The 144,179-nt window shown below is 44.2% G+C and overlaps 2 protein-coding genes and 1 pseudogene across 3 annotated transcripts; 1 reads left to right on the top strand and 2 right to left on the bottom strand.

Moving 5' to 3' along the window:
- Positions 1-6,119, top strand: part of LOC124046946 — an 18,333-nt pseudogene extending 12,214 nt beyond the window's left edge.
- Positions 6,120-15,922: 9,803 nt separating this feature from the next.
- On the bottom strand, positions 15,923-22,437 carry LOC124045301 (protein FAM98B-like). Its single transcript, XM_046364595.1, has 8 exons — positions 22,066-22,437; positions 20,142-20,290; positions 19,908-20,036; positions 18,981-19,147; positions 17,650-17,730; positions 17,419-17,535; positions 17,107-17,274; positions 15,923-16,450 (listed from the first exon to the last, which is right to left on the bottom strand). Exons 1-8 carry the CDS (start codon positions 22,101-22,103, stop codon positions 16,241-16,243), a joined length of 1,059 nt encoding a protein of 352 aa, XP_046220551.1. The 5' UTR covers positions 22,104-22,437; the 3' UTR covers positions 15,923-16,240.
- A 5,969-nt stretch (positions 22,438-28,406) lies between these two features.
- LOC124046592 (sprouty-related, EVH1 domain-containing protein 1-like) lies at positions 28,407-110,602 on the bottom strand. 2 transcript variants are annotated; one of them, XM_046367131.1, is made up of 7 exons: positions 109,898-110,602; positions 108,443-108,520; positions 78,614-78,797; positions 56,273-56,441; positions 51,163-51,209; positions 44,579-44,743; positions 28,407-32,818 (listed from the first exon to the last, which is right to left on the bottom strand). In XM_046367131.1, the coding sequence occupies exons 2-7, from the start codon at positions 108,457-108,459 to the stop codon at positions 32,123-32,125; spliced, it is 1,278 nt and encodes a 425-aa protein (XP_046223087.1). In that variant the 5' UTR covers positions 108,460-108,520; positions 109,898-110,602; the 3' UTR covers positions 28,407-32,122. The 2 variants fall into 2 exon arrangements, with proteins under 2 accessions (XP_046223087.1, XP_046223086.1); XM_046367130.1 differs by lacking the exon at positions 108,443-108,520 and having other exon boundaries at positions 109,898-110,599.
- Between the last annotated feature and the right edge of the window lie 33,577 nt (positions 110,603-144,179).

Raw genomic sequence — 144,179 nt, 5'->3', positions numbered from 1 at the left:
AACACATAGTGGAATGTCCCAAAGGCTATTTCAACCAATATCAAACACTCTCTGTTGGTCAGGTGACTTAACATGTGACAGGAATGTGGCTGGCAACCGCAATAGCTGGTCCGGTAGCATTCCACGGAAAGGCATAACCAGGCTATGTCGTTTCTGTCCTTCCCCCTCATCTCCCTCTCTGACACTGTCAACTTCACTCACTCTCTCTCTGTCCTCTGTAACACCAGGGCATGAAGAAGCAGGCTGAGCTGAAGAAGATGGGTCCTCTGAAGGTGGCAGCCCTCAACGGCCTGACCCTGTCCAGGCTGCCACGGCACCAAGGGGGCAAGGAGAAGCCTGAGACCTCCAACGACGAAAGGGTAGGCACTGGCATTGTTCTAGACTGGTGTTGTCCCTTTAACACTGTTTGCTAAATGGGGTTTATTTTATGCTTAGTTTTAGGAGGAACCTCTTCAACATTTCTTGTGTGTTTTGGTTTGCAGCTAGAGAGACTTGTTTTGTAACCACCTATGCTCAGAGGCCCTGTGGTATTTTACATGAACAGTATTATAGAGAAGGTTTGCTCTAGGGGTGGATACTGTAATGTTTTCTGTAGAATCTAGACATTGATACTGCTTTACATTTGTAGAGTTTTTGGATTTGATTGCCAAACAGAATAGCAGGCAAACAGAGTAATGTTTTATCCAAATGTTATTGTCTTGCATCTATTGCAGAACATAAGACTTAGTTAATGGAGCTCAAAACAGTATGTTATTTAAAACAGAACAAAAAGGTGTTGAATGGTAGTGATGAAATAGAACAGTTCTACCAGGATAATATTGTCCTACTTTTTTATATCGGTTTTAGTTGAAACTCCTGAATGTGTTAGTTGGTGCACCATTTGTTTGTTCAATCAGAATTCAGATACTGCTACGCTGTTTCCAGCTATTGTTAACTCAAAATGACACAACGACTAGGTTCCAGTTTAACAATGTTTACTTGACCGTATTACCACTTAACATAGTCGCCATCACACTCCAGGCCAGGTCCATCTCCAGTGACACTTCTTCACAGGCGTACTAATCAGAGTGATAGCACTGTAATAACAGCAATGTAGGGGACCTTAACAGCTGTCAGGAAAATGTACTTTATTTCTTGCAGAGTTACTCACAACACTGTAGCATTTCAATCATGTTATACCTACCGGAACAATTCCAGGTCTCTGTCATTAACCCTTGTCTGTGTGTCTCTCTCTCAGTGTAAGGTGCTGCAGCAGCGTATGGAGCAGGGCATGGTGTTCCAGGAGTACGATCAGGTGGCCAAGCGGCGTCCGGCAGGCGACTGCAGTATCGCCCAGCTTCCCGAGAGCGGCGAGAGGAACCGCTTCCAGGACGTGCTGCCCTACGACGACACGCGTGTGGAGCTGGTGCCCAGCAAGGAGAACAACACTGGCTACATCAACGCCTCGCACATCAGGGTAATGGACACACTAATACCCTTTTCACAGTACCATGCCGACCCGAACCCGACCATGCTGGCTTGGATATATTTTCTCCCCGCCTCCCCGTCTTTTCCTGCATGGTTCCAGCATTTTATGGTGGATGCGTAACTAGTCCAGAGTAGTATGGCTTTGCTCGGCTCCATAGTGCGAACCAACCCAGTGAACCGACGTTGATAGCTAGAAACACCATGGTAGCCAAAATAATGGCCTGCCCAGCATTTTTATACATGACCCTAACTAAGCATGATGGGATGTTAATTGCTTAATTAACTCAGGAACCACACCTGTATGGAATAGAGGTCGACCTATTATGATTTTTCAAAGCTGATACCGATTATTGGAGGACCATAAAAAAGCCGATACCGATTAATCGGACTATTAAATTTGTTTATTTTATTTGTAATAATGACAATTACAACAATACTGAATGAACACTTATTTTAACTTAATATAATACATCAATAAAATAAGTTTAGCCTCAAATAAATAATGAAACATGTTCAAATAGGTTTAAATAATACAAAAACAAAGTGTTGGAGAAGAAAGTAAAAGTGCAATATGTGCCATGTAAGAAAGCTAACGTTTCAGTTCCTTGCTCAGAACATGAGAACATATGAAAGCTGGTGGTTCCTTTTAACATGAGTCTTCAATATTCCCAGGTAAGAAGTTTTAGGTTGTAGTTATTATAGGAATTATAGGACTATTTCTCTCCATACCATTTGTATTTCATTAACCTTTGTCTATTGGATGTTCTTATAGGCACTTTAGTATTGCCAGTGTAACAGTATAGCTTCCATCCCTCTCCTCGCTCCTACCTGGGCTCGAACCAGGAACACATTGACAACAGCCACCATCGAAGCAGCGTTACCCATCGCTCCGCAAAAGCAGAGCAAGGGGAATAACTACTCTAAGTCTCAGAGCGAGTGACGTTTGAAACGCTTTTAGCGCGCACCACTCTAACTAGCTAGCCATTTCAGATCGGTTACACCAGCCTAATCTCGGAAGTTGATAGGCTTGAAGTCATAAACAGCTGCTGGCAAACGCAGGAAAGTGCTGTTTGAATGAATGCTTACGAGCCTGCTGCTACCTAACATCGCTCAATCAGACTGCTCTATCAAATCATAGACTTAGTTATAACATAATAACACAGAGAAATATGAGCCTTAGGTCATTAATATGGTCGAAACCGGAAACTATCATCTTGAAAACAAGACGTTTATTCTTTCAGTGAAAAAAAGGAACCGTTCCGTATTTTATCTAATGGGTGGCATCCATAAGTCTAAATATTGCTGTTACATTGCACAACCACCAATGTTATGTCATAATTACGTAAAATTCTGGCAAATTAGGCGGCCCAAACTGTTGCATATAGCAAATCAAATTGATTTGTCACATACACATGGTTAGCAGATGTTAATGCGAGTGTAGCGAAATGCTTGTGCTTCTAGTTCCAACAATGCAGTAATAACCAACAAGTAATCTAACCTAACAATTCCAAAACTACTACCTTATACACACAAGTGTAAAGGGATAAAGAATGTGTACATAAAGATATATGAATGAGTGATGATACAGAACTATACACTGACTCTGCGTGCAATGAACGCAAGAGAAGTGACACAATTTCACCTGGTTAATATGGCCTGCTAACCTGGATTTCTTTTAGCTAAATATGCAGGTTTAAAAATATATACTTCTGTGTATTGATTTTAAGAAAGGCATTGATGTTTATGGTTAGGTACACATTGGAGCAATGATACGCACCACATCGATTATATGCAACGCAGGACACGCTAGATAAACTAGTAATATCATCAACCATGTGTAGTTAACTAGTGATTATGATTGATTGATTGTTTTTTATAAGATAAGTTTAATGCTAGCTAGCAACTTACCTTGGTTTACTGCATTCGCGTAACAGGCAGTCTCCTCGTCGAGTGCAATGAGAGGCAGGTGGTTAGAGCGTTGGACTAGTTAACTGTAAGGTTGCAAGATTGGATCCCCCGAGCTGACAAGGTGAAAATCTGTCATTCTGCCCCTGAACAAGGCAGTTAACCCACTGTTCCTAGGCCGTCATTGAAAATAAGAATGTGTTCTTAACTGACTTGCCCAGTTAAATAAAGATGAAATAAAGGTGTGATTTTTTATTTTTATTAACGGTGTCCAAAAATACTGATTTCCGATTGTTATGAAAACTTGAAATCGGCCCTAATTAATCGGTGGACATCTAGTATGGAAGCACCTGCCTTCAATATACTTTGTATCCCTTATTTACTTGTGTTTCCATTATTTCAGAAGTTACCTGTACATACACCATACATTTATGAATGTCTTTGCTCTAGTGCAGTGTTTCCCAGGTTAGGGTTAACTTCCCAGAAATGCCTCCTCTCCGCTTGTTCTTCATTCCAGATGACTGCTGATGGCTTAGGACTTTATGCAGTCATTGTCTCTGATAAGCATTTTAAATAGTGAGTCAGGATGTTTTCAGCACTGTTATTTATATGACTGATCAACATAATTGTCAGGTTCACTCTTCAGCAGAAATATATAGTGAGCAATATGTTTGGAACATCATTGCAATACATATAGAATTGTGAGCAGTGTAATACGTATCCGCACCTAAGTATCGTGCTAATATCGTATTGTGAGTGGCATGCAATGAATGAGATGTTTCTGCATTTCATTTTCAATACATTTGCTAAAATGTTTACAAACATGGTATTACTTTGTCATTTTGGGGAATTGTGTGTAGATGGGTGAGATTACATTTTTTATCCATTTTGAATTCAGGCTGTAACACTTGTGGAATCAGTCAAGGGGTTTGAATACATTCTGAAGGCACTGTAAATGCTTTTAAGGTGGTTGAGGTCACTTATAACCATCTCTCCTCTGGCGTTTCCAAGATCATGGTGGGCGGAGACGAGTGGAGGTACATCGCCTCCCAAGGCCCTCTCTCCAACACCTGTCAGGACTTCTGGCAAATGGTGTGGGAGCAGGGCGTGGCCATCATTGCCATGGTTACAGCTGAAGAGGTGTGTGTGTGTGTTACACTGGACTTTATTATGTCTGTATGTCCATGGTGTGTTACTGTTATTGCATGACCTCAGATCTAGGATACTGCCCTGTAAGCAATAACATTACCCTTTGACCCTGGCAAACCTTTGGCCTCTAACCCCTTTGCAGGAGGGTGGCAGGGAAAAGAGTTTCCGCTACTGGCCACGGCTCGGCTCCCACCACAACACAGTGACGTACGGACACTTTAAGATCACCACACGCTTCAGGATGGACTCAGGCTGCTACGCCACCACAGGCTTGACGATAAAACACGTGCTGACGGGCCAGGAGCACACTGTGTGGCACCTGCAGTACACAGACTGGCCCGACCACGGCTGCCCTGAGGACTTCAAGGGCTTCCTCTGTGAGTGGATCAGTTGGAGTAACGTGTATTCAAACCAGGAAGTCCCTTTAATAAGAAATCTCTATTCCGAGGGAGAGCAGGTCAAGAAGGCAGTTCCAGTCAAAGTTAAAAGTTCAGTGATAAATTGAGATTGTGTTGTAAAAGCCTATTTTTATTTAGTTCGGTTAATAGAATCAATCATTCTATTATTTCAATGTTTTCCCCAGCATACCTGGAGGAGATCCAGTCAGTGAGGAGACACACCAACAGCACCAGCGACCCAAAGAACACCAACCTGCCTGTGCTTGTCCACTGTAGTGCTGGAGTGGGCCGCTCCGGGGTGGTCATCCTCTCTGAGGTCATGATCGCCTGTCTGGAACACAATGAGGTAAACACCTAACTAACGTCTACATGTATATTACATTACTGGGCTATGTAGAAGGCCTAAAAATGAATAAGGTCGCCAGGATTGAACCCTAGTCTATTCCATCAGGAATGTAGGTAGGCATTGATCACAGCTCACCACAGTTTAGATCAATAGGCCCATTAACCAATCCAATAACATACTCCTTTTGTAAACCCCTGTCTGTGGCCTGTTTCCACCTCTTTCCTCCAGATGCTGGACATCCCGACCATTCTCAACATGCTCCGGCAGCAGCGTATGATGATGGTGCAGACCATCTCTCAATACAGCTTCATTTACAAAGTTCTAATCCAGTTCCTCTGCAACTCCAGGCTTATCTAAGTGCAAACCTCAGCCCCACTCAAACATTTGTTTTGGGGCACAAGGTACCAATATTCTCCAAGTTTGCTCAATGCTCATGCCAAACGTCAGTGCGTTGGAGCAACTGTGGACTCTGGCTCCAAAAAGGGCGGTGCTAGCAGATGGCCATTTTTCAAAGTGTTAGTGGAGGCGAGACTGCAACCTGAGGAAAGGATCACAGGACTTTGTGTGTGTCCCTCAAACAGTATTATTGAGATTAACTGTGGAGTTTTTACACTAAACGATTACTGACATGAAACGCAGCACTTTTTCAGTACAGTACCGAGCTGTATATAGTGAAACCATGTTGAAGTTGCAATTTGAATCTAAATCAGATTTTTGCATATCAGTATAATTACAGATCCATTTTTTTGTCGATGTTTCCGATGTGCACACTGGATGATGTTTTTTACAATGAAGGACTTGACTAATGTTTTGATGTAGAATTTAGAAGGAACTTAAAATCACTCTTGATTACATTGGACTGCTGTTGTCTGCTTGACCATGGAAGATGACAAAGATTTCATTTTTAAAATGAAATCTATCTTCGGGTGCAGTGCACTTGAGGAGTGTAGAAGTGTTGCCATGTTCCCCCTGTGGTGGTTTAGGATTTCTCCTTTGCTCTTCTATTTGACCTAGTAATAGGCCTGACACAGACCATTATTTTCATTCACAAGAGGAGTTCATTTTATGATGTTGCCCACATGGTACCAAAAAACCCACTTTGGGGAAACCTGGGTCTTTGTAAACAAAGAGCTGTAGTCATTCAATAGCCACACACATGTTGAGTTTTTAAGCTTGATTATCTAAATATGATAAACCATTAGAATAACTTTGTTTACATATCGGGGGGAAAAAATACTTTTATTTTAACATACACACACCAAATTATGAAATGCAAGCATTGGATTTTTGAATTCCGTAAAGTAACTGTGGAAGAGGTGAAAAGCCACCCGGGGTCTGCCAACTTGGATGGAAAATTACTGAGGATAATAGTGGACGATGTTTCCACATCTTCAATTTAAGCCTACTAGAAAGTGTGCCCTCAGGCCTGGAGGGAAGCAAAAGTTATTTCCCTACCTAAGAATAATAAAGCCCCCTTTACTGGCTCAAATAGCTGACCAATCAGCCTGTTACCAACCATTAGTAAATGGTAGGAAAAAAATGTGTTTGACCAGATACAATGCTATTTTACAGTAAAACAATTGACAAGACTTTCAGCACTCTTATGGGGAACAAGCACAGCACTTATACAAATGACTAATTGGCTGAGAGAAATTATGGGGGCTGTTTTGATAGATTTCAGTGTGGCTTTTGACATAGATCATAGTCTGTTGCTGAAAAAATGTGTTTTGGCTTTACACCCCTTGCTATATTGTGGATAGAGTTACCTGTCCCAACAAAACACAGAGTTATTTAATGGAAGCCTATCCAACAAAATCCAGGTAAAATCAGGCATTTCCCAGGGCAGCTGTCTAGGCCCTTTTACTTTTTTCAATCTTTACTAATGACATGCCACTGGCTTTGAGGACAGCCAGTGTGGCCATGTATGCGGATGACTATAAACGTCAGCTACCACAGCGAATGAAATGACAGCAACACTTAACAAAGACCTGCAGTTAATTTCAGAATGGCTGGCAAGGAATAAGTCCTAAATATTTCAAAAACTAAAGGCATTGTATTTGGGACAAATCATTCACTAAACCTCAACTAACTATTGTAATGAATAATGTGGAAATTGAGCAAGTTGAGGTGACTAAACTGCTTGGAGTAGCCCTGGATTGTAAATGGTCATGGTCAAAACATTGATACAACAGGAACTAAGATGGTGAGAAGTCTGTCTATAATAAAGCACAACTCTGCATTCTTGCTCCTACCTGGCACGCAGGCGTCCCATCTAGAGCTCTGGAAATGCAAATGCACTACGCTAAATGCTAATAGTATTAGTTAAAACTCAAACGTTCATTAAAATACACATGCAGGGTATTGAATTAAAGCTACACTCGTTGTGAATCCAGGCAACAAGTCAGATTTTTAAAATGCTTTTCGGCGAAAGCATGAGAAGCTATTATCTGATAGCATGTAACACCCCAAAAGACCCGCAGGGGACGTAAACAAAATAATTAGCATAGTCGGCGCTACACAAACCGCACAAATAAAATATAAAACATTCATTACCTATGACCATCTTCTTTGTTGGCACTCCTAGATGTCCCATAATCACTATTGGGTCTTTATTTCGATTAAATCGGTCCATATATAGCCTAGATATCGATCTATGAAGACTGTGTGATAAACGAAAAAAAAATAGCGTCTTATAACGTAACGTCATTTTTTTAAATTAAAAAAGTCGACGATAAACTTTCACAAAACACTTCCGAAATACTTTTGTAATGCAACTTTAGGTATTAGTAAACGTTAATAAGCGATCAAATTAATCACGAGACTAAGTGTTTTCTATAGGGGTCCGTCTTGAAATACTGTCTCTTGTTCGTTTGACCAAGAAACAAAGAATTGGCAAATGACAAGACTGTTGACATCGTGTGGAAGATGTAGGTACTGCAAGCTCAGCCCTATTTAATGTCATTCGCCCATAACAATGGGTTGAAGCGGCGGATGGATATATTTTTCCACTTTCAGTGATCAGATTTTCCTGCACTTTTCGATGAAACGCACGTTCTGTTATAGTCACAGCCGTGATTTAACCAGTTTTATAAACGTCTGAGTGTTTTCTATCCACACATACTAATCATATGCATATACTATATTCCTGGCCTGAGTAACAGGGCTCTGAAATGTTGCGCGATTTTTAACAGAATGTTCGAAAAAGTAGGGGGTAGGAGTAACAGGTTAACAGCATGTGTGCAACCATGGGGCAAAACGGATGAGGTTGGTTTAGATTGTTGACATGCAAACTATATTTTGTCTCCAATGTTTATTGAAAACATAAATACATTTGCACAATGACCACCTGTCTCTCAAATACATCATTACAGTTGTTGGTTAGCTAGTGAATTTGAGTTGTATTAGCATTGACATGAATTCAGTCAAAACACCACAAAACAAGACATGGTATCAATAACAACCTGAAACTAGCCACTTACGATTTACCACATGGTAGTTTGTCATTCTTGCTAGCAATCTGGCCATCCAGAATCACAAAAACATGCTGACTTCTGCCCCAATGGATGTGTGCGCATAGTTTTCATGACATCGTTAGCCAACCCATCTATGGAGACATAACATGCAGTTTGAGCTACTCCAGGAAGTGACTTTGCAGACTAGATCAGTGCTGTCTCCCTCATTGAGTAACTCAAGTTGAAGGCCGACTGGGGTACTGCAAGCTGCCATTAGCAACAAAATTATCCTTAATTTATTGTATGCAATTTAAAAAATAATCGGTTTAAGATCATACATCGAGCGTATTAGAAGCAATTGTTGGCATCATGATAGACTTCAAAAAACTGCATTATTTACACAAAGATCACAAAGACATTTTTCCATTCACTATTATGTGGGATACTGTTTTCGGGTAACAAAGCCTGCAGTACCGCAGTCGGCCTTGAACTGCCATGGCTTCAAAGAGAAGGGGGCAGTTCTCCCCTAGTCCACCTACAAATGCTTATCCAAGATGTTACACTGAACATACTGTGCCCTAAGTACATGCCATTCTAGCCATAGTACCTGAATAGTACTAAGGGGATTGTTTTGAAGGTTCAGTTGAAATGAATTGCTTTCAGAGTTTCAGAAAGTGTATGGACTGTCATTGATTTCCTTATGAGGACCATCTAGTAGAGCAGGAATGACTGCCAATTGCTGATCTCTGATATAGGCCCATCTGGAGAAAATCAACTGCAATCATCTTCTCATAAACCATACATCAGATTCACTCCAGACATGGTGCCATGAAATTTGTTATGTAAACCATCTGTGTATGTCCTTAGAAGCTGTGTGAATATAAAGTCTCTGTGGCCTTAGATGGCGGCACTATAGATGTCATTGGCATCTGTGGATACTAGAGCAATAACTTGATCAAGTAGAGTTTGTCTCATGCAAATGAATGCAAAATATATATAGTGTATTCAGAAACCTTGACTTTTTCCACATTTTGTTACTGTACAGCCTTATTCTAAAATGGATTAAATTGTGTGTGTACCCTAATCATTCTACACACAATACCCCATAATGACAAAGCAAAAACAGGTTTTTAGAAATATGTGCAAATTTACACTGGATATTTTATTTGGGAAAATGAGAACAGAATTCCTGCTGCTTGCGCATTCAGCTGATCTATATAGATGGATAAACTCAATACATTAAGTAATGGTTTTAAGATTGATTACCTAGACTAAACTTCACTTGCATCATCCTTGTGGTATTGAGAGATTAACATGGTAATGCTTTCACTGATTGTCATGTAGGAAAGGAGTGCTTGCTTTGTTATCCAACTGATTTGTGTCCTTACTGTCATCCTGTGTTTTATTGTTCATTGCTACTAGCAGCTATAGTTTATTTTGGTGATCTCTGGAACTCAGACCATATATATCCTGCCACCCACTGTACATATAGGAAACTGCATTTACTCATCATCAGGGTCACCTCAGCACCAGATAGGACCTAGTTCGGGAAAAGTTAATCTAGGGACCCCAAGTGGTGCACGTTTTTTTCCCTAGCACCACACAGCTGATTTAAATAATCAAAGTGTGATGAGTTCATTATTTAAATCAGCTGTGTAGTGCTCGGGCAAAAAACTAAAAGTGCACCCCTTGGGAAACAGAGATAATGTCAGTGACGGTACAGCCATCTAACACCAGATCACTTTTATGCCATATACAATACATGATAATGTAGCTTCTGTTATTTCAAGTGCTATGAATAGCCTAAGTAAATAAATCAGGAGTTTTGTAAAAAAAAAAAAAAAACATACAGAAGAGGGGATGGAGATATTCAGAAAGGAAGAGGTATGGAGTAAGCAATAGTAAAATAGGCTTTGAAAAAAAGTATCTTCTTGAATCCTAAGCAGTGGCGTAAAGTACTTTAGCACTTGAATGTATTTTTACTTAAGTATCTGTACTTTAATATTGATATTTTTGACTACTTTTACTTCATTCCTAAAGAATATTTACTTTACTCATTTTCCTTGCTACCCAAAAGTACTTTCATTTCGAATTCTTAGCAGAATAGGAACATGGTCCATTCAGGCACTTATCAAGAGAACATCCCTGGTTATCCCGACTGCCTCTGATCTGGCAGACTCACTAAACACACATGCTTTGTTTGTAAATGATGGAGTGTTGGCGTGTGCCCCTGGTTATCCAGGTCTGTGCCCAAACAATTCGAGCTTCTACTTTTTAAAATCCACCTTTCCAGAAACAAGTCTCTCACCGTTGCCGCTTGTTATACACCCCCCAGCGGTTTCTACGGCTGGCCATGCTTTTCACCTGGCTACCCCTACCCCGGTCAACAGCACTGCACCCCTCACTAGAGGTCGACCGATTATTTTTCAACGCCGATACCGATTATTGGAGGATCAAAAAAGCCGATACCGATTAATCGGCCAATTTTTTTTGTCATTTATTTGTAATAATGACAATTAAAATAAGTGTTCATTCAGTATTGTAACTTAATATAACACATCAATAAAATCAATTTAGCCTCAAGTAAATAATGAAACATGTTTAAATAATGCAAAAACAAAGTGTTGGAGAAGAAAGTAAAAGTGCAATATGTGCTATGTAAGAAAGCTAACGTTTCAGTTCCTTGCTCAGAATGAGAACATATGACATTTACATTACATTTAAGTCATTTAGCAGACGCTCTTATCCAGAGCGACTTACAAATTGGTGCATTCACCTTATGACATCCAGTGGAACAGTCACTTTACAATAGTGCATCTAAATCTTAAAGGGGGGGGGTGAGAGGGATTACTTATCCTATCCTAGGTATTCCTTAAAGAGGTGGGGTTTCAGGTGTCTCCGGAAGGTGGTGATTGACTCCGCTGTCCTGGCGTCGTGAGGGAGTTTGTTCCACCATTGGGGGGCCAGAGCAGCGAACAGTTTTGACTGGGCTGAGCGGGAGCTGTACTTCCTCAGTGGTAGGGAGGCGAGCAGGCCAGAGGTGGATGAACGCAGTGCCCTTGTTTGGGTGTAGGGCCTGATCAGAGCCTGGAGGTACTGAGGTGCCGTTCCCCTCACAGCTCCGTAGGCAAGCACCATGGTCTTGTAGCGGATGCGAGCTTCAACTGGAAGCCAGTGGAGAGCTGGAGGTAAATTTTAACATGAGTCTTCAAAATTCCCAGGTAAGAAGTTTTAGGTTGTAGTTATTATTGGAATTATAGGACTATTTCCCTCTATACCATTTGTATTTCATTAACCTTTTGACTATTGGATGTTCTTATAGGCACTAGTATTGCCAGTGTAACAGTATAGCTTCCATCCCTCTCCTCGCTCCTCCCTGGGCTCGAACCAGCAACACAACAACAACAGCCATCATCGAAGCAGCGTTACCCATGCAGAGCAAGGGAATCAACCACAGGCTCAGCGAGTGAAGTTTGAAACGCTATTAGCGTTCGATAACTAGCTAGCCATTTCACTTCGGTTACACCAGCCTCATCTCGGGAGTTGATAGGCTTGAAGTCATAAACAGCGCAATGCTTGAGGCACAACGAAGAGCTGCTTGCAAAACGCACAAAAGTGCTGTTTGAATGAATGTTTACGCTCCTGCCTACCACCGCTCAGATACTTGCATGCTCAGTCAGCTTAGATGCAACGCAGGACACGCTAGATAATATCTAGTAATATCATCAACCATTTAATTTATTTTACCTTTATTTAACTAGGCAAGTCAGTTAAGAACAAATTCTTATTTTCAATGACTGCCGAGGAACAGTGGGTTAACTGCATGCATCAGGGGCAGAACGACAGATTTGTACCTTGTCAGCTCGGGTGTTTGAACTTGCAACCTTTCGGTTACTAGTCCAACGCTCTAACCACTAGGCTACCCTGCTGCCCCATGTGTAGTTAACTAGTTTTATAAGATAAGTTTAATGCTAGCTAGCAACTTACCTTGGCTTACTGCATTCGCGTAACAGGCAGGCTCCTTGTGGAGTGCAACGAGAGAGAGGCAGGTCTTTATCACGTTGGACTACTTAACTGTAAGGTTGCCCCTGAACGAGGCAGTTAACCCACCGTTCCTAGGCCGTCATTGAAAATAAGAATGCGCTCTGACTTGCCTAGTTAAATAAAGGTATTAAAAAATATTTAAAAAATACCGATTTCCGATTATGAAAACTTGAAATCGGCCATTCCGATTAATCGATCAACCTCTACTCCCCACAGCAACTCGCCCAAGCCTTTCCCATTTCTCCTTCTCCAAAATCCAGTCAGCTGATGTTCTGAAAGAGCTGCAAAATCTAGATCCCTACAAATCAGACGGGCTAGTCAACAAACAGATTACCGACCATTTCGAATCCCACCATACCTTTTCCACTATGCAATCTGGTTTCAGAGCTGGTCATGGGTGCACCTCAGCCACGCTCAATGTCCTAAATTATATCTTAACCACCATCGATAAGAAACAATACTGTGCAGCCGTATTCATTGACCTGGCCAAGGCTTTCGACTGTCAAACACCACATCCTCATTGGCAGACTCGACAGCCTTGGTTTCTCAAATGATTGCCTCGCCTGGTTCACAAACTACTTATCTGATAGAGTTCAGTGTGTCAAATCGGAGGGCTTGTTGTCCAGGCCTCTGGCAGTCTATGGGGGTGCCACAGGGTTCAATTCTTAGACCGACTCTCTTCTCTGTATACATCAATGTCGCTCTTGCTTCTGGTGAGTCTCTGATCCACCTCTACGCAGACGACACCATTCTGTATACTTCTGGCCCCTCCTTTGGACACTGCGTTAACAACCCTCCAGGCAAGCTTCAATGCCATACAACTCTCCTTCCGTGGCCTCCAATTGCTCTTAAATACAAGTAAAACTAAATGCATGCTCTTCAACCGATTGCTGCCCGCACCCTCCCGCCTGACTACTACTCTGGATGGTTCTGACTTAGAATATGTGGACAACTACAAATACCTAGGGGTCTGGTTAGACTGTAAACTCCTTCCAGACTAACATTTAGCATCTTCAATACAGAATTACATCTAGAATCGGTTTCCTATTTTGCAACAAAGCCTCCCTCGTAAAACTGACTATCCTACCGATTCTTGACTTTGGCGATGTCATTTACAAAATAGCCTCCAACACTTGGATGCAGTCTATCACAGTGCCATCTGTTTTGTCACCAAAGCCCCATATACTACCCACCACTGTGACCTGTATGCTCTCGTTGGCTGACCTTCACTACATATTTGTCGCCAAACCCACTGGCTCCAGGTCATTTGTAGGGAAAGCCCCACTTTCTCTCAGCTCACTGGTCACCATAGCAACACTCATCCGTAGCACGCGCTCCAGCAGGTATATTTCACTGGTCATTCCCAAAGCCAACGCTTCCTTTGGCCGCCTTTCCTTCCAGTTCTCTGCTGCCAATGACTGGAATGAATTGCAAAAATCACTGAAGCTGGAGTCTTATCTCCCTCTCTAACTTTAAGCATCAGCTGTCAGAGCAGCTTACCGATCACTGTACCTGTACAAAGCCAATCTGTAAATAGCACACCCAACTACCTCATCCGCATATTACTTACCCTCTTGCACCCAAACATCTCTACTTGCACATCATCTGCATATCTATCACTCCAGTGTTAATGCTAAATTGTAATTATTTTGCCTCTATGGCCTATTTATTGCCTTACCTCCCTACATTTGCACACACTGTACATAGATTTTTCTATTGTGTTATTGACTGCACGTTTATTTATGTGTAACTCTGTTGTTTTTGTCGCACTGCTTTGCTTTATCTTGGCCAGGTCGCAGTTGTAAATGAGAACTTGTTCTCAACTGGCCTACCTGGTTAAATAAAAGGTGAAATAAAAAAAAGAAAATGGTTAGCTCAATAAGGAATTTGAAATGATTTGATACTTAAGTATATTTTAACAATTACATTTAAATCAAATACTTTTACTCAAGTATTTTACTGGGTCATTTTCTATGAAAGTATCTTTAAGTATGATTCAAGTATGACACTTGGGTACTTTTCCCACCACTGATCCGAAGGCCTCGCAAGCCACCACAGGGCCATCTTGGCAGCTGGGCACACAGGAGGCCATTACACAGTGGCACCATCACGCTCAAGGCGAGCAACCCTGCCTTGTAGACCATCTTCTGTTGTCCCCCGAACAGACTTCTCAACAATCTTTGGGTCGGATCGAGTGGAGCCGCCACCTCCACTTTCGGTCTCCTCCTCAATGGTGCATCGCTTGGCACACTGCTCAAGTTCTTTACACTGCGCAGTTTCCTCAGTGAGAGATGGAGCTGTTTTGCCAGCGTCTTTGGCTTCGGTAACTCCGTCATCCAACTTCTTTAGCCTCTACTACAAAACCAGGATGTGAGAATGACATTTTCCCACTGAGTTTTGAATATCCTCGATCAACTCACCCTTGTGAAAAAAAGTGATTTGGTCTTTAAATGGACAGATCACCCTTCAATTTCAATCTGATTCCTGGCTGTGTTGCGCTGATGCACTCATTCAGATGCACTCACACATCTCCCAGATCCTGTCCGTTATCGTGTTCCCCATTCCAGGCTTTTCACTCATTATTCAGGTCTGTGTTCTCTTTACACAGCCTTGGCATTTCCTCTGTCACTTGGATTTTCAGGAGCTCTGTGTTTTCCACCAAGTAAAGATTCTTACTATAGGTGAGGTCTGCTATCAGGACGCTCATCATCCACATAAAGTAGCAGGCATAGAAAGATTACTCAGCAGAGTTCCCACTTCTGTTTTTCAGGGGAAACTGAAGTTGGGTTGAAAATACTGTATCCCTGAAAACCGGATGTTAGCATTTTCTGTTGACTACGCATAGGCTATCCACATGCGGCTCAGGTGAATTAAGTATCTCTGCTGCTACCATCTTTCACTGAATGTTTGCCCCATCCAGTGTCTCGCTGTGAATGGCGAGAGCACTTGCAGTTGTACTTGAAGCACTATACCGCCAACGTTCAAGCCACTGGTTTTGTAAGGTCACGGTCATTATGACATAAATCACACCAAACTTCTGATACAAGAGGCTAATCCATGAGGGTGAATGAACTCAACTCATGTAAAACTAATTAAATATCTATGCATAAGGAATTACACAAGACAAAGACAAGTACACACACACACATGGAACCTAGGCATTTAAATCTGAAGAAAGCATTTTATTATTCAAGTCAATCGGATTAAGTCTTCAAATCAAAAAGTTAATTACCATAATTCAAATTTCCGAATAGTTAATTTGATAAAACTACAAACATACAATCAGAAAATACATAAAACTATATAAAAATGGTCATTGAGTTTGACTTACTGTCGGTATTGCTTCTACAACTCTCCACAGCAACACAGTTCATAAGAACTCTGAAAATGAACTCAAATATACGCATATAACCATGAGTAGGTTTCAGTTCACCTATTGAACACTGTCTGGCATTTCAGTTTTAAAAAAAACTGGTAAGTTAGTATTGATAACGTCCTCTCTTTCCTCCATGACCCCAACCAGCTCCACCACCTCGCCAGCCACTCTTACCCCCTCCCCAACCACCACCTCCTCGACTGCCCCAACCCCCTCCACCGTCTTGTCTCTTCTGCCAGGCTGGCATCTCAGGGAGAGGGGCGTCTATCTCAGAGGGCCGGCCACCTCTATCTGGCACCCTACCCATCAGGATCTATAAAAGAGAAATACAATGGTAGGTCAGTGGATGGAGAACATTTTAGTCATTTATGCTGCACTTCCACCTAAGAAGTACCCCACCCCAGTGTGTCGCCTGTGTTTTATGTTAATGCTAGCTCTAGTATAATTGTGTTTCCATCAGGAGTGTGACACTAAATACTTGGGGCAAGCATACTCAACCTCTGCACCATGGGCTCCCGAGTGGCACAGCGGTCTAAGGCACTGCATCTCAGTGCTAGAGGCGTCACTACAGACCCTGGTTCGATTCCAGGCTGTAACACAATTGTCGCAGCGTCGTCCGGGTTAGGCTGGGGTATGTCGTCATTTTAATTAAGAATTGGTTCTTCACTAACTTGCCTAGTTAAACGTTTTTAATGTAGCTATTGTTATGTAAATGACAGCTGAAAAATACCAGTAGCTTAGCTTTGGCCCCAAGTCAGAGCCATGGTCCAGTGAGACACAGGTGCCAGTCCACATAAATGGAAACAGAAAAGTCTGAGCCTTTTGGGTAAATCTAAGATGGAAACTCAACATTAGTGCAATTCCACTGCTGGGTACTTGGTCTAAATGCTCAAGACTTATGTACACTCATTAGACATTTGTACACAATGTTCCTTGGGTCACATTCCACAGTCTGGAAGGCTACAGTACCTTATTGACAGCACAGGCAGTATTCTCTCTGCTGGAGCCACTGCTGGTCTTCACCACGTTGCATATGTCCTCCCTGGCTGCCAGCAGGTGAGCCATGCCTACAGATGAACTCTGGGCCAGGGTGTGTCTCTTAGGCTGGTAGGCCCTGGCCATGCTATCAACTCTCTCCTAACAGACAGACAAGACAGTTTGTTGAGCATAGGACACGGACAATGACGTTCTGCATAGAAAGAGCAGAAAGGGAGTAGCCTGCCGATTTAAGGGGGTCACTAACGTTGAGACTATCAAGATACACCAGAGCACTCCACCTGCCTTGGCTCTCTCTGACCAGCCGAAAGACTGCACAGTGACGTCAAGACGTTTGATCAGCATCCTCCGTCGGCACTCATACTCTGAGGACAGGACCATGTTGATCTGCTCCAGCCGCTCCTGTGGAGACAAGGCCCATATTCAATGCACACTTGGCATCCCCTCATGGCTTTGCAGGAATTATACCCTTTGCCTCCACAAAAATGGGTGACATTCTGAATGCAGTCTGCTTACCCACTGTTCACTGTCGAGAGAGTTCTTCAGAACAGGCTTTCCAATGTGATCCTTTGGAAGCTCTTGAAGCACTGCGTTTATCTGGATATACATACAGTGCTTTCAGAAAGTATTCATACTCCTTGACTTATTCCACATTTTGTTGTTACAGCCTGAATTTAAAATTGATTAAATAGATGTCTCATCCAGCTACACACAATACCCCATAATGACAAAGTGAAAACATGTTTTTAGAAAAAGTTGCACATTTATTCAAATACAGAAACAATTTCATAAGTATTAATTCCTTTATTCTTTATCCTGAAAAACTATTATAAGCATACCCATAACATGATGCAGACACCACTATGCTTGAAAATATGGAGTGGTACTCAGTAATGTGCTATATTTTACACAAATATAACAGTATTTTGGACTAAAATTTCATTGCTTTGCCACATTTTCTTCAATACTACTTTAGTGGCTTGATGCAAACAGAGTGCATGTTTTGGAGTATTTTTTATTTTGTACAAGCGTCCTTTTCACCCTGTCAACAAGGTTAGTATTGTGGTGTAGCTACAATGTTTTTGATCCATCCTCAGTTCTCTCCTATCACAGACATTCAATTCTAACTATTTTAAAGTTACCATGGTGAAATCCCAGTACGGTTTCCTTCCTCTCTGGCAACTGAGTTAGGAAGGACGCCTGTATCATTGTAGTGACTGGGTGTATTAATACACTATCCAAAGTGTAATGAATAACTTCACCATGCTCAAAGGGATATTCAGTGTCTGCTTTTTATTTACCCATCAGCTTATAGGTGCCCTTCTTTGCAAGGCCCTGGAAAACTACCCTGGTCTTTGTAGTAGAATCTGTGTTTGAAATTCACTGCTCGATTGAGGGACCTGTACCCTACACATAATTGTATGTGTGGGGTACAGAGATTAGGTAGTCATTCAAAAATCATGTTAAACACTTATTGCACAAATATTGAGTCCATGCAACTTTTTAAGCACATTTCCTACTACTTATTGACTTAAGACATTTCAGCTTTTCATTTGTAAAGATGTCAAAGTACATAATTCCACTTTGACAGTGGGGTATTGTGTGCAGGCCAGTGACAGACAAAATCTCAATTTAATCAATTTTAAATTCAGGCTGTAACAACGTTTGGAAAAAGTCAAGGGGTGTGAATACTTTCTGAAGGCACTACAAGATACAATGCATCTGTTGAATACAAAGACAGTGATAAAATTGATGGCTATGCATTTGGGATATTCTATTGAGTTAACGATGGCTGTTTTTGCAGTTTTTGTATACCAAACCTGAGCTCTGAGAGGAAGTGAACACACCTTTTTCCCTATCCCAGAGAACAGCTCTGCTACTCCCTGCTCTCTTAGCTCTGGGAGCATCAGTGTTTCACAGATTGCCTGGAGATCGTTTCGGTCTTTGTGTTCTTTGTCCTTAGAAGGTCGTCTCTTTACTATCTGTGCAGCTTGTAGCTCAGAGCATAAAAACACTGCAAAATAAAGATAGGAGCCACAGGTTAAAAAAAAAAAACATGCAAAATTAAAACTCAAGACCAAAACCACCCGAGTCACAGCCTGTTCACCCTGCTATTATGCAGAAGGTGAGGTCAGTACACGTGGATCAAAGCTGGGACCGAGAGACTGAAAAACAGCTTCTATCTCTGCCCTGAACTTCGTCACTCCACTAGCCTGCTACCACCCGGTTACTCAACCCTGAACTTTAGAGGCTGCTGCCCTACTGTATGTACATAGACATGTAATCACTGGTCACTTTAATCATGTTTACATGCTGTACTCTAGTCAATGCCACTGACATTGTTCATCCTAATATTTATATATTTAATTCCATTGTTAGATATTACTGCAGTGTCGGAGCTTAGAACAAGCATTTCGCTACACCCGCAACAACATCTGCTAAATATGTGTATGCGACCGATAAAATTTGATTTGATTTATATTAGGAAAGGTGTAAGTCTGAACCATGGCAGAGCCGCAACATACCAAAAAGGGTATCATGGGCGGCAGGTAGCCTAGTGGTTAGAGCGTGGGGCCAGTAACCGAAAGGTTGCTAGATCGAATCCCCGAGCTGACAAGGTAAAAATCTGTCGTTCTGCCCCTGAACAAGGCAGTTACTGTTACAATGACAGCCTAAGAATTTGTTCTTAACCTTAATAAAGGTGAAAAAAATATAATAATAACATGATGGTACTCAGCCCAGGATTCTGGACAGATGGCCAATTCAATACTTACATACTAGCTTTAGATAGTCTTTCTTATTCTGCAGCCCTTCCTGTATAATCCCGGAAACAAGGCCTTGATAAGGGCACTGCAACTCCTTCAGCATGCCACTCATCTCAAACTGAAGGCCATCAGTGTCACCTAAACACACGTTTCAGAGTTAACTTAGCAATGGCAATACTATCAGATTTAATAAAACACATTTTGATCAAATGGGACAGTAGAGGTGATTATCTTTTGGCTAACCTGAACCTGAAGAAATGCTCTCTTCCAGATCACATAATGGTTTCAGACGGGATGCTAACCACATGCATAGGTTGACATACTCCTTTGATAAAAGTCCACCTTCACATGCTCTGACAAGCCTCTCCTCAGTCTGCAGAGGTCCTTCATACCTGCGCACCAACAAACAATATGATCTAGCTGTACGCTAGCATTGAATCATAGCTATAATAGCACTTGGATGTTGTATGGATGCTTTTGCAAGGGAATAAGCAAAGGACCCTTATATTTTTTCTCTCACTGTCTAGAATGACTACACTAGTTAAGCATACTGAACAAATATATAAAACTCAACTTGCAACAATTTCATTGATTTTCCAGAGTTACAATTCATGAGGAAATCGGTCAATTTAAATAATTTTTATTAGGTCGTAATCTATGGTTCACGTGACTGGGAGTACAGACATGAGTCTGTCTGTTGTCAAAGAAAAACAGGCCTCAGTATTTTTGTGCAATCAAAATCGGGCACTGGGTTGACATCAGCTCGTACACACAACGCCATACACGTGGTCTGCGGTTATGAGGCCGGTTGGGCCTACTGCCAAATTCTCAAAAACAATGTTGGAGGTAGCTTATGGTAGAGCAATTAACATTCAATTCTGTCCCCAGCACAAGGTGAACTGTATAATGATCATGCTGTTAAATCAGATTCTTGATATGCCACACCTGTCAAGTGGATGAATTATCTTGGCAAATGAGAAATGCTCATTAACAGGGAAGTAAAAACATTTGTGCAGAATATTTAAAAAGAAATAAGCTTTTTGTGCATATGGGACATTTCTGGGATCTTATATTTCAGCTCATGACACCAACACTTTACATGTTGCGTTTATAGTTTTGTTCAGTGTATATTGCAGTGTTGGGGAAGCTACTATGCAAATATAGGTTTACCAAGCTACCAATTACTTCACACTGGACGAAGTTAAGCTACACTAAAGCTCTAGAAAATAGTTTACTTAACTAAAGCTACTATGAAAAAGTAGTTGACGACATCCAAACTTAGTGAAAAATTATATGTAAATCAAAAACACTTTGGGGTCATATGTTAACAGAAAGTGTAATAGAGCACAGTATGAGTCATAAACCCATAAAACCTAGAGTTCAAACAGGAAAATGGTTCCAATAGTTTTTTCATCATTCATTTTTCCCATAGGGGATTTTAGAAACACTTAAAATAAGGGCTGTGTTTTGTGTAGGCTTACACTGGCCTGACGTTCTGATAACCATGTAAATCTCTCTAGGACAACATAACTTTTATCAATGTATTCACCTGTATTATAACCCCCCCAAAAAATGAAATACTAATTAACTGCTAATGTCGATATCATATAGGACCACAAATGCCATGATGATCTGGACAAGACTGCCAAATCGAGGCAAAGGTAAGGATCTCTGGATTAACAATCGAATGTTAGCTAAATGTAGTAATGAATAAATTGGCAACATTTCTTTAAAAATGGACAATTCTGTGAACTATCCTGTGCAGGTTTTAAATTGACACAATCCCTGTTAGCAAAGGAGTCTGCTGGAGATTACGTGCAGGAACTTGCAGGGATTTGTAGTTTTGCATTATGTCTACTTTGATGCTAATGAGCATTTTCGAATCTGAGAGTTAATAAAGCCGAATATATTGATTAAAGTCACCTTGCCTTGTAGTTCCAGTAGTTAGCTAGCTACACCGATACTCTTTATGGCAAATGTATTAAAACACTAAAGTTAGCTAGATACCTATATTTGAATCTAGTTAAACTACCACCAGCCTACTGCTAATGTAGTTAAATTACTAGTTGAAATACATGTAGTTCACTACTCCACAACGCTGTTATATTGTTAACACCCATGCTAGCGGACAGCATCATCGGTGGTGGTATTGTGCATACTTGCTTACCCAACTTGTTCCAGCGCATCTAAAATATCACTCTCCATTGTGGTAGACAACAATATCAGAAGATTCCTTTTACTTTAAAGATGTAACCGATAGAAGCTTGAGTGTGACAATGTGATACAAACATATCATTATCTACGAACTAACCGAGCTACGCCGTTTTGAAAAACATGCCGCGAGATAGGTGTAGCGACAATTAAATCCGTAATGGAACATGCATCTTGGTCAGTTACATTCCGCCTAGTGTTTTCCCGTGTTTTCGTCACATCTTCCGTGGACTAAAAAAGTATAATAATATAATCAAAATATGTATATTTGCTCAATGAAAAATAACATGAGTACAAGTTACCACGAGCTAGGGATAGCCTAATACCTGAAAATATCCCTGGTTAAAGGGAAGCTCAACTCCAAATACGGCCTTTGTCCAACCCCTTCAAATAAATAAAAAACATTCAGGTGAGAAGTTGTGGGTGGGGGGCAATTGTTCGTAAGTATTAATTTTGTGAGAGGGTTAAAGTAGTTGTACCTGATGCCAATACTTTCTCACCAAAGCATCATGAGCAAATATGGCTCAGACAGTTAGCACACAATCATTGAGCTCACTCTCAACCCTGTTACATGAGAATTTTGTCATACATTTTGTAAAGGTTATGAAATATGAATTTGATGTTTGAGCTCAGTCTGAAATGTTTAGAGCAATCATGAGAATATTGATTTTAGTTCAAATTCTGAAGTGAAAATACTTTTGATAAATTAAGAGGCCACTGACAGTGTCCCTTTCAGGCTTTGGTATAGCAAAAGTGAGATTTTATACTTGTAATTATTGAATTAATTTGAGTGGCATATGATTAATACAAAAATGTTGATTTTATTACAAATGTCTTTTATAATCATATTCAGACTACTTCCATAGCGTCCATTACAGGGTTGAAGACAAATGGTGTCCATATCAGAAAATAATGCCAAGAGTGTGTGCAAAGCTGTGTGTGTGTGTATGTGTATATATACACTGCTCAAAAAAATAAAGGGAACACTAAAATAACACATCCTAGATCTGAATTAATGAAATATTCTTATTAAATACTTTTTTTCTTTACATAGTTGAATGTGCTGACAAAAAATCCTAAAAATTATCAATGGAAATCAAATTTATCAACCCATGGGAGGTCTGGATTTGGAGTCACACTCAAAATTAAAGTTGAAAACCACACTACAGGCTGATCCAACTTTGATGTAATGTCCTTAAAACAAGCCAAAATGAGGCTCAGTAGTGTGTGTGGCCTCCACGTGCCTGTATGACCTCCCTACAACGCCTTGGCATGCTCCGGATGAGGTGGTGCATGGTCTGTGGTGCATGGAGCGAGACATGATGTCCCAGATTTGCTCAATTGGATTCAGGTCTGGGGAACAGGCGGGCCAGTCCATAGCATCAATTCCTTCCTCTTGCAGGAACTGCTGACACACTCCAGCCACATGATGTCTAGCATTGTCTTGCATTAGGAGGAACCAAAGGCCAACAGCACCAGCATATGGTCTCACAAGGGGTCTGAGGATCTCATCTCAGTACCTAATTGCAGTCAGGCTACCTCTGGCGAGTACATGGAGGGCTGTGCGGCCCCCCAAAGAAATACCACCTCACACCATGACTGACCCACCGCCAAACTGGTCATGCTGGAGGATGTTGCAGGCAGCAGAACGTTCTCCACGGCGTCTCCAGACTCTGTCACGTGCTCAGTGTGAACCTGCTTTCATCTGTGAAGAGCACAGGGCAACAGTGGTGAATTTGCCATACTTGGTGTTCTCTGGCAAATGCCAAATGTCCTGCACGGTGTTGGGCTGTAAGCACAACCCCCACCTGTGGACGTCAGGCCCTCTACCACCCTCACAGAGTCTGTTTCTGACCGTTTGAGCAGACACATGCACATTTGTGGCCTGCTGGAGGTCATTTTGCAGGGCTCTGGCAGTGCTCCTCCTTGCACAAAGGCGGAGATAGCGGTCCTGCTGCTGGGTTGTTGCCCTCCTACGGCCTCCTCCACATCTCCTGATGTACTGGCCCGTCTCCTGGTAGCACCTCCATGCTCTGGACACTACGCTGACAGACACAGCAAACCTTCTTGTGACAGCTTGCATTGATGTGCCATCCTGGCTGAGCTGCACTACCTGAGTCACTTGTGTGGGTTGTAGACTCCGTCTCATGCTACCACTAGAGTGAAAGCCCCGCCAGCATTCAAAAGTGACCAAAATATCAGCCAGGAAGCATCGGAACTGAGAAGTGGTCTGCGGTCCCCACCTGCAGAACCACTCTTTTATTGGGTGTCTTGCTAATTGCCTATAATTTCCACCTGTTGTCTATTCCATTTGCACAACAGCATGTGACATTTGTCAATCAGTGTTGCTTCCTAAGTGGAGTTTTATTTCACAGAAGTGTGATTGACTTGGAGTTGCATTGTGTTGTTTAAGTGTTCCCTTTATTTTTTTGAGCAGTGTATATACACAGTAGAAGAACAAGTATTTGATACACTGCTGATTTTGCTGGTTTTCCTACTTACAAAGCATGTAGAGGTCTGTAATTTTTAATCATAGGTACACTTCAACTGTGAGAGACAGAATCTAAAACAAAAAAATCCAGAAAATCACATTGTACAATTTTTAAGTAATTCATTTGCATTTTATTGCATGACATAAGTATTTGATACATCAGAAAAGCAGAACTTAATATTTGGTACAGAAACTTTTGTTTGCAATTACAGAGATCATACGTTTCCTGTAGTTCTTGACCAGGCTTGCACATACTGCAGCAGGGATTTTGGCACACTCCTCCATACAGACCTTCTCCAGATCCTTCAGGTTTCGGGGCAGTCGCTGGGCAATACGGACTTTCAGCTCCTTCCAAAGATTTTCTATTGGGTTCAGGTCTGGAGACTGGCTAGGCCACTCCAGGACCTTGAGATGCTTCTTACGGAGCCACTCCTTAGTAGCCCTGGCTGTGTGTTTCGGGTCGTTGTCATGCTGGAAGACACAGCCACGACCCATCTTCAAAGCTCTTACTGGGGGAAGGAGGTTGTTGGCCAAGATCTCACGATACATGGCCCCATCCATCCTCCCCTCAATACGGTGCAGTCGTCCTGTCCCCTTTGCAGAAAAGCACCCCCAAAGAATGATGTTTCCACCGACATTGCTTCACGGTTGGGATGGTGTTCTTGGGGTTGTACTCATACATTTACATTACATTTAAGTCATTTAGCAGACGCTCTTATCCAGAGCGACTTACAAATTGGTGCATTCACCTTATGACATCCATATTCCTTTGTAGTTATTCAAGTCAGTTTGACTATCAGGGCACTGACCGTAACGATTACACCTACCCTGTAGTCTGTGGGAAAAGGACTCCAGTATGTTCATTCACATTGCGGTTTTAATACAGTATTTCAGTGGAAAGGAAACAAGTTGAAATTGGCATGAGAAAATGGGCAACTATTGTAGATAAAGACACTGTGCTTGAACGCTTCCATGTACAGAAGGATATTTACATCCATATAAATTATACGCATCATAATCCCATGTAGCCTCTGCACTGCCGAAATGTATTTAAATCAGGAATCCAGAATCAGTTAAAACTACTTCAGGGCAACTTGAATGCCAAAACAATCTTGTCATATTGACACTACAATAATATAAATATTCAGTAAGATTGAACCCCATCTGTTTATTATTGAAATGCCAGATTGAGAATTTGGAACAAAGGCACTTAACCCTCATTGCTCCTGTAAAATCACTCTGGATAAGAGTGTCTACTAAATGACTAGAATGTTAAGAGCTGATAGGATGTTGTAGCAGTCTACACACTTCGATATGGAGGTTACTATGGATAGCAAACGGGGTAAAAACAAAACAAAAAATTAAGTATTTTACACCAAATCCAATTATTTTATGAATGCCATAAAATGAAAGACCATCTTTCAGCATCAAGCCTTACATGTCAAATTAAATACAATATTATAATCCTTCTTCTTCCTCCAAACACGACGAGTGTAGTTTAGACCAAAAAGCTCTTTTGTCTCAGACCACATGACCTTCTCCCATTCCTCCACTGGATCATCCAGATGGTCACTGGAAAACTTCAGACGGGCCTGGACATGCGCTGGCTTGAGCAGGGGGACCTTGCGTGCACTGCAGGATTTTAATCCATGACGGCGTAGTGTTACTAATGGTTTACTTTGAGACTGTGGTCCCAGCTCTCTTCAGGTCATTGACCAGGTCCTGCCGTGTAGTTCTGAGCTGATCCCTCACCTTCCTCATGATCATTGATGCCCCACGAGGTGAGATCTTGCATGGAGCCCCAGACCGAGGGTGATTGACAGTCATCTTGAACTTATTCCATTTTCTAATAATTGCACGAACAGTTGTTGCCTTCTCACCAAGCTGCTTGCCTATTGTCCTGTAGCCTATCCCAGCCTTGTGCAGGTCTACAATTTTATCCCTGATGTCCTTACACAGCTCTCTGGTCTTGGCCATTGTGGAGAGGTTGGAGTCTGTTTGATTGAGTGTGTGGACAGGTGCCTTTTATATAGGTAACGAGTTCAAACATGTGCAGTTAATACAAGTAATGAGTGGAGAACAGGAGGGCTTCTTAAAGAAAAACTAACAGGTCTGTGAGAGACGGAATTCTTACTGGTTGGTAGGTGATCAAATACATATGTCATGCAATAAAATGCAAATGAATTACTTAAAAATCATACAATGTGATTTTCTGTATTCTTGTTTTAGATTCTGTCTCTCACAGTTGAAGTGTACCTATGATAAAAATGACAGACCTCTACATGCTTTGTAAGTAGGAAAACCTGCAAAATCAGTGTATCAAATACTTGTTCCCCCCACTGTATATATATATATATTGAACGCGTCTCCTTCCTGAGTTGTGTGATGGCTGCGTGGTCCCATGGTGTTTATACTTGACTCAAATTATGTACATTTTCCTATCAGAAGCTTCTAAAGCCGTGACGTCATTTTCTGGAATTTTCCAAGCTGTTTAAAGGAACAGTCAACTTAGTGTATGTAAACTTCTGACCCACTGGAATTGTGATACAGTGAATTTGAATAAGTGAAATAATCTGTCTGTAAACAATTGTTGGAAAATGCACAAAGTAGATGTCCTAACCAACTTGCCAAAACTATAGTTTGTTAACAAGAAATGTGTGGAGTGGTTGAAAAACAAGTTTTAATGACTCCAACCTAAGTTTATGTAAACTTCTGACTTCAATTGTATGTTTCCAGTAAGAAGAGAGTTTTGATAAGTAATAGTTTCCCATCTTTATTTAATGTAACAGAGTTGAGGTCGATGACCCCAATTTAACAATACAAATCAATGAAATATAGATATACAATAATGTGATAACTTGCCATTCTTTTCACCATATTGTTCAGAAGATTTGTATGATGGCACTTCCAGTCGATATCGTCACAAGTATAGTATAAGTTCCCTATTTTTATGGGGGAGTTTGGTTGGTTCAACAGGGTTGAGGGTAGACTGAGGTACGCAACTAAATAATGTTATATTAAATCTAAATCATGCATATTTGGAAAAAACACACTTCTCAGCAAAAGAACACAAATAGATGTTTATATCAATGGCAAAATGTATAGGGTATATATATCCTAAGTACAAATTCAGTGAAGGCCACGGGGACATGACAAAATGCTTAGTGTCAGTTGAAAACAAAATATCTTCTGATAGATGAAATTCATGTTAGGTTTCTTACACTTCATTACAGGGACATATCAATGTATATGTAAAATAAGCTTTTTAAATTAGATGGTGACACAATTCTTAAAATATTGGACTCAAATCCTACCGGTTCATGGAATGACCCAGATGTGTAAGAAAACAGAAAGTGTGCCTTTTGAATTTTGTGTAAATGTCAGTAGTCTGGTCAAGGAAGCATCATGCAAATTATATTGGCACACTCCACTTACCAAGACCATTACCAGGCACGAGGTCACCTGCTTTTTATAGTGAGCCTTGGGGTGGTACCACCCAGCACATCTTGAAGGGAGTGTATTTCATACCAAACCCTCCCATGATATGACAGGAGCACTATCACGATTTGAACTGCTAGGGGCAAAAAGAGCTAGATGTACTTAAAGGACCAAAATATCTCACTTTTGCAACGAACTGTTAAAATGAAAAACATAATTTTTCATTGAAGTTACTTATGTACAATTTGGTTGCACAGTGCATATGTAAAGTCTCCACCATATTAATAACACTATGGACTCCCCTCGGATCATAAGGAAACCTGAGGAGGAAAGAGAACGATTGAAGTCTTCAAAAGAATCCCACAAGATTAAAACTCACCATTTTATTATGATAATGTTATTTGATATGACAAATTACAAGTGTATGCAAATTTACATTCTATATTTATGAAAAGTAACAAGTTACATCTGTATAAAGAAAATACAACTATGACATGAGTTATTGAACTATACATTTTACATCATATACTTAGAATTTTCAAACCATGGTAGAAATATCTAGACATATATAAACCAATATAACCAGAACAAGAGCTGTTAAGTTTTAGATGGAAACTATGATGGACGTGAGGCACTTTTTCAAGGTTGTCAGGATGTAAAGCCAATGGCACTAAGAAACTGACAGAAAAGAGGCATGAGAAAGAAAGGAAACAGGCAGTGTTCACAGAAGAATTAAGACCATTTATACTGCAATTTACAAAACACAAATGTTTTCCACAATTTAGAACTAATCACAGAAATGTTACATCATCAAGCGCTGTAAGAAAAAAACCTACATACATCATCAGTGCACCAAAGCATTGGAGAATTGAAAAGTAACCACTCAACTGCTGTGAAAAGAAACCCTTTTAAGCAATACACTGAACACGTTTATATAGGCATTTCTTTTTAACGCAGACAAAGTCAAGAATGTACATTATTAAGCATTCCAAAAATATGCACTTTCCAAGACTGAAAGAAGAATAAAAGACTAGCAGCAAAGTGGTTAAGAACTGAAGTCTTATGCAAAGTTAACTGACAGGTAAAACATAAATATATTAAAGCAGACAAACACGTTGCATATATAATACAGTACATGATAGCGAGTTACGCTGTGCTGGTTAATGCAGAATGAAACAGATTTCAGTATCTCTCAGCTAAACTTGTATGAATGTACGTCCTACACTTTACTCCTCAGCCAGCAAGTTTTTAAATCAGGTGAATCTAATCTTGGGTTCAGCTTGAGATATGCAGGGCAATCCAAATTACAATATGGGAGAATAAAAACATGGATAAACCAACCAAATGAGCACACGCACACACGGTTATATACGGTCATAGGAACTTGGTGCCGACTTCGCTCTCAAATCAATAAAAAAATTAGTGATTGTATCTAGCAGCTTATATATATATATATATATATATATATATAACTTTTTTTTTTAAATAAGTGGACTGTCACTACTGTACCATGTTAGCACTCTAACCTTCCTCCCTTCATAGAAAACTAGAATGAAACTCCATTAAAAGCTCAATTGTCATTTCCATCATGAACGCCCTCCACTTTCAATGTGAAATAATACTAAAAGGTGACCTATGTACATAATGCTGTCAATTGAAGCTACAGTATATGCTGACAGCAATGACAAATACAGCTCTCTAAATAAAAAATAAAAAATGGGATTCTGATCCGGTATTTAAATATAGTGTTACTTATTTATAGGTGCTTGGAGTTTAGTACCTGGGGTAACGTCTACATAGCGTTAGTAAAGTGTCCTGTCACTGACTCAGTGTGGAGAGGTCTATGTGTTTCTCATGGTCAACAGTTTGCATAGAAAGTAAAGAGTGTTGGTTGGTACCTCGCATGGGACATAAGAGAGGGATATGGAAGAAGTTGACTGCCCCCATCCAGTCTGGCGACGACAGGGTTGCCACGTCCTTCTCAAGAAGGGGTGGTCCGGGGGATGGTGTGCATATCTATTGGTTACAGTACAGGGCTGTAATGACAAGCTTTTCAAATAGGGGTGATTTAAAATCCTTTTGATAACGATTTTGTCTAAATCACATGTCGAAATCATTCCATGGAGTGTCTGAGGGTTTTTGCTCCACCCTTGTACTTGATTGATGAACTAATTAGTAAGGAACTCCCCTAACCTGGGTGTCTAGGTCTTAATTGAAAGGAAAAAAACAAAAACCCACAGACACTCAACCCTCCGTGGAATGACTGACACCCCTGGCCTAAATTATCAAAGAAACCAATTTCTTTGTTCTCAAAAACGATTCCGGAAAACAGACAGACAGATTTCTTAAAACAGTGGAATTAGCAATAACATACTGTCTTTTAAAGACGCAGCATCAAATGAATACAACCAGAGGTATGTCTACAGTTATTGTGGCTATGTTCCTCGGAGTGAAATATGGATTACAACAAGGACCTTCATACTGCATCTCCCCATCAGCTTTCAACAAAGTTAGGTTTGTAACAACGAGTCAACATAGTTATCAGTTTCTATGATCACTGTGCTTGACATCTCCCTGCATATGAAGACCTACGCACATATAGTGTGTAACAAACAATCATACCCATATGCTATAATTACCTATAGGCAAATGCCCTTTGGCATTTAGAATGAGGTACCTGTTCATTCATGACTGGGCAAATGTTAAACTATGTATTCTCTGACTTACCATGGACAAGCTGCAAAATTACTTAACAGTAGTACATTTGACTCGTTACAAATGCTTCAAATCACAAGGGGACAGACATCAAGTACTTTTGAAATTTGAAGATGGTGCTGTAACAAAAGCTTGGAGACCAGTGCTTTCAAGGTTTGCTTTTCGCACACAAAATGTGAGTTTTAGTTGGTAATTTCTAGTTTCAGACTAATAAAAACAAAATATTTTCCCCAAACTAGTCTAATTTAAGTGCCTTGTTCAACAAAGGGGCACTCAAGACCCCTTACTCACCAACATTAAACAGAAAAACTTGCTGGTTGAGGAAAAACTTCAGCTTTAAATAAAAAACAGTTTTACCATGAAGCGAAGATGTGATGGAGTCAAAATAGAAAATCTGGTAAAGTACCTGGAATTTTGGTCTCATGGAAGGTGAGTCAAGAAGTGCTAACATTAATTCTTGACTAGTTTGGGGGATGGAGGACTGCGAAAGACTTTACCATATTTTCGCTCCTGCTCATGGAATTGATCACCATGTTGGAATGCAATTAAGTGGTCCAAAACACCTTACCAAAACAAGGAAATCATTCTAACATCTAGCTATGTCAGACTGTACCAGCAAACGATAAAAAGGTGTTACCTTCTTTTTTTGTTCAACATTTGATGAATAGGAAAAATAAGGAAACACGTACACATCCACCACAGCAACTGTTAAATGACTCAATAAGAATGGTCTTAAGGTTAATGTACCATTAGAATTGTGTGAAGGGGGATAAACATTTCTAGTGCACCTTCTCTAACAATTACACCGTCAGCGAACGCTCGAGTCATAAAGGACCTGCCAATGTTACCCAACTACAAGTTCACAACAACATATCCCTTTTAGCAGACTTCAAGTTTGTTTTCCGTGTGCACAAATGGTTTCTTTTCTTGTTTTGCTGTTGTTGTTGTGTAGTTGCTGCTCTCTGTACAAAAGACAATATTCCTTCATAAAGTTACACATTACTTGTAGGGAGAGTGACATGGTGGCCTGGTTGTTGCGTGTATTATGTACGAGTGTGAGTAAGAGTGTGTTTGTTTAATAATATTTCCATGTCTGCTAGTCTCAATGCCTTCTCCTCGCGTTCAGCTCCTGAACTCTACTTCACGCTCAGAGCCCGTAAAACACAAGGTTAGTCTTCCGCTGCTCTCTGCGTCGAAGGACACAAAAGACCTCCAGAGCCCGGCGTCTACAACAACATGTCACCCCCTCTGAGGTGAATGAAAAACAAGGTTGCCGGCATTTGAATACCCAGCCTTTTTCCGCTTTCCTGTGTCAGCTAGCTGTGTTGTGGGTAGGTCATCCCGGGTGAGGGGTCAGAGTTCAGTCAGGTCACCCAGCGGCCTTGTGCTTGCCCCCGCAGCATCTGCAGGCCTCCCCACAGTGGTGGCATGCTCTCAGAGGCAGGTAGCAGCACATACAGGGGGCGATGAAGGATAGTGCCGTCAGGGCCAGCCAGCGCAGGCAGAACTGCTCGTCAGCCGTGTCACACGAGCACGGGTCCGAGAAGTCTCCCTCCGAGTCGGACATGCAGTGGTACAGCATGCTCTCGGCACAAAGCATGCAGCTGACTTTATAGATGCACTGCTTGATGGGGTCAGGAGCATCCTGGCACTGGCCCCGCTGGTTGTCCTCATGGTTGAACATTTCCCGGCAGTAGATGCAGCGAGAACGCTCCCCGTCTTCCCGCCTCCGCCGCCCTTTTTTGGACTTGAGCAGCGGTGAGGGCTGCACCTTGGAGTCTTTACCCAGCCCTAGCCCCAGTCCTGTGCCCATGCCCATACTCCCAGGGCCTGAGTGGGACTCCATGCCCGGCCCCTCAGGGAAGAGGTACTCACACTTCTTGCTGTCCAGTTTGTGGAACAGGGCAGGGAAGTCAGGGTCCTCTCGCTCTGCCTCCTGCTTCCACATGACTGGGTGGCGGTAGTCCTCGTAGCCGCGAATCAGAACATCCTTGCGAGGGTTGATCCTTACAATCTCCTCCTCATCCATGTGAAAGCTCACATGGCGCGTAGACTTGAAGGACACCTGATGGAGACAGTGTTATTTTATGTAATTCAGTTCAGAGAACACAAGACATTTTAGCAGTGTCAGTATATATTTCATTTATTTGAGTATGCATCGTGAATGATCTTTACTGTCCTTCCACGTCATGTAGGACATTCTTCAGAATTAGTATACCTTATTGAACTAGATCTAACATGGAGGTTTAATCTCCAGTGGTAATACAGGGCTATTCATATACTGTAATATAGTGGGTCACGGGTGCAACTTAGGGAATGGAAAGTGGCATTCCCACCTGACTTGATATGAATAAATTAACTTTATAAAAATGGAGACCCGTTTCCGAATGAACCCGAGGATGTTCTGAAAAGACCCGTGGAGAAACAGACCCAAACAAACGCCTCCCGATCTGGATCCGAAGACCAGTCAGGATCCGAGAGCAGAAAGAAACCTCAGACTGGACGCTACCAACGCCATCAATAAACAAGTGATATTGGCCAAATGATCAACCGTTATGTGTCCTTAAAACCTGCCTATAACAAATAAAATAAAATGTAACTTTCGATGTGTAAAATATGAAAAACTTTAGCCTATTGTTATATTGGTTTTTACTTTCCTAAAACAAATTGTCCACCTCACAGCTCAGCTGTCAGAGATGTGAGTGCTATATGCGCCAGGGCATTGCATGCATATAGGCGTATCACTCTAGGTGTCTACTGTATGATATTAATATTTAAAAATATATATATAAAAAAGGAAGATAAGCTTAGGCCAAGACACAGAAATAGAGATGTAGAGTTCCTATGTTCACCTGGACAAGAGGATCACCAACGTGAGAATGCTGTTAGACTATAATTCAATGTTCAACACCATGGTGCCCTCCAAGCTCATCACTAAGCTCAGGACCCTGGGAATGTACACCTCCCTTTGCAACTGGATCCTGGACTTCCTGACTGGCGGCCCCCAGGTGGTGACTGTAGGCAACAACACATCTGCCACTCTGACCCGCAACAAAGGGGCCCCTCAGGGATGCATGCTTAGTCCCCTCCTGTACTCCCTGTTCACCCACGACTGTGTGGCCACGCACAACTCCAACATATTCAATAAGTTCGCACGGCACAACATGGTTGGCCTGATCACCAACGACAATGAGACAGCCTATAGGGAGAAGGTCAGTGACCTGGCAGTGTGGTGCCAAGACAACAACTTATCACTCAACGTCAGCAAGACAAAGGAGCTGATCGTGTACTACAGGAAACGGACGGCTGAGCATGCCCCCATCCACGTGGCCGTAGTTGATCGGGTCAAGAGCTTCAAGTTCCTAGGTGTCCACATCACTGAGGAATTATCAATGGTCCACACACACCGACACAGTTGTGAAGAGGGCATGACAACACCTCTTCTTCCTAAGGGGGCTGAATTTGTTTTGGTCATGGACCTTCAGAACCTCAAACAGTTCTACAGCTGCATCATTGAGAACATCTTGGTATGGCAACTGCTTGGCATCTGACCACTCAAGGATTTCACCATGAGGCCAATGGTGACTTTAAATCAGAGTTTAATGGCTGTAATAGGAGAAAACTGAGTTTGAAGCAACAACATTGTAGTTACTCCACAATACCAACCTAATTGACAGAGGGAAAAGAATGAAGCCTGTATAGAATACAAATATTTAAAAATCATGCATCCTATTTGCAACAAGGCACTAAAGTGATACTGCAGAAAAAGCGGCAAAGCAATTCACTTTTTGTCCTGAACACAAAGTGTTGTGTTTGGAGTACCACACTCCATTTTTAAGCATGGTGGTGGCTGCATCACAGTGGAGGCTGTTGGGGGGAGGATGGCTCATAATAATGGCTGGAACAGAACAAATGCAATGGCATCAAACACATAGAAACCGTGTGTTTGATGTATTTAATTCCACTCCAGCCATTATCACGAGCCATCCACCTCAATTAAGGTGCCACATTATGTTATGGGTATGCTTGTAATCGTTAAGGACTGGGGAGTTTCAGAATAAAAAAAAAAAGGAATGGAGATAAGCACAGGCAAAATCGTAGAGGAAAACCTGGTTCAGTCTGCTTTCCACCAGACACAGGGAGATTAATTCACCTTTCAGCAGGACAATAACCTTAAACACAAGGCCAAATCTACACTGGAGTTGCTTACCAAGAAGACAGTGAATGCTCCTGTGTGGCCAAATAAGAGTTATGACTTAAATCTACTTGAAAATCAATGGCCAGACCTGAAAATGGTTGTCTAACAATGATCAACAACCAATTTGACAGAGCTTGAAGAATTTATTGAAGAATGTGCAAATGTTGCACAATCCTGGTGTGGAAAGCTCTTAAGAGACTTACCAAGAAACACACACAGCTGTAATCACTGCCAAAGGTACTTCTAAAAAGTATTGGCTCAGGGGTGTGAAAAAATGTCAGAATTAGATATCTGTATTTAATTTTCAATAAATTAACTAAAATGTCTAAAAACCTGTTTTAATTTTGTCATTATGAGAAAGTGTGTAGAGGGGTTATATTTTTAATTTATTTAATCCATTTTGGATTCAGGATGTAACACAATAAAATGTGGAATAAGTCAAGGGCTATGACTACTTGCTGAATGCACTGTATATTAACATATCTACCTCAGTTACCTCGAACACCTGCACATTGTCCCGGTACGGTGTACTTATTCCTTGTGAAATTATTTATATTTTTCTCCCTACCCGCTCTTCCTCTCCCCTCCACCCGCTTCCTCCTCTCCCCTCCACCCGCTTCCTCCTCTCCCCCCTACCCGCTTCCTCCTCTCTTCCCCCTACCCGCTCTCCGCTCTTCCCCCTACCCGCTCTCCGCTCTTCCCCTCTACCCGCTCTTCCCCTCTACCCGCTCTTCCCCCTACCCGCTCTTCCCCCTACCCGCTCTTCCTCTTCCCCCTACCCGCTCTTCCTCTTCCCTCTACCCGCTCTTCCTCTTCCCCTCTACCCGCTCTTCCTCTTCCCCCTACCCGCTCTTCCTCTCCCCTCCACCCGCTTCCTTCTCCCCTCTTCCTCCTCTCCCCCCTACCCGCTCTCCGCTCTTCCCCTCTACCCGCTCTTCCCCTCTACCCGCTCTTCCCCCTACCCGCTCTTCCCCCTACCCCTCTTCCCCTACCCGCTCTTCCTCTTCCCCCTACCCGCTCTTCCTCTTCCCCTCTACCCGCTCTTCCTCTTCCCCTCTACCCGCTCCTCCTCTTCCCCTCTACCCGCTCCTCCTCTTCCCCTCTACCCGCTCCTCCTCTTCCCCTCTACCCGCTCCTCCTCTTCCCCTCTACCCGCTCCTCCTCTTCCCCTCTACCCGCTCCTCCTCTCCGCCCTACCCGCTCGTCCTCTTCCCCTCTACCCACTCCTCCTCTTCCGCCCTACCCACTCCTCCTCTCCGCCCTACCCGTTCCTCCTCTCCGCTCTTCCCCTCTACCCGCTCTTCCTCTTCCGCTCTTCCCCTCTACCCGCTCTTCCTCTTCCCCCCTACCCGCTCTTCCTCTCCCCCCTACCCGCTCTTCCTCTCCCCCTACCCGCTCTTCCTCTTCCGCTCTTCCCCCTACCCGCTCTTCCTCTTCCCCCTACCCGCTCTTCCTCTTCCCCCTACCCGTTCCTCCTCTCCGCTCCCCTCTACCCGCTCTTCCTCTTCCCTCTTCCCCTCTACCCGCTCTTCCTCTTCCCCCTTCCCCCTACCCTCCTTCTCCTCTCCCCCTACCCGCTCTTCCCTCCCCCTACCCGCTCTTCCTCTCCCCCCTACCCGCTCTTCTCTCCCCTACCCGCTCTTCCTCTCCCCCGCTCTTCCTCTACCCGCTCTTCCTCTTCCCCCTACCCGCTCTTCCTCTTCCCCCTACCCGCTCTTCCTCTTCCCCCTACCCCCTCTTCCTCTTCCGCTCTTCCCCCTACCCGCTCTTCCTCTTCCCCTCTACCCGCTCTTCCTCTTCCCCTCTACCCGCTCTTCCTCTTCCCCCTACCCGCTCTTCCTCTCCCCCTACCCGCTCTTCCTCTTCCCCCTACCCGCTCTTCCTCTTCCCCCTACCCGCTCTTCCTCTTCCCTCTTCCCCCTACCCGCTCTTCCTCTTCCCCCTACCCGCTCTTCCCCCCTTCCCCCTACCCGCTCTTCCTCTCCCCCTCTTCGCTCTTCCCTTCTACCCGCTCTTCCTCTCCCCCTACCCGCTCTTCCTCTTCCCCCCTACCCGCTCTTCCTCTTCCCCCTACCCGCTCTTCCTCTTCCCCCCTACCCGCTCTTCCTCTCCCCCTACCCGCTCTTCCCCCTACCCGCTCTTCCTCTTCCCCCCTACCCTCTTCCTCTTCCTCTTCCCCCTACCCGCTCTTCCTCTTCCCCCTACCCGCTCTTCCTCTTCCCCCTACCCGCTCTTCCTCTTCCCCCTACCCGCTCTTCCTCTTCCCCCTACCCGCTCTTCCTCTTCCCCTCTCTTCCTCTCCCCCCTACCCGCTCTTCCTCTCCCCCCCTCTTCCTCTTCCCTTCTACCCGCTCTTCCTCTTCCCCCCTACCCGCTCTTCCTCTTCCCTTCTACCCCCTCTTCCCCTTCCTTCTACCCCCTCTTCCCCTCTACCCGCTCTTCCTCTTCCCCTCTACCCGCTCTTCCTCTCCCCCTACCCGCTCTTCCTCTCCCCCCTACCCGCTCTTCCTCCCCCTACCCGCTCTTCCTCTTCCCCCTACCCGCTCTTCCTCTTCCCCCTACCCGCTCTTCCTCTTCCCCCTACCCGCTCTTCCTCTTCCCCCTACCCGCTCTTCCTCTCCCCCTCTACCCGCTCTTCCTCTCCCCCTCTACCCGCTCTTCCTCTCCCCCCTACCCGCTTCCTCTTCCTCTTCCCCCCCTACCCGCTCTTCCTCTTCCCCTACCCGCTCTTCCCTCCCCCTACCCCCTTCTACCCGCTCTTCCTCTTCCGCTCTTCCCCCCTACCCGCTCTTCCTCTCCCCCTACCCGCTCTTCCTCTTCCCCCTACCCGCTCTTCCTCTCCCCCTACCCGCTCTTCCTCTTCCCTTCTACCCGCTCTTCCTCTTCCCCCTACCCGCTCTTCCTCTTCCCCCTACCCGCTCTTCCTCTTCCCCTACCCGCTCTTCCTCTTCCCCCTACCCGCTCTTCCTCTTCCCCCTACCCGCTCTTCCTCTTCCTCTTCCCCCCCCCCGCTCTTCCTCTTCCCCCTACCCGCTCTTCCTCTTCCCCCTACCCGCTTCTTCCTCTTTCCCCCTACCCGCTCTTCCTCTTCCCCCTACCCGCTCTTCCTCTTCCCCCCCTACCCGCTCTTCCTCTTCCCCCTACCCGCTCTTCCTCTTCCCCCTACTCTTCCTCTACCCCTCTTCCTCTTCCCCCTACCCGCTCTTCCTCTTCCCCCTACCCGCTCTTCCTCTTCCTCTTCCCCCCTACCCGCTCTTCCTCTTCCCCCTACCCGCTCTTCCTCTCCCCCTACCCGCTCTTCCTCTTCCCCCTACCCGCTCTTCCTCTTCCTTCCCCCTACCCGCTCTTCCTCTTTCTTCCCCCTACCCGCTCTTCCTCTTCCCCCTACCCTCTTCCTCTTCCCCCCTACCCCCTTCCTCTTCCCCCTACCCGCTCTTCCTCTTCCCCCTACCCGCTCTTCCTTCCTTACCCCCTCTACCCTTCCTCTTCCTCTTCCCCCTACCCGCTCTTCCTCTTCCCCCCTACCCGCTCCCCTCTCCCCCTACCCCTCTTCCTCTTCCCCCTACCCGCTCTTCCTCTTCCCCCTACCCGCTCTTCCTCTTCCCCCTACCCGCTCTTCCTCTTCCCTTCTACCCGCTCTTCCTCTTCCCCCCTACCCGCTCTTCCTCTCCCCCTACCCGCTCTTCCTCTTCCCCCTACCCGCTCTTCCTCTTCCCCTACCCCTCTTCCTCTTCCCCTCTTCCTCTTCCCTCCCCCTACCCGCTCTTCCTCTTCCCCCTACCCGCTCTTCCTCTTCCCTTCTACCCGCTCTTCCTCTTCCCCCTACCCGCTCTTCCTCTTCCCCCTACCCGCTCTTCCTCTTCCCCCTACCCGCTCTTCCTCTTCCCCCTACCCGCTCTTCCTCTTCCCCTCTACCCGCTCTTCCTCTTCCCCCTACCCGCTCTTCCTCTTCCCCCTACCCGCTCTTCCTCTTCCCCCTACCCGCTCTTCCTCTCCCCCTACCCGCTCTTCCTCTTCCCCCTACCCGCTCTTCCTCTCTTCCCTCTTCCCGCTCTTCCTCTTCCCCCCTACCCGCTCTTCCTCTCCCCCTACCCGCTCTTCCTCTTCCCCCCTACCCGCTCTTCCTCTTCCCCCCTACCCGCTCTTCCTCCCCCTACCCGCTCTTCCTCTTCCCCCTACCCGCTCTTCCTCTCCCCCCTCTACCCCTCTTCCCCCTACCCGCTCTTCCTCTTCCCCCTACCCGCTCTTCCTCTTCCCCTCTACCCGCTCTTCCTCTTCCCCCTACCCGCTCTTCCTCTTCCCCCTACCCGCTCTACCCGCTCTTCCTCTTCCCCCTACCCGCTCTTCCTCTCCCCCTACCCCTCTTCCTCTTCCCCCTACCCGCTCTTCCTCTTCCCCCTACCCGCTCTTCCTCTTCCCCCTACCCGCTCTTCCTCTTCCCCCTACCCGCTCTTCCTTCCTCTCCCCCTACCCGCTCTTCCTCTTCCCCCTACCCGCTCTTCCTCTTCCCCCTACCCGCTCTTCCTCTTCCCCCTACCCGCTCTTCTCTCTTACCCGCTCCTCTACCCGCTCTTCCTCTTCCCCCTACCCGCTCTTCCTCTTCCCCCTACCCGCTCTTCTTCCTCTTCCCCCTACCCGCTCTTCCTCTTCCCCCTACCCGCTCTTCCTCTCCCCCTACCCGCTCTTCCTCTTCCCCCTACCCGCTCTTCCTCTTCCCCTACCCGCTCTTCCTCTTCCCCCTACCCGCTCTTCCTCTTCCCCCTACCCGCTCTTCCTCTTCCCCCTACCCGCTCTTCCTCTCCCCCTACCCCCCTACCCGCTCTTCCTCTTCCCTTCTACCCGCTCTTCCTCTTCCCCCTACCCGCTCTTCCTCTTCCCCCTACCCGCTCTTCCTCTTCCCCCTACCCGCTCTTCCTCTTCCCCCTACCCGCTCTTCCTCTTCCCCCTACCCGCTCTTCCTCTTCCCCTTACCCGCTCTTTCCTCTTCCCCCTACCCGCTCTTCCTCTTCCCCCTACCCGCTCTTCCTCTTCCCCCTACCCGCTCTTCCTCTTCCCCCTACCCGCTCTTCCTCTTCCCCCCTACCCGCTCTTCCTCTTCCCCTCTACCCGCTCTTCCTCTTCCCCTCTACCCGCTCTTCCTCTTCCCCTCTACCCGCTCTTCCTCTTCCCCTCTACCCGCTCTTCCTCTTCCCCCTACCCGCTCTTCCTCTTCCCTTCTACCCCTCTTACCCGCTCTTCCTCTTCCCCTCTACCCGCTCTTCTTCCTCTTCCCCCCTACCCGCTCTTCCTCTCCCCTCTACCCGCTCTTCCTCTCCCCCTACCCGCTCTTCCTCTTCCCCCTACCCGCTCTTCCTCTTCCCCTACCCGCTCTTCCTCTTCCCCCTACCCGCTCTTCCTCTTCCCCCCTACCCGCTCTTCCTCTCCCCCTACCCGCTCTTCTCTTCCCCCTACCCGCTCTTCCTCTTCCCCTACCCGCTCTTCCTCTCCCCCTACCCGCTCTTCCTCCCCCTACCCGCTCTTCCTCTTCCCCCTACCCGCTCTTCCTCTTCCCCCTACCCGCTCTTCCTCTCCCCCCTACCCGCTCTTCCTCTCCCCCTACCCGCTCTTCCTCTTCCCCCTACCCGCTCTTCCTCTCCCCCTACCCGCTCTTCCTCTTCCCCCTACCCGCTCTTCCTCTCCCCCCTACCCGCTCTTCCTCTACCCGCCCCTCCCCCTACCCGCTCTTCCTCTTCCCCCCTACCCGCTTCCTCTTCCCTACTTCCGCTCTTCCCCTACCCGCTCTTCCTCTTCCCCCTACCCGCTCTTCCTCTTCCCCCTACCCGCTCTTCCTCTCCCCCTACCCGCTCTTCCTCTTCCCCCTACCCGCTCTTCCTCTTCCCCCTACCCGCTCTTCCTCTTCCCCCCTACCCGCTCTTCCTCTTCCCCCTACCCGCTCTTCCTCTTCCCCCCTACCCGCTCTTCCTCTTCCCCCTACCCGCTCTTCCTCTCCCCCTACCCGCTCTTCCTCCCCCCTACCCGCTCTTCCTCTTCCCCCTACCCCTCTTCCTCTTACCCCTCTTCCCCCTACCCGCTCTTCCTCTTCCCCCTACCCGCTCTTCCTCTTCCCCCCTACCCCTCTTCCCTACCCGCTCTTCCTCTTCCCCCTACCCGCTCTTCCTCTTCCCCCTACCCGCTCTTCCTCTTCCCCCTACCCGCTCTTCCTCTTCCCCCTACCCGCTCTTCCTCTTCCCTCTTCCCCTCTTCCCCCTACCCGCTCTTTCCTCTTCCCCCCCTACCCGCTCTTCCTCTTCCCCCTACCCGCTCTTCCTCTTCCCCTACCCCCTCTTCCTCTTCCTTCTACCCCCTCTTCCCCTCTACCCGCTCTTCCTCTTCCCTCTACCCGCTCTTCCTCTTCCCCCTACCCGCTCTTCCTCTTCCCCCTACCCGCTCTTCCTCTTCCCCCTACCCGCTCTTCCTCTTCCCCCTACCCGCTCTTCCTCTTCCCCCTACCCGCTCTTCCTCTTCCCCCTACCCGCTCTTCCTCTTCCCCCTACCCGCTCTTCCTCTCCCCTCTACCCCTCTTCCTCCCCCTACCCGCTCTTCCTCTCCCCCCTACCCGCTCTTCCTCTTCCCCCTACCCGCTCTTCCTCTTCCCCCTACCCGCTCTTCCTCTTCCTTCTACCCCTCTTCCTCTTCCCTTCTACCCGCTCTTCCTCTCCCCCTACCCGCTCTTCCTCTCCCCCTACCCGCTCTTCCTCTTCCCCCTACCCGCTCTTCCTCTTTCCCCCTACCCGCTCTTCCTCTCCCCCCTACCCGCTCTTCCTCTTCCCCCTACCCGCTCTTCCTCTTCCCCCCTACCCGCTCTTCCTCTTCCCCCTACCCGCTCTTCCTCTCCCCCTACCCGCTCTTCCTCTCCCCCCTACCCGCTCCTTCCCCTCTCTTCCTCCCCCCTACCCGCTCTTCCTCTTCCCCCTACCCGCTCTTCCTCTTCCCCCTACCCGCTCTTCCTCTTCCCCCTACCCGCTCTTCCTCTTCCCCCTACCCGCTCTTCCTCTTCCCCCTACCCGCTCTTCCTCTTCCCCCTACCCGCTCTTCCTCTTCCCCCTACCCGCTCTTCCTCTCTCCCCCCTACCCGCTCTTCCTCTTCCCCCTACCCGCTCTTCCTCTTCCCCCTACCCGCTCTTCCTCTTCCCCCTACCCGCTCTTCCTCTTCCCCCTACCCGCTCTTCCTCTCCCCCTACCCGCTCTTCCTCTTCCCCCTACCCGCTCTTCCTCTTCCCCCTACCCGCTCTTTCTCTCCGCCCTACCCGCTCTTTCTCTCCGCCCTACCCGCTCTTTCTCTCCGCCCTACCCGCTCTTTCTCTCCGCCCTCTTCTTTCTCTCCGCCCTACCCGCTCTTCCTCTCCGCCCTACCCGCTCTTCCTCTCCCCCTACCCGCTCTTCCTCTCCCCCTACCCGCTCTTCCTCTTCCCCCTACCCGCTCTTCCTCTTCCCCCTACCCGCTCTTCCTCTTCCCCCTACCCGCTCTTCCTCTTCCCCCCTACCCGCTCTTCCTCTCCCCTCTACCCGCTCTTCCTCTCCACCCTACCCGCTCTTCCTCTCCGCCCTACCCGTACAGCAATAGAATACATTTTATAACATGCCTACTTTTAACCCATCTTAAAATAATGAAAATGAAACATTGCATATTTAAAGAACTGGTTTAGATTCATAAATAAGTCTACAATAATAATAATGACAATGATAAAACAAATGATAATAAATACAAAATTTAATTAAAGTTTGAAAATGGCCTCAAACCCGAATAGCGAGTTGCACAAAGTCCATTAGGCCACATCAACGTTCTTCTCATCTTTGTCCACTACAACATTAAAACTTAACACTCCCCATGTTGGCTTCTTTTCACTATACTCTTTCTCTTTTAACTTCAATTAAAACCTGTTGCGACTCTAGGGGCAGAATTTTCCTTTTTGGAAAAAAAAACATTCCCGTTTTAAACGGGATATTTTGTCAGGAAAAGATGCTAGAATATGCATATAATTGACAGCTTTCGATAGAAAACACTAACATTTCCGAAACTGTAAAGATATTGTCTGTGAGTATAACAGAACTGATGTTGCAAGCGAAAGCCTGAGAAAAATCCCCCCGGAAGTGCCCCAGGTTTTGAAAGCGCTGCGTTCCAATGACTCCCTATTCAGCTGTGAATGGACCATCAACGAGCTTACGCTTTCTACGTATTCCCCAAGGTGTCCACAGCATTGTGACATAGTTTTACGCATTTCTGTTGAAGAATAGCCGTAGGCGAGCACATTGCGTAAGTGGTCACATGGGGGCTCCGAGAGAGATTCTCGCTTAAATTACAGAGGTAGCCATTACTCCAATCGGGCCTAGAGAAAAACAAATTGTCCCGACGGATATATTATCGAATAGATATTAGAAAAACACCTTGAGGATGGATTCCAAACAACGTTTGCCATGTTTCTGTCGATATTATGGAGCTAATTTGGAATATTTTTTGGCGTTGTGATGACTGCAATTTCCGGGCAATTTCTCAGCCAAACGTGAAGAACAAACGGAGCTATTTCGCCTACAAAAATAATATTTTGGGAAAAAAATGAACTTTGGCTATCTACCTGGGAGTCTTGTGAGTGAAAACATCCGAAGTTCATCAAAGGTAAACAATTTCATTTGATTGCTTTTCTGATTTCCGTGACAAGGTTGCCTGCTGCTAGCAAGGCATAATGCTATGCTAGGCTATTATAAACTTACACAAATGCTTGTCTAGCTGTCACGCCCTGGTCGAAGTATTTTGTGTTTATTTTCATTTATTTGTTCAGGCCAGGGTGTGACATGGGTTTTTGTATGTGGTGTGTATGTAGTGGGATTGTACCTTAGTGGGGTGTTCTAGGTAAGTCTATGGCTGTCTGAAGTGGTTCTCAATCAGAGGCAGGTGTTTATCGTTGTCTCTGATTGGGAACCATATTTAGGCAGCCATATTCTTTGGTTGTGTTGTGGGTGATTAGTGTCCAGATGTCCTTGTTCTGTGTTAGTTGACACAAGTATAGGCTGTTTTCAGTTTTCGTTTCGTTTATTGTTTTGTAGTGTTTTTTGTATTGATTTGTGTTACGTTTATTTGATTAAACATGGATCGCAATATACACGCTGCAGTTTGGTCCGACTCTCCTTCACCATTAGAAAACCGTTACACTAGCGTTGGCTGTAAAGCATATTTTGAAAATCTGAGATGACAGGGTGATTAACAAAAGGCTAAGCTGTGTCTCAATATATTTCATTTGTGATTTTCATGAATAGGAATATTTTCTAGGGATATTTATGTCCACTGCGTTATGCTAATTAGTTTCAGGCGATGATTACACTCCCGCATGCGGGTTTGGGAGTCACTAGAGGTTAAAAAGGCCATCTTCGCAATCATCAATGGCCTAGGCCAAGGCTCCTTTCACTCGTTCCCTGTCTGTCTCTCTCCTCAGCAGCAGGAGCACTTGAGGCGAGTGGCGGGAACCACTTTTAGCTGGACATAACTTGTGTTTTATTGAGTTGCAATTGGCTGACAGATAAAAAGTCGGACTTCAGAATTCCAGGTCTGTTGTACCCGTGAAGACTTCCAGTCTAGAGGTGTTTGGTACTGACCTGAGGCGGCAGGTAGTGGTGGTTGCTGGAGGGAAACTGGTCAAAGGGCTGAGCGCGGACGTAGCAGCCCCGGTAGGGTTCAGTGGACACCACATTGTGGACACTCAGGGAGGAAAAGGGCTCCTTCATTGGCGTACAGATGGAGGGCAGCGCCTCACACAGGGGCTGCAACACAACGACAAAACTTCTATATCATTCATTTTTCACATTTCACCTTAATTATACAAGACACCATTATTATATTTCACAAGTAGGTAAGTAGGTATAAGAAGTATATCACTGACTCACATTAGCTACAGACACCATTAATATTCTAACTATATTTGTCCCACATTTGTCCACCAGGTAGCGCCCAGAGAACACATTTCTCCCTGTGCCTTTGCCTGTGATATGAGATGACTCAAGCCCCTTCTGTTGAGAACTCAAGAGTTCCTTTCAGCCTCCCATGTGTTCTTACAGGCATTTTATTGATGACACATCCTAGTCAACTGTATTGGACAACTACTGTTGAGAACTCTAACACACACAAATACATGTATACATACAACCACAGCCTATTAGGTGACAACGAATGACTATGAGCTCTGAGCTAGAACCGGTGCGGAGGAGAAGAGGTAGAAGCGGTGCAGAGGATTGGTAGAACCGGAGGAGAGGAGAGGTAGATCCGGAGGAGAGGAGAGGTAGATCCGGAGGAGAGGAGAACCGGTGCGAAGGAGGAGAGGTAGAACCGGTGCGAAGGAGGAGAGGTAGAACCGGTGCGAAGGAGGAGAGGTAGAACCGGTGCGAAGGAGGAGAGGTAGAACCGGTGCGAAGGAGGAGAGGTAGAACCGAAGGAGGAGAGGTAGGTGCGAAGGAGGAGAGGTAGAACCGGTGCGAAGGAGGAGAGGTAGAACCGGTGCGAAGGAGGAGAGGTAGAACCGGTGCGAAGGAGGAGAGGTAGAACCGGTGCGAAGGAGGAGAGGTAGAACCGGTGCGGAGGAGGAGAGGTAGAACCGGTGCGGAGGTGAGGTAGAACCGGTGCGGAGGTAGAACCGGTGCGGTGGAGAGGAGTGGTAGAACCGGTGCGGCGGAGAGGTAGAACAGGCCTAATGGTGAGTTCTTAATGATGGCCAGCACATTTCAGCACTCACACAAGCATGGAGCTCGCATCTGCGCACGTACACACAGCCACACACTTAGACATGCAGTCGCACACAAATTCTCTCACACATATTGGTACACAAACTTATACGCAGTAACACAAATATGCATATTCTCACACAGATAAGCATATACTTTGTATTTGAAACACAAGCAGAAACACACCGTTCCTCATTCAGGCCTCACACTGCCTCGCTCACTCACACTGCCTCGCTGACTGCGTGTGGAGGAGGCTGCTGGCTCTGGTTAGTCAGTGCTGTGTGTAAAGTAGCCCACGCCAGTGTTTTAACACACAGCGGAAATCTGGTTTGCTCCCAGCTGCTGCTACAGTAATTACTGTCCTGTGGTTGCTAAGAGATGCTTCCTTTGACCCCCCCCCTTCTTTCTCTTTTTACCCTCCTCTCCCCCTCAGACTGCTAAAATACTGTGCGTGTGTGTGTGTAGCAGTCTGAGCAGGAATGCCAGAATAAGGAGAGGGGAAAGAAGAGAAAGAACAGAACAGGGAAAAATAAAAAGTGTGTGTATGTGAGCATATGCATACGTGAGTGTGTATGCATGTGTGTGAGAGAGAGAGCACAGCCAACAAATCTGCTGAGGGAATGTCATAAACCAACTCCAGCTGGAGAAATGCAGGCCAAAATGTAAAATGCCAGATGACAGCTGTGTGTGTGTGTGTGTGTGTGTGTGTGTGTGTGTGTGTGTGTGTGTGTGTGTGTGTGTGTGTGTGTGTGTGTGTGTGTGTGTGTGTGTGTGTGTGTGTGTGTGTGTGTGTGTGTGTGTGTGTGTGTGTGTGTGTGTGTGTGTTGTGAGAAAGAGCGAGAGAGGGGGTTAGGGGGATGAAATTGGAACCAGACTTGGGCTTCCTTTTAAAGCACTGTGCTGAGCCCCTCCATTCAAAAGGCATGCGTGGGTGCCAATCTGGTTCCGATCTGACCCCAGAGATGTGGAGATGGTGGGGGGTGACCTGGCTCAGGACCAACATACGAGCTTCACGCGGTTCCACCCTCCCAGGCACACACAGGGAAAGGGGCTGGCCTGCTGTTTGTGCGTTGTATCAGTAACTCAAAGACTCCCAGGTCCAAGCATCTGCATGTTCACATCATTTCATTGTGAAGCATCCCAAGAAAAAGGAATTCAGATGTGTGTTAGAGAGGGAGAGGAGGAGGGTAGAGAGTGGGATTGTGTATGAGTTCTTCAGTGTTACGGATGATGACTCATCCCTAGAATGCAACCTCGTAATGCTGCTCAGCCCTGCTCTACAAGGATTCTACTGGGGCTTCTCTCCCGTACGCTTTCTCCTCAACCAAACAACCGGACTAGAACATGCCAGGTGCCATTTGACCCACATTTGGGGTTTACTTGTTCAATCTCTCCAGGACTATGGCACCCCACCTCCTCTCAAATACTTGGCTGAGTTCAAATCGCACCCAACACTACATTTCTACAAGTCCTATATCTATTTAAGATGGAGAGGCTCATCCATCTCCCTCAGCGGATATCGTGCAGAACAAAACAGATGTGGTTTTGCGTTCTCAAACACCTGTCAAATGTTGCACCTAAACAGGGTTCTGCAAGGAGGGTGGGGGGGGTGTATGCAATTTGTGCAGTATGTCAGCCAGTGAGTGTGTATGTATGTGTCGACTGTGTGATTATGCATGTGTGTGACTGGCTGTGGGGTGTGCGGTGTCGGGGTGAGAGGAAGACTGTGGCGTTTTGGTGGGGGTGCTGAACCCTGCTGGGCAGGATGTGGGCTGATAAGAGGGTTTTAGACGCTACACACACAGCAGGTTAAGAGGTTCCAGAAACCAAGAGACCTGGCTGGCCATTGATGTCTGCATTGGCTCAGAGCTTCATATTATAAGGGGAAAACCAGACATCCCTCCCAAAACACTACTTGGCAGACATGTCACTAGGCCAGTCCAGCTTATGTAGAGAAAGACTAGGCTAAATCCAATACAGGCCCAAACGAGGCTCCAGAGTGCCCTCCAGCCCATGTCAAAGTGACTCGTCTCGTGGCTCTCGGCTGGGCAACAGCACAAGGTCACTTTCAACTAAATCAATTAATGTCAGACCTTTGATGAATAAATGAAACTGAACAAAAAAACTCTGAACAAATGTTTTGTCTGTGTACACAGTTCTCATCATTGGAGTCATATTCTGTGATGCAGCCAAGGCTGGAACGTGTTAAATTATGAAGAGGTACAGGCTAATGTCACACATTGTGTGGTGGCATTTAAGTGGAGCGTTCGTTCTCTCTCTCTAGCTGGGTGGCTTGGTGGTAGAGTGACTAGCCTCACGGTTTCTCATCTGTGTAGCTCAGGTCACAGACCGCAACACTCGGATGCCAAATTACCATGGCGACACCCTCAGTTGCTCACTCACTGAACCCCCACCCCTCACCCCCCCACCTTTCCTCCCACCGCCTGCTCTTCTGCTGCTTAGCAACAATGCTGCTCTCCACATGAACAGATTCCCCCTCCCTCACACCCTCTGACCTTCTCTACTCCACTCAGTGAATGAGGTCAGATACTGAGGGGTCAAAGGTGACTGCAGCCCAGCCACCGGGTCACTGATGGACACAAAACTAACAAATACTGAGAACTAAAGAGCAGCAGGAGCTCCTAAATGATTTGCTTGGCAGGACTTCTGAAACAAGGACTTTCTTTAAGGGGTTCAGTTTGCCATGTATACTTAGCAAATATCAAATCAAATTTTATTTGTCACATACACATGGTTAGCAGATGTTAATGCGAGTGTAGCGAAATGCTTGTGCTTCCAGTTGACAATGCAGTAGTAACCAACGAGTAATCGAACCTAACAATTTCACAACTACTACCTTATACACACAAGTGTAAAGGGATGAAGAATATGTACATACAATTATATGAATGAGTGATGATACAGAACGGCATCGTCAAGATGCAGTAGATGGTATAGAGTTCAGTATATACATATGAGATGAGTAATGTAGGGTATGTAAACATTATATTAAGTGGCATTGTTTAAAGTGGCTAGTGATATATTTTTAAATACATTTTCCCATTATTAAAGTGGCTGGAGTTGAGTCAGTATGTTGGCAGCAGCCACTCAATGTTAGTGGTGGCTGTTTAACAGTCTGATGGCCTTGAGATTGAAAAACAGCTCCTGTCTCTCGGTTCCTGCTTTGATGCACCTGTATTGACCTCGCCTACTGGATGATAGTGGGGTGAACAGGCAGTGGCTCGGGTCGTTGTTGTCCTTGATGATCTTTATGGCCTTCTTGTGACATCGGGTGGTGTAGGTGTCCTGGAGGGCAGGGAGTTTGCCCCAGGTGATGCGTTGTGCAGACCTCACTACCCTCTGGAGAGCCTTACGGTTGTGGGCGGAGCAGTTGCCGTACCAGGCGGTGATACAGCCCGACAGGATGCTCTCGATTGTGCATCTGTAAAAGTTTGTGCTTTTGGTGACAAGCCGAATTTCTTCAGCCTCCTGAGGTTGCGCCTTCTTCACCATGCTGTCTGTGTGGGTTGACCAATTCAGTTTGTCTGTGATGTGTACGCCGAGGAACTTACAACTTACTATCCTCTCCACTACTGTTCCCTACCCTCTCCAATACTGTCCCGTCAATGTGGATAGGGGGGTGCTCCCCCTGCTGTTTCCTGAAGTCCACGATCATCTCCTTTGTTTTGTTGATGTTGAGTGTGAGGTTATTTCCCTGACACCACACTCCGAGGGCCGTCACCACCTCCCTGTAGGCAGTCTCGTCGCCGTTGGTAATCAAGCCTACCACTGTAGTGTCGTCTGCAAACTTGATGATTGAGTTGGAGGCGTGGGTGAACAGGGAGTACAGGAGAGGGCTCAAAACGCACCCTTGTGGGGCCCCAGTGTTGAGAATCAGCGGGGTGGAGATGTTACCTACCCTCCCCACCTGGGGGCGGCCCATCAGGAAGTCTAGTACCCAGTTGCACAGGGCGGGGTCGATACCCAGGGTTGATGAGTTTGGAGGGTACTATGGTGTTAACTGCTGAGCTGTATTTGATGAACAGCATTCTCACACAGGTATTCCTCTTGTCCAGATTGGTTAGGGCAGTGTTCAGTGTGGTTACGATTGCGTCGTCTGTGGACCTATTGGGGCGGTAAGCAAATTGGAGTGGGTCTAGGGTGTCAGGTAGGGTGGAGGTGATATGGTTGTGGACTAGTATCTCAAAGCACTTCATGATGACGGAAATGAGTGCAACGGGACGGTAGTCATTAAGCTCAGTTACCTTAGCTTTCTTGGGAACAGGAACAATGGTGGCCCTCTTGAAGCATGTGGGAACAGCAGACTGGGATATGGATTGATTGAATATGTCCGTAAACACACCAGCCAGCTGGTCTACCCATGCTCTGAGGACGCGGCTGGATGATGCCGTCTGGGCCTGCAGCCTTGCGAGGGTTAACACGTTTAAATGTTTTACTCACGTCGGCTGCAGTGAAGGAGAGTCCACGGGTTTTGTTAGCGGGCCGTGTCAGTGGTACTGTATTGTCCTCAAAGCGAGCAAAGAAGTTGTTTAGTCTGTCTGGGAGACATCCTGGTCCGCGACAGGGCTGGTTTTCTTTTTGTAATCCGTAACTGACTGTAGACCCTGCCACATACGTCTCGTATCTGAGCGACTCTACTTTGTCTCTATACTGACGCTTAGCTTGCTTGATTGCCTTGCGGAGGGAATAGCTACACTGTTTGTAATCGGTCATGTTTCCGGTCACCTTGCCCTGGTTAAAAGCAGTGGTTCGCGCATTTCAGTTTTGCGCGAATTCTGCCATCAATCCACGGTATAAATACCACACATTGTACCATCGTGTCACAAATCTGATGGGGTTTTCTACTTGAAGTTTTAAGGAGCCGTGTTGTTTCTACACCACAAAATCAACTTGGGTGTGTAGTCATATACCTGTACTCCCACTCGTTCAAATTGAGAAAACCTTTCTAACCGCACCTGTAGCTTGTGAAAGCTCAGACTGAAGAGGACAAAGTGATAACCAACTCCTTTATCAGCTTACCAACAAAGCAGAGCTCAATCTATTAACAGACGAGGAACATGAGTAAATACAAGTGGCTTCCGATAATCCACGCAATTATTCTTACACAATTGGGTTCCCCCAGGTATCAGTTTTGACCAGATGACAGATGCACACACCTAAGCCGTGGGCACACTCGACAACTCCCCAGCAAAGGAAGGTAAGGTAAGGCCCTGGCTGTTCAAACAGACTCAAATCCTAAAGACAACTGGCAGAGTAGAAGACAGAAGGGCCTGAAGCAGTACAGATTTCCCTCTTCCCTGCTTCCTGGATTCAAGCACCAGCAAGAGAACTCAAACACGCACTAGACTTGTGAGAAGTGGAGTTAGTACTACAGCAAACCTCAGTGCTAGCAAATAGAGACACAAGTACATGGAGAATATGAGGACCCCAGTCTTTGGACTCACCTGTAATCCATCTTCAAGAGAGTCCGAATCATCAAACGCGGGACAGCCTGGAAAAGAGAAGATATAATAAAATCAGATATTCAAGACTTCCTGCTACACAGATACAGGTGAGCTACAGAGAGAGACAGAAAGAGTTCTCATAACACACAGTATGTCCACACGTCACAGAGTCCCTAAAAATGACTTCCCCACAAGTACGTCACTGGTGATCGAGGAAAGAGAGAAGCCATTAAGGGAGGTATGGTTGGCAAAGACTTCCATTCACCCGAGAACAGCTAAAAGGTAAATGAAAGCGTTGTGTTGGTGGGACACATGGCCTAATGAAATCGACTCTCTACTTGTAAAAGTGCAACTCGAGTCGAGGCTAAAAAGCCTTGAATGTTGCATTCACTGACACCTATTGTCAAGTAAGTACTGATAAGAATACTAAGTCAATCGTACTGTTGAACTCGTACCAGACTCTTAGCAACATCTAAAGTCTAAAAAAAGCTTATCCTGAAATCTTGGGGAAAATAAATTAGTCCAAAGTTAAATGTTGGCAGTAGTGTAGAAAACAGATATTAGCTCATTTCCACTGGGACAGACGAAGAGGAAACTGTTTGTACCGGAGGCATCAAGAGGCTCTTTTAAGACTCCTAGTTCACTTAATTAGGATCACTAAGACCTCATTTAAAACGAGCCAGGCAGGCAGCAGGAGAAACCAGGCCTCCGTTTTTTACGTCCGTCTGTGTCTCTCTCCGTTAGTTTAGAGAAGACCGAAGAATATTGTTGGAGCATTGAACAGCGGGTGGCTATCCATGTTCCTGTCTGTCAGTCTGCTATGGTGAGACCCAGGCCGTCTGTCTGTCTATAGCACGTTGAGACAGCGACGCCTCTGCCAGTGCTGGGTCACGGAGCTGCCTGGGCCATGTGTCCGCTGTTCCCATGGCAACAGAGGACCGCAAGGCTGACACACCACACACTCAAACACACACTAAGAAGAACACACACACACACACTGCAGTCCGGCAGCAGAGCGATGCAACAGGAATACAAAGGAACCTTCCTGTGTGGAGAAGAGGTATTACACAACACTGGCAGAAAACAGAGGAAGCTAGAACAGATCAGAGGATACAGAGAGGAGTAGAACAGGCACTGAGAGCTAAGCAGCAGTCTTATTATAAACCCATGACTGACAACATGACCAAAGACAGGTAGCCTAGCAGTTAAGAGAGTTGGTAGAGTAACCGAAAAGGTCGCTGGTTCGACTCCCCTAGCCAGCAAGGTGGAAAAATCTGCCGTGAGCAAGGCAGTTAACCACCAACAACAACAAATGCTCCCTGGGCATAGATGATGATGTCGAATAAGATAGCCCTCACACCTCTCTGATTATTGGGTTGAGTTCAATTTGGAAGACAGATTTCAGTTCAATGCATTCAGGTCTGCAACTGACTAGATATCACCTTTCCTTCCCTTTCCCATAGGCCTGTGTGCTAATTCTGCTAATATGCTTGTATTGATCATCCATACCTAAAATATCCATAGCTAGAGCTATAAGATTATTTTGTTGTAGTCCATTGTGCTTTATTAATTTAAGCAATTGTCATGTTGTTAGATCCCATCGGTTTCCTCCACAGGTCTACAGGGCAGAGGACCGGAAGAGATACAGTAGAGCCCAGGCCAGGTTCTAGTCTTAAGTAACACAGGTCTACAGGGCAGAGGACCGGAAGAGATACAGTAGAGCCCAAGCCAGGTTCTAGTCTTAAGTAACACAAGTCTACAGGGCAGAGGACCGGAAGAGATACAGTAGAGCCCAAGCCAGGTTCTAGTCTTAAGTAACACAGGTCTACAGGGCAGAGGACCGGAAGAGATACAGTAGAGCCCAAGCCAGGTTCTAGTCTTAAGTAACACAGGTCTACAGGGCAGAGGACCGGAAGAGATACAGTAGAGCCCAAGCCAGGTTCTAGTCTTAAGTAACACAGGTCTACAGGGCAGAGGACCGGAAGAGATACAGTAGAGCCCAGGCCAGGTTCTAGTCTTAAGTAACACAGGTCTACAGGGCAGAGGACCGGAAGAGATACAGTAGAGCCCAAGCCAGGTTCTAGTCTTAAGTAACACAGGTCTACAGGGCAGAGGACCGGAAGAGATACAGTAGAGCCCAAGCCAGGTTCTAGTCTTAAGTAACACAGGTCTACAGGGCAGAGGACCGGAAGAGATACAGTAGAGCCCAAGCCAGGTTCTAGTCTTAAGTAACACAGGTCTACAGGGCAGAGGACCGGAAGAGATACAGTAGAGCCCAAGCCAGGTTCTAGTCTTAAGTAACACAGGTCTACAGGGCAGAGGACCGGAAGAGATACAGTAGAGCCCAAGCCAGGTTCTAGTCTTGAGTAATGAAGGACAGGAGGCTGGATGGCAGATTGCTGAGCTGGCGGCTCTCCTGCTAATTGGATGACTTTGCTACCTCTGGCACTACCTCTGCTGGAAATGCGTAACAGAGCCCCAAACTGTTGTATCAACTTCAGGCCATCTCCAACCAGGTTAACGTAGACTAGCCTCAGCCCATCTCCAACCAGGTTAACCTAGCTTCAGCTCATCTCCAACCAGGTTAACCTAGCTTCAGCCCATCTCCAACCAGGTTAACCTAGCTTCAGCTCATCTCCAACCAGGTTAACCTAGCTTCAGCTCATCTCCAACCAGGTTAACCTAGCTTCAGCTCATCTCCAACCAGGTTAACGTAGACTAGCCTCAGCCCATCTCCAACCAGGTTAATGTAGACTAGCCTCAGCCCATCTCCAACCAGGTTAACCTAGCAGAGCCCAGCTTATCTCCAACCAGGTTAGCCTAGCTTCAGCCCATCTCCAACCAGGTTAGCCTAGCTTCAGCTCATCCCCAACCAGGTTAGCCTAGCTTCAGCGCATCTCCAACCAGGTTAGCCTAGCTTCAGCTCATCTCCAAACAGGTTAACCTAGCTTCAGCTCATCTCCAAAAAGGTTAACCTAGCTTCAGCTCATCTCCAACCAGGTTAACCTAGCAGAGCCCAGCTCATCTCCAAACAGGTTAACCAAGCAGAGCCCAGCTCATATCCAAACAGGTGAACCTAGCTTCAGCTCATATCCAAACAGGTGAACCTAGCTTCAGCTCATCTCCAAACAGGTTAAGCTAGCAGAGCCCAGCTCATCTCCAAACAGGTTAAGCTCATCTCCAAACAGGTTAACCTAGCTTCAGCTCATCTCCAAACAGGTTAACCTAGCTTCAGCTCATCTCCAAACAGGTTAACCTAGCTTCAGCTCATCTCCAAACAGGTTAACCTAGCTTCAGCTCATCTCCAAACAGGTTAACCTAGCTTCAGCTCATCTCCAAACAGGTGAACCTAGCTTCAGCTCATCTCCAAACAGGTTAAGCTAGCAGAGCCCAGCTCATCTCCAAACAGGTTAAGCTCATCTCCAAACAGGTTAACCTAGCTTCAGCTCATCTCCAAACAGGTTAACCTAGCTTCAGCTCATCTCCAAACAGGTTAACCTAGCTTCAGCTCATCTCCAAACAGGTTAACCTAGCTTCAGCTCATCTCCAAACAGGTTAACCTAGCTTCAGCTCATCTCCAAACAGGTTAACCTAGCTTTAGCTCATCTCCAAACAGGTTAACCTAGCGTCAGCTCATCTCCAAACAGGTTAACCTAGCTTCAGCTCATCTCCAAACAGGTTAACCTAGCTTCAGCTCATCTCCAAACAGGTTAACCTAGCTTCAGCTCATCTCCAAACAGGTTAACCTAGCAGAGCCCAGCTTATCTCCAAACAGGTTAACCTAGCTTAAGCTCATCTCCACAGGTTAACCTAGCAGAGCCCAGCTTATCTCCAAACAGGTTAACCTAGCCCAAACTTCACCTAGCCTATTCCACAGAAAAATATTCCTGCAGCAACAAGATTGTAACATTTAGTGGATAATGTTTCTTGACCGGTAGTAAGGCAATTAGCTGACTAAAATTAGGCTACATGAAAAGTGCAATAATGTTGATATTACTGTTTCAGTGTATTTCTGTAAATCACAAAGCTCATCTGCATGACCTGCGGTGCAGGAAAATTCTCAACAAAAGAGTTATCCTACACCTGTACCTTAAAGCCTGAACTCCAAATTCCAGATGGCCCCTATCCTGACCTAAAGGTGTCCCTCAGCTTGTAGACCTATCCTCTGACTCGACTGTCTGGGCACAGGCTTGACAGCCTGTACAGGAAGTGGTGCCCTTATGTCCTAGACAGCTGGCACAGATAAGATAGGAGAGCCAATCATGAAGGACAGGAGGCTGGATGGCAGATTGCTGAGCTGGCGGCTCTCCTGCTAATTGGATGACTTTGCTACCTCTGGCACTACCTCTGCTGGAAATGCGTAACAGAGCCCCAAACTGTTGTATCAACTTCAGGCCATCTCCAACCAGGTTAACGTAGACGAGCCTCAGCCCATCTCCAACCAGGTTAATGTAGACTAGCCTCAGCCCATCTCCAACCAGGTTAACCTAGCAGAGCCCAGCTTATCTCCAACCAGGTTAGCCTAGCTTCAGCCCATCTCCAACCAGGTTAACCTAGCTTCAGCTCATCTCCAACCAGGTTAACCTAGCTTCAGCTCATCTCCAACCAGGTTAACGTAGACTAGCCTCAGCCCATCTCCAACCAGGTTAATGTAGACTAGCCTCAGCCCATCTCCAACCAGGTTAGCCTGAACTCCAAATTCCAGATGGCCCCTATCCTGACCTAAAGGTGTCCCTCAGCTTGTAGACCTATCCTCTGACTCGACTGTCTGGGCACAGGCTTGACAGCCTGTACAGGAAGTGGTGCCCTTATGTCCTAGACAGCTGGCACAGATAAGATAGGAGAGCCAATCATAGGTGAGTGAGCCGGGAGCAGGGGAAGTCATCACAGCTAATCAACACTACACATCTACCACCAGGAGAATAGGCCAACCATTACATGTCACAGACATAGAACAACACACAATGACACACACACACAGTAACCAGCACACACAAATTAATATGAACACAGGCATAATGTCAGAGGCAAGGAGTCTACAAAAGCATATGTTCTGTGAGGTGAGACTGTACTGAGGTGGACTGAAGCTCAGGGGTCCTTCCTAACCCACCTTGGTTGATGTCCTCAATGGCCCTGCGGATCCCTCTATCAAAGGCCCTGGCGTCTGCAGGACTCTGGAAGGTCAGGCCAAACTTCTTGTCGTTGATCCTCCAATGGTGAAATATGGGGTTGACCTTGTTGTAGACCAGGTCCTTCTTTAGAACACACTCCAGAACAACCTGTACAGCGAGAGAGAGACATCTGCTAGTGACTTGAAGTTCACATTTTTCTAAACTGACATTTCAGTCATTTAGCAGACGCTCTTATCCAGAGAGATTTACAGCAGCAATTAAGTGTTAAGGGCCTTGCTCAAGGGAACATACTTGCCCAACGATCTTAACCACTAGGCTACCTGGCCAGATGGTAAAACGTTGGTCCCATTACCTTAATGCAGAATAATATGATACAGAACCACACAGCACAGAATCTAGTCTAGATTTCTCCAGAAGCAGCTAGAAAACCCAAAAATCAGTCTCTCACTCGAAAAGCAAAGCCGTAGAAAGTAGAAATCCAACATGGTATAGGAGTGTAAAATCACTAAATGGAAACATTGCTATTTACCCCCGTCTGAGGGAGCCTTTGAGGAACAGACATCTAACCACCATCTTACTCATCACCCTAAGCTGTTTAAATGTGTCCCGTTTAATTACAACTCGTAGCGTGTTGCGAAATGAAAAGCCCCAACCCTGGATAAATTGAAACACTCCAAATCCAACCAAATAGCCCTTTTCCTCCCCTCTTCATTTGTTAAACAGATTACAATATAGTGTGGTTTTATTTTACAAACGATAAAGCTGGAGGGTAAGAACAGTTTTGGAGCCAGGCACAGAAACTAAGTGTGTGAAAGGGAGGGTGTTGGGTGGCCTCCAGCCCTTCCTCCAGCCCTTCCTCCAGCCCTTCCTCCAGCCCTTCCTCCAGCCCTTCCTCCAGCCCTTCCTCTAGGCAGATTCAATGAAATGAGATATGGCCATTAGTCTAAGGCTTTGGGAGAACGTGCACGACGACGAGGGCGAGTGAGAGGGTGCGCGTGCACGTTGGGTTGAATAAAGGCGGGAAGGGACGACGTTGTGTGGCAACTTGTGCATTCTGTCAGATGTTCATGTTTGAAACCGTTACTAGGGGGTTGTCTACGACATGGTAATCTGTGCTATATTGTCACCTTTATAACAAAAACGGCAGTATTAGTAAATAAAAAAAGATTGGCAATAACATTTAATTGTCCCTATGCAAAAATAACATAAGAGACCGTAACACAAAACAACAGTCAAAGAGACTCAAGCCCCAATGGCATCCTGACGGTCAGTATATAAATCATTGTCACTGTGTACACCTTTTTTCTATGTTTGATAAGAGTGCATACGTGGCAGCTGAATGTGTGGGTTGGTGATATATCTGGTGTGTGACGGATCGCATGAGTAGTGCACCAAAACACCCATTACAAATAGGCCTATTTGCTGGAAATGCAGGTGTGTAGACAGACAGGAGTGTTTCGCTCACCCAGAGAAAGCAAGGAGTAAGGGTTAAACCCTTGTGTTTACACAGAGCCTGTGGAGGAAAGGAGGGAGGGAGGGGAGAGAGAGAGGCGGGAGGAGGTGTCCGCCTCTGGGGCTGATTGTGGGAGGCGAGACTGAGCGGAGCCGGAGTGGGTAAGGTGAGCAGCTTGCCTGGGAGAAGAGGAAGTATCGTCGTTGAGGAAGGATGCCACTCAACACCGCATTCATTCAAGTCAGGGAAATAGAGAGGTGGATCCACAGAAAGGTAGAGATCAGAGAGAGACCAGAGTAGAGACCAGAGTAGAGACCAGAGAAGAGACCAGAGTAGAGTCCAGAGTAGAGTCCAGAGTAGAGTCCAGAGTAGAGTCCAGAGTAGAGTCCAGAGTAGAGACCAGAATAGAGACCAGAATAGAGACCAGAGAAGAGACCAGAATAGAGACCAGAGTAGAGACCAGAGTAGAGACCAGAGTAGAGACCAGAGTAGAGACCAGAGTAGAGACCAGAGAGAGCAAGGGAGAAAGAAAATTCAGATGTAGGATCTTCATTTGAGCCAGTCTCCTACAGCAGGAAAATAATCAAGCAGCAGCAGGAAATGTGAATTGTGAGTGAACAATTTTGTAGCAGTACATTTTTAGTAAGGGAAAATCAAGTCAAATTTAAAAGTGGAAATTACAAACTGTAGAAGCCTTTTTAAACCACAAATACACTAAGTTATCGTGCAACAGGGGGATCAAATTAAGAACCTATGTATGTAGGAGACAGAGGTGTGGCGAGAGAGGGATTGGTAAAGAGATAGAAGGAGAGAGAAGATGAATTGAATTCAGATTGAGTTTTAACAGATTGGGGGAGTTTGTAGTTGCACTCTGGCTTTTGTGACAGAGGGAGGACTGATTCCACTCTGAGATGTTATCAAGAGGACAGGACTGTTTCTCTGTGTGAGAGCAGAGGACAAGCAGACACCAAACAGCAGATGCCACATACATTCATTCAGTTATCCATTTGATAATCTACCAAGCAGCAATACTATATCTATAAACTAAATACAAAAACGACTTCCCATGCATATCGAATAACTGGGGCAAAGTCCTCTTACTTTGCACGACCTCTTTATCTTTATTAAGTTATGTGTTAAGAACAAGTCTGTAACATCCTGAAGGAAATTAGTTGGTTCAATCTTTCTTAATCAATCCAATAGAAAAGTAGCCTATTGGGCAGGCGACACAAACAAATAAGTACATCTAAGAAGGTTAGGTTAAATCTAGCAGTGGAGAAAGAAATGCCATATTAGAGAGAGTCAGAGAGCTTAGAAAGAGCTGTTATAATCTGAGAGCTGGTAATTCAGCAGCCAATTAAAGCTGTGCTCTTTGACAAAACACAGAAAACATATGAGGGGGAGAGAACAGAGAGAGAAGGGGGGGGTCAGAGAGAGCAGAGAGAGAACAGAGAGCGAGAGAGAACAGTGTGAACAGAGAGAGGAGTGTAAGAAAGCAGAGAGAGGAAGAACAGAGAGAACAGAGACTAAGAGAGTGCACAGAGCAGAGAGCGCACAGAGCACACAGAGCAGAGAGCGCACAGAGCAGAGAGCGCACAGAGCACACAGAGCTGAGAGCACACAGAGCAGAGAGCGCACAGAGCACACAGAGCAGAGAGCGCACAGAGCAGAGAGCGCACAGAGCAGAGAGCGCACAGAGCAGAGAGCACACAGAGCAGAGAGCGCACAAAGCAGAGAGCACACAGAGCAGAGAGCGCACAGAGCACACAGAGCAGAGAGCACACAGAGCAGAGAGCGCACAGAGCAGAGAGAACCGAGCAGAGAGCGCACAGAGCAGAGAGAACCGAGCAGAGCGCGCACAGAGCAGAGAGAACCGAGCAGAGCGCGCACAGGGCAGAGCGCACACAGGGCAGAGCGCACACAGGGCAGAGAGAGCACAGGGCAGAGAGCGCACAGGGCAGAGAGCGCACAGGGCAGAGAGAACCGAGCAGAAAGCGCACAGAGCAGAGAGCGCACAGAGCAGAGAGAACCGAGCAGAGCGCGCACAGAGCAGAGAGAACCGAGCAGAGCGCGCATAGGGCAGAGCGCGCACAGGGCAGAGCGCGCACAGGGCAGAGAGCGCACAGGGCAGAGAGCGCACAGGGCAGAGAGCGCACAGGGCAGAGAGCGCACAGAGTGTGAACAGAGAGAGCAGAGAGTGTGAACAGAGAGAGCAGAGAGTGTGGACAGAGAGAGCAGAGAGTGTGGACAGAGAGAGCAGAGAGTGTGAACAGAGAGAGCAGAGAGTGTGAACAGAGAGAGCAGAGTGTGTGAACAGAGAGAGCAGAGAGTGTGAACAGAGAGAGCAGAGTGTGTGAACAGAGAGAGCAGAGAGTGTGAACAGAGAGAGCAGAGTGTGTGAACAGAGAGAGCAGAGAGTGTGAACAGAGAGAGCAGAGTGTGTGAACAGAGAGAGCAGAGTGTGTGAACAGAGAGAGCAGAGTGTGTGAACAGAGAGAGCAGAGTGTGAACAGAGAGAGCAGAGTGTGAACAGAGAGAGCAGAGTGTGAACAGAGAGAGCAGAGTGTGAACAGAGAGCGCAGAGTGTGAACAGAGAGCGCAGAGAGTGTGAACAGAGAGCGCAGAGAGTGTGAACAGAGAGCGCAGAGAGTGTGAACAGAGAGCGCAGAGAGTGTGAACAGAGAGAGCAGAGAGTGTGAACAGAGAGCGCAGAGAGTGTGAACAGAGAGCGCAGAGAGTGTGAACAGAGAGCGCAGAGAGTGTGAACAGAGAGAGCAGAGAGTGTGAACAGAGAGAGCAGAGTGTGTGAACAGAGAGAGCAGAGAGTGTGAACAGAGAGAGCAGAGTGTGTGAACAGAGAGAGCAGAGAGTGTGAACAGAGAGAGCAGAGTGTGTGAACAGAGAGAGCAGAGTGTGTGAACAGAGAGAGCAGAGTGTGAACAGAGAGAGCAGAGAGTGTGAACAGAGAGAGCAGAGTGTGTGAACAGAGAGAGCAGAGTGTGTGAACAGAGAGAGCAGAGAGTGTGAACAGAGAGAGCAGAGTGTGTGAACAGAGAGAGCAGAGAGTGTGAACAGAGAGAGCAGAGTGTGTGAACAGAGAGAGCAGAGTGTGTGAACAGAGAGAGCAGAGTGTGAACAGAGAGAGCAGAGTGTGAACAGAGAGAGCAGAGTGTGAACAGAGAGAGCAGAGTGTGAACAGAGAGAGCAGAGTGTGAACAGAGAGCGCAGAGAGTGTGAACAGAGAGCGCAGAGAGTGTGAACAGAGAGCGCAGAGAGTGTGAACAGAGAGCGCAGAGAGTGTGAACAGAGAGCGCAGAGAGTGTGAACAGAGAGAGCAGAGAGTGTGAACAGAGGGAGCAGCGAGTGTGAACAGAGAGCGCAGAGAGTGTGAACAGAGAGAGTAGAGAGTGTGAATAGAGAGAGTAGAGAGTGTGAACTGAGAAAACAGAGAGTGTGAACAGAGGGAGCAGCGAGTGTGAACAGAGAGCGCAGAGAGTGTGAACAGAGAGAGTAGAGAGTGTGAACAGAGGGAGCAGCGAGTGTGAACAGAGAGCGCAGAGAGTGTGAACAGAGAGAGTAGAGAGTGTGAACAGAGAGAGTAGAGAGTGTGAACTGAGAAAACAGAGAGTGTGAACTGAGAAAACAGAGAGTGAGTGAGCGAACACACAGAGACAGCGAGAGAGGGGAGAGCGAGAACAGGGCGAGAACAGGGCGAGAACAGGGCGAGAACAGGGCAAGAACAGAGCAAGAACAGAGCAAGAACAGAGCAAGAACAGAGCGAGAACAGAGCGAGAACAGCGCGAGAACAGAGCGAGAACAGAGCGAGAGAGTGAACAGAGAGAGAACAGAGCAAGAACAGAGCAAGAACAGAGCAAGAACAGAGCAAGAACAGAGCGAGAGAGAGAACAGAGAGAGAGAGGGCGCAAGCTAGGGAGAGACAGAAAGAACACAAAGAGAACAGAGCGAGAACAGAGCGAGAACAGAGCGAGAACAGAGCGAGAACAGAGCGAGAACAGAGCGAGAACAGAGCGAGAACAGAGCGAGAACAGAGCGAGAACAGAGCGAGAACAGAGCGAGAACAGCGAGAACAGAGCAAGAACAGAGCGAGAACAGAGCGAGAACAGCGCGAGAACAGCGAGAACAGAGCAAGAACAGAGCAAGAACAGAGCAAGAACAGAGCAAGAACAGAGCAAGAACAGAGCGAGAACAGAGCGAGAACAGAGCAAGAACAGAGCAAGAACAGAGCAAGAACAGAGCGAGAACAGCGTGAGAACAGCGTGAGAACAGAGCAAGAACAGAGCAAGAACAGAGCGAGAACAGCGTGAGAACAGCGTGAGAACAGAGCAAGAACAGAGCAAGAACAGAGCAAGAACAGAGCGAGAACAGCGTGAGAACAGCGTGAGAACAGAGCGAGAACAGAGCGAGAGAGTGAACAGAGTGTAAACAGAGAGAGAGAAAGTGTGAACAGAGAGAGAGGGAGAGTGAACAGAGAAAACAGAGAGAGAGGGAGAGTGAACAGAGAAAACAGAGAGAGAGGGAGAGTGAACAGAGAGAGAGTGAACAGAGAAAACAGAGAGAGTGAGCGAACACACCGAGACAGCGAGAGGGGAGATCGAGAACGGGAAGAGAACAGAGAGAGAACGGAAAGAGAGAACTGAGTGAGAATATAGAGAGCGAGAAAGAACAGAGAGCGCAAGCCAGGGAGAGAGAAAGAACAGAGAGCGCAAGCCAGGGAGAGAGAAAGAAAGAACAGCGCGGCAGAGAACAGAGCGAGAACAGAGAGTAGAAAGTAAGAGAACAGAGCGAGAACAGAGAGTAGAAAGTAAGAGAACAGAGCGAGAGAGAGAGAACAGAAAGAGTGGAGAGTAAGAAAACAGAGAGCAGAGTGTGAACAGAGAGAGTGTACAGAGAGAGAAAGTGAACAGAGAGTGTGAACAGAGAGAGAGAGTGTGTGTGTGAACAGAGTGAACAGAGAGAGAGTCTGAACAGAAAAAACAGAGAGAACAGCGAGAGAGCGGAGAGAGAGCAAGAACGGAAAGAGAACGAGAGAGAGAACAAAGAGAATGTCGTGAGTGAGAGAGAACAGAGAGAGAGAGCGCAAGCTAGGGAGAGGGAAAGAACACAGAGAGAACAGAGGGAGAGAGAGAACAGAGAGGTGGAGAGGAGGTGGAGAGAGAACACAGAACAGAGGGAGAAGGACAGAGAGTGAGAGTAGAGAGCGAACAGAGAGAATGAGAGCAAACGAGGGAGAGAACAGAGCGAGGGAGAAAGAGAGAGAGGGAACAGAGGCAGTGAGAGAAAGAGGGAAAGAGAAAGAAGAGAGAAAACAGAGAGAGAGCGAACAGAGAGAAAGAACAAACTAGGGAGAGAGAAGAGACAGAGAGAGGGGAGAGAGAAAGAACAGAGAAAGAGAGAACAGTGAACGAGCAAAATAGAGCGAGGAAACAGAGGCGGAGAGAGAGAACAGAGACCACAGAGCGAGAACAGAGATGGAGAGAACGAGAACAGAGGGAGAAAGAGGGGAAGAGCAGAGAGGTCAGAGAGTGAACAGAGAGAAAGTGAGAGAGAGAACAGTGGAAAGAATTTCTTTCCTTCTTAATGCGTTTGAGACAATCTGTTGTGTTCATGACAAGGTAGGGGTGGTATACAGAACATTACCCTATTCGTTAAAAGACCACGTCCATATTATGGCAAGAACAGCTCAAATAAGCAAAGAGACTATTACGTTAAGACATTAAGGTCAGTCAATCCGAAACATTTCAAGAACTTTGAAAGTTTCTTCAAGTGCAGTTGCAAAAACCATCAAGCACTATGATGAAACTGGCTCTCATGAGGACCACCACAGGAAAGAAAGACCCAGAGTTACCTCTGCTGCAGAGAATACGTTCATTAGAGTTAACGGCACATCAGATTTCAGCCCAAATAAATGTGAGTAACAGACACATCAACTGTTCAGAGGAGACTTTGAATCAGGCCTTCACGGTCGAATTGCTGGAAAGACATCAATACTAAAGGATACCAATAAGAAGACGAGATTTGCTTGGGCCAAGAAACACGAGCAATGGACATTAGACCGGTGGAAATCTGCCTGATGAGTCCAAATTTGAGATTTTCGGTTCCAAGCGCCGTGTCTTTGTGAGATCAGGTGAACAGATGATCTCTGCATGTGTAGTTCCCACCGTGAAGCATGGAGGAGGTGGTGTGATGGTGCTTTACTGGTGACACTGTCTGATGTATTTAGAATTCAAGACACACTTAACCAGCATGGCTACTACAGCATTTTGCAGCGATATGCCATCCCATCGGTTTTGTGCTTAGTGGGACTGTCACTTGTTTTTCAACAGGACAATGACCCAACACACCTCCAGGCTGTGTAAGGGCTATTGGACCAAGAAGGAGAGTGATGCAGTGCTGCATCAGATGACCTGGCCTCCACAATCACCAGAACTCATCCCAATTGAGATGGTTTGGGATGAGTTGGACCGCAGAGTGAAGGAAAAGCAGCCAACAAGTGCTCAGCATATATGAGAACTCCTTCAAGCCTGTATGAAAAGTATTCCAAGTGAAGCTGGTTGAGAGAATGACAAGCATGTGCAAAGCTCTCATCAAGGCCAAGGGTGGGTACATTGAAGAATATAAAATATATTTAGATTTGTTTAAACTTTTTTTGGTTACTACAGGAATCGATGTGTTATTTTATAGTTTTGATATCTTCACTGTTATTCTACAATGTAGAAAATAGTACGAAATTAAGAAAAACCTTTGAATGATTAGGTGTGTCCAAACATTTGACTGGTACTGTACATGATCAAATACTAGTCTTAGAATCAACTTAAAGACTACAAGAACCCACTGGTTTCTCCAATTACATTACATTTACTACCAGACAAAATACAAACCCTCCATGGCAAAAAGGCCTGTGGTGTTGATGGTATCCTGAATGAAATGATAAAATATACAGACCACAAATTCCAATTGGCTAGAGTTAAACTCTTTAACATCATCCTTAGCTCTGGCATCTTCCCTAATATTTGGAACCAAGAACTGATCACCCCAATCCACAAAAGTGGGAGACAAATTTGACCTCAATAACTAACGTGGGACATGCGTCAACAGCAACCTTGGGAAAATCCTCTGCATTATCAATAAAAGCAGATGTACTGAAAACAATGTACAGGGCAAATGTCAAAATGGCTTTTTACCAAATTACCATACGACAGACCATGTACTCACCCTGCACACCCTAATTGACAAACAAACCAAAACAAAGGTGAAGTAGTCTCATGCTCTGTTGATTTCCAAAAAGCTTTTGACTCAAGTTGGCATGAGGGTCTGCTATACAAATTGATGGAAAGTGGTGTTGGGGGAAAAACACACGACATTATAAAATCCATGTACACAAACAAGTGTGTGGTTAGAAATTGGCAATAAATACACTTTTCTTTCCAAAGGGTCGTGGGGTGAAACAGGGATGCAGCTTAAGCCCCACCCTCTTCAACATATATATCAACGAATTGACGAGGACACTAGAACAGTCTGCAGCACCCAGCCTCACCTTACTAAAATGTGAAGTCAAATGTCTACTGTTGGCTGATGATCTGGTGCTTCTGTCCCCACCCAAGGAGGACCGACAGCAGCACCTAGATTTTCTGCACAGATTCCGTCAGACCTGGGCCCTGACAGTAAATCTCAGTAACAGAAATAATGGTGTTCCAAAAAAGGTCCAGTTTCCAGGACCACAAATACAAAATCTATCTAGACACCGTTGCCATATACCACAGAAAAAACTATATATACCTTGGCCTAAACATCAACGCCACAGGTAACATCCACAAAGCTGTGAACAATCTGAGTCAAGGCTAGAAGGGCCTTCTTTGCCATCAAAAGCAACATACAAAACCAACATACCAATTAGGATCTGGATAAAAACACTTGAATCAGTTATAGAACTCATTGCCCGTTATGGTTGAGGTCTAGGGTCCAAGAATTCATGGAACAAACACCAAATTGAGACTGCATGAAGAATTCTTCAAAATATATGTTCTGTCTACAACGTAAAACACCAAATAATGCATGCAGAGCAGAACTAGGCCGATACCCGCTAATTATCCAAATCCAGAAATGAGACGTTGAATTCTATAACCACCTAAAAGGAAGTGATTCCCAAAACCTTCCATAACGAAGCCATCACCTACAAAGAGATGAACCTGGGGCTCTGTTCAAAAACACAAACAGACCCCACAGAGCCTCAGGACAGCAACACAATTAGACCCAAACAAATCACAAGAAAACAAAAAGTTAATTACTTGACATACTGGAAAGAATTAACAAAAACTGAGCACACTAGAATGCTATTTGGCCCTAAACAGAGATTACACAGTGGCAGAAGACCTGAACACTGACTGACCCAAAATTAAGGAAATCTAACTATGTTCAGACTCAGTGAGCATAGCCTTGCTATTGAGACAGGCCCCTGTGGGCAGACCTGGCTCTCAAGAAAAGACAGGCTATGTGCACACTGCCCACAAAACAAGGTGGAAACTGAGCTGCACTTCCTAACCTCCTGCCAAATGTATTACAGACACATATTTCCATCAGATTACACAAACCAACAAAGAATTCAAAACAACAAATCCACATTTTGATAATCTCACAAACAGCTGAAGTTGGAAGTTTCCATACACCTTAGCCAGATACATTTAAACGCAGTTATTCCACAATTCCTGACATTTTATCGTAGTAAAAATTCCATCTTAGGTCAGTTAGGATGCCCACTTTATTTTAAGAATGTGAAATGTCAGAAGAATAGTAGAGAGAATGATTTATTTCTGATTTTATTTCATCACATTCCCAGTGGGTCAGAAGTTTACATGCACTCAATTAGTATTTGGTAGCATTGCCTTTAAATTGTTTAACTTGGATCAAACATTTCAGGTAGCCTTGCACAATAAGTTGGGTGAATTTTGGCCCATTCCTCCTGACAGAGCTGGTGTAACTGAGGTTTGTAGGCCTCCTTGCTCGCAAACGCTTTTTCAGTTCTGCCCACATATTTTCTATAGGCTTGAGGTCAAGACTTTCTGATGGCCACTCCAATACCTTGACTTTGTTGTCCTTAAGCCATTTTGCCCACAACTTTGGAAGTATGCTTGGGGTCATTGTCCATTTGGAAGAACCATTTGCGACCAAGCTTCAACTTCCTGAATGATGTCATGAGATGTTGCTCATGTCCCCCAGGGCTCTGTTCTAGGCCCTCTCCTATTCTCGCTATACACCAAGTCACTTGGCTCTGTCATAACCTCACATGGTCTCTCCTATCATTGCTATGCAGACGACACACAATTAATCTTCTCCTTTCCCCCTTCTGATGACCAGGTGGCGAATCGCATCTCTGCATGTCTGGCAGACATATCAGTGTGGATGACGAATCACCACCTCAAGCTGAACCTCGGCAAGACGGAGCTGCTCTTCCTCCCGGGGAAGGACTGCCCGTTCCATGATCTCGTCATCACGGTTGACAACTCCATTGTGTCCTCCTCCCAGAGCGCTAAGAACCTTGGCATGATCCTGGACAACACCCTGTCGTTCTCAACTAACATCAAGGCGGTGGCCCGTTCCTGTAGGTTCATGCTCTACAACATCCGCAGAGTACGACCCTGCCTCACACTGGAAGCGGCGCAGGTCCTAATCCAGGCACTTGTCATCTCCCGTCTGGATTACTGCAACTCGCTGTTGGCTGGGCTCCCTGCCTGTGCCATTAAACCCCTACAACTCATCCAGAACACCGCAGCCCGTCTGGTGTTCAACCTTCCCAAGTTCTCTCACGTCACCCCGCTCCTCCGCTCTCTCCACTGGCTTCCAGTTGAAGCTCGCATCCGCTACAAGACCATGGTGCTTGCCTACGGAGCTGTGAGGGGAACGGCACCTCAGTACCTCCAGGCTCTGATCAGGCCCTACACCCAAACAAGGGCACTGCGTTCATCCACCTCTGGCCTGCTCGCCTCCCTACCACTGAGGAAGCACAGCTCCCGCTCAGCCCAGTCAAAACTGTTCGCTGCTCTGGCCCCCCAATGGTGGAACAAACTCCCTCACGATGCCAGGACAGCGGAGTCAATCACCACCTTCCGGAGACACCTGAAACCCCACCTATTTAAGGAATACCTAGGATAGGATAAGTAATCCCTCTCACCCCCCCTTTAAGATTTAGATGCACTATTGTAAAGTGACTGTTCCACTGGATGTCACAAGGTGAATGCACCAATTTGTAAGTCGCTCTGGATAAGAGCGTCTGCTAAATGACTTAAATGTAAATGTAAATGCTTCAATATATCCATATGGCATCATGAGGCAGGAGAACTATCTATTTTGTGAAGTGCACCAGTCCCTCCTGCAGCAAAGCACCCCCACAACATGATGCTGCCACCATCGTGCCTCACGGTTGGGATGGGTGTTCTTCAGCTTGCAAGCCTCCCCCTTTTCCCTCCAAACATAACGATGGTCATTATGACCAAACATTCTATTTTTGTTTCATCAGACCAGAGGACATTTCTCCAAAAAGTATGATCTTAGTCCCCATGTGCAGGCGATTTTGGAACAGTGGCTTCTTCCTTGCTGAGCGGCCTTTCAGGTTATGTCAATATAAGACTTGTATCACTGTGGATATAGATCCTTTTGTACCGGTTTCCTCCAGCATCTTCACAAGGTCCTTTGCTGTTGTTCTGGGATTGATTTGCACAATTCCAACCAAAGTACGTTCATCTTTTGGAGACAGAACACGTCTCCTTCCTGAAGGTTATGACGGCTGCGTGGTCCCATGGTGTTTATACTTGTGTACTATTGCTTGTACAGATGAACGTGGTACCTTTAAGTGCTTGGAAATTGCACCGAAGGATGAACCAGACTTGTGGAGGGCTACAATTGTTTTCCTGAGGTCTTTGCTGATTTCTCTTGATTTGCCCATGATGTCAAGAAAAGAGGCACCGCGTTTGAAGGTAGGCCTTGAAATACATCCACAGGTACACCTCCGATTGACTCAAATGATGTCAATTAGCCTAACAGAAGCTTCTAAAGCTATGACATAATTTGCTGGAATTGTCCAAGCTGTTTGAAGGCACAGTCAACTTAGTGTATGTAAACTTCTGACCCACTGGAATGATGATACAGTGAATTATAAGTGAAATAATAATCTGTAAAGAATTGTTGGAAAAAAATACTTGCGTCATGCACAAAGTAGATGTCCTAACCAACTTGCCAAAACTATAGTTTGTTAACAAGGCATTTATGGAGTGGTTGAAAAACTAGTTTTAATGACTCCAACTTTAGTGTATGTAAACTTCCGACTTCAACTGTATCTATGGGGTGAAATACCACAGTGTGCCATCACAGCAGCAACATTTGTGACCAGTTGCCACAAGAAAAGGGCAACCAGTGAAGAACAAACATTATAAAAACAAACCATATTTATGTTTATTTACTATCCTTTTTGTACTTTAACTATTTGCACATCGTTACAACACTGTATATAACCATAATATGACATTTGACATCGTCACAGTGCCATGCGTTTTTTCACCAATGCCCCATATACTACCCACCACCTGTATGCTCTCATTGGCTGGACCTCACTTCATATTTGTCGCCAAACCCACTTGCTCCAGGTCATCTATAAGTCTTTGCTATGTAAAGCCCCGCCTTATCTCAGCTCAATGGTCACCATACCAGCACCCACCCGTAGCACGCGCTCGAGCAGGTATATTTCACTGGTCATCCCCAAAGCCAACTGCTCATTTGGCCGCCTTTCTTTCCAGTTCTCTGCTTCCAATGACTGAAGTTGGAGACTCATCTCCCTCACTAAATTTAAGCATCAGCTGTCAGAGCAGCTTACCGATCATTGTACCTGTACACAGCCCATCTGTAAATAGCCCACCCAACTACCTCATCCCCGGGACCACCCATACGTAGAATGTATGCACACATGACGGCATATATTATTATTATATTGTTATTTATTACTTGCTCCTTTGCACCCCAGTATTTCTACTTGCACATTCATCTTCCGCACATCTATTTCTCCAGTGTTTAATTGCTAAAATGTTATTATTTTGCCACTATGGACAATTTATTGCCTTACCTCCCTAATCTTACATTTGCACACAATGTATTTATAATTTTCTATTGTGTTATTGACTGTACGTTTGTTTATCCCATGTGTAACTCTGTTGTTTGTGTCACACTGCATTGCTTTATCTTGGCCAGGTCACAGTTGTAAATAAGAACATGTTCTCAACTGGCATGCCTGGTTAAATGAAGGTGAAATAAATCAAATAAAAATATTCAAAATCAAATCAAATTGTATTAGTCACATGCGCTGAATACAACAGTAAATTCTTACTTACGAGCCCCTAACCAACAGTACAGTTTTAAAAAATACAGATAAGAATAAGAGATAAAAGTATCAAGCAATTAAAAAGCAGCAGTAAAAAATTATATATACAGGGGGGTGCCGGTATAGAGTCAATGTGCGGGGGCACCGGTTAGTTGAGGTAGTATGTACATGTCGGTAGAGTTAAAGTGACTATGCATAGATGACGACAGAGTGGCATTGGTGTGGAGATGGGAGGGTGGAGATGGGAGGGTGGAGAAGGGGGGGGGCAATACAAATAGTCAGGGTAGCATTTGACTAGATGTTCAGGAGTCTTATGGCTTGGGGGTAGACGCTGTTTAGAAGCCTCTTGGACCTAGACTTGGCGCTACGGTACCGCTTGCCGTGGGGTAGCAGAGAGAACAGTCTATGACCAGGGTGGCTGGAGTCTTTGACAATATTTAGGGCCTTCGTCTGACACCGCCTGGTGTAGAGGTCCTGGATGGCAGGAAGCTTGGCCCCAGTGATGTACTGGGCCGTTCGCACTACCCTCTGCAGTGCCTTGCGGTCGGAGGCCGAGCAGTTGCCATACCAGGCAGCGGATGCAACCAGCCAGGATGCTCTCGATGGTGCAGCTGTAGAAACTTTTGAGGATCTGAGGACTTTTTCGGTCTCCTGGGGGGGTATAGGTTTTGTTGTGCCCGCTTCACGACTGTCATGGTGCGCTAGGACCATGTTAGTTTGTTGGTGATGTGGACACCAAGTAACTTGAAGCTCTCAACCTGCTCCACAGCAGCTCCGTCAATGAGATTTTCCTGTAGTCCACAATCATCTCCTTTGTCTTGATCACGTTGAGGGAGAGGTTGTTGTCCTGGCACCACACAACCAGGTCTCTGACCTCCTACCTCTAGGCTGTCTCGTTGCTGTCGGTAATCAGGCCTACCACTGGTGTATCATTGACAAATTTAATGATGGTGTTGGAGTCGTGCCTGGCCGTGGAGTCATGAGTGAACAGGGAGTACAGTAGGGGGCTGAACAGGGAGTACAGTAGGGGGCTGAACAGGGAGTACAGTAGGGGGCTGAGCACGCACCCCTGAGGGGCCCCTGTATTGATGATCAGTGTGGCGGATGTGTTGTTGCCTACTCTTACCACCTGGGGGTGGCCTGTCAGGAAGTCCAGGATCCAGTTGCAGAGGGAGGTGTTTAGTCCCAGTGTCTTTAGCTTATTGATGAGCTTTAAGGGCGCTATGGTATTGAACTGTAGTCAATGAATAGCATTCTCACATAGGTGTTCCTTTTGTCCAGGTGGGAAAGAGCAGTGTGGAGTGCACACTGCGGCCTTGTGAATGTTGACCTGTTTAAAGGTCTTACTCACATTGGCTGCGGAGAGCGTGATCATACAGTCTTCCGGAACAGCTGGTGCTCTCATGCATGTTTCAGTGTTACTTGCCTCCAAGCGAGCATAGAAGTAGTCTAGGTCGTCCGGGAGGATATTCCTTTGGGACGTTGAGTGTAATGTTTACGGTTCATTTTATATTGTTTATTTCACTTTTGTTTATTATCCATTTTACTTGCTTTGGCAATGTAAACATACGTTTCCAATGCCAATAAAGCCCTTTGAATTTAATTGAGAACAGAGCGCAAATAGAGAGAGCCGAAAACACAGAGAGAACAGAAGAGGGAGAGAGAGCGAAAACAGTTCAAGAGGACTGAGCGAGAGAACAGAGTCGAGAAGTCTCATTGGTGGCAATATCAGGAGCCAGCTGACTCATCAGTAGACTCTGTGCCGCATCATTGCGCTTATAGGCAGATCCCCCCCCAAACATTGCAGTCACCACCTCATCTCTCTCAATCTCTCCCTCACTTTCTCTTTTTCAGTCTATTTTGTCACCCTCCATTTCTTACAGTTTGACTGGCGATCTTCATCTCCTTCCCTTGTTCCCATTGTCTTTCTAGTAAAATGGTGGTTTGGACCTCCCGCTTTAACAAGCCCCTGGGGTGGGTGACATCACCAGAATCATGCTCTATATAGCACGGTGGCCCAGGCTCAGAATAGACAGTTATAATCGAAGTGTCTTAGCAGGCAGGAGCCACTTATCTACGATACTTAAGAGTCACCTATTAATTATTGTCAAAGGAAATGGTCATCAATCTAATTTTTTAACATGAATAAAGAGACGCACGGGCTTCACAGTTTCAGGACGAGAGCATAGGAATATATGACTAGAAGCTCAGCGCACCAATATCCAATAAGTTCTGTCCTTCATTCCCTTTTTCCTCTATCTTTTTAGTTTGACATCCTACATCCCTCATCCCACATTCCCCTCTCCTGAGCAGTCTGCCCATCTCTTCTCTCTGATGATGTCAGCATGCACCACACAATCACGCAGCCCGCTCCTATTTACAGATACCTTCTCTGCGCAGAGGAGGAAAGCCAAACAGCCACTTCCTGTGTGACAGTGTATGTGTGTGTGACTGTGTGTGTAAGGCGGAGGTTGATGGTGATCTCATCCCACGACCCCCTCTGTGTGGAATGTGTCACAGGCTGAGTTGGTGCATAGTACATTGCGAACATGCTTGCTCTCCATTGTGACAGATGAGTGAGTGTGTGGTGTGTATGAGGCCCTCAGAGTGAGTGTGAGGTGTTTTAGGTTTGTGTGACTCCCTGAGTGGGAGGTTTGTAAAGTTTTATACGATACTTAGGCTACATGTCATTAGGCTGGGCGACATATTTCCCACATTATTAACAGTATTTGATGTTTTTGAATAATACAAGTTCTACATTTGTTTTACGAGCAGTGCATGACTCTAGGGTGGCAACACATGAAATACTAGTCAAAAGTTGAGACACCAACTAATTTAAGGGTTTTTCATTATTTGTATTTTATTTTATCTTGGCCAGGTCACAGTTGTAAATAAGAACATGTTCTCAACTGGCATGCCTGGTTAAATGAAGGTGAAATAAATCAAATAAAAATATTCAAAATCAAATCAAATTGTATTAGTCACATGCGCTGAATACAACAGTAAATTCTTACTTACGAGCCCCTAACCAACAGTAGTTTAAAAAAATACAGATAAGAATAAGAGATAAAAGTATCAAGCAATTAAAAAGCAGCAGTAAAAAAATATATATACAGGGGGGTGCCGGTATAGAGTCAATGTGCGGGGGCACCGGTTAGTTGAGGTAGTATGTACATGTCGGTAGAGTTAAAGTGACTATGCATAGATGACGACAGAGAGTGGCATTGGTGTGGAGGTGGGAGGGTGGAGATGGGAGGGTGGAGAAGGGGGGGGGGCACCCTTTGCCTTGATGACAGCTTTGCACACTCTTGGCATTATCTCAACCAGCTTCACCTGGAATGCTTGTCCAACAGCCTTGAAAGAGTTCCCACATATGCTGAGCACTTGTTTTCTGCTTTTCCTTCACTCCGTGATCCAACTCATCCCAAACCATCTCAATTGGGTTGAGGTCGGGTGATTGGGGAGGTCAGGTCATCTGATGCAGCACTCCATCACTCTCCATCTTGGCCAAATAGCCCTTACACAGCCTGGAGGTGTGTTGGGTCATTGTCCTGTTGAGAAACAAATGATAGTCCCACTAAGCGCATAACATATTGGATGGCGTATCACTGCAGAATGCTGTGGTAGCCATGCTGGTTGAATGTACCTTGAATTCTAAATAAATCACAGACAATGTCATCAGCAAATCACCCCCACACCACCTCCTCCATGCCTCAAGGTGGGAACCACACATGCGGAGATCATCCGTTCACCTACTCTGCGTCCCACAACGACAGGGCGATCGGAACCAAAAATCTCAAATTTGGACTCAGACCAAAAGGACAGATTTCCACCGGTCTAATGTCCATTGCTCATGTTTCTTGGCTCAAGCAAGTATCTTCTTCTTATTGGTGACCTTTAGTAGTGGTTTCCTTGCAGTAATTCGACCACGAAGGCCTGATTCACGCAGTCTCCTCAGAACAGTTGATGTTGAGACGTGTCTGTTACTTGAACTCTGTTAAGCATTTATTTGGGCTGCAACATCTGAGGCTGGTAACTCTAATGAACTTATCCACTGCAGCTGGTTTTCTTTCCTGTTTCGCACAAAACCATTCAAAACGAAGTCCGAAGTTTTTTTTTCCTTTTCCCGAAATAGTCACATTACGTCACAAAGCCTGCTGCTGTGGTAATTCTTCAAAGAGAGGATGCCGTATTGAGAAATGATGTAGCCTAAGCTACTGATAACAGACCTTTTACAAGACTAAATTATGAGAGGATCATTTGATTATTATTAAAAGAGATTGAGACCAGATAGGCTACTTTAAGAAACTTTCTGGATGGCATTCGGAAAGTATTCAGACACTTTCCCTTATTAAGCAAAAAAACAAACAGAATACCCTTATTTACATAAGTATTCAAACCCTTTGATATGAGACTCAAAAACTAACCTCAGATGCATCCTGCTTCCATTGATCATCCTTGAGATGTTTCTACAACGTGGAGTCCACCTGTGGTAAATTCAATTGAATGGATACAATTTGGAAAGGCACACACCTGTCTATATAAGGTCCCATAGTTGACAGTGCATGTCAGAGTAAAAACCATGCAATGAGGTTGAAGGAATTTTCTGTAGAGTGTCGAGACAGGACTGTGACGAGACACAGATCCGGGGAAAGGTAGCAAAAAATGTCTGCAGCATTGAGGGTCCCCAAGAACACAGTAGCCTCCTGCCCGGCCAATCTGAGCAATCGAGGGAGAAGGGTCTTGGTGAGGGAGGTGACCAAGAACCCGATGGTCACTCTGACAGAGCTCCAGAGTTCCACTGTGGAGATGGGAAAACCTTACAGAAGGACAACTATCTCTGTAGCACTTCACCAATCAGGCCTTTATGGTATAGTACCCAGACAGAAGTCACTTCTCAGTAAAAGGCACGGCAGCCTGCTTGGAGTTTGCCAAAAGGCACCTGAAGACTCTCAGACCATAAGAAACCAGATTCTCTGGTCTGGTGAAACCAAGATTGAACTTTTTGGCCTGAATGCCAAGCATCACATCTGGAGGAAACATGGCACCATCCCTACGGTGAAGCATGGTGGTGGCTGCATCATGCTGTGGGGGTGTTTTTCAGCGGCAGGGACTGGGAAACAAATCAGGATCGAGGGAAAGATGAACAGAGCAAAGTACAGCGAGATGTTGGATGAAAACCTGCTCAGGACCTCAGACTGGGGCGAAGGATCACTTTCCAACAGGACAACGACCCTAAACACACAGCCAAGACAATGCAGGAGTGGCTTTGGGACAAGTCTCTGAATGTCCTTGAGTGGCCCAGCCAGAGCACAGACTTGAATCCGATATAACATCTCTGGAGAGACCTGAAAATAGCTGTGCAGTGACGCTACCCATCCAAACTGATTGAGCTTAAGAGGATCTGCAGAGACGAATGGGAGAAACTCCCCAGATACAGGTGTGCCAAGCTTGTAGCGTCACACCCAAGAAAATTCAAGGCTGTAATCACTGCCAAAGGTGATTCAACAAAGTACTGAGTAAAGGGTCTGAATACTGAAACGTGACCGACCGGCTCTAATCAGTTTTCTGCAGCAAAATTTTAAAGTGTGTTTTTCACATTACACAAAAGTAGAGCCTCAAAGCTACAAAATGGTATATTACACACTACAGTTGAGGAACAATTTGAAAGTAATTCTGCTTTTACAGTTGATAAACTTGTAAACTCACTTTTGAGAAATTAGCCTTCTGAATGTTTTGGTACTACTGCTGGAGTCCTTTGTCTACACCTATTCAGCATCGTTGACACCCTCTTAAGCTTCAGCCCCACCCATCTCTTTAAGGATTGATCCGAGTGTTTTGTATGAACAGCAGTAGTCAAGCACCCAAGCTAACTTGCTATCTACTTCCAGACAAATGAGTGAACAACTCACTGAACATTACTCGCCCTAGCAGAGCGGGTTAGGCTGTTATGTTATCCAGAGCATTGGTGACTGCAACTGTGCGGTCAGATTGTCCGGCTGTAAATTCAGAGTGCTTCGCACTCAGTGCACACTGGACGCTCTGGCCGATGAATAGGGTTGATCCGACCTCACGACAGCAGTCAAGCACACAAGTTAACATGCCAACATTGGCTAGCTACAAATGAGAGAAAAACCCCACTCTGACCATTTTACTCGCCTTAGCAGAGCTGGTTAGGGTGTTTTCATGGTATTCAGAGCGTTGGTGCCTGGAACTGTGCTGCTGGCAACAATTTAATTCCGCTTTTATGCCGACGACACCGGCCATATTCAACGGGTGTTGAGCGTTCATAAATTCATCATCACTTATTCTGCGCTCTGGCACACTCAGATGAGAGTGCTCTGAAATCTGAGTAGATGGCCAGACTGGATTTACAAAATGCACCCAAAATGGTTACTTGCATAGTGGAGTCTTTTGTTAAAGACATGTAATGGTAACTAACACACTTTTGTACATTGCACTATGCCATACAATTTACCTTATTTTAGCACCCAAAAAACATAATACTTCCAGGTCAACTGTAATATGAAAAACATTGTAAAGCACAATTTCTCCCCTTTCCAGCAAAATCAATGACAAGACTTTCATGCTGCCCATCTCTGCATGATTGAAGAAGGCAATGAGCTCTGTCGGGTATTTAAAAAAAATGGTGGATGGGGAAGCGAAACCTATTGTGTGCTAGTGAAAGGGGGAGATATGTCGTGTGGTGAAACAGCTTTCTTCACCCGATCTGTCCAACTTATCACATCTAAAATGTAAATAAAACACTATAAAGAGTTTATATAATGTGTCATTACATACCTACTTGAAGATTTGTGTCGAATTTAAATCCGGTTTTTAGGGCAGCGCTAAAAGTTTTTAGAAGTAAACAGCAGCTGTCGCAGCTTTTGAGTCATGCAGAGATGATGCAAAAAATGAATGCATTCAGTTGTACAATTGACTAGGTAACCCCTTTACCCTGTGCCTTTCTTGTTTTTAATCTGTGACAGAAGGGCTACCCCTGGTGGAAAGAGACTGTACGGCACAAAATGAGATGTAAATGCATGCCGTATGTTATGTAGTGACACGTCACAACGTACCGCGCGTCAGAGGGGTCAGATTTGTCAACACTGCATCGAAACTTAGTTCACACCCCGGATTTTGATGCCAACACAGTCGCTACAGTCCCATTAGGTTTCATTGTAGCCTCGTTTGAATGCTGCGGATGCGCAAATTTGTATGGAATGCGGTTAGTCACCGTCAGCTAGCTAGGTAAACAATGAACCATAATCCTAACTCATGACGTTACCACCCTGCATGAATCTGCAGGTAGCTAACCAACCAGGTTCAATGTTAGCTAGCTAACAGACTATAGCTAGCCGAGCAAATTGCTCTTAGATACGTGTATGATCTTATTATTTGTAACGTTAGCTAGCCAGCCAGCCAGCTAGCTAATAGTATAATTTTACTTGAAATGAAACCACTTTGTCAAAATTAGAAACGTGCAATATCTGAAAAATGTAGCTGGCTAGACTATCTTACCCGTATACATCATTCATGGATGGACGCATCTCCTGTCGGGATGCCATGGCTGCCCTTAGTTTGAAGATGTAATCCGGAAAGAGGTGTTTTCTCAATCTCCTTAGCTATCACTCAAATTCCACGGATTTAAATAAATAAATAAATAAATAAATAGTCCTCCAGAAAGTGGAGACCAACACTTATGCAGCTTTACTACACAATATATATATTTTTAAATCCGCGTTAGACAGGATTACCTAGACATACTGAACAAATCAAATAGACAGAAGCATGCTATATGGCAGACCATTCCAAACTCATCTCTTGGCATGTCCAGCCCACTCATTATCTCACCGAATCACGGTTTGAGTGATAGTTTAGCCACAGAAAAGACAACCAACTAGAATCGTAATTTAACCATTGTATTCGTATTTACAGAAGGCATACATGTTTGTTAATGAGGCACATTAAAGTTCACATGTTCGAGAAAGCATTTCTGCCAAAAAAACACATTTTGATTAAAAATAAGTTTACGTTCAAACGGCTCTCCTGTGAAGCAGTAATGGGTAAGAAATGTGATATCTCAGTTTTTATTTTTAATACATTTGCTAAAATGTCTAAAAACCCGTTTGCTTTGTCATTATGGGGTATCATGTGTAGATTGGTACGGTTGTAATGTAACTAAATGGGTCTGAATACTTATAGCCTATAGTGCTTTTAACCCCTGTGCATCATCAATTGGAAAGAGATGTAGAACGTTTAATAGACAGACTAAATTAGCAAAACAATTTCTTATAATTATTAGTAAAACGCTCCCGTTATTAGGTCAAGTTTATCTACATTAAAATATTGTCAACAAAAATGTAAAAAAATCCTAAAATGAATTGCAGGCCTATTTTAACAGTTCTGACAGTTATTTTTTTAGCTTAATGAGGAGAATTGCACTCAGTGTGTGTGTGTGTGGTAAGCGAGGTGAACCCTTACCGATTTGTCTTTGAGCCGCTCCCCCTTGATGAGGAAGTCTGCTGTGGTGCTGCTGTCACTGTCCGGTGTCCGGCTGACTTTGTAGACAGTGACGCAGCTGAGGCCCCCAGCTCCCAGAGGCAGCCACCCACCACTGGGGTCATCCCGAGTCATGACCACTGCTCTCACACGCGCATAACTGTCACTGAACAGAGAGAGAGAGAGAAAGGGAAAGACATGATTAGGGTGGGACTGTAACAAGACCATGGCATAAACTACCTCTGCATATAGAGAGAACACATACTATGACAACACAACCATGTTGCCTCGAGTACAGGGCTGCCATTGCACAGACAAAAAATGGTTAGGCATAATGACCGCAACACAGCCACTGCTTGAACACATGCATGACTTGTCACGAAAGGATATGTTATGGCTGTCCTGTAAGGATCCAAATGTGTCAGATCAGCTTCTCAAAAAGTAACTTCAGCCTGATCCGTCTCAAGCGCAGTGCGGGAAGGAGGGAACTGGTGGGGGTTGACAGCTCACACCCTGTTGTAAATCAAGGTCAAGAACCTTCAGCCAGATCCGTCTCAAGCTCAGTGTGGGAAGGAGGGAACTGGTGGGGGTTGACAGCTCACACCCTGTTGTAAATCAAGGTCAAGAACCTTCAGCCAGATCCGTCTCAAGTGCAGTGTGGGAAGGAGGGAACTGGTGGGGGTTGACAGCTCACACCCTGTTGTAAATCAAGGTCAAGAACCTTCAGAACCTTCAGCCGGGAAGGAGGGAAGACATCCTGTTGTAAATCAAGGTCAAGAAAGCAGATCAGTCAGTGGGAAGGAGGGAACTGGTGGGGGTTGACAGCTCACACCCTGTTGTAAATCAAGGTCAAGAACCTTCAGCCAGATCCGTCTCAGCTCAGTGTGGGAAGGAGGGAACCTTCATCCAGTAAATCAAGGTCAAGAACCTTCATCCAGATCCGTCTCAATCGCAGTGTGGGAAGGAGGGAACTGGTGGGGGTTGGACAGCTCACACCCTGTTGTACATCAAGGTCAAGAACCTTCAGCCAGCTCAGTCTCAAGCGCAGTGTGGGAAGGAGGGAACTGGTGGGGGTTGACAGCTCACACCCTGTTGTAAATCAAGGTCAAGAACCTTCAGCCAGATCCGTCTCAAGCACAGTGTGGGAAGGAGGGGACTGGTGGGGGTTGACAGCTCACCCTATTGTAAATCAAGGTCAAGAACCTTCAGCCAGATCCGTCTCAACCGCAGTGTGGGAAGGAGGGAACTGGTGGGGGTTGACAGCTCACCCTGTTGTAAATCAAGGTCAAGAACCTTCAGCCAGATCCGTCTCAAGCGCAGTGTGGGAAGGAGGGAACTGGTGGGGGTTGACAGCTCACACCCTGTTGTAAATCAAGGTCAAGAACCTTCAGCCAGATCCGTCTCAAGCGCAGTGTGGGAAGGAGGGAACTGGTGGGGGTTGACAGCTCTGTTGTAAATCAAGGTCAAGAACTTTCAGCCATTTCCCTCTGCAAATTCACACAAGAATGTGCCTTTGTTTCACAGATGTTTCACAGACATATCCCGCCGAAACCCTAATATGTTCTAAAGCGAATACCGGAACAATATTTCTAACAAAAATGTGGGGAATGGGCAGAGGTTACCTCGGTGTGGTTGTTACTTTGTGATGTCATAAATGATTTAAAATGAAATACTGTAACTTGAAAGGTATACACATAATGTATGAAGTGTCCATCTGATGCGTTGTGCATGAAAGTCATTTTGTTAAGAGGGATGTGATTTTAGAAACTAGAAGAGGAAATTATTTCTATAACTTTGTACCGCCCCTGAGGTCAGAGAGCGTGTCAGCCTCTTTAACTGCCTCTTTTGAACGAACTGTATAAAACAATGGGTTAAGAATTAACATATCAGACCAGAGAGATGTTGAGTTGCAGCTCACGTCCAAAGTGGTTCGAACTCTGAAATTTCAACAAAAAGGTAGAGATCTTTAGAGTTTAATTCGGGAGATGGTAACTCTTTAAAGAACCGCTCTCATGGTGCATCAATTCCAAATGAGTTAATTGTTACATGATTCATTTAAAATTGGATAACAATTAAACAGTTAGTTGATGAGATAAATAACAGTCATCAGATTAATGAAAGTAAAGTCACAACACACACCATAACCAACCGTAATGTGACACTCACAAATGTCAGTAAGAGTGAGAGAGAAAGAGAGAGAGGATAACAGAAAGAGAATTGGGGGTGTAAGAGAAACAGTCATTAGAAATGACAGGTAATAAAATACAAATGGCAGGAAGGCCTGAGAACCCAACACATCCCAAAAAAACGAGAACAATTGTTTACAACCTCCATATCCCATTGGACCTCATGAGATGTCACTGACTGATGTAGGGCCCTATAAATTCCGTATTATTTTTGGCCCGATTCTGCTTTTCCCCCAAATTCTGTTTCCTCCGTTTTGTTTTTCCAGGTTTCTAGTTCAGGTTAACTCTCAAAATCACATGGTTTGGTCATCATGACCAAGCATGCATCCAAGCTCGCATGTGGATTATGTCTAACCCCACTAGACAAGTTCATGAAACGCAGGTTAAAATACCAAAACCAACTGTGAACCAAATACACTGAACAAAAATATAAAACGCAACATGTAAAGTGTTGGTCCCATGTTTCATGAGCTGAAATACAAGAGCCCAGAAATGTTGCACAAGCAACACAAAAAGCTTACATCCAAGTCAGTGAGCATTTATCCTTTGCCAAGATATTCCATCCACGTGACAGGTGTGGCATATCAAGAAGCTGATTAAACCGCATGATCATTACACAGGTTCACCTTGTGCTGGGAACAAAAGACCATTCTAAAATGTGCCATTTTGTCACACAATGCCACAGATTTCTCAAGTTGAGGGAGCATTCAATTGGCATGCTGACTGCAGGAATGTCCAGCAGAGCGGTTGCCAGAATTTTTAATGTTAATTTCTCTACCATAAGCAGCCTCCAAAACCATTTCTTTTTCTTTTACCATTTTCTAAATTGTAGAATAATAGTGAAGACATCAAAACTATGAAGTGCAGAAGTGCAGAAGTGCAATTGCAAAAAAAGCATGCGCTGTGATAAAACTGGCTCTCATGAGTACCGCCACAGAAAAGAAAGACTCTTCAAAGTAGCAACCCTTTGCCTTAATGACAGCTTTCAACACGCTTGGCATTCTCTCAACCAGCTTCACCTGAAATGCTTTTCCAACAGTCTTGAAGGAGTTCCCACATATGCTGAGCACTTGGTGCCCGACTTTCCTTCACTCTGCGGTCCAACTCATCCCAAACCATCTCAATTTGGTTGAGGGATTGTGGAGGCATGGTAATCTGACGCAGCAGTCAATCACTCTCTTTCTTGGTCAAATAGCCCTTAAAACAGCCTGGAGGTGTTTTGGGTCATTGTCCTGTTTAAATACAAATGATAGTCCCAAATCAGATTGAATGGAGTTTCGCTGCAGAATGCTGTGGTAGCCATGCTGGTTAAGTGTGCCTTGAAATGTATGCACACATGACTGTAAGTCGCTTTGGATAAAAGCGTCTGCTAAATGGCATATATTATTATTATATTATTAAATCTAAAGAAATCAGTGTCACCAGCAAAGCACCCCCACACCATCACCATCTAATGTCCATTGCTCATGTTTCTTGGCCCAAACAAGTCTCTTCTTCTTATTGGTGTCCTTTAGTAGTGGTTTCTTTGCAGCAATTCGACCATTAAGGCCTGATTCACGCAGTCTCCTCTGAACAGTTGATGTTGAGATGTGTCTGTTACTTGAACGTGGAGCATTTATTTGGGCTGCAATTTCAGATGTGCCGTTGACTCTAATGAACTTATCCTCTGCAGCAGAGGTAACTCTGGGTATTTCTTTCCTGTGGCGGTCCTCATGAGAGCCAGTTTCATCATAGCACTTGGTTTTTGCGACTGCACTTGAAGTTATTGAAAATGTTCCGGATTGACTGACCATGTCCTAAAGAAATGATGGACTGTTGTTTAACTTTGCTTATTTGAGCTGTTCTTGCCATAATTTGAACTTGATATTTTACCAAATAGGGCAATGTTCTGTATACCACCGCTACTTTGTCACTACACAACTGTTTGGCTCAAACGCATTAAGAAGGAAAGAAATTCCACTAATGAACTTCTAACAAGGCACACATGTTAACTGAAATGCATTCCATTGAATACCTCATGAAGCTGGTTGAGAGAATGCCAAGAGTGTGCAAAGCTGTCATCAAGGCAAAGGGTGGCTATTTGAAGAATCTCAAATATAAAATATATTTAGCTTTGTTTAACACTTTTTTGGTTACTTCATAATTCCATATGTGTTATTTCATAGTTTTGATGTCTTCATTATTATTCTACAATGTAGAAAGCAGTAAAAAGAAAAGAAAAACACCTACTCATTCAAGGGTTTAAAACTCTTGACAAGTAACGTACGTCCAACCAGCCTCACAACCGCAAATCATTTGTAACCAAGCCAAGCCCAGGACCTCCACATCAGGCTTCTTCAACTGTGGAATCGTCGCAGACCAGTCACCAGGACAGCAGCTGAAACTATGGGTTTGCACAACCTAAGAATTTCTGGCAGTCTTAGAGTGTAAACTCTCCTTCCAGACTCACATTAAGCATCTCCAATCCAAAATTACATCTAGAATCAGCTTCCCATTTCGCAACAAAGCCTCATTCACGCATGCTGCCAAACATACTGTTATCCTACCGATCCTTGACTTCGGCAATGTAATTTACAAAATAGCCTCCAACACTCTACTCAGCAAATTGGATGTAGTCTATCACAGTGCCATCCGTTTTGTTACTAAAGCCCCATATACTACCCACCACTGCGACCTGTATGCTCTCGTTGGCTGGCCCGCACTTCATATTCTCCACCAAACCCAATGGCTCCAGGTCATCTATAAGTCTATGTTTGGCAAAGCCCCGCCTTATCTCAGCTCACGGGTCACCATAGCAACACCCACCCGTAGCACTCGCTCCAGCAGGTATATTTCACTGGTCATTCCCAAAGCCAACACCTCCTTTGGCTGCCTTTCCTTCCAGTTCTCTGCTGCCAATGACTGGAACGAATTTCAAAAATCACTGAAGCTGGAGTTTTGTATCTCCCTCTCTAACTTTAAGCATCAGCTGTCAGAGCAACTTACCGATCATTGTACATAGCCAATCTGTAAATAGCACACCCAACTACCTCACCCCAATAGTATTACCTACCCTCTTGCACCCCAGTATCTCTACTTGCACATTATCATCTGCACATCCACCACTCCAGTGTTAATGCTAAAATGTAATGTTTTCTAATTAGCACTCGTTAAAACTCAAACGTTCATTAAAACACACATGCAGGGTACTGAATTAAAGCTGCACTCGTTGTGAATCCAGCCAACAAGTCAGATTTTTTAAATGCTTTTCGACGAAAGGATGAGAAGCTATTATCTGATAGCATGCAACACCCCGAAATACCTGAAGGGGACGTAAACAAAATAATTAGCATAGCCGGCGCTACACAAAACTCAGAAATAAAATATAGAACATTCATTACCTTCGACGAGCTTCTTTGTTGGCACTCCTAGATGTCCCATAAACATCACTATTGGGTCTTTTTTCGATTAAAATCGGTCCATATATACCCTAAATATCGATCTATGAAAAGTGTGTGATCCAGGAAAAAACTGTTAAAATGCAACGTCATTTTTTTTCATAAAAAAAAAGTTGACGATAAACTTTCACAAAACACTTCGAAATACTTTTGTAATCCAACTTTAGGTATTAGTAAACGTTAATAATCTATCAAATTGATCACGGGGCGATGTGTATTCAATAGCTCCACGTCTTCAAATCATGGTCGGAAATTTCTCCTCCAAAACCTCCTGTCGGAGACCTGAAGGAATGGGTGCTCTCTTACTCGTTTGACCAAGAAACAAAGCCTAGGCAATTGACAAGACTGGCGACATTGTGTGGAAGCTGTAGGACTTGCAATCTCAGCCCCATGTAATTTGCTTTTCCATAGACAATACATGCAAGTGGCGCATTGATATTTTTCCCAGTTTTCGGTGATCAGTTTTTCTTGCGCTTTTCGATGAAACACACACTCTGTTATAGCCACAGCCGTGATTTAACCAGTTTTAGAAACGTCAGAGTGTTTTCTATCCACACATACTAATCATATGCATGTACTATATTCCTGGCATGAGTAGCAGGACGCTGAAATGTTGCGCGATTTTTAACAGAATGTTCAAAAAAGTAAGGGGTAGGCTTAAGTGGTTTCCTGGTAAAATAAAGGTAAAATATCTATTTTTTTTAAATGAGAACTTGTTCTCAACTGGCCTACCTGGTTAAATAAAGGTGAAATAAAAAAATATATCATGTTTGGATTCCATGATTCCATCCTTGTTCTCCACAACCAGGTTTTATTGGGCCGTATGTGATGATTTAGACTGAACGTATCCTACTGGTTAGGAGTTGAACAATGATAATAGCCAAGGACACTCGACCACAACAAATAGGTATAGAAGCCTGGACAGACGCATAATAACCTATTGTTTTTAAAGGCCTATGGGTTTAAGAGAGTTTGTAAAGATGCCAACATCTATACCCAATCCCAGGTTACCATGGATATAACTAAGTAGTGACACAAAAGCCCAAACATATGACAGAGCCAGAAAGTCTGTGTGTGCGGTCAGTAAGTGCATATGATGTGTCCTGCTTCTTGGAGACCAAACAAATCAAATGTTATCTGTCACATGCACCGAATACAACAGACCTTACCGAGAAATGCTAACTTACAACCCTCAACACTTATTTGTCTTAACCGCATTTTTGGTTAATTAAAAAAATGTAACAAAGAGCGTAGCAGTAAAATAACAATAGTGAGGCTATATACCGGGGGTACCGGCACAGAGTCAATGTGTGGGAGCACCGGTTAGTCGAAGTAATGTGTACTTGTAGGTAGAGTTAGAGACCATGCATAGATTTTAACTTTTTTTTATTATTAATAGCAGCAGCGTAAAAGGTGGAGGGACACAATGCAAATAGTCTGGGTAGCCATTTGATTAGCTGTTCAGGAATCTTATGGTTTGGGGGTAGACGCTGAATAGAAGTCTTTGAACATAACTTGGTGCTCCGGTACTGCTTGTCGTGCGGTAGCAGAGAGAAGTCAATAACTAGGGTGGCTGGAATCTGACAATTTTTAATGTCTTCCTCTGACACAGCCTGGTATAGAGGTCCTGGATGGCAGGACGCTTGACCCCAGTAATGTACTGGGCCGTACGCACTACCCTCTAGGCTTTGCCATGCCCTCTTCACGAGTGTGTTTGGACCATGATAGTTTGTTGGTGATGTGGACACCAAGGAACTTGAAGCTCTCAACCTGCTCCACTACAGCCCCATTAATGAGAATGGGGGCGTTCTCTTTTCCTGTAGTCCACAATCATCTCCTTCGTCTTGATCACGTTGAGAGAGAGGTTGTTATCCTGGCACCACATAGCCAGGTCTCGGACCTCCTCCCTATAGGCTGCCTCATCGTTGTTGATGATCAGGCCTACCACTGTTGCGTCATTGGTAAACGTAAGGATGGTGTTGGAGTATTCCCTGGCCACACAGTCATGATTGAACAGGGAGTACAGAAGGGGACTAAGTACACACCCCTGAGGGTCCCCCCTGTTGAGGATCAGCATGGAAGAGGTGTTGCTACGTACACTTGCCACCTGGTGGCGGCCCATCAGGAAGTCCAGGATCCAGTTGCAGAGGGAGGTGTTTAGTCCCTGGGTCCTTAGCTTAGTGTTGAGTTTTGAGGGCACTATTGTGTTGAACGCTGAGCTGAACGCTAGCATTCTGACATAAGTGTTCCTTTAGTCCAGGTGGGAAAGGGAAGTGTGGAGTGCAATATAGATTGCATAATCTGTGGATCTGTTTGGGTGGTATGCAAATTTGAGTGGGTCTAGGGTTTCAGGGATATTTGTGTGATGTGAGCCATGACCAGCTTTTTAAAGCACTTCATGGCTACAGACGTGAGTGCTACAGGTCGGTAGTCATTTAGGCAGGTAACCTTAAGTGTTTCTGGGCACAGGGACTATGGTGGAATACTTGAAACATGTTGGTATTACAGACTCAGTCAGGGAGAGGTTGAAAATGTCAGTGAAGACACTTGCCAGTTGGTCAGCGCATGCTGATAAACCATCTGGCCCTGCGGCCTTGTGAATGTTGGACTGTTTAAAGGTCTTACTCACATCGGCGTGATCACACAGTTGCCCGGAACAGCTGATGCTCTCATGCATGCTTCAGTGTTGCTTACCTCGAAGCGAGCATAGAATAAATTTAGCTCGCCTGATAGGCTCGTTTCACTGCTTCCCTTTGTAATCTATAGTAGTTTGCAAGCCGTGCCACATCTTACGAGCATCAGATCCGGTGTAGTACGATTCAATCTTATTCCTGTATTGAAGATTTGCCGGTTTGATGTTTCGACAGAGGGCATAGCGGGATTTCTTATAAGCTTACGGGTTAGAGTCCCGCTCCTTGAAAGAGGCAGCTCTACGCTCTATCCAGGCTGTATCACAACCAGCGGTGATTGGAAGTCCCATAGGGTGGCGCATAATTGGTCCAGCGACGTCTGGGTTTAGCCGGTGTAGGCCGTCATTGTAAATAAGAATTTTAACTGACTTGCCTAGTTAAATAAAATGTCAAATTTAGCTCAGTGAGGATGTTGCCTGTAATCCATGGCTTCTGGTTGTGGTAAGTACAGTCACTGTAGGGACGAAGTCATCGATGCACGTATTGATGAAGCTAGTGACTGATGTGGTATACTCCTCAATGCTATCGGAAGAATTCCAGAACATATTCCAGTCTGTGCTAACAAAACAGTCCTGTAGCTTAGCATATGTGTCATCTGACCACTTATTTATTGACAGTCACCAGTGCTTCCTGCTTTAGTTTTTGTGAACACGTGGCTACATGGCCAGGCTACAGACTCCTCAGTGCTGTGCCCTCACCTTTCCCCTACAGCAGGTGAGGCAGGTAGCTGAGGATGTCACGGTTAAGTTACTACATTGAATGTATCCAGCCCTCTTCCTTCTCCCTGCAGTCTGATGGCTGCCTGATTAGATAAGAACATTCCCCTGGGCCACCGGAAACGACAAAGGGCAGCACTTTACAGATCCTACCAGTAACATATTTAAGGCTGAGAGAGAGCAAGAGAGGAGAGAGAGCGAGCGAACGCATTTTGCTGTGGCATGTTGCACCCTCACAGGGGTTAGTTTATTAACCTATTGATGACACGGCCAGTGCCACTGGATTTGGTTGACAATGGGTATTTACTCCCTTCTGTTTATTGTAATCAATTGTAGTAGTCAGTGAAACATGGATGAGAGATACAATACCAAATTACACTTGATTTTATATTGAACTTTTATTTAAGCTGTGAGTCATGCTGAGATCATGGTCTCTTTCGCAGGTGAGCCCTGCATGAACACATCAATGAACAACATTTACACTATACATATCTACAGTGCATTCGGAAAGTGTTCAGACCCCTTCCCCTTTTCCACCTTTTTTTTGTAACGTTATAGCCTTATTCTAAAATATAGTGAATTCATTTTGTTCCTCAATCTACACTAAATACTCCATAATAACAAAGTGAAAACAGGGAGAAGGGCCTTGGTCAGGGAGGTGACCAAGAACCCGATAGTTACTCTAAAAGAGCTCCAGAGTTCCTCTGTTGGTGAACCTTCCAGAAGGACAACCCTCTCTTCAACACTCCACCAAATCAGGCCTTGATGATAGTGGCCAGCCGGAGCACCTCCTCAGTAAAAGGCACATGACAGTCCGCTTGGAGTTTCTGCTATGTCATTATTGGCTATTCTCTGTAGGTTGATGGAGAAAAAAACAATTGAATCCATTTTAGAATAAGGCTGTAACTTATCAAAATGTGGAAAAGTCAAGGTGTCTGAATACTTTACGAATGCACTGCATACACACATCAATTCCACAAAACATGAAAAGCAGAACACAATCATATCAAACAAACACATTCAGTAAAAAGGCCCTCTAGGGCAATTCATGCAGATGTTAGAGGCACTCCACCAGCTGTAGACCTTTACAATCATAGCTGTATACGGGTTGAAAAGATGCTGAGAAATGCTGTAAATTACAAGGACTATGTATTTTGAAAGATGAGATGTTGAGGATTAAAATAAATTCTGGTTGCAATCTATGATATCACACAAGCAAGCCGAACACCCAGGAATCTAAATGTACACCTCAAATTTCCATAACATAAAATGCATGTATGCGAATGTACAGTCTCAACATTTATGATCACTACATTTGATGTACAGTTACAAGATTTGGCATTATACCCTGGGTTGTCCTGAACAGAATAAACGTTTTTGGATTACGTAAACAGTAATACAGGTGGTGATGCAGGGCTGTGTTCCAAAGAAAAACAATTACAAGTGTGCTTGCTCTACTTCCTGAACAGCACAAACAGGGGGGAGAGCACTTATGAACTGCACACTTTGGACTCAACCCTTATCATTTTTGTTCTCTGATGTTGCACCTACCCATAATATTCCTTATCATGTTACTGAATGTATTTTCAGATTTAGTCATCTACAAAGGTGGCGTAAAGTACATCAAATGTCAAATGCACATACAATCAACAGCGTAATGCTTGGATTCAGTCTCGTGTCAGGTGAACCGTTGTGTCCTCGCCTTTAGTCTAATCATTTTCCCATAACCTCAAACACTTTTCCCTTTTAATTGCTACTATGGTTATGAAAGACGAGACCTGTTCCTATAGGAGAAGCCTATTTTGATTCTTAATTCCTTAACTAAATCATCAATATGCCTTTAAAAAGATAGCTTTTCATCATTCCTGATAAGAGGGGAAACGATAAATGTAATCTTAAAGTGTAAACTGTCACGGTCAAGGCATATTGATGTAATTGTTGATGGGGAGAGGTCTGTCTGATGAAACAGATGTTCAGCATTTTTAACAGTACAGTCGACCAAACAAGTCCTGCAGGCTCTCATTTTTATGACTCTTGACTATTGCCCGGTGATAGTAAAGTGCTGCAAATAGGGACCCAGAAAAGCTGCGGCTGGACGAGAACAGAGCAGCACTTTATCCCTTGAATGACACTTAATGATTTTGTCTTGCCCATTGACGCTCTGAATGGCACGCACACACAATCCATTTCTCAATTGTCTCAAGGGTTCTACATGAATTGAATTGGATTCAACAGGTGACATCAATAAGGGAAAATCAAAAACTTTCACCTGGATTTTGCTGGTCAGTCTGTCAAGGAAAGGACTGAAGTAAGACTAGCTTTTCCGTTGGTGTCGGCTAATGGGGATCCTAAATAAAATTTAAATCAAAGCATACACCACAGTTTGCATACAGGTGCAAGTATTTACAAATATTCTTTACAGAACCAATATTGTTCATGTAAATAGTGAAAAGAACCAGACCAAGAATCGATCCCTGTGGGACACCCTTTGTTATGTCCAGAAAACCTGATTTAACACCATCAATAAATACAAACTGTGCTCTGGTCCTTTAAATAATTTGATGACTCAACGTTTACAAAAGAGATATTTCAAGCAACGTCCAATAGGATAATGGTTTCCGTCACAAGGCAGTTCCTGTCACAGCGTTTTCCATTTTCTCCATTCATACCAGTGTAAAGTCTCTTCCCTGCAATAACAACTCAAACAGGTGCCCTTTGCTCTGCATCCACACCCTTGCAAAACCTTGATGCCAAGGTTATTAGTTATCGATTCATCCATTTGAGCCATCGAGCATTAAACTTAGGTAGGCCTACATACAAATACTAGCTACCCCTGGTAATAGTTGACCAACGTTCCTTCCACGATCAATGACCAAGGTTAATTACTACAAAATAAATTAACCAACAAAACAGGAAAGTTGGTTTAAGCAGCCTTGAAACCACAGTCTATTCCGGCCCCGTGGGAGTGGAGGAAGGAGGGATGAGGCCTACTGCATTACACCCCTTGTGCACACAATGTGGTAACAAGCTCCTGGTCTTGCTAATCAAAAGTAGCCTTCCTTCCTAGGAAGGTGGATTCATACAAAAAATATGACTTGAAACACAAACAGGAGAGATGTGAACTAATACATTCTTTACATCAGTAAAATATGTGTAGTAAGATCTGACTTTCTTCAACATCCGTTTTTCACTATCCTTACATTATCCTTGGATGTGGTGTCGCCAAAGCCACATTTCTGTTTCGTGTGTATAGCTTCAGCAAACACTAACTACCATAGTAGTGTAAAGACAAAGAAAAAAAGGATCGCTATCGAACTATACAGGAGCTCATCTAAACCGTATTGCCAATAATGTTGCACACTTGATTAATGCAACGATTCAAATGTGCCTTTAATTTTCAATTTGCTAACAACAAAAATGCTGTGTACTGTTATTAAAGGGATACTTCAGGATGTTGGCTATGAAGTTGTTTATCTAATTCCCCAGTCAGATGAACTCGTGGACAGAATTTGTATGTTTCTGCATGCAGTTTGAAGAAAGATGTTTAATAGAGTTAGCGCAACTGCTAACTAGCGTCAGCGCAATGACTGAAAGTCTATGGTAACTACGGAAATATGGTAATATACAGTGTAGATGTGTCTCATTACCTATGGAGGTGGCTTATGAAGGATATTTGAATCTAGATCAGTCTCTTTACACTTCAAAAATGTGTGTCCTGGAACTAGTATGTTTCGTCAAACTAGTGAAGTGTAAAAAGGCCATAATAATGGTCTGTGATGACCTGACATCAGGTCGAGTTGCATTTGGCAGCTCTTTACAGGGTCCTACACTAACTATTTCCATGATTTAGTGGCACCAATGTTGTTATAAAATAATTCATAATGACCGGACCTGTGTCCCATAATATGCATGCATTCCATACAGAACCAGGGTAATAATGACTAGGGGATAATTTTTCAGGTCTGGGAAAAATCTGAGAAATGTTGATTTTTTTGGTAGCTAAACATTAATTCTCATCAGCCAGACAGTTGTGTTTGGCTAGCAGTGTTTCTATAGCGCACTCGTGACAGAGTTTCCAAAATAAATGGACACTAAATTGATGCAAATAATCATGATTTTGCCAGGTAGGCATAGGCTACTTTGTAGTTACCTTTAAATTGCCTTTCCATCTACCTGAAAATTCACTGCACAAAAATATAAAGTGTTGTTCCATGAGCTGAAATAAAAGATCCCAGAAATGTTCCATATGCACAAAAATCTTCTCAAATTTTGAGCACAAACTTGTTTATATCCCTTTTAGAGAGCATTTGAACCTTTGTCAAGATAATCCATCCACCGGACAGGTGTGGCATATCAAGAAGCATAATCATTACACAGGAGGTGGGAACAATAAAAGGCCACTCTAAAAAGTGCAGTTTTGTAAAAAAAAAAAAAAAAAAAAAAAACAATGCTACACAACTCAAATTGAGGGAACGTTTTTTTAAATTTTAAAACATTTTTAAAACATTTTAAAAATATATAACTGACCTGCCAAGTCAAATAAGGTTAAGAACAAATTCTTATTTACAATGACGGCCTACACCAGCTAAACCCGGACGGCGCTGGGCCAATTGTGCGACGCCCTATGCTGACTGCAGAAATGTCCACCAGAGCTGTTGCCAGAGAATTCAATGTCCATTTCTCTACCAAAAGCAAACTACAAAGTTGTTTTAGAGAATTTGGCAGGGAAAAACTAATTCTGATTGTCTGGGCTTGGCTCCCTATGCACTCCCTCAAATGGCCGTGCCCCTGTCCAGTCATGTGAAATCCATAAGATAAGGGCCTAATGAATATACTTCAATTGACTGATTTCCTTGTATGAACTGTAAAAACAAAATATTTTTTAATCGTTGCATGTTGCGTTTGTATTTTTGTTCAGAAGTCGGACTATCATTAGCATCGCTAAAGGCTACACAAAGTGGAAGACATACAGTGCCTTGCGAAATTCTTCGGCCCCCTTGAACTTTGCGACCCTTTGCCACATTTCAGGCTTCAAACATAAAGATATAAAACTGTATTTTTTGTGAAGAATCAACAATAAGTGGGACACAATCATGAAGTGGAATGACATTTATTGGATATTTCAAACTTTTTTAACAAATCAAAAACTGAAAAATTGGGCGTGCAAAATTATTCAGCCCCTTTACTTTCAGTGCAGCAAACTCCCTCCAGAAGTTCAGTGAGGATCTCTGAATGATCCAATGTTGACCTAAATGACTAATGATGATAAATGCATTCCACCTGTGTGTATAATCGATGCAATGGGCATTCGCAAAAAAGGACTGTCGTTGCTCCAACATGTACCTAACCATAAACACCAATGCCTTAAAATCGATACACAGATGTATATATTTTTAAACCTGCATATTTAGCTAAAAGAAATCCAGGTTAGCAGGCAATATTAACCAGGTGAAATTGCATGCAGAGTTTGGGCCGCCTGGCTCAAACTAATTTGCCAGAATTTTACGTAATTATGACATAACATTGAAGGTTGTGCAATGTAACAGGAATATTTAGACTGATGGATGCCACCCGTTAGATGAAATACAGAACGGTTCCGTATTTCACTGAAAGAATAAAAGTCTTGTTTTCGAGATGAGTTTCCGGATTCTACCATATTAATGACCTAAGGCTTGCATTTCTGTGTGTTATTATGTTATAATTAAGTCTATGATTTGATAGAGCAGTCTGACTGAGCGATGGTAGGCACCAGCAGGCTCATAAGCATTCATTCAAACAGCACTTTCGTGCGTTTTGGTAGCAGCTCTGATGTTTATGACTTAAAGCCTATCAACTCCTGTGATTAGGCTGGTGTAACGGTGTGATGTGAAATGGCTAGCTAGTTAGCAGGGTGCGCGCTAATAGCATTTCAAATGTCACTCGCTCTGAGACTTGGAGTAGTTGTTCCCCTTGCTCTGCATGGGTAACGCTGCTTCGAGTGTGGCTGTTGACGTTGTGTTCCTGGTTCGAGCCCAGGTAGGAGCAAGGAGAGGTATGGAAGCTATACTGTTACACTGGAAATACTAAAGTGCCTATAAGAACATCCAATAGTCAAAGGTATATGAAATACAAATGGTATAGAGAGAAATAGTCCTATAAGTCCTATAATAACTAACTACAACCTAAAACTTTTTACCTGGGAATATTGAAGACTCATGTTAAAAGGAACCACCAGCTTTCATATGTTCTCATGTTCTGAGCAAGGAACTGAAACATTAGCTTTCTTACATAGCACATATTGCACTTTTACTTTGTTTTTGCATTATTTAAACCAAATTGAACATGTTGCTTTACTTATTTGAGGCTAAATGGATTTAAGTTAAAATAAGTGTTGGTTCAGTATATATATATATATATTTTTTTGTTAATTATAATTATTTCTTTTTATATATATATATATATTTTTTTAATCGGTCGATTAAATCGTTATCGGCTTTTTTTGTCCTCCAATAATCGGTATCAGCGTTGAAAAATCTGAATCGGTCGTCCTCTAGTGCTGACCTGTTGCACTCTCTATAACCACTGTTTATTATTTGACCCTGCTGGTCATCTATGAACCTTTTAACATTTTGAAGAACCATCTGGCGTTAATGGCCATGTAGTCCTATGATCTCCACCTGGCACAGCCAAGAGGACTGGCCACCCCGAAGAGCCTGGTTCCCCTCTAGATTTCTTCCAAGATTCCAGCCTTTCTAGGGAACTTTTAGCCACCGTGCTTCTACATCTGCATTGCTTGCTCTCTGGTGTTTTAGGTTCAGTTCATTAATAAGAACTTTGTGACAACTTCTGATGTAAAAAGGGGTGATTATTTTTACAGGTTATTGGGAAAGCCTTTCCAATTACCAGAAGTTTTGCTAATCATTGCTAATAGTGCACCGCATAAATAGACAGGGGGAAATTCTCATTGCCTCTTCAGACATTTAATACATTTAGTTGATTCCCTACTAAAAACAATTATATTTTTTATATTGTTGAATAGAGTTTTAAATGTCTAGATTCCGTCTGTGTTTTCCACATGGTGTATTTATAGGGCCCTAACATGCGCACACACAACCCCCTGTCCTGTACAGAGTGGGGCGGTCCATGGAGACAAAGGCTGGGCTCCGTGCCCCTCGCTGGGTGCACAGTCCATTGGACACACAATGAGAGCGGAAGCGGATCAGCTGGCAGGGCCCGCAAGCAGAGAGGGAAAGAGAGAAAAAGAGAGAGTAGCCCTGCCTCAGTCCCGCCCCCCCCCAATTCCAAATTATTCCAAGTTATTCTGCTGGATGACCGACTTCATTTCCAACAGAAAAGTAGAAGAAGACAGAGGGAATGAGTGAGTGAGGGGAAGAACGGGGGGCAGGGTAGGGGGAGGGAGGGAGTCGACAGCTCTCATACAGATTTAAACCCCTCAAGTCCATCAACAAACTATGGCATAATTCTCCTCTTCTCTTATAGAGCGTAGCCTATATGCGCATTTCAGGATTATAGCATCTTCCTCAATATAGGCTCGACAAACAGGTTTGTTGAGAAAGGTCATTGTATTGAGAAGGGTGAGCGAACTTTCTCAATCTAGTAGGATGTATGACGACAGAGATATCAAACTCGACATACGGTTGTTTTACTCCATTGTTTGTAAACATTGTATTTGTCAACAAAAACATCAGTGTCCCAATATCAGTGTAGCTTTATAGTACCCTTTAGCTAAAAAATGAATTAAGGACTGTCTAACTGAGCAAGTAGACAACATACTACTGGAGAAGCAAAGGCAAAATACCTCTAAATACCTAAAATTATAGAACGGTCTAAATGACCTAATAAGCTTTGGTGAAATAAACAGAAAGACATTTTCAAGCAATTGCAGTTTTTCTTATACCACAACTGCTTGCCTATGATTTTATACCTAAACCAGTGTTTGCCGTCCATAAGCGGCACTTCATTAACCAGGCTTCTTTTCATTTAAAAGTTTAAATTCACCAGTGAGAAAAGTCTGTATAGCCTTCTCCAACTAAAGAATAACGGTATGCATCTTCTAGTTATCTATTGATTGGACAGGCACCGGTCAGTCACAAAGCGAGGAAAACACTTCTGGTTTTGTCAGTCTGCAGTCTGTCCAGCCTCTCGGCAATCTGTGTTACTTGTGTGTGCTGTGGTTGCTTGCAGTCAACCGAGGAGGAGCATGAGAGCATGATGAGTCTAATGCGAGTGAATTTTCACTTCCCATGTAGTGGTAAGGAGGAGTTGAAACCGATTTAAAAGCGTAATATAAACTTTCTGGGTTGACCCGACTAAATTCACATCGAAAAAGTCACCCATTGAAAGCAAATCTTAGAAGTGGTAGATCTGTTCTATGTGCACTATTTCTATGCTTCCCAGTCTTAAGTTTAGTTTTTGCTTTCGGTTTTGTACACTAGCTTCAAACAGCTGAAAATACAATATTTTGGGTTATTGAAAGGATATTTCACAGTGGTTTAGATGGTACAATAATTCTCTACACATTGATTGTTTTCTCATACTGAAATTAGGCAAACTATTAGAATTTTTTCAGGACCCTTGACAGATCTTCATTGTAAAGGGTTGAAACACTGTTTCCCATGCTTGTTCAATGAACCATAAACCATTAATGAACATGCACCTGTGGAACAGTCGTTAAGACACTAACAGCATACAGACGGTAGGCAATTAAGGTCACAGTTATGAAAACTTAGGACACTAAAGAGGCCTTTCTACTGACTCTGAAAAACACCAAAAGAAAGATGCCCAGGGTCCTGCTCATCTGCGTGAACTCTGCCTTCGGCATGCTGCAAGGAGGCATGAGGACTGCAGATGTGGCCAGGGCAATAAATTGCAATGTCTTTACTGTGACAGGACGGACAGCTGATCGTCCTCGGTGACAGGACGGACAGCTGATCGTCCTCGCAGTGGCAGACCAAGTGTAACAACACCTGCACAGGATCAGTACTTCCGAACATCACACCTGTGGGACAGGTACAGGATGGCAACAACAACTGCCTGAGTTACACCAGGAACGCACAATCACTCCATCAGTGCTCAGAATGTCTGGGCTTGTAGGCGTGTTGTAAGGCAGGTCCTCACCAGACACCACCGGCAACAGTGTCACCTATGGGAACAAACCCACCGTCACTGGACCAGACAGGACTGGCAAAAAGTGCTCTTCACTGACAAGTCACGGTTTTGTCTCACCAGGGGTGATGGTCGGATTCGCGTTTATCGTCGAAGGAATTAGCGTTATATCGAGGCCTGAACTCTGGAGCGGGATGGTCTGGGGCGGTGTGTCACAGCATCATCAGACTGAGCATGTTGTCATACAGGGAAGACGTCCTCCGTCCATCATGTGGTACCCTTCCTGCAGGCTCATCCTGACATGACCCTCCAGCATGACAATGCCACCAGCCATACTGCTCGTTCTATGCGTGATTTCCTGCAAAACAGGAATGTCAGTGTTCTGCCATGGCCAGAGAAAAACCCCTGACGGCTAGGGACATTCCCCCCCAGAAATGTTCGGGAACTTGCAGGTGCTTCTCACAGAAAGAACTGGCAAATCTGGTGCAGTCAATGAGGAGATGCACTGCAGTACTTAATGCAGCTGGTGGTCACACCAGATACTGACTTTGATTTAACCCCCTCCTTTGTTCAGGGACACATTCAATTTATGTTAGTCACATGTCTGTGGAACTTGTTCAGTTTGTCTCAGTTGTTGAATCTTGTTATGTTCATACAAATATTTACACATGCTAAGTTTGCTGAAAATCATCACAGTTGACAGTGAGAGGACTTTTATTTTTTTGCTGAGCTTATAACTATTGTTTTGTGGCACCTATACAGCCAGCCATGTATTTGGAGAACATGGGCAATTTACTGCGCTTCGATTGATGACAGAACAGCTTGTGTCGACTAGCATATAAAAAGGTGTTGAAATGACTAAATAAAGTAAATCTACAATATTTCTTTGCTATTCATAAATCATACAACATAGTCATGTCTATGGTATCGTATTGGGACAAGTAAACCAAAAGATCTGGTTTATATTTTCCAATAATTTGAAGCCCTTGACTGCTAAAGTGACATGTCAGTGTAGCCTAGTGGTGGGTTGGGTTGTTAAAAACCATTTTTTTTTACTTATCTGTTAGTTCAACGGAACCTGAATCGAGTGAGAGAGCTAGCTGTTAATTTGGTTCCCTAATTTGCATACTGGTAGGGTACTACGGCTTTTGGCAATTATCTGCAGATCAATTATGAAAACACTCATTGAAGATGTTGAATCTCCACTGCAGGAACCATAGGTAGTGGAGAGAGCCTCATTCTGGTAGATAATATGATAAAAGAGGACAGATTGAAGGTTATAAAAGCTAATGTCACGAAACACTACATGATCAACAGTGTCTTGACAAACCATTTCTGTATGGATCTCGCTTTTTGGCTTAGCCCGGACCAAATTTTACATTTGGCACTATGCATTGGGGCAGGTACTGGTCTCCTGGCATCCGCCGAATTTGACAAATTGACTTGTTGGAAAGGTGGTATCCTATGACGGTGCCACATTAAAAGTCACTGAGCTCTTCAGTAAGGCCATTCTAATGCCAATGTTTGTCTATGTAAATTGCATGGCTGTGTGCTCGATTTTATACACCGGTCAGCAATGGGTGTGTCTGAAATAGCCAAATCCTATACTTTGGAGGAGTGTCCACATACTTTTGTATATATAGTGTACTTATATCACTGTTAAAGATATTGAGATAGGCCTACTGACTTGATTAGTGTCAACAATGGAGTAGTCAACTGCTTCTTTCTGTGTAGCAAAGCCCATGTTTAACACCTGCTTCGTTCTTCAAAACATTCTTGTAGGTCTATTCACGGGCGCCTGACTTTGTGCACCCCCACTTTTATACAATTTGGCGGGGGGGCTGGGGGTACTCCCCATAAATGTTTTGTTTTAACCATTTTCCTTGATTTCTATATTGTTTCTCAACAGGGAATCCATGTTTACTTTACAGAGCATTTTTCATTAGGTTAAGAAAATAAACCAAAAACTGAATGAGTCACAATATGTTAGATTGAAAAGGGTAGACTAGAATACTAATCTACCGCCTTCCCTCAAAGTCCCACCCACAGTGATTGATTGACAGGTCTGAAACCCTACCATGTGACTCACAAACATCCTTGATTGCCAGGCCAAACTGTTAAAGGGATAGGGACTGTTAAAGGGATAGACCAAAATAACATACTGGTTTCCTTACCCTAAGTGTACACAGCAGCAGAGCCGAAAAAATACATAATTTGAAGACCAAACATAATTGTGGTAATTCATACCGTAGTCCATAACTTAGCTGTGTATTTCAGATGGAATTATGGGCGTTAGAATGTACCAGAGGTCACCAAAAGAGCTCATTCTGGAATTGTTTTTTTTTCCTCAGGGGACATGCCTCCCGGACCCCCACCACCCAGAACTACCTGGCTGGCTGGCTGGCTACTTTTTCTATTTGGCTGGCAACTCCATGAACTTGCGGAAAACACTGCTAAACCAGCTCAACTTCCACAAACTAGGCTATACATTACACACACCACCACAGTACAAGCCACCCAAACACACAGCAGGAACAGCAACATAAAGGGCTGTAGGCTAGGACTGTACTTGAGAGCACGTGCTGGCCAGGCCTGCGCCCAGAGGGCCTGGCTGCTTCAGTGTGTGGTGGCGAAGGGGGATCCTGGGACAACCATTTCCTGGCCTAACAAAGTGGCCGTTTGTCTGTGGCCCTGGACCGTGGCTCACAGAGCTCCAGCATGCCATCATGCTCTGCTTCTGCTTCAGCCCCTGGGCTTCCCAGCCCCTGGGGGGACAGGAGGAGGAGGAGGCCTGAAAGTAGGACAGGAGTGGGACGATGTGGCCTGAGCCCTGGGTGATCGCCAAGTCACCCTCGCCTCCTTCCCATCCGCCCTCCCTCCCTCCCCTCCCACCCATCACCCTCCACGGCTGCCTCTCTACACAATGGCTGCTTCTCTGCTGAAATTTCACGTTATTGGATCCCAGGCCTGGAGTTTTGTGCTCTCACAATGTCCAGGCAATGGAGCATGCTGCAGGAGAGACACACTCTGCAAGCTAAAGGCTGGAAAACCATTCCTCTTTTCATTAGCATTAGAAAAGGGGAGAGACATCACCACCACTCCCCCTTGTACCTAAAGGGGAGGCAGGCCGTCAAGCCCCAGCAGCCCACTTTGGGATTAAGATTCAGAGTCACTCGGAAAATAAACACAAGCTACTTATCCCAACCTGATTCTTTAGATTATCCTTCCGCAGAGTGGGAAAGGAACCGCAAGCAGAGGAGAGAAAACATTTAGAGAACTTATTTTTTTCACAAGCATGGACTCATTTTTTTATGTCTGAATCATCTGGATACCTTCTTCCATGCAAACTGAGCAACTGCATCAAGGACGAACATACTCTAACACACACATATCTTCACATTTCCAAAAGGACATTGGCTACTGTTTAAATGTTTTACAAATACACAACAGGCATGTAGACCCAAAACAAAACACCAACACAACCCTTTGGATGCTGGACAAAATGACAGAACCCAACAATGGAATTTAACTATTTTAGTCATTTAGCAGACGCCCTTATCGAGAGCGACTTAAGTCCATAGTTTCATTCTGGTCCCCCGTGGGAATCGAACCCACAACCCTGGCGTTGCAAGTGCCATGCTCTAAAGGGTTCTATGTACAGCAAGTATTAGGGTAGTTAACGATGAACCTAGCTATCCTGAAATTCAACATGCCTTCCGTACAAGAGCAAATCTACCCAACAAGATGGCTATAAATAGGCTACATAACCTAGCCTATATAGAAGTGTAACAAAACAATTACTTGCATTACAGGATAAAACAAAGCCTGGTTAGTTGAGGTAGTTATCTTAAATTGTAATATAATCCAACTGAACAAAAATATAAATGCAACATGTAAAGTGTTGGTCCCATGTTTCATGAGCTGAAATAAAAGATCCCATACACACAAAATGCCTCAAATGTTGTGCACAAATTTCCTCACATCCCTTTTACTGAGCATTTCACCTTTGCCAAGATAATCCATCCACCTGACAGGTGTGGCATATCAAGAAGGTGATTAAACAGCATGATCATTACCCAGGTTCACCTTGTGCTGGGGACAATAAAAAATGCCACTCTAAAATGTGCAATTTTGTCACACAACACAATGCCACAGAAGTCTCAAGATGAGGGAGCATGCAATTGGCATGCTGACTGCTTGAATGTCCACCAGAGCTGTTGCCAGAGAATATAATGTTAATTTCTCTACTAGAAGATGCTTCCAATGCTGTTTTGGAGAATTTGGCAATATGTCCAAATTGGCCTCACAACCGCACTCCACGTTTAACCACGCCAGCCCAGGCTCTCCACATCCGGCTTCTTCACCTGCGGGATCGTCCGAGACCAGCCACCTGACAGTTGATGAAGCTGTAGGTTTGCACCACAAAAGATTTTGTCAGAAACAGTCTCAGGTAAGCGCTTCTGCGTGCTTCTCGTCCTCACCAGGGTCTTGACCTGACTGCAGTTTGGCGTCGTAACGGACTTCTGTGTTATTGTCTGACTCCTGTAATTTGAGTTTGCAAATGGGAAAATAAACCCTTTTAAAATGGTCTGCACATACGTGTGAATTGGTGTATCATTTTGTATTATTGAAGTACTGTAGGTCTAACGGTTAAGATGAGAAGATGCTCGCATAGCATTCTGTGAGATTTAAAATACTAGAGGTGGGCAGAGAACATATTGTCGCTGAAGCCACGGCAAGTGTAGCTAATGTGAACACCTGTGCTGGTAACAAGTCTAGTAAATCTGAACGGGCACTAATGCACCATGTCAAGCTACTCCAGCAATGTTTCTCTAACAATGATTTTATGCCTCACACCAATGCTAACCAACCTCATTACACGTTTGGGCCTGTAACACCAACGACAATGTTCTGGGTACCCCAGCACCAGTGTACTGAAATAAATCAAAAGAATCCCATATGTGTATCAAAAGCCCCAAAACATCAAAGCACAACATATTGAGATGATCATAATTAAAACAGCAAGCATTTGGCAAATTAAAACCTTGCACTCACCATTACAGAAAAAGAGGAATGGCTAATTTGGACTGCTACGGCGTCTACGGGCGGCTTTGATGTGAAAGTAGTCTTTGGAGACCCTGCTTCTAATTGCAATAGTAACTGCAGAATCTCAGATTTAAGACTGGGGAGTGCTAGGAACGGGTACTAGGACAAGGCTGAGAAGAAGCAAGACCTCATTACAAGGAATGCACCATGCTGTAAAGAAGCCATCATCCATCCACCATGGTTGTTAACAATCACAGAAATGGCACATTAGTATGCTGTAAACTATCCCTGTAATCCACACTGTTGTTAAAGCATCACAACCACAGCATAATATTTAAAAATATTCACATTGTGGCGAGTTGTAAAGAAACCATCAAACTAGACTACTGTACTGCCCTTTACAATCTAGCACGCTGTAAAGAACAACTGCGTTGAAAAATGTTCTAGCTAGAAGACCTTGTGAGAAACACTTCACACGTGTAGGCTACACATTGGAGAAGTGGCTTCTCATAGAAAGTCAGGTTCAATTTCTAAAAATGGCTAATAAGATGAGTAGATGAGCATCAATTTCCCTATAATAGGCTACATACCCGGTCAAACGTTTGGTTCATAAAATATTACTTCTATAAAATTAAGTTGTTTGCTTCAATCCCCTCATCTAGCCTATAGCTACTTGTATTTTACAGACACAAACTAGAAATGCATGTACACATGTGAATACACTCACAGGCCCCAACTCCTTCCTGTTTTCAAAGAACTTGGAAACTCAATCAAAAGGCAAGGTTTTGGATTTACATCTGTGCCCTTTTATGTCAGTGGTCTTGCAGGAAAGAACCATCTTACCTCAGCTGCAGCAGCTCCCAGCAAAGCCTTCATGCAGCAGCAGCAGCACAACTGAAAACAATACCTCAAATTCAGACGTTTTACTGCTCAAAGAATTTCGTAGAAGCATTGCGATATGGCCAAGGCACACCAGAGAGCTCCTTGAAAAAAAGACCTCACTATATATCTGACAAAAAGAAACGGGGAGGATGTTTTAGCCTGGTCTAATACGACACAACCTAGCATTTTCAAAGGTCAATGGGCATTGCCTACGCATGATCATTTTGTCTTGATTGGTGAGACAGTCAACTAAAATGGGTACAGTGCTGTTTTAGAGAATGAAATATTACTATCCAAATACACTGATGATATTTACTAGTTCAGGTCCGCTCCTAAAATACTTAAGAGGAAATGAGAATTACAATAGGGAAGTTGCTCTGGTTTAAAATACACAGAATCGTAACTCTGGCCATGGGAAGAGAAGAGCCAGAACAGACTACATTCATACTGTACAGGGCCTGCTCAGTTACACAGTAACACACTGTCAGTAACAAATCATCCCATTCATCCAGAAAGGTTTATAGAGAAGTATTGTCATGCAAACAATACAACACCATGTAACAGAAAAGCAGACTATAAATAGCCTGTACACGGGGTAATTTCACAGATTAAACAACTGCTCATCCTCCATTAGGCTTGGTACATGTAAAATCCCATAGAGAATAACAAAATGCTGATGTGTGCATTAAACATTTTATACAGTCTGACCTAAACTATTTGCAGGACAGTCATCCCAGCTCATAAAGTTATACTAGTAACTCAAAAAAAGCTACTCAGTTTGCTGCAAGCACAAGACAAATATTAGACAGGTCCAAGAGGGGATTCTCTGCCGTTACCAAACAAGGATTTATTTTGGAAGAAGCTAACCACTTAGCTAACTAGCTACTAAATTAGCAAACCAAATCCACAACTGCAGAGCATTTAGAACATTTTAGACATCCTTAGCATGCTAGTACTGGAAGCCTATGGGCAACGCTAGTAGGCATGAAACTCCCTTCATACTGGACACAAAGACATTAAAAAATGTTCATCTTACTCTGGGGAAGTAGATAAAGGGCATCATAGCCAAAATCCCAAAGTGTCCCTATAATAGTTATCTAGCTGGCAAACACTTAGTTGTGAATTCCATAGGATAACTAGATCACCTGCCTCGTGCTGCACAACAGTGAGTGACTCACAAGGCTACGGTCTCTTATAGTTGTGTGCTTGTAAACAAACACCATATCACTGGGGACTACTGGTAAACTTTATAATGAAACATTTTGTGACAGGTGAAATGAAATAATGCGTTCGTCTTTATCTTTTAACATATTGCACCGGTTGACTGCAGGTATTTACTTAAAAAGTAGATTCAAATATTAAAATGTATTTAAACAACTTCAAAATAAATAGTTAACGATAGAGAAACTATCCCGTGGCCATTTTCGAATACCCCGGTATATATGGCATACTGCCCAAGCCTATCCGCCACAGCTAATTATCATATGTTAAGAATAGGTAGAGAACGAAAGGAGAAACGATGACGTTGCGGCAGGAAAAATACTTTTTCTGACATTTGGCAAAAGATATATCTTTAGATAAGTGGGAGCAAGAATCAGTGATCTTTTGACAGCCTACTAGGCCAGCCTGCTGATATAGTTAGAAAAGAACAACGCGCTCTGACCCAATCCAAAGTCAGGATGTTAGCCTATGTAAGACAAACTTCCTTCGTACATTTTATTTGCACAGATGACAAGTTCCAATTCAATCAATACAGAGCAGTGGCCAGAAACTAATCAAAAGGCTAATTCCCCAAAATAATACAGAAGCAAAACTTCAGACAACTCTGAGGACCTCTAAATCCTTTGACTACCCACTTCACACTAGGCTTGTGCGGAACACCGTATATGCCGTATACCGGGGTATTTAGGAAATGCCACTAGATGGTTTTCCAATAACATCAAAACTATTTGTAGTTTCCGTGAATTGGAAAATTGGTTCCCACTTTGGAAGTTAATACCTGCAGTCAACTTGTGCAATACATTGAGAGATTAAGCATATTGCTTTCTTCCCTTCAGTCACATTATGAAGCTTACCCTAGTTCCCCAAAACAGTTGAGCCAGACACGTGTTCGTTGTAAAGAGCACAACGGGAGAAAGCATTCTATGTACATTCAATACAAAAGTTGTATATAGAGTACAAGTCAGAAGTTTGACACCTAATCATTCAAGGGTCTTTATTTTGACTATTTTCTACATTGTAGAATAAAATACATCAAAACAACGAAATAACAAATATGGAATCATGTAGAACCAAAAAAAAGTGTTACAAAACAAAATATATTTTATTTTCTTCAAAAGTAGCCACCCTTTTCCTTGATGACAGCTTTGCACATGCTTGTCATTCTCTCAACCAGTTTCATGAGGAATGCTTTTCCAACAATCTTGAAGGAGTTCCCACATATGCTGAGCAGTTGTTGGCTACTTTTCAATCACCCTGGGGTCCAACTCATCCCAAACCATTTCAATTGGGTTGAGGTTGGGTCATTGTGCATGCCAGGTCATCTGATGCAGCTCTCCATCTCTCCTTGGTCAAATAACCCTTACACAGCCTGGAGATGTGTTGGGTCATTGTCCTGATGAAAAACAAATGATAATCTCACTAAGTGCCAACCAGATGGGATGGAGTATCGCCACTGAACGCTGTGGTAGCCAGGCATTGAATTCTATATAAAAGCAACAGTTTTACAGTCAAAGCACTCCCAAACCATCACACCTCCTCCTCCATGCTTCACGGTGCGAACCACACGTGCAGATATCATCCGTTCACCTACTCTGCGTCTCACAAAGACACGGCGGTTGGAACCAAAAATCTTAAATTTGGACTCATCAGACCAAAGGACAAATTTCTACCGGTCTAATGTCCATTGCATGTGTTTCTTGGCCCAAGCAAGTCTCTTCTTCTCATTGGTGTCCTTTAGTAGTGGTTTCTTTAGAGCTATTTTCTATATACCACCCCTACCTTATTACAACAAAACTGATTGGCTCAAAAGCATTAAGGAAAGAAATTCCACAAACTTTTAACAAGGCACTCCTGTTAATTGAAATGCATCCCAGGTGACTACCTCATGAAGCTGGTTGAGCGAATGCCAAAGTGTTCAAAGCTGTCAAGGCGAAGGGTGGCTACATTGAAGAATCTCAAATATATTTTGATTGAACACTTTTTCGGTTACTACATGATTCCATATATGTTATTTCATAGTTTTGATGTCTTCACTATTATTCTACAATGTAGAAAATAGTAAAAAATAAAGAAAAACCCTTGAATGAGTAGGTGTCCAACCTTTTGACTGGTACTGTATACCGGAATGTCTGTTGTGCGGTGCGGCGCACGAGGCAATGAAGTAAGTTACACTTGTACACAATTCACTACTAAATGTTTGCCATCAGATATCTTATAACGTCTTTCTGCCGTGTTCGAGAAGTCAAAGTTCTATACAACTGCCTGTGCTTCCTACTAGCGTTTTCCCCCCTTCCTACGTTCTTCTGTCTTCTGCTCAGTGCTCTTCCTTCAGAAAAGCATGCATCACAACTTGTTCATTCGCACAACTTCTCTCATTCACTTGTAAAATGTCCACACACTGTAAATGACATTCAGTAGCTACTAGCTATGCTTGTATAACTTTATGAGCTGGATTTGCTCATCTTTTCAATTAGTTTGTTAGTTTTCGCTCGTTAGCATTTAGCTAAAGGCATTTTAGCAATGTAACAGACACTTATCTGGAGCGACTTACTTTCACTTTTAGCACCCCCTTGTGTGCTATTCCAGTAATACCGGAAATCCCAGGATGGTGTGAAAATCTGGAAAATCTGGATACCGCCCAAGCCTACACACAAATTGGTATTTGAAACTCAGGCCTAGGAGTGTGTAAACCAAGGATACATTCAGGCTTCAAAACTACAGGTGGCGCATTTCCAGGAGGATTTACCCTAGTGTTTTACAGAAGGCTCAGACTATTTTCCAGAACCAGCAACCTTCTGGTTATAAGCCCAACACTAACCGCTAGGCTACCCGCCGCCCTAAAACAATGGCTGCCCACTGATGTGGGGGTAAGTCTTGATGGAAAAGCACCACTTGTGTTATGTAGGCTATTCATTTCCCCCCATTAGACTGCATCACCCGAAACACTAGCCTAAAGAGATTAACAAAACGTAGCCTACTAAACATGATTTCAGAGTTCCACAGCACATAACTTGAGCAATTACCACCACCACAAACGACTAGCCAAACAGCTGAAGTAGCTATGCTCTGTCGGAAAGGCACAATACTCACATTCAATCAGTTATTGTTTGAGGGCATTCTTTTGGGAGAAGCCTGTCAGAGGAATGGTGCGAGGGGCAGAACAGGCCCCCAGGTGATAAGATCGTGACAGCCCACATTGACAGAAATGCTGAGCTGTCAAATCAATCACACAGATAGGAAGAAGAGGAGTCCAAGAGAAATCACCTGACTGGCAAACTAGGCTAAACAGAAAACAGAACATCAATCCAAAACCATTAGGCTAATCCTACTTATTTATTAATGACCTTACCAATGCCAGACATAAAATATGTAATTATTTCCCTGTGCTTCTTACTAGCACATGTTTTCCCTCCCCTCTGCTCCGTACACTTGCTGCTCTTCCTTCAGGAAAGCATGCATCACAACTTTATTCATTCATTTGCAGTTTCTCTCACTCACTTTCACTTGTAAAATGTCCACACTCACTGAAAATGACATTCGGTAGCTACTACCTATGCTTGTATAACTTGATCAGCTGAATTTGCCATTCTTTGCAATTAGTTTGTATTTGCATTTAGCTAACAGCATGTCTGATTTGGCTATTTCGTTATCATTTTGGGCTTTATTAGCCCACCCTTGTTTACTATGCACGTCATAGCTCAAATCCCTGGATGGCAGAAGAACCTTATTAAAGACTACTTCTTTGCTCCCTCGTACTAAGCTCCCTCGTAAGGATATGTCTCCTATAGTCCAAGACAGACACACCCTGGTTCTTCTACTTTCACTGTGTGATTATTTTTGGAGGACTACGCTACCTTCTTCGACCACACACACACACACACACACACAGTAGGCCATGTTAGGCCTAGCCCTTCCTCTTTTCAGTGTATCATGCAGACTGGATATTTAACATGGTGGTATGCATTTCTCGTTCACAGCAAAAAATCTTTTAATAACCTGTACGAGTGCATCTTTGCGTGTGAGTGAGTAGCATACACATTCAACCACATTTTATTCATCACACAGCTTTGTGATCATTTGATGAAGCAACAAGCTGTAATGAATGATATATTACTATGCCCGTTATGCAAACAGAGAAGTGTCCAGAAACTCCCAACAAGACGACAATGTAACCTACTGAGCATCCCATTGTATTCACACACGACACACAACAATAAGTGTGTGGTTTAATGATTGTCCTTGGCTACTCATTGACATGGTTAACTTTAATGCTGTTGTGAGGAGAAACTGGAAGATACACATTGCAATGGCTCTGTCATATGCTTTACAAGTACAAAACCTGATAGACCTTAATATTTGATACAATAGTGTAGATCAAATGTGTCAAAATGGCATCCAGTGACATTAAAAACATCTTGCTTCTTTGTGTGTTCTTTGTCATCAGATGCGTACATTATGTACAACAGCTGCTAGACTGAACGTAAATTCCAGCCAGCATGAATATAACAATGGATCAGGTGGGGCTTACTGTTCTTTTCCCACCATCTTCCTTGATCTTCAATTGCATCATATGTTGGCCATCTTATGTGTTGTGCTGCTGCAGTCACTAGGAAGAACAAACGCAAAGCACCATACATCATGGTCCTTGCTTATGTAATATATTGAATATGAAACAATATGCCTACATTGCCTAGTTCAAGGATAGAGTTATTGTCCCCCCACTTTACATTTACATTTAAGTCATTTAGCAGACCAATCAACCTGTTGTGTGCGAGCATGGGTGTCTTTCAGACACATAACCGACGGAAATGTCAGCATAGGAACAGATTTCAACCATCTAGAATAAATAAATAAAATATGGATGCCAGTTGAGAGCATCAGAAGAATGCGATAAGAGCAAATCATCCTTGCATGATTTATTTGTTTTCAAATGAATGGATGTCTGTCATGTCTACATCCAGACTAAGCTCGTCCCAAATCTTTGTGTGATCGCCAGTGAGTTGCGAGACACTGTACTGTACAGCGTACTGTTGTGAATGGGCACCCAGGTATTCTTTATGAATGGAAGGGGTCACGTGATCGCAGCACCTCCCGAGCAGATATTTCTCACTGACTGTCAACAAGCAACGCAAGAGATCAGCCCATTAAAACAATACGGATTTACAGCGACACAAAGGACCATATGTCAATTCACATAAATGCTGCTTTCCGGGCGTAGCCCAGTCACATTTGGAAAGCAATACGTCCATTTAAAAAAAAAATTATGAATGGAGATTGTGATATGCAAATGAGTGCTATTGAGAAAAAAAATATGGCGTCTTCTACTTTTGCAGCAACCAGTTTACAGCCACATTTCCATTGAAAAAAAAATAATATTCGAGAATATACATTTTTAAAACCTCTACATTAACTAACAGAATAACCTGCTATCAAATGTCAAGAAAACACTATTGTATAATATTGATTCTTATGACAATATAATTTTAGAGTAGGTACAGTAAGCATATAAATCTTAAATCATACGCTTAAACACAAAATCTAGCCAGTGATTGTAATAAATTACGATTTAGTCGCATACAATCTGAAATATCAATAGATATTATCCAATTGCAGTCCAATCATAAGGTATTTTTCAAAGACAGTCTTGATGAAACTACTATCATATATATTGCATCCATTTTCTATACAGTCGTCAAAAGTACATTTAGCATCTGCCGTTGCAGACGGTTTTATTTCTATTGCATCAAGTCCCAAAACATGTTGTTGTGATCGTGGAAAACAAACCAAACAAAATAAATGGATGTATATGTATTACTTCAATAGTAACCTCGTTGAAATATGAGTTCTCAAAATTGTATTTGTAGAACCAAGGATCATGTGGAACAGAGAAATTTAGTATCGTGCAAATCGTTGCAGTGACGATTCGATACATGAAGGCAGAATTATCATCGCGTTCTAGAATGTGGGATAAAAATGTACTCACTCGTTTGGATTTGTTGAATCTTCGCTCATTTTTTCTCACGGGGATCCAAATCCTGGCAATAGCATCGAGGACGCAGTGGCGGCGGGGAAATAAACCGCAAATATCACCATTTTCTTTCGCATAAAATCACTAGATATTGTATAAAAGTTAATTGTCTTACAATGGTGCATGCATAACTGAGCTCTTTTAGGAAAACCAAGTAGCCTAGCTAATTTTGTAACTCAATTGCGAGGAGGAGTGACAACCGATTATTAATTTTATTTTCCCTGGAAGTAAAATCCAACCTCAACAAAATGCACATCTTCGTCATCCTCTTCGGTAAAACGAAATCCAATGCGTTCAGATGCTAAAAAGTGTACAAAATAAAACCGACATTTGGCACGTTATTAGTGGCTAGTTATCGAGCATTCCCCTCTCCAACTTCAGGTCCAGGACAACACTTAAAAAGCGCTGGTTGGTCCGTCAATGTGTCGGTGTACTTTGAATTATAGCCTCCACAGCTAGAAAAATGTACAACATAATTTATATTAAGAAATTGACATACAAAAGCAAATACAGTGAGTTACATTTTCCCGAAGAAGTTGTTGGACATCTGTTTTAATCGAACTCCATTTTCAACTCGAGCAATGAACATCGGAAAACTGGGCGGAAGCGTCGACCACCAGTTCTACAATGAAATCCTTCCGCATGGCTGCAAAAATACATATGATATGTCAAAGGATTCTCAACTATAAATTATATTGCTTACATCAACTCTAACCATATGTGAGAAACATTTGATAAAATATGCCTGTGTCATTAGGCATATATTCGGATTATTTATATCCAAAATTGACCTAAAGTAGTCCCTGCACTTCCCAACAGAAGTTTCCCTTCAGTCACGCAGTGATACAGAAAAAGGGAAGCGTATGTGTGATAGCACGAAAAATAAAAAATAATCTGTGAGAAGGATTACGTGTGTGATACCACCATCAATAAACTATCATGTGTAGATTATGTTGGTGTTGGTTGCATTTCGCGCCTTTGGCGTCACAAAAAACAACTGCTTTCATACTGGAAGACTAGTGCTATAAAATGGAGGAGATTGTATAGACATATGAGCCGAATACATGGGGCAGCACGTGGAATTACATCAGATTCCACTTCATGATTTAAAATAACAGAGAACGAAGGCTACAGCTGTATTCTTCAATCGTTTTCTCATTCATTGGCTGTAGGCTTGATCTCAAGAGTAGGTCTGAGGCCAGATATGTGAATGATGATGAATGTAATTTGTTTGGATTCCAGAAAATTATTGTTTCATGTTGACATCACCATGATGGGAAGTGTTAAAAATAATCTTGAAAATTATATTGTATCTGCAGTGACTTTTTGATTCGGCCGGGTAAATGAGTAATCTTCAATATATTTGCTTCGGGACAGAATATCCGTTTTGACCGTCTTCTTGGATGCAAAAGGCGATAATAATAGACAACAATATAAACATTATTCAGATCGAAATTACATTTGAAGACAGAGAATAAAGTTAGCCAATTAGTTTAGTCTTTCACAGCCATAGCATTATTAAATAATAATATTATTTATTTTAAAAATTACATTAACCAGAAGGTGTAAGTAAACCTTTGAAAAACACAACCCACTCATGTTCACAGATCTTTAACTTTATTATGATTATTGTATTTTTCTAACTACATGTTTCTCCAAAAGATAGTGAATGTAGTATATCGTGCTATTACATTGGCATTCTGCAAACAACCATTGGACATTTTTATTTTGCGACATCCAGACAGCCAGAAAACAAAAGCAATATAAATTGACAATTTAACCCCAAATTCATATTATATGCATTAATCTTATTCACTCCTGTGAGATGTCATATGCCATGAGAAACCAATGGGGTGGTTATATGAGACTTTAACGCTATTGGATTTCTGGGCTGTCTGGAATAGCGAGAAATCGGGCTAAATGATTCTGCCCGGTTGTCATAGTGACAGTATGTTGTGTGAGAAGTTTCTTTGTATTTCACTGGCTCCCATACAGCTTGTTTTATACAGCTGATATTTAAGGCTGTGGCACAAACTGTAGTCGTCACTAGTTACCACAGCCACAAAGTCAAACTTTTGGCTAAATCCCGCCTATTTCTACAATTTCTATTCTTAAAGTTAGATTTTAAACCTAACCCTAAATTTAACCACACTGCTAACCTTATACCTGACATTAACCTTAAGACAACAACAAAAAATTGCTGCTGATATTCTTAGAACAACGTTATTTTAAATGTATTTACAAAAAAATCAATATGGTTCAGACTCAATTACCATGATATTTGCAGTCTTATAAGCATGTTGATGTCACCAAACAGACCTTTGTGGCAATGGGTCTATAAAATTAATTAATTTGAAAAGTAGGTTACAGTAGTACACTTTTCACCCCTCCTTTAACATAATTGAGTGTCCTCATGTTTATGCTTAGGTCCACAAGCTCAAATAAAGTGTCCCTTGTTTCATTTGAGCAGTAAAACAATGACAATCTTTGAATTTTTCCACGAGCATTGCCTCTATTCTTTGGAGGACTATTCAGAGTTCAGGAAGTCAGTATGTTTTCTCATCTCACAAATATGGATGGCCTAATGCATTTCCTGTGTTGTTCACACACAACACAGTGTACAGAGCACAAGGGCAACAGGATGTTTAGCTCAAAGGGAAAAGACTCATTGCGCTACTTCCCTCACATAGAGCAATCAGGGTCACCCGTTAAAGGAGATAAATAACATAATAAATCAATACGATTTTCAATGGTGACCTCAATACCTGAAGATTAGATCTAGAGCAGGGTTACCTACTCAAGTTAAGGGAGCAACGACTCATAATATTTTATAAACACATATCATAGATGCAGTAGATTAAGTAACTCACTCACATACAGCAAGAATGCACACCAACATTGAAAACGTTCCAAGGAAAGTGAGTTATGAAAGTCAGGATGGTGTAAAGCAAGACACACATTGAAACACATAGCTTAGCGACACAGCATATCTACTGAAGGAAGATGAAGTTGCTCAAGGTGAAACATCCAAACTAAGCTGCGTTCTATTCAAAACAGCACAGGTTTCTAGCTCTCATGCATGACCACAATCAGGTGACGGCCTCAAACTCAGGTGATCACTAGCGTAAGCAGCAGAGTGATCTAGAGTAGACAGTCAACCTCCGGTCACAAGTGAAGGTCCCTCTTTGTATGAACATTATGGAGAGAACAGGATGTGTGTGTACATCATCAGACATTCAGTCTGAGAGACCTCTTAGAGCCCATAGACAGTAAGGTAAACAACAACTCCTAAAGACACTAATCTAAGGATCCTCTGCCTTTTTATCTACATTGTGTCCCTCCCTCTCTTGTTTATTTGATTTAAGCCACACGGATTGGTTCCCTTTATGTTCTTGTTGATGTTGTTGATTCCTGTTTCCCAATAGCATACCTGTGGGGGAGCAACTCCGTTCCCCTCATCCCATTCTTAAATCTGGAGATCTCCCCTTCAGTTCGCCATCTAACCAGACAATGTACTAGCCTAGTCTAAGGGCTTGGCCTGTGCCCAACTCAACAGAGAGGATGGGCTTTAAACAAGAGGTGCTGTTTAAAGGGTTGCGAGCTGAACACAACAATGCATACCTATGATTAGTGCGGGCCCGGCCTCGGAAGCCTGTGGCAGCCAGGCATGTTAATTGCTCTGTGGCTGGCAGAAAAGGTGTAGCTGTCAAGGAGAGGAAGTACAAAGCCTTCAGGCATGTTTGACTACTGCCTATGTACAGTTGAAGTCGGAAGATAACATACACTTAGGTTGGAGTCATTAAAACTCGTTTTTCAACCACTCCACAAATTTATGTTAAAAAATCTATAGTTTTGGCAAGTCGGTTCGGACATCTACTTTGTGCATGACACAAGTAATTTTTTCAACAATTGTTTACAGACAGATTATTTCACTTCTAATTCACTGTATCACAATTCCAGTGGGTCTGAAGTTTACATACACAAAGTTGACTGTTACTTTAAACAGCTTGGAAAATTCCAGAAAATATGTCATGGTTTTAGAAGCTTCTGATAGGCTAATATTTCAAAGCCTACCTTCAAACTCAGTGCCTCCTTGCTTGACCATGGGAAAATCAAAATAATATAATAATAATAATAATAATAATATATGCCATTTAGCAGATGCTTTTATCCAAAGCGACTTACAGTCATGTGTGCATACATTCTACGTATGGGTGGTCCCAGGGATCGAACCCACTACCCTGGCGTTACAAGCACCATGCTCTACCAACTGAGCTACAGAAGGACCACCAGCTACAGAAGGACCACAAAAATAAATCAGCCAAGACCTCAGAAAAACAATTTAGACCTCCACAAGTCTGGTTCATCCTTGGGAGCAATTTCCAAACACCTGAAGGTACCACGTTCATCTGTACAAACAGTAGTACGCAAGTATAAACACCATGGGACCACGCAACCATCAGATCGCTCAGGAAGGAGATGCGTTTGGTCTCCTAGAGATTAACGTACTTTGGTGCGAATTGTGCAAATCAATCCCAGAACAACGGCGAAGGACCTTGTGAAGATGCTGGAGGAAACAGGTACAAAATTATCTATATCCACAGTAAAATGAGTCCTATATTGACATAACCTGAATGTCCGCTCAGCAAGGAAGAAGCCACTGCTCCAAAACCGCCATAAAAAAGCAAGACTACAGTTTGCAACTGCTCATGGGGACAAAGATCGTACTTTTTGGAGAAATGTCCTCTGGTCTGATGAAACAAATCAAATCAAATGTATTTATATAGCCCTTCGTACATCAGCTGATATCTCAAAGTGCTGTACAGAAACCCAGCCTAAAACCCCAAACAGCAAACAATGCAGGTGTAAAAGCACGGTGGCTAGGAAAAACTCCCTAGAAAGGCCAAAACCTACGAAGAAACCTAGAAAGGAACCAGGCTAAGTCCTCTTCTGGCTGTGCCAGGTAGAGATTATAACAGAACATGACCAAGATGTTCAAATGTTCATAAATGACCAGCATGGCGAATAATAATAAGGCAGAACAGTTGAAACTGGAGCAGCAGCACAGTCAGGTGGACTGGGGACAGCAAGGAGCCATCATGTCAGGTAGTCCTGGGGCACGGTCCTAGGGCCAGGTCCTCCGAGAGAGAGAAAGAAAGAGATTATATGTGGGGTGGCCACGGGTGGAGATTATAACAGAATGTGGCCAAGATGTTCAAATGTTCATAAATGACCAGCATGGTTGAATAATAGTAAGGCAGAACAGTTGAAACTGGAGCGGCAGCATGGCCAGGTGGACTGGGGACAGCAAGGAGTCATCATGTCAGGTAGTCCTGGGACATGGTCCTAGGGCCCAGGCCAGTTGAAACTGGAGCAGCAGCATGGCCAGATGGACTGGGGACAGCAAGGAGTCATCATGTCAGGTAGTCCTGGGGCATGGTCCTAGGGCTCAGGTCCTCCGAGAGAGAGAAAGAAAGAGAGAAGGAGAGAATTAGAGAACGCACACTTAGAAAATAGGACAGGAGAAGTACTCCAGATATAATATAATAATATAATAATATAATAATATAATATAATAATATATATATAATATAATATAATAATAATATAATAAATATAATATATAATAAATATATAAATATATAATATAAACAATTAGATTCACACAGGACATAAATAAGGATAATAATAAAATACTCCAGATATAACAAACTGACCTGACCCCCCCGACACATAAACTACTGCAGCATAAATACTGGAGGCTGAGACAGGAGGGGTCAGGAGACACTGTGGCCCCATCCGAGGACACCCCGGACAGGGCCAAACAGGAAGGATATAACCCCACCCACTTTGCCAAAGCACAGCCCCCACACCACTAGAGGGATATCTTCAACCACCAACTTACCATCCTGAGACAAGGCCGAGTATAGCCCACAAAGATCTCCGCCACGGCACAACCCAAGGGTGGGGCGCCAACCCAGACAGGCTGACCACAACAGTGAATCAACCCACCCAGGTGACGCACCCCCCCAGGGACGGCATGAGAGAGCCCCAGCAAGCCAGTGACTCAGCCCCGTAACAGGGTTAGAGGCAGAGAATCCCAGTGGAAAGAGGGGAACCGGCCAGGCAGAGACAGCAAGGGCGGTTCGTTGCTCCAGAGCCTTTCCGTTCACCTTCCCACTCCTGGGCCAGACTACACTCAATCATATGACCCACTGAAGAGATGAGTCTTCAGTAAAGACTTAAAGGTTGAGACCGAGTTTGCGTCTCTGACATGGGTAGGCAGACCGTTCCATAAAAATGGAGCTCTATAGGAGAAAACCCTGCCTCCAGCTGTTTGCTTAGAAATTCTAGGGACAATTATGAGGCCTGCGTCTTGTGACCGTAGCGTACGTGTAGGTATGTACGGCAGGACCAAATCAGAGAGGTAGGTAGGAGCAAGCCCATGTAATGCTTTGTAGGTTAGCAGTAAAACCTTGAAATCAGCCCTTGTTTTGACAAGAAGCCAGTGTAGAGAGGCTAGCACTGGAGTAATATGATCAAATTTTTTGGTTCTAGTCAGGATTCTAGCAGCCATATTTAGCACTAACTGAAGTTTATTTAGTGCTTTATCCGGGTAGCCAAAAACAGAACTGTTTGGCCATCATGACCATCGTCATGTTTGGAGGAAAAAGGGGGAGGCTTGCAAGCCGGAGAACACCATCCCAACCGTGAAGCAAGAGGGTGGCAGCATCATGTTGTGGAGGTGCTTGAGGAGGGACTGCAGGAGGGACTGGTGCACTTCACAAAATAGATGGCGTCACGAGGAAGGAGGATCATGTGGATATATTGAAGCAACATCTCAAGACATCAGTCAGGAAGTTAAAGCTTGGTCACAAATGGTTCTTCCAAATGGACAATGACCCCAAGCATACTTCCAAAGTTGTGGCAAAATGACTTAAGGACAACAAAGACAAGGTATTGGAATGGCCATCACAAAGCCCTCACCTCAATCCTATAGAAAATGTTTGGGCAGAACTGAAAAAGTGTGTGCGAGCAAGGAGGCCTACAAACCTGACTCAGTTACACCAGCTCTGTCAGGAGGAATGGGCCAAAATTCACCCAACTTATTGTGGGAAGCTTGTGGAAGGCTACCCGAAATGTTTGACCCAAGTTAAACAATTTAAAGGCAAACTTACCAAATACTAATTGAGTGTATGTAAACTTCTGACCCACTGGGAATGTGATGAAAGAAGAAAAAGCAGACATTAATAATACATTCTTCTCTCTACAATTATTCTGACATTTCACATAGTTAAAATAAAGTGGGGATCCTAACTGACCTAAGACATGGAGTTTTTACTAGGATTAAATGTCAGGAATTGTGAAAAACAGAGTTTAAATGTTTTTGGCTAAGGTGTATGTAAACTTCCAACTTCAACTGTATGTAGGACTGCCTGTGGGACTTTTTTAACCGAACGTGACTTATACTGGCTGAGTGTAGAGAAAGACAACACTGCATGGTAACATTGAGGTACCTTTTAGGTACATTATTAGCGACATGTGACTATGAGTCCATGTGTTGGACCTGTTGTTGAGCCTCTAATGGTAATGGGAGTGTGCTTATCCAAGGAATGTGCCAGTTAGAGGATCTGGTTAAATGGATGTGTCAAGTGTGTCAACAGTGTCATGCTTAGGAATTATAGTACATGACAAGGATGTATAATATCTGACAAAAAGTATATGGACACCTGCTCGTCTAACATCTCATTCCAAAATCATGGGCATTAATATGGAGTTGGTCCCCCCCCCTTGCTGCTACAGCATAACTCTTCTGGGAAGGCTTTCCAGACTTGCTTCCATTCAGCCACAAGAGCATTGGTGAGGTCGGGCACTGATGTTAGGCGATTAGGCCTGGCTTGCAGTCTGCGTTCCAATTCATCCCAAAGGTGTTCGATGGGGTTGAGGTCAGGGCTCTGTGCAGACCAGTCTTCCACACCGATCTCGACAAACCATTTCTGTATGAACACCACTTTGTGCACGGGGGCATTGTCATGCTGAAACAGGAAAGGGCCTTCCACAAACAGTTACTACAAATTTGGTAGCACGGAATCATCTACAATATCATTGTAAGCTATAGCGTTAAGATTTCCCTTCACTGGAACTAAGGGGCCTAACCCAAACCATGAAAAACAGCACCAGACCATTATTCCTCCCAGATTCATCCGTCGAACTGCCAGATCGTGAAGCGTGATTCATCACTCCAGAAAATGCATTTCCACTGCTCCAGAGTCAGTGAGCTTTACACCCCACCAGCCTACACTTGGGAGTGCACATGGTGATCTTAGGCTTGTTTGTGGCTGCTCATTTCATGAAGCTCCCGACGAACAGTTCTTGTGCTGATGGTGCTTCCAGAGGCAGTTTGGAACTCTGTATTGAGAGTTGCAACCAAGGGCAGACGATTTGTACGCGCTTCAGCACTCGACGGTCCCGTTCTGTGACCTTGTGTGGCCTACCACTTCACGGCTGAGCCGTTGTTGCTCCTAGACGTTTCCACTTCACAATAACAGCACTTACAGTCGACCGGGGAAGCTCTAGCAGTGCAGAAATGTGATGAACTGACTTGTTGGAAAGGTGGCATTCTATGACAGTGCCACGTTGAAAGTCACTGAGCTCTTCAGTAAGGCCATTCTATTGCCAATGTTTGTCTATGGAGATTGCATGGCTGTGTGCTTAATTCTATACACCAGCAATGGGTGTGGCTGAAATAGCCAAATCCACTAATTTGAAGGGGTGTCCACATACTTTTGTAGATACAGTGCAAATTCAAATGGAGGGTCATTGCTGTGAAGCCCTTGCTAGAGAGAAATGCTCATAATGGATGGCCCCAGCTAGGATAATAGGTAGAATGTGAACTATGTGTGTCTATGTGACCATCCATGATGATGATGATGTTGGGTAAGGAGATAAGTAATTTACCCCTGTATGAGGATATAATAACACTTTAAATGTCATTCAGAAGACACATGAGAGATGTGCTTGACCAGATTGGAAAAACTCCAATTTAGTTCAGCAACATACTGCACTGTGGGCTTATAGGAAACATATTAAGCACAGTCTAACTTGGGGTTTTCACGCAAAAATATCACTATCTGGTTAATAATGGGGGTCTCATGGCAAAAAATGAGCTGGTGTGCTACTGGTTTCAATTGAAGTCCCCCGGTGCCTAACCTGGCCCGGAGACATTTCCGCTCTCCCCACAATCCCAGAGGAGGACTCACTGACCGATAGCGCTGAGTCACTCATGACTCCTCATCTTACTCTATGCAAGAATATTTAAATATTTTTTTCTCCCAGCTGTGTGATCCCCCCTTCCTCCCTCGTCCCCACTCTTCATCTGGGAATCACCACTTCCCCCTCCATAAAGAGTTGCATTGTGCCCAGATGATTTGATTGTTTTCAGATGCTGGAGCTCTTCCTACACAAAAGAAGAAGATAAAAGAGGAAGAACAGGGACCTGTCCAGAAAAGCCTCTCCGGGGCCTCCTAGCCACCGGGGGTGGGTGGGGAGACACATGGGGATCGGCGGAGGCAAACGAAGGGGTGAGCAAAGGAAGGGACAAGCTTGGTGCTGGATGGGGCCCACTCTACCAGCATACGTGAACAGGGATGGAGGGATGGAAGGAGAGGAGTGGTGGAAGAAGAGGGAAAGGGGTGGGGGAGATGCAGGAATAGGGGGAAGCAAGAAGAACCGTGAAGGGTGTATAGTCTGCCATGCCAGGGAATAATGGGTATGATTCAGGGCTTTTCAAGCATGGTCCCGTGCTTGTCAAATAGCATGTAACCAGCAGACTTTTGTGTGAGGATTGAGTAGTGTGGAGGGGAAGCAACGGACTCACGCTGAATGGCGCTTTTGTTTCCGAGGCTGTTGCGGCTTTTTACATTTGACCAAGCCTGCAGGAGAGGAGAGGAAGTAGATATCAGGCCTTTGCCTTGTGATTCCTGTAGAGCTCAGAGACGGAGGCAGAAAACCTGGTGATGAGAGAGAACAAGTGAGAAAAGGACTCCTACTGTGTAGTGCCACACACACAAACACACACACACACAAACACACACACTCCACCCCCGTCTGCCCTGTCCATGTGTGACTCACAGCACATCAGCAGCAGCACCGTGAGAACTTCAAAAGGAGTCTGGCTGTACATTCACTGTGTATTCAACCCCTGCTCTTTAAATAGCTCTGCCTCCAAACAGAAAAATCTATGCATAGAAATGACTGAATCATACATGAATTAAAGAGACAGAGTGCTCAAATGAGTGCTGCACAGACAATGGCATTTTGTCTCACCCTTCCCTACGTATCATATGTGTATGAGAGTGGAAGCTGGTGGGAGGGGCTATAGGAGGATGGGCTCATTGTAATGGCTGGAATGGAATGGCTGGAACAGAGTTAAGCATGTGGTTTCCATGTGTTTGATGTGTTTGATACCATTCCATCGATTGAGTGTCACCAAGATGGCATAGCAGTCAGATGTCTTTTGTCCTCGTCTTGTCGTGTCCCGTATATATATATATATATTTACAACTTTCTTCTCATACCTTTTTATATATATTTTTTATTTTCCATAAACTCAACTTCAAAACACTCTCCTGCAACCAGCCTCACCAATTTATATTTTAAAAAATAAAGTATTATTTACCTCAAATCTGTAATCCTCCATAGAAGCTAGCCAGAAGCTAACCAGAAGCTAGCCAGAAGCTAATCAGAAGCTAGCCAGAAGCTAGTTAGCTTCTTTACTGGCTAATCGTTAGTATTCAGCTAACCACGGTTTGTGGTCATCAGCTATCCTTTAGCTCGAAAATCTATCACCAGTTTTTTACGGCCCGACTCGGACCGGAACATACCGGACCTATTTTTCTCTCCATGTCCCCGGACTTCAACCGCAAGCTCTGGACATTTATACCTGGATCTCGCAGCTAGCTAGCTGCTATCCGTGTGAATATCGGCTTACGTCGATCCCGGAGCAAACATCAATTATTCCGGAGCTAGCCAGCTGAAGAGTTCCATCAGCCACTCCTGGGCTACAATCACCTATCCGGACCCATTTTACTGCCAATGCGGAGCCCCACCGGCCTTCACAACTGGACTACCGACGTTATCTGCCCGAGGGAGTTATCCAGCTGGCTCCTCCGTCGCGACGTTACCTGAACACCCATCTGCGGTCCGCTAATTGTTAGCTGTCTTATCAGCTGCTATCTGAATAGATTTATCGGACATTTTTTTTTTCTTTCTTGGGATATCTATTTTTTTTGTGAATTGTATTGATCCCCTCTACCACACGGAACCCCACTAATCCTACCGACGGAAACGTGCGACGTGGCTAAAAACAGACCTCCATCCTATGCTAGCTTGCTACCGATGGCCCGGCGAGCTGTTTGAATCGCCGTGACCCCAACCAACCTCACTACTCACTGGACCCTTTTGATCACTCGACTAAGCATGCCTCTCCTTAATGTCCATATTTATTGTCCATTGCTGTTCTGGTTAGTGTTTATTGGCTTATTTCACTGTAGAGCCTCTAGGCCTGCTCACTATACCTTATCCAACCTATTAGTTCCACCACCCACACATGCGATGACATCTCCTGGTTTCAATTATGTTTCTAGAGACAATATCTCTCTCATCATCACTCAATACTTAGATTTACCTCCACTGTATTCACATCCTACCATACCTTTGTCTGTACATTATACCTTGAAGCTATTTTATCGCCCCCAGAAACCTCCTTTTACTCTCTGTTCCAGGCGTTCTAGACGACCAATTCTCATTGCTTTTAGCCGTACCTTTATCCTACTCCTCCTCTTTTCTTCTGGTGATGTAGAGGTGAATCCAGGCCCTGCAGTGCCTAGCTCCACTCCTATTCCCCAGGCACTCTCTTTTGATGACTTCTGTCACCGTAATAGCTTTGGTTTCATGCATGTTAACATTAGAAGCCTCCTCCCTAAGTTTGTTTTATTCACTGCTTTAGCACACTCTGCCAACCCGGATGTTCTAGCTGTGTCTGAATCCTGGCTTAGGAAGACCACCAAAAATTAGGATATTTTCATCCCTAACTACAACATTTTCAGACAAGATAGAACTGCCAAAGGGGGCGGTGTTGCAATCTACTGCAAAGATAGCCTGCAGAGTTCTGTCCTACTATCCAGGTCTGTACCCAAACAATTTGAATTTCTACTTTTAAAAATCCACCTCTCTAAAAACAAGTCTCTCACCATTGTCGCCTGCTATAGACCACCCTCTGCCCCCAGCTATGCTCTGGACACCATATGTGAACTGATTGCCCCCCATCTATCTTCAGAGCTTGTGCTGCTAGGCGACCTAAACTGGAACATGCTTAACACCCCAGCCATCCTACAATCTAGACAATGTGGACCCTTTCTTTGTAAAAGTATCTGCCGAAATTGTTGCCACTCTTATTACTAGCCTGTTCAACCTCTCTTTCGAGGGGTCTGAGATTCCCAAAGATTGGAAAGCAGCTGCGGTCATCCCCCTCTTCAAAGGGGGGACACTCTTGACCCAAACTGCTACAGAGCTATATCTATCCTACCCTGCCTTTCTAAGATTACCGACCATTTCGAATCTCACCATACACTCTCTGCTATGCAATCTGGTTTCAGAGCGTGTCATGGGTGCACCTCAGCCACGCTCACGGTCCTAAACGATATCTTAACCGCCATCGATAAGAAACATTACCACATCCTCATCAGCAGACTCGACAGCATTGGTTTCTCAAATGATTGCCTCGCCTGGTTCACCAACTACTTCTCTGATAGAGTTCAGTGTGTCAAATCGGGGGGTCTGTTGTCCGGACCTCTGTCAGTCTCTATGGGGGTGCCACAGGGTTCAATTCTTGGACCGACTCTCTTCTCTGTATACATCAATGATATCGCTCTTGCTGCTGGTGAGTCTCTGATCCACCTCTACGCAGACGACGCCATTCTGTATACTTCTGGCCCTTCTTTGGACACTGTGTTAACAACCCTCCAGGCAAGCTTCAATGCCATACAACTCTCCTTCCGTGGCCTCCAATTGCTCTTAAATACAAGTAAAACTAAATGCATGCTCTTCAACCGATCGCTGCATGCACCTGCCCGCCTGTCCAACATCACTACTCTGGACGATTCTGACTTAGAATATGTAGACAACTACAAATACCTAGGTGTCTGGTTAGACTGTAAACTCTCTTTCCAGACACATCAAACATCTCCAATCCAAAGTTAAATCTAGAATTGGCTTCCTGTTTCGCAACAAAGCATTCTTCATTCATGCTGCCAAACATACCCTTGTAAAACTGACCATCCTACCAATCCTCAACTTTGGCGATGTCATTTACAAAAGAACCTCCAATACCCTACTCAACAAATTGGATGCAGTCTATCGCAGTGCAATCCGTTTTGTCACCAAAGCCCCATATACTACCCACCATTGCGACCTGTACGCTCTCGTTGGTTGTCCCTCGCTTCATACTCGTCGCCAAATCCCACTGGCTCCATGTCATCTACAAGACCCTGCTAGGTAAAGTCCCCCCTTATCTCAGCTCGCTGGTCACCATAGCATCACCCACCTGTAGCATGCGCTCCAGCAGGTATATCTCTCTGGTCACCCCAAAACCAATTCTTTCTCCTTCCAGTTCTCTGCTGCCAATGACTGGAACGAACTACAAAAATCTCTGAAACTGGAAACACTTATCTCCCTCACTAGCTTTAAGAGCAGCTCACAGATTACTGCACCTGTACATAGCCCACCTCTTTCCCTACTGTATTTATTTATTTTATTTATTTTGCTCCTTTGCACCCCATTATTTGTATTTCTACTTTGCACATTCTTCCACTGCAAATCTACCATTCCAGTGTTTACTTGCTATATTGTATTTCCTTTGCCACCATGGCCTTTTTTTGCCTTTACCTCCCTTATCTCACCTCATTTGCTCACATCGTATATAGACTTGTTTCTCCTGTATTATTGACTGTATGTTTGTTTTACTCCATGTAACTCTGTGTCGTTGTATGTGTCGAACTGCTTTGCTTTATCTTGGCCAGGTCGCAATTGTCAATGAGAACTTGTTCTCACCTTGCCTACCTGGTTAAATAAAGGTGAAAAAAAATACAAAATTGATTACCTTCCAGCCAATACAATGAGCCCGTCCTCCTATAGCTCCCCCCACCAGCCGCCGCTGGTGTATGATGCATTCATGGGAATAGTGTGTGTGTTTGTTTGTGTGGTGCTCTCTGCGTGTGTGTATGCGTGCATGTGTGTGTGTGTCATGTGTGTACATGTGTGTGTTTTGGCCCCACCTCACTGAGCGGAATGCAGGTGGTGGAATCCAGGCAGTGGAATGCTGCAGGCCCGCCTCAAACCAAGGGAGGCTGGGCTGCAGGCCCTCTCTCTTTCTATCAACTGCACAGAGATCCAGATACCCCCCCCCCACACACACACATACACAGTCTTTAGGCTAGGGTCAGCCTGTAGCCAAGGGCTCCACATGCACCTGTGTGTGTGTGTTTGTACACTAAGTGTGACTGTATTATACACTCTTATGGGGGGGAAAATGCTATCTAGAACCTCAAAGAGTTCTTTGGCTGTCCCCAAAGGAAAACACCTTTGAATTACCCTTTTCTGTAAGATTCGGGGTCCTGACAAATTTCATTACCTGGACAAGGTTCAGCTTTGCTGGGGAAAAATCATGTGATTCCAGGGACCAAAACTCTGCGAATACACATTCACTAAAATGGATCACTCCTACAGACACGTGGCTTGCAGTATAAAACAGGCAGACAGGCATCGAGGCATTCAGTTACTGTTCGATTGAATGTTAGAATGGTCAAAACCAGTGACCTAATCAACTTTGAGCGTAGTATGATTGTCTGTGCCAAGCACGTCAGATCCAGTATCCCTGAAACGTCCGCTCTCATGGCCTTTTCATGCACGATAATGCATAGGGTTTCTCAAGAATGGTGCGACAAACAAAAATCATTCAGTCAGCGGCAGTCCTGTGGGCAAAAACAGCTTGTTGATGAAAGAGGTGGAAGAAGAATTCCTAGATTTGTGCAAGCTAAAGGGAGGGTCACAAACAGGCAAATAACGACTCAGTACAACAGTGGTGTGAACGGTATCCTGTGGGTGAAAACAGCTTGTTGATGAGAGAGGTTGAAGGAGAACAGAATCTTAGAATGCACAACTCGTCGATATTTGTCACGGATGGGCTATAGCAGCAGACGACCACACTGGGTTCTACTCCTATCAGTTAAAAACAAGAAGAAGTGGCTCCAGTGGGCACGCGAACACCAACACTGGACAATTAAGGAGTGGAAAAACAATGCCTGGTTCCACGAATCCAGGTTCCTGTTGGGTTATGCTGATTGCAGAGTCTGGATTTGGTGTAAGCAGCATGAGTCCATGGACCCATTCTGCCTGGTGTCAACGGTACAGGCTGGTGCCGCTGATGTAGCTGCGTCCAATCTGCAGCAACCCAACACTAGATGGGTGTATCTACTAACCTGGCCGGTGATTGTATGTTTGGTTGCATATGAATTAAAGGTGGAAGCAAATGATGAATGATCTGTTATTCTTCTTCATACTTTTAATGGTTAAGGCTAGGTTTGGTGGTAGGATAATCTGACCCTAGATCTGTAGTATTGGCGCAACTTCTACTTAAATGTACCCTTTTTAGCCCTTTTTAGTGATTTTGGATGTGGCACACATAGCACAAGAAACACACTGCTTTCAATGAAGAGTCCCTCCATCCACATGATTCAAATGCATTTCAGGAAGGAGACCTTCTGCACTCTGTTCTCCCCTCCTAAAAGATTAGTTTTCTTTTTTGAAGAGAGCAGCTATAAAAAGAAAGCCTTCGCATAGTGCTGTCTTTCAGGGGCAATTTGCTGCATGGCAGTCTTGAGACTCGCAGAGCCAATTGATTTTTGCATTGCTTTTCTGATCCTTTGCACAGCACCAGGATTTTAGGATTTGTTTCTCAAACGGTACAAATAAGCAGGGGCTGTCTGTTTGTTTGGGATGGAAAAAGGGGGAGGAAGGGGTGAGGGGGGAAGGCAACCCAAGGGGTGCTCCCATCCTTTTGGGGCCTGTTGCATTGACTCGGACCGTGGTTAGAAAGCAAACTCAAAGTGTCTCCTTTCACATTTAAAGTGGCTTTATGTGGGCTGACAGTGACACTGAGCTGACTGACAGAGGCTTGGTGTCACACAGACCCAGCTCAGACACAGCACAGACCCCAGCTCCCCAGTGCTGGAGCCTGGTGGAGCTTATTCTCTCAACTCAGGTTTTAGATGGGAAATGGCAGATTTCACTGTTTAGTCAAATAGAGTGAGCGTGCGTGTGCCGGGGGGAGTACACAGTGCACACGCAGATGTTGGGTGTGCCTGTATGTGCTTGTTTGTATGTGCTTGTGATAAATTGCTTTTGTATGTGAACATGGAAGAGAAAAACCATGTGTGGATACAGTGACTGGGTAGATGTGGAGATGAATAACCAGCAACACTGTTGCTAAGTTAAATATGAACTACTTTCTTGTATAAGGTTGTTTTGTGGTCTCTAATGCCACCTAGTGTAAAGAGAACCTAAGTGCTATAAAATGATTGACCATAGATTGTAAAACAAATGAGACTGATGTAGGCTACTTATTACCTTTTGTCTATTTGCTTTTTAAAATATCCTCTGAATCTGAAGTTATTGTGCAAAGGGGTGACATACTTAGGACATTGTCCCTAAAGAGGGTTCTCTGGATCTTGAAGGTGTGAGTAGGCAGGGATATCATCAACCACCATACTAAAGGCTTATTGCCCAACTGAATTCTTTATATAGAACGTGTAAACTTGATCAAATGCCTGCTGCAGTCGTAGCCTCGATGAGTCACAGTGCAGTGGCTTGCACTGCATATAATTTCCAATAGAGGTCGCTAATGCACCTAGTCAGAACCATACATGTTACAGCGATAAAGAGGACCCATCCTTGGCTCTTGTAACCTTAGTTTACTCTAATCCCTGATCATTGAAACACACTTCCTGATCGGAATGTGCCATCAGCGTTTTTATTAGAAGCCAACAACCAGATTATTATACTATCATCCTTGTATCGTGGTTCCTGTTAATCTTTTACTACCAATATTTAGGGTCCTGAGTATTTCCTGACTATGTATAGGGATCTGCCATAACATCCTTTGTGTATGTAGCCTATGTACCGTATGTAATGGTTATCATAGCGTTGTGGGATCATGTGTCCACTCTTAGCTTCAGACACAGTGCTCTTCACATTCACACTAATCCATTGGTCTGAATCACTCTTCAAAGAGTGCAGTCAAATGCAAAGAATGGCCTGTGAGTCACCTTGGAGGAGGGAATCCACTGAGCTGGGTGAGCGCAATTATAAACACTGGGGCTAATTCATTAGCACATGATTTCTCACTCTTAATGAGAGCTTGTGCCTGGGGGTACCTCTGTCTGGGCACTGTGGGCCTGCCCCAGACCTTTTGTCGCTTGTGTATTTGTGTCAAAGGAGGCTGGTGGTCATTGTTATGCTGGAATGTAATAAATGGAACGGAGTCAAACGTGGTTTCTGTATGTATGATGTGTTTTATACCCAGTGGTGGAAGTACTCAATTGTCATACTTAAAAGTAAAGTAAAAGTAAAGATGACTCAAGTAAAAATGCAAGTCACCCAGTAAAATACTACTAGTAAAAGTCTTAAAGTATTTGGTTTTAAATATGCTTTAGTAGCAAATGTAAATGTAATTGCTAAAATATACTTATGTATTAAATTATAAATAATGTTATATTGCTTATATTAAGCAAACCAGATGGCACAATTTTCAGATAGGCAGGGGCATGCGCCAACACTCAGACATAATTCAGCGGCTCAGACACGAGACATATGTGGCAGGAACTACAGACAATCACGGACTACAAAAGGAAAACCAGCCACGTCGCCAAGACCTACGTCTTGCGTCCGGACAGGCTAAACACATTCTTTGCATGCTTTGAGGATAACACAGTGCCACGGACAGGGCCCGCTACCAAGGACTGTGGGCTCTCCTTCTCCGTGGCCTACGTGAATAGAAATGTAAACGTGTTAACCCTCACAAGGCTGCCGGCCCAGACGGCAACCCTAGCCGTGTCCTCAGAGCATGCGCAGACCAGCTGGCTGGTATGTTTACGGGCATATTCAATCTCTCCCTATCCCAGTCTGCTGTCCCCACATGCTTCAAGATGGCCACCATTGTTCCTGTACCCAAGAAGGCAAAGGTAACTGAACTAAATTACTATTGCCCCGTAGCAATCACTTCTGTCATCATGAAGTACCTTGAGAAACTAGTCAAAGATCATATCACCTCTACCTTACCTGCCACCCTAGACCCACTTCAATATGCTTACCTCCCCAATAGATCCACAGACAGTGGAATGACCATCACTCTGCATACTGCCCTATCCCACCTGGACAAGAGGAATACCTATGGAAGAATGCTGTTTATTGACAATAGCTCAGCATTCAACACCATAGCACCCTCCAAGCTCATCCTTAAGCTTGAGGCCCTGGGTCTGAACCCCGCCATGTGCAACTGGGTCCTGGACTTTCTGACGGGCCACCCCCAGGTGGTGAAGGTAGGAAACATCACCTCCACTCTGCTGATCCTCAACACTGGGGCCCCACAAGGGTGCGGACTCAGCCCCCTTCTGTAATCGCTTTTCACCCATGAGTGCGTGGCCAAGCATGCCTCCAACTCAATCATCAAGTTTGCAGACAATGCAACAGTAGTGGGCTTGATTACCAACGATAACGAGACACACTACAGGGAGGAGGTGAGGGCTCTGGAAGTGTGGTCCCTGGAAAAGAACCTCTCACTTAACATCAACAAAACAAAGGAGATGATTGTGGATTTCAGGAAACAGCAGAGGATGCACCCCCCCGATCTACGTTGATGGGACTGCAGTGGTGTAGGTGGAAAGCTTCAAGATCCTAGACGTACACATCACTGACAAACTGAAATGGACCACCCACACAGACAGTGGGCTGAAGAAGGCACAACAGAGCCTCTTCAACCTCAGGAAGCTAAAGGAATGTGGCTTGTCACCTAAAACCCTCACAAAATTGTACAGATGCACAATTGAAAGCATCCTGTCGGGCTGTATCACCGCCTGGTATGGCAATTGCACCACCCGCAACCGCAACGCTCTCCAGAGGGTGGTGCAGTCTGCCCAACGCATTACCGGGGGAAAACTACCCACCCTCCAGGACACCTACAGCACCTGATGCCACAGGAAGACCAGAAATATCATCAAGGACATCAACCACCCTGAGCCACTGCCTGTTCACCCCGCTATCATCCAGAAGGCAAGGTCAGTACAGGTGCATCAAAGCTGGGACCGAGAGACTGAAAAACAGCTTCTATCTCAAGGCTGTCAGACTGTACAGGCATCACTCGCACATTAGAGTCTGCTGCCTATAGGCATAGACTAGAACTCACTGGCCACTTTAAGGAATGGAACACGAGTCACTAATAATGTTTACATATCTTGTGTTACTTATCTCATATGTATATACTGTATTCTGTACTATTCTACGGTATATTAGTCACTTAATAATGTTTACATATCTTACATTACTCATCTAAATATGTATATACTGTATTCTATACTATTCTACTGTATTTTAGTCCGTTCTGCTCTGACATCGCTTGTCCATATACACTACCGTTCAACAGTTTGGAGTCACTTAGAAATGTCCTTGTTTTTGAAAGAAAAGCACATTTTTTGTCCATTGAAATAACATCAAATTGTGTAGACATTGTTAATGTTGTAAATTACTATTGTAGCTGGAAACGGCTGATTTTGAATATCTACATAGGCGTACAGAGGCCCATTGTCAGCAACCATCACTCCTGTCTTCCAATGGCATGTTGTGTTAGCTAATCCAAGTTTATAATTTTAAAAGGCTAATTGATCATTAGAAAGCCCTTTTGCAATTATGTTAGCACAGTTGAAAACTGTTGTGTTTATTAAAGAAGCATTAACACTGGCCTTCTTAAGACTAGTTGAGTATCTGAAGCATCAGCATTTGTGGGTTTGATTACAGGCTCAAAATAGCCAGAAACAAAGCACCTTCTTCTGAAACTTGTCAGTCTATTCTTGTTCTGAGAAATGAAGGCTATTACATGCGAGAAATTGCCAAGAAACTGAAGATCTCATACCATGCTGTGTACCACTCCCTTCAAATGCTGATATTACTGCACTTTCATAAAGTCTCGTGTAAAACTGAGTTTGGAACCTCAGTACGTCACAACAAGTAAATGAAGGTTGGGTTTGGATTAGAATTATGTCAACACATCATGCCCTTTTTTGCCAAGCTCCATGTGCAAATCGACCTTCAGCCAGTGGTGTAAAGTACTTAAGTAAAAAATACTTTAAAGTACTACTTAAGTCGTTTTTTTGTGTAGATGTACTTTAAATGGACTATTTATAATTTTGACAACTTTTACTTTTATTTCACTACATTCCTAAAGAAACCAAGACCACCAAGACTCTTCCTAGAGCTGGCCACCCGGCCAAACTGAGCAATCGGGGGGATTGGTCAGGGAGGTGACCAAGAACCCGATTGTCACGTTCTGACCTTTACTTCCTTTGTTTTGTCTTTATTTAGTATGGTCAGGGCGTGAGTTGGGGTGGGCAGTCTGTTTGTTTTTCTATGTTTGGTTTCTGTTAGCCTAGTATGGTTCTCAGAGGCAGGTGTCATTAGTTACCGTAATTTCCGGACTATAAGCCGCTACTTTATTCCCACACTTTGAACCTCGCGGTTTATACAATGACGCGGCTAATTTATGGATTTTTCCCGCTTTCACAAGATTCATGCCGCCAAAAAACTGAGCACTGTCACATAATGTGACGTAAATCGAACGCGCTCAAACTTTTACGGTAGTAATTTTGTCATCCTCATCATGGCAAAGACACGGATAAATGCATATGATGCAGCTTTCAAGTTGAAGGCGATTGATCTGGCTGTTGGAAAAGGAAATAGAGCTGCTGCATGGGAGCTTGGCCTTAATGAGTCGATGATAAGACGTTGGAAACAGCAGCGTGAGGAACTGACTCAGTGCAAAAAGACAACAAAAGCTTTCAGAGGGAAGAAAAGCAGATAGCCGAAAGTATTTGCAGCCACTCGACATCAGTGTAAATCGTGCATTTAAGGTGGCGCTCCTTGTTCAGTGGGAGGCTTGGATGAAAAGTGGGGAGAAATCCTTCACTAAAACGGGCCGCTGGCGAATAGCATCTTATGGTCAAGTCTGCCAGTTGGTCCTGACAGCGTGGAGCATTGTAAAACAATCCACTATCATCAACGGGTTTTGAAAGGCTGGACTGCTGCGTGTTGAAGAGGGCAGCATGAGCTCAGCGGGGTATTTGCCTCCGGATGAAAGTGATGAGAGCAACAATGAAAACGATCCAACATCGGATGAAGCAATTCTGAGGCTATTCAACTCTGACACCGAAGGAGATGACTTCAGTGGTTTCAGTGCACAGGAGGAGGAAGATAGTGACCAATTACTTTCTTGGTAGGCTACTGTTTTAATTTTTGTTACAAGCCGTGTTTCGTTAAAGCCCATTTATTTTTGTTACAAGCCGTGTTTCATTTAAAGGCTGTGTAAAGTTAATTTGTTTCAATGTACCGGTAGGCACCTGCGGCTTATAGACATGTGCGGCTTATTTATGTTCAAAATACATATTTTTTTAATAATTCAGTGGGTGCGGTTTATATTCAGGTGCGCTTAATAGTCCAGCAATTACGGTATCTCTGAGAATCATATTTAGGTAGCCTGGGTTTCACTGTTGGTTTGTGGGTGTTTGCTTTCTGAGTCAGTGTTTGTCACCACACGGAACTGTTTTGTTGATGCACGTTATTTTTGTTTTGTTCGAGTGTTCAGTTGTTTTCGTAATAAATAATTATGGACACTTACCACGCTGCGTTTTGGTCCGATCCCTGTTACTCCTCTTCGGACGAAGAGGAAATCTGTCGTTACACAGATGATCACTCTGACAGAGCTCTAGAGTTCCTCTGTGGAGATGGGAGAACCTTCTAGACAACCATCTCTGCAGCACTCCACCAATCAGGTCTTTATGGTAGAGTGGCCAGACAGAAGCCACTCCTCAGCAAAAGGCACATGACATTCCACTTGAAGTATGCCAAAAGACACCTAAAGGACTCTCATGCAATGAGCAAAAATATTCTCTGGTCTGATGAAACCAAGATTGAAATCTTTGGCCTGAATACCAAGTGTCACACCTGTAGGAAACCTGGCACCATCCCTACAGTGAAGTGTAGAGGTGGCAGCATCATGCTGTGGGGATGTTTTTCTGCGGCAGGGACTGGGAGACTAGTCAGGATTGAGGGTAAGATGAACGGAGCAAAGTACTGACATATCCTTGATGAAGACCTGCTCCAGAGACCTCAGGATATCACGGCTCAGGAAAAGACCTAGATGCAGACAGTTCGAAGTAACAAAGGTTTATTACAAAAACAGAGGGCAGGCAAATGACAGGTCAAGGACAGACAGAGGTCAGTAATCCAGAGCAGAGTCCAAAAGGTACAGAACGGCAGGCAGGCTCAGGGTCAGGGCAGGTCAAAACTAGAAAACAGGGACTAGAGAAAAAACAGGAGTACGGGGAAAACACTGGTAGGCTTGACGAGACAAGACGAACTGGAAACAGACAAAAGAGAACACCTGGAGTGGGGTGGAGACAAGCACAAAGACAGGTGAAACAGATCAGGGTGTGACACAGAACCTCAGACTGGGGTGTAAGTTCACCTTCCAACAGGACAACGACCCTAAGCATGCAGCCAAGACAATGCAGGAGTAGCTTCGGGACAAGACTCAATGTTCTTGAGTGTCCTAGCCAGAGCCCGGACTTGAACCCGTTCCAACATTTTTGGAGAGATCTGAAAATAGCTGTGCAGTGACGCTCCCCATCTAACCAGACAGGGATTGAGAGGATCTGCAGAGAAAAATGGGATAAAGTCCCCAAATATAGGTGTGCCAAGGTTGTAGCGTCATACCCAAGAAGACTCGAGGCTGTAATCACTGTCAAAGGTGTTTCAACAAAGTACTGAGTAAAGGGTCAGAATACTTATGTAAATGTGATATTTCATTTTTTAATTTTGATTTAAAACCTGTTTTGGCTTGTCATTATGGGGTATTGTGTGTAAATTGATGAGGAAAAAACAAACAATTTTATCCATTTTAGAATAAAACGTAACAAAATGTGGAAAAAGTCAAGGGGTCTGAATACTTTCTGAATGCACTGTATCTGTCGGACTCACAAAACACAAATGCTTTGTTTGTAAATGATGTTAGAGTGCTGGAGTCCCTGGCTATCCAATTTTACTTTTGATACTTAAGTATATTTAAAACCAAATACTATTAGTCTTTTACTAAGTAGTATTTTACTAGGTGACTTTCACTTTTACTTGAGTCCTTTTCTATGAAAGTATCTTTACTTTTTCCACCACTGCCCTCAGCCCACTTCGCTTGCCTTCATTGAGTGTGGCTCTGTTGTTACATCGTCCCCAACAAATGCATTGAAAAGATCACGGCCGTTTGAGACTGAAACGGATTGATCGTGCAATGCATGCTTCCAGCTAATTTGAAGATGGGTATATTTTGAACCTAGTCTTCCAGCAGGATGCACAGCCAACAACTATGGTTTGCATTCCCCGTGGAAAGACCCTAAATATACAGAATAGGTGGTTGGAGTTCGTTGGTCCCCAGTGGAGGTGAGTGTACCGGTAGATATACCACAGACTGCTGGTTATGTACAGTGCCTTCTGAAAGTATTCACACCCCTAGACTTTTTCCACATTTTGCTGTTGTTATAGCCTAAATTTTAAATAGATGAAATTGAGATTTTGTGTCACTGGCCGACACACAATACCCCACAATGTCAAAGTGGAATTATGTTTTAACAAGTCACATAATACGTTGCATGGACTCACTCTGTGTGCAATAATGATTTTTGAATGACTACCTCATCTCTTTTCTCATGATTGTGATGTCGCCAGATTGACTTTAGTTGCAGTATAACTTTAGCCAGCTAACTGCGCTAAAATATAAACAGAACATGCAACAATTAAAAAAATGTAACTGACTTACAGGTCATATAAGGAAATCAGTCAATTGAAATAAATTAATTCGTGCCTAATCTATGGATTTCACATAACTGGGCAGGGGCGCAGCTGTCCGGGTGGCCGGTCTCAGATAGTCCTGGAGGTGAAGAAACCCGATGTGGAGGTCCTGGGTTGGCGTGGTTACACGTGGTCTGGCAATGGCTCTGGTGGACATTCCTGCAGTCAGCATGCCAATTGCACGCTCCCTCAAAACCTGAGACATCTATGGCATTGTGTTGTGTAACAAAACTCCACATTTTAGACAGACCTTTTAGTGTCCTTGTAGTGATCATTCTGTTAGGTGGATGGATTATTTGGGCATGAGAAATTCTCTAACAGGAATGTAAACAAATTTGTGCAAAAAAATTGAGAAATAAGGTTTTTGTGCTTATGGAAAATTTCTGAGATCTTTTATTTCAGCTCATGAAACATGGTACCAACACTTTACATGTTATTTTTATATTTTTGTTCAGCATAAGATTGAGAGGCCCACCATATTTTTGCTAGCTAACATTAGCATTGCTAGCTATTTTTGACAAACTTTGGTTTTAAATGTAACCTTTATTTAACTAGGCAAGTCAGTTAAGAACAAATTATTTTTTACAATGACGGCCTACACCGGCCTAACCCGGAAAATGCTGGGCCGGTTGCATGCCCCCTATGGGACTCCCAATTACAGCCAGTTGTGATACAGCCTGGATTTGAACAAGGGTGTCTGTAGTGACAACTCTAACACCCACTTGCAGTGCCTTAGACCGCTGCGCCACTCAGGAGCCCCAACTGTAATGGCAACATTGCCATCTCTCTAAACTGAATTTGACAACATCATAAAATGGCAAAGCTGTTTCCTACTCCTTATTTGTCTACTTTAGCGATCATTGTATTTACAGTAATAGTCAAACGTTTGGACACACCTACTCATTCCAGGATTTTTCTTATTTTTTACTATTTTCTACATTGTAGAGTAATAGGGAAGACACCAAGACTATGAAATAACACATATGGAATCATGTTGTAACTAAAAAAAGTGTTAAACAAATCAAACCCTTTGCCTTGATGACAGCATTGCACATAGTCTGATTAGCTGTTCAGCAGTCTTATGGCTTGGGGGTAGAAGCTGTTAAGAAGCCTTTTGGACATAGACTTGGTGCTCCGGTACCATTTGCCGTGCTGTAGCAGAGAGAACAGTCTATGACTAGGGTGGCTGGTGTCTTGAGTAATTTTTAGGGCCTTCCTCTGACACCGCCTAGTATAGAGGTCCTGGATGTCAGGAAACTTGGCCCCGGTGATGTACTGGCTCGTACGCACTACCCCTTGTAGAACCTTGTGGTCGGAGGCCCAGCAGTTGCCATACCAGGCGGTGATGCATCCAGCCAGGATGCTCTTGACGGTTTAGCTGCAGTAATGTTTGAGGATCTGAGGACCCATGCCGAATATTTTCCGTCTCCTGTGGGGGAATAGGCGTTGTCGTGCCATTGCAGTACACGTCCTGGTAATCCGTCTGGCCCTGCAGCCTTGTGAATGTTGACCTGTTTCTTACTCACATCGGCTGCGGAGAGCGTGATCACACAGTCTTCCGGAACAGCTGGTGCTCTCATGCATGTTTCAGTGTTATTTGCCTCAAAGCGAGCATAGAAGTAGTTTAGCTCGCCTTGTAAGCTTGTGTCACTGGGCAGCTCTTGGCTGTGCTTTCGTTTGTTGTCTGTAATGGTTTGCAAGTCCTGCCACATCCGAAGAGTGTCAGAGCTGGTGTAGTACGATTCACTCCTAGTCCTGTATTGACGCATTGCCTGCTTGATGATTTGTCGGAGGGCATAGCAGGATTTCTTATAAGCTTCTGTGTTAGAGTCCTCCTCCTTGAAAGCGGCAGTTCTAGCCTTTAACTCAGTGTGGATGTTACCTGTAATCCATGGCTTCTGGTTGGGGTATGTACGTACGGTCACTGGGGGACAACGTCATCAATGCACTATTGATGAAGCCAGTGACTGATGTGGTATACTCCTCAATGCCATTGGAGGAATCCCGGAACATATTCCAGTCTGTGCTAGCAAAACAGTCCTGTAGCTTAGCATCTGCTTCATCTGACCACTTTGTTATTGATCTAGTCACTGGTGCTCCCTGCTTTCATTTCTTCTTGTAAGCAAGAATCAGGAGGATAGAATTATGGTCAGATTTGCCAAATGGAGTGCGAGGGAGAGCTTGGTATGCATCTCTGTGTGTGGAGTAGGAGGGAGAGCTTGGTATGCATCTCTGTGTGTGGAGTAAAGGTGGTACAGAGGTTTTTTTCCTCTGCTTGTACAATTAACATGCTGATAGAAATTTGGTAAAACGGATTTAAGTTTCGCTGCATTAAAGTCCCAGGCTATTAGGAGCGCTGCCTCTGGGTGAACGTTTTCTTGTTTACTTTGGAGGGAATACAGCTCATTCAATGCTGTCTTAGTGCCAGCCTCTGACTGCGGTGGTACCTCAACAGATACAGAAAATACAGATGAAAACTTTCATGGTAGATAGGTGAGAACAAAATGCAGACACAGCAGGCACAGCAGACCCCTGCCTGGCCTGACCTCGAGACTGCCTGATCTTAGGCTTGTGATCATGTGATCTTAGGCTGCTCGAAGATCTTAGGCTGCTCCCAACAAACATTTATTGTGCTGACATTGCTTCCGGAGGAAGTTTGGAACTCGGTGTTGCATCCAAGGACAGACGATTTTTGCCGCTACGCACTTCAGCACTGGGTGGTCCCGTTTGTGTGGCCTACCACTTCGCGGCTGAGCCATTGTTGCTCCAAGATATTTCCACTTCACAATAACAGCACTTACAGTTGACCGGGGAACTCTAACAGGGCAGAAATTTATACTTTTGTATACATAGTATTTAAACATACATTCATGCTACACACACATCACAACTGCTGCTAGCAGACTCTTATTATACTACTCAATTTATAGGTGTCCCTTATCCACCCCCTTCCCCAATACACATGTAAAAATTGGACTATAAATTGTGCCTTCCTGTATTATACTTGTGCTAAAAAAAATCTATGCTACTGACATTTACCTTATGTTTTTTAATATTATCTTTTATTATTTCTTATTGTTGTTTGCATTGTTTAAAAAGAATCTGCAAGTAAGCAGTTTTTTGGATGATTTATGCCATGCGTATCCCGTACATACGACTAATAAAACTTGAAACCACTGTCTATCTATGGAAAAACTGCAGTTATTTTGCAAGTAACATTGCTAAAAACAATGAAATAAAATGAACCTCCTAAAATGTTACCTGTAATGCTAATCTCCTGTAGCCTAATTGTCATCTCCTTACATTCTAACTGTGGCTGAAAGGGTTGGATTTGCACTAAACTATTTTATATGTCAGCACTTAAAAGGCTAAATCTGGTATATGGTTTGCCTCGCATACATTGTCTACTGTTATCATTTTAAATTGAGAACATATAGCTCAACACGTAAACACTGTGTGAGTTTAGCTATTCTCTGCTTCAGATGACAGATGCCCATAATGCCAGTCATGCCATCATACTGTAGGCCTATGGCTGCATAGGCGATGCATGCCATATGATAAGCTGCTAAATTGATTCACCATGCTGTAATCCTGAGAGAGAGTGTTAATCAAATAAAACAGATCTTATAACTAGACAAAAGGGAAATATTAATTTGAGAATAGAACACAGAAACATTAGAGACGCACAAAAGCGGTCACGCCAACGCCAACGCCAACGCCAACGCCAACACACAGGGCGCATACAATTGACCAGCCCAAACACAGGACCAAAATAGTCCAGAGAATAACCACACGAAAACCACCATACAACAGAGTAACAAAAACAATCCCGCACAAAACAAGGGCGGGACAACCTACTATATATAAGAACGCTAATTAAACTAAAATACACACAGGTGAAACTAATAAGACAAAACCAACAGACAAACGAAAAAGGGATCGGTAGTGGCGAGTAGGACGGTGACAACGACCGCAGAGCACCACCCGAACAGGCAGGGGAGCCAACTTCGGCGGAAGTCGTGACAGTATGTTAAGATAAGACATCTTAGTCTAAACAGCAATAGATAATTGAGTAGCTACAAGTAGACCATTAGTACTAAAGCATAATTTCAGGTAAAAAAATAAAAATCCACGTAGTGGTGGCCAACCTTGCTCCATTGATCCCTGATCTACTGGGTGAGCAGACTTCTATTCCAGTCCAGCAATAGCACAGTTGATTATCAACTCAGTAGATTTGATCATTTGAATCAGTTGTGTTATTGCTGGGCTGAAACAGAACCCTGCACACCCTCCAATTGTAATAGGTTTATACATTGTGTGTGATTGTTTAACTGTATTATTTTGTGTACAACATTTGTTAACATGGGTAGGCTTACACCTACAGTATAACCCATGGCATATGGGATATACCCTTAGTCTCGCGGGACATTCATTGGGACCTCTCTCTTCATCTGCAAACAGGCTTTCACATATTTCCAAAGCTGAGGATAGAAAATATCACAAAGAAACAGGCTTCATTATACTTAATATTAGGTTGCTGTTATCACTCTGCCTTCAAAGTTTTCTCATCTAGGGACTGGAACTGGAGACTATTTTCACAATGTCTTTCCACAAAATTACCTGCCCTATCCAGTACACTACACTCTCCCTTTACTGACAGCTACAATTTCACCCTCTCCCGTGGCTGTTATATACAAATGCATTTGGAGACTGTTTTTAATTTACAGTGATTACATCAATATAGCTAGTTAAAATAAAGTTAGCTAGCGGATGACATTTCATTTAGCTAATAGTGTGTAAAGTTAGCTAGCTACCGGCACCTCAAAGTGGTCCTTCTGTAGCCAGCTAGCTAGCTAGCTAATAATACATTGTTCTTTTCACATTTAAAAGCGCAGCCATTTGGATGAATGGAGGCAAGGAAAAATTATGTGTTTGTCACCAGTGGTTTAGAATGTGTTTGACTTTTGACTTTACCAGCGTAATCCAATTTCAAGTTCAATAAATATAAATCGCAGACTGTCGGCCACACTTGATAACTTGAAAACTAGCACTTGAAACTAGCATAGGCCACAACTACCCAGACCAAAAACCGTGATCCACATAACACACAGCACCCCTTCCACAGGCTTGTGGGGGTAGGGTTCTTGAAATGTAACATCCAATCAAAATATTGCAGCTAAAAGCCAGCGGACCATTCCAACCGTTTCTACAATACAAAATCCGCTTGACAACGATGTGATTTTGGAGATATGGCAACGCGAAACTGCCCCAAGGCAAACAATTTGACTATATTAGCCCACACAGCTACAAGGCTGCACTTTCATACTAAGTTCAGGACCTCATATTGAAGCTCATAGAGACGCCAACTGATGTATAGAACAATCTTAAATTATCTACTTGGGTTTATATCAGTGATTGACTTGGACAGGAGCTCACCGGAGCAGAGTACAATCAATCAATCAATCAAATGTATTTACATAGCCCTTTTTTACATCAGCAGATGTCACAAAGTACTATTCAGAAACCCAGCCTAAAACCCCAAACAGCAAGCAATGCAGATGTAGAAGCACAGTGTCTAGGCAGGAAAGGCAGGAACCTAGTAAGAAACCTAGAGAGGAACCAGGCTCTGAGGGGTGGCCAGTCTTCTTCTGGCTGTGCCTGGCGGAGATTATAAGAGAACATGGACATTTAAGGGCGGCAGGGTAGCCTAGTGGTTAGAGCGTTGGACTAGTAACTGAAAGGTTTCAAGTTTGAATCCCCGAGCTGACAAGGTACAAATCTGTCGTTCTGAACGCCATCATTGAAAATAGGTCAGGTAGTACTGAGGCAGGATGCTAGGGCTCAGGTCCTCCAGGAGGAGAGAGGGAGAATTAGAGGGAGCATACTTAAATTTACAGAGGATACAGGATAATTACATCATATATAACAGACTGAACCTAGCCCCCTGGAACATAGACCATTGCACCATAGATACTGGAGACTGAGACAGGGGTCAGTCGGGGGACACTGTGGCCCCGTCCGACAATACCCCCGGATAGGGCCAACCAGGTAGGATATAACCTCACCCACTTTGCCAAAGCACAGCCCCCACATCACTAGAGCACCTCCTCCCAGTTGCCCACTCCAATGAGGCTAGGAAACATTGTCGCCGCCGATAAATCCACTGTAATTGAGAATTTAAATAAGCATTTCTCTATGGCTGGCTATGCTTTCCACCTGGCTACCCCCACCCTGGTCAACTACATAGCAACTCGCCCAAGCCTCCACCATTTCTCCTTCATCCAGATAGCTACATTTCAGAAAGAGCTGCAAAAACTAGACCCCTACAAATCAGCCGGGCTAGACAATCTGGACCCTCTCTTTCTTATATTATCTGCCCAAATTGTTGAAACCCCTATTACTAGCCTGTTCAACCTCTCTTTCGTATCGTCTGAGATTCCCAAAGATTGGACAGCTGCCGCGATCACCCCCCTCTTCAAAGGGGGAGACACTCTAGACCCAAACTGTTACAGCCCTATATCTATCCTACCCTGCCTTTCTAAGGTCTTCGAAAGCCAATATAACAAACAAATTACCGACCATTTCGAATCCCACCGTGCTTTCTCTGCTATGCAATCTGGTTTCAGAGAGGGTCATGGGTGCACCTCAGCGACGCTCAAGGTGCTAAACGCTATCATAACCGCCATCGATAAGAGACATTACTGTGCAGCCGTATTCATCGACCTGGCCAGGGCCTTTGACTCTGTCAATCACCACATTCTTATCGGCAGACTAAACAGCCTTGGTTTCTCAAATGACTGCCTCGCCTGGTTCACCAACTACTTCTCGGATAGAGTTCAGTGTGTCAAATCAGAGGGCCTGTTGCCCGGACCTATGGTAGTCTCTACGGGGGTGCCACAGGGTTCAATTCTCGGGCCGACTCTTTTCTCTGTATACATCAATGATGTCGCTCTTGCTGCTGGTGATTCTCTGATCTGGTCCTTCTGGTCCTTCTTTGGACACTGTGTTAACTAACTTCCAGACGAGCTTCAATGCCATACAACTCTCCTTCCGTGGCCTCCAACTGCTCTTAAATGGAAGTAAAACTAAATGCATGCTTTTCGCTGCCCCCACCTGCCCTCCCGTCCAGCATCACTACTCTGGACAGTTCTGACTTAGAATATGTAGACAACTACAAATACCTTGGTGTCTGGTTAGACTGTAAACTCTCCTTCCAGACTCACATTAAGCATCTCCAATCCAAAATAAAATCTAGAATTGGCTTCCTATTTTGCAACAAAGCATCCTTCACTCATGCTGCCAAACATACCCTTGTAAAACTGACCATCCCACCGATCCTCGACTTTGGCGATGTCATTTACAAAATAGCCTCCAACACTCTACTCAACAAATTGGATGCAGTCTATAACAGTGCCATCCGTTTTGTCACCAATGCCCCAAATACTACCCACCACTGTGACCTGTACACTCTCGTTGGCTGGCCCTCGCTTCATACTTGTCACCAAACCCACTGGCTCCAGGTCATCAAGTCTCTGCTAGGTTAAGCCCCGCCTTATCTCCGCTCACGGGTCACCACAGCAGTACCCACCCGTAGCACGCGCCCCAGCAGGTATATCTCACTAGTCACCCCCAAAGCCAATTCCTTCTTTGGCCGCCTTTCCTTCCAGTTCTCTGCTGCCCATAACTGGAACGAACTGCAAAAATCACTGAGGCTGGAGATTCAAATCTACTTCTCTAGCTTTAAGCACCAGCTGTCAGAGCAGCTCACAGATCACTGCACCTGATACCTCATCCAGCTACCTCATCCCCATACTGTATTTATGTATATATCTTGCTCCTTTGCACCCCAGTATCTCTACTTGCACATCAATCACTCCAGTGTCTAATTGGTATATTGTAATTACTTCACCACCATGGCCTATTTATTGCCTTATCTTACATCATTTTCACACACTGTATATACATTTTCTTCAACTGTATTATTGACTGTATGTTTTGTTTATTGTGTAACTCTGTTGTTGTTTGTGTCGAACTGCTTTGCTTTATTCTTCACCAGGTCACAGTTGTAAATGAGAACTTGTTCTCAACTAGCCTGGTTAAATAAAGGTGATTCTTTTTTCATTTTAAATAGAGGGATATCAACAGACCACCAACTTACCAGCCTGAGACAAGGCTGAGTATAGCCCATAAAGATCTCCTCCACCGACTGAGCACGACGGGGTGCAAAATTGGACAGGAAGATCACGTGACTCAACCCACTCAAGTGACGCACCCTTCCTAGGGATGGCGTGGAAGAGCACTAGTAACCCAGTGACTCAGCACCCGTAATAGGGTCAGAGTCAGAGAATCCCAGTGGAGAGAGGGGAGCCGGCCAGGCAGAGACAGCAAGGTCAGTTCGTCACTCCAGTGCCTTGCCTTTCACCTTTGCACCCCTGGGCGAAACAACACTCAATCATAGGACCTACTGTAGAGATGAGTCTTCAGTAAAGACTTAAAGGTCGTGACCGAGTCTGCGTCTCTCACGTGGTTAGGCAGATCATTCTATAAAAAATAGAGCTCTATAGGAGAAAGTCCTGCCTCCAGCTGTTTGCTTAGACATTTTAGGGACAATAAGGAGGCCTGGTTCTTGTGACCGTAACGTACGTGTACGTATGTATGGCAGGACCAAATTCGAGAGATTGGAGAGATACTGTAGGTAGGAACAAGCTTTGTAGGTTAGCAGTAAAACCTTGACATCATCCCTAGCCTTAACAGGAAATCAATGTAGATAGGCTAGCACTGGAGTAATATGATCAAAATATTTGGTTCTAGTCAGGATTCTAGCAGCCGTGTTCAGCATTAACTGAAGTTCATTTAGTGCTTTATCCGGGTAGCCGGAGAGTAGAGCATTGCAGTAGTCTATTCTAGAACTGGCAAAAGCATGGATTAGTTTTTCTGCATCATTATTTGAGAAAAATTATCAGATTTTTGCAATGTTATTATGAATTACAGGCAACATTAGCAAGGAGCTAAAGGGTAGAGCTGCCACGTTAAAGGTGCGGGACTCTAACCCGGAAGCTTACAAGACATCCTGCTATGCCATGCGACAAACCATCAAAAAGGCAAAGCGCCAATACAGGGCTAAGATTGAATCATACTACACCGGCTCTGACACTCGTCTTATGTGGCAGGGCTTGCAGACTATTACAGACTACAAAGGGAAGAACAGTTTGCGAGCTGCTCAGTGACACAAGCCTACCAGACGAGCTAAATCACTTCTATTCTTGCTTCGAGGCAAGCAAAACTGAGGCATGCATGAGAGCATCAGCTGTTCCGGACGACTGTGTGATCACAGGTCAACATACACAGGGCTGCGGGGCCAGACGGATTACCGAGACGTGTGCTCCGGTCATGTGCTGACCAACTGGCAGGTGTCTTCACTGACATTTTCAACATGTCCCTGATTGAGTCTGTAATACCAACATGTAGCAGCAGACCACCATAGTCCCTGTGCCCTAGAACACAAAGGAAACCTGCCTAAATGACTACAGACCCGTAGCACTCATGCCCGTAGCCATGAAGTGCTTTGAAAGGCTGGTAGTGGCTCACGTCAACACCACTATCCCAGTAGCCCTAGACCCACTCCAATTTGCATACTGCCCAAACAGATCAACATATGATGCAATCTCTATTGCACTCCACACTGTCCTTTCCCACCTGGACAAAAGGAACACTTATGTGAAAATGCTATTCATTGACTACAGCTCAGCGTTCAACACCATAGTGCCCTCAAAGCTCATCACTCAGCAAAGGATCCAGGGAATAAACACATCCCTCTGCAACTGGATCCTGGACTTCCTGAAGGGCCGCCCCCAGGTGGTGAGGGTTGGTAGCAACACATCTGCCATGCTGATCCTCAACACTGGAGTCCCCCAGGGGTAAGTGCTTAGTCCCCTCCTGTACTCCCTGTTCACCCACGACTGCATGGTCAGGCACAACTTCAACACCATCATTAAGTTTGCGGACGACACAACAGTCA

Source organism: Oncorhynchus gorbuscha, linkage group LG10, assembly GCF_021184085.1.
Source record: "Oncorhynchus gorbuscha isolate QuinsamMale2020 ecotype Even-year linkage group LG10, OgorEven_v1.0, whole genome shotgun sequence".
Taxonomy (NCBI): domain Eukaryota; kingdom Metazoa; phylum Chordata; class Actinopteri; order Salmoniformes; family Salmonidae; genus Oncorhynchus; species Oncorhynchus gorbuscha.
Note: the sequence above shows the minus strand (reverse complement) of the source record. Positions and strands in the feature narration are given on the sequence as shown.

Coding starts and splice junctions, on each gene's coding strand:
- LOC124045301 (XM_046364595.1), bottom strand. CDS start 22,103: ATGGAGAGTGATATTTTAGATGCGCTGGAACAAGTTGG. Junction 20,037..20,141: donor GAGCATTTCTTCAGGTTCAG/GTTAGCCAAAAG, acceptor ACGTGTGTTTAG/GTGACACTGATGGCCTTCAG. Junction 19,148..19,907: donor AGACTATCTAAAGCTAGTAT/GTAAGTATTGAA, acceptor TTTATTTTGCAG/TGTTTTTATGCTCTGAGCTA.
- LOC124046592 (XM_046367130.1), bottom strand. CDS start 109,926: ATGAGCGAAGATTCAACAAATCCAAACGA. Junction 44,744..51,162: donor CTCTTGAAGATGGATTACAG/GTGAGTCCAAAG, acceptor GTTGTGTTGCAG/CCCCTGTGTGAGGCGCTGCC. Junction 32,819..44,578: donor ACCACTACCTGCCGCCTCAG/GTCAGTACCAAA, acceptor TGTCTCCATCAG/GTGTCCTTCAAGTCTACGCG.